This window comes from Humulus lupulus, chromosome 2 (assembly GCF_963169125.1).
Source record: "Humulus lupulus chromosome 2, drHumLupu1.1, whole genome shotgun sequence".
In the NCBI taxonomy this organism is placed as follows: Eukaryota; Viridiplantae; Streptophyta; class Magnoliopsida; order Rosales; family Cannabaceae; genus Humulus; species Humulus lupulus.
The window spans coordinates 133,303,696-133,447,874 of NC_084794.1; the positions used below are offsets into that span (position 1 = coordinate 133,303,696).

Consider the following 144,179-nt stretch of genomic DNA (forward strand, 5'->3'; position numbering starts at 1 on the left):
TAAATCAGTTCATCACCACTTGTTCGGGAAGCATTCAGACCCGGAAGGGCCCAGAGCGGCCGGGACCAGGCAGTCCCCCTAACACTAATTCTAAGCACAAACAAGTTCTAGCAGCCTAAGCAGATAAGCAAAATAACAGGAAACCTACGTTTGTATATCTATAAAGGCAAACGACAGAAGAACTTACTGTGAATTGCTGGTCGTGAAAAATGGTGGTCGTCCGGTGATAAGGACGGCAGAATCTCAGTCTTGAACTGCCGAAGGCGGTTCAGCAATTCGTCGACAGGACAGGCTGAAGACGCGTGCTCAGGCAAAGGTGCAGATGACGGAACTGTTGGGAAAAGGCGACGGCGCAAAGTGAGCAGACGGTGGAAGAGTTCGTCGGCAAGCTCGGACATAAACAAATCCTCCAAGTTCTTAGAATGGCTCGAGAGTGTAAAGGTTTCAAATGAATGCCTGAGGGGTATTTATAAGGACCCAAATCCTGATCTCTGATCCAGCGGATAGGATCGATCCCCCATCGGATGGTTCAGGATCGTGCAGAGGCATTAATGAATCCACTCAAGTGCTGGATCCGCTCCATTTCAATCCAACATCCTAGAGTAGGAGGCTCCTCAAAGCCGCCCCATCCTACGGTCCACCTCAACACATAAGCATTAATGAAAACCCCCACGTGGATGGGACGCTTCGAAGTCCTAACTAACACAATAGCCTAGGCCTAGCGACCCTTGAGGTGGTTGATGACCTTTCAGGGTCAAGTGCCAACGATGCAGCAGTTGCTGGGTGACACGTGTACCCCTCATCACGAACCGGGACTTCAGCAAACGAACCTGGACCTTGGTAAACGGCCCTGGCTCCGCATTCGCCTGACACGCGAAGCCCCCTCGCCCCGGACCAACCATTCTAAGAAGGAACCTAGAAGATAGCCGAAAGTATTCGGGACCAAGGACAGCCTCCATCGAGCAAGCCTAGATGAAGGCTTGGGGGGTAAATTTTATCCCTGTTTCCCACCGTGGGCCCAGGACCGCGTTCCAGGCCCACTAACTGTCCAATTGAGTTTGGGCCCAGTCCAAGCCCGTTTGGCAAGGAGCAAGACGGATATCGATAGCCTAATTTTGGGAAAGACCCGGAAGGCGTCTCGGAAGTATTGTCCAGGATGGTCATTTGGGAGACTATTCAGCTGGCGGAGGATAACAGTCTAGATCGGTATGAACGGTCTCGAAGCCTGGTAAATGATCTGGGCTCCTGGTGGATGATCCGTGTAACGCCCTACCTCCTTAGAGCCGTTACTAAGTGAGTTTAAAAACATGCATTCAACTCACTAATCAAGGTTTTAGGTAAAATAGTGTAATTAAGCCATAAACAGAGGAAAAACTTTTAGAAATAATTTTATTTCATTGAAAATCATAAAAGTTTAACACTTGGGATCCCAAAATACAATTTAGAAACATTTACAACAAATAAATTCAACCAAGTTGACTAAAGGACAAACATCTCCCAAAAATTCCACAGGCTGTGGCAACCAGGAAGGCCAAACATGTACACGCCGCTTCATGCCTGCTACACTCATGGTTGGTTGGCTTTCTCTTTGCCCTTACCTGCACCACATTGCATCTGTGAGTCGAAGCCCAGCAATAAAACCCACAAACAGATAACAAATGCAAAGCATACACCAAGTATACAAACTGGCCATCAATAGGCTAAACACATACGGCCTAGCCATCCCAGGCGCTCTACCAGGCCCTGGGTTCGCGGTCCACACCGTGAGGATATTCTAGGTATCCTTTAGGGACTCGCCCTGGCAACTCGCACTCCATGTGCTCAACATTGCTCCCGACCCCTTGTCGTACTCGGCCTTGCACTCAACGTGCCTAACGCCGTTTCCGGACCTTTGCCGTTTCCGGCCCTTTTCCATTCCCGGCCCCCCGCCAACCTCAGCCTACACCGTTCTCGGCTCTTGCCGATCATTCACATAATTGCATTCACAGCATAATAAACAAGTACATAATACTGGCAAATTCAATCAAAGGGCTACGCCCTACAATTCAAACACATTGGGCTCAGCCCTGCATACAAGCTCTATGGAAACAGGGGTTTTCTTACCTGAGTCCCAAGCTCTCCGAGCACCGCTATCCCGAGCACAGTCCTCTAACTTGAGCCTCGCCGAAACCCTAGTCACAACACATTAACAATATCCATCCATCAAGTTCTAATCCATTAAATAACTTTGAGCCATATCTCTAAACTCTGGGACCTTGAATTCTATCAATCCGAGTGATAAAATCCATCCCGAGCCTTAATCATTGAGTTCCCAAACCTAAACACCCTTAAAAAAACACAAACTGGCACTAAGAGTCGCGACCCTACCCACAAGCACCGCAGCTAGCCTTGAAACAGAGGCTAGCACCTCACTGCCACCCACACGGGCCGAACGGCGCATCACCAAGCGCCGCGACACGCATGAAGCTTCTCGGCCTCCCATGGCCGCGCGCGCACACGGGTCGCAGCATGCCCATCCTAGGGCCGCAGCCCTCACCTCCAATTCACCCAATACTTAGCTAACAATCCCAGATAATCAACACAAACATTCCAGCTCAATATCAACATCAAAACCTAACAAAACCTACTCCAAAACTCAACTAAAACACTCAAGAACAGATCAAATTCCAATCACATGCATATCCTAAAAACACAGCAGGAATTCAAGCTTAATTCCCATGGTTAGAGCTTATCTTTGTTGAGTTTAGTCTCTGAGTTTGATCCGTAATCCTCAAGCTTTTAGCTCCTAAGAATTCCCAGCCCAATTCCTTGTTTTAACTAGCTTCCACCAGAATTTTCCTTGAGTTTGACTTAGAGAGTGAAAGAGAGAGGAAGATGAGAACTGTCTTCAGCTGGAAGGAAAATAAGGGTCAGTTTCTACAAGCCTCTAAATGATTCTTCCCTTTGTTTTATTTAACTTAGTCTATGTGATTACCTCAAGGCTCGGGGTACCAAAGCATCCCCGAGGGCAAAATAGTAAATTTCCCCAATATTCCCTCCTAAACATTCTATCCTCAAGTATATCTCCAAATATTTATTTTCATAACCCAATAACCCCATATAATAACTAATGCCCAAACTACCCCTCGACTCGCCTCGAGTCAGATTCTCAACCCTGCTGTGACTTTCAGGCTAACTGCTCCCCAGGACTGTCTCAGATTCGTGCTGCACAGATATCACATATATATAGCATTTATCACATTTATACCCCTAATACCCAAACGGGGCCCACATGCATATTTAACTCAACTAAACGTGCATCATTATCATATATTCACATATTAAATCACTTATTGCTCTCCAGGCACATTAATCAAGGCCCTAAGCCTTATTAGCTAATTCGGGTCGTTACAACTATCCCCTCCTTACAGAAATTTCGTCCTCGAAATTACCTAAACAACTCGGGTTACTACTCCCTCATCTCTGACTCAAGTTCCCACGTCGCCTCCTCAATCTAGCTGTTCCTCCACAACACTTTCACAAGGGCGATGGTCTTGCTCCGCAAGACTTTATCCTTCCGGTCAAGAACTTGAACCAGCTTCTCCTCATAGGACAAATCCTGATCAAGCTCCAGATTCTCAAAAATTAGAACATGCGTCGAATCTGACATATACTTCCGAAGCATGGATACATGGAAAACATCATGAACCCCTGATAAAGCTGGAGGCATCGCTAATCTGTAAGCTACCTCTCCAACCCGTTCCAGAATCTCAAAGGGGCCAACAAACCTAGGGCTCAACTTGCCCCGAGCACCAAACCGTTTCACACCCATCATGGGTGAAACGCCATGGGAACACATGGTCACCAACCTGAAATTCCACGCTTCTGCGTTTCAGGTCTGAATAACTTTTCTGTCGACTCTGGGAGGCGAGCATACACACTCTAATCTTCTCAATCGCCTCATTGGTCCTCTGAACCATTTCAGGACCCAAATATCTTCTCTCACCTATCTCGTCCCAATGAATAGGTGATCTACTCTTCCTTCCATAAAGCATCTCATATGGAGCCACTCCGATGGTCGCCTGATAACTGTTGTTGTATGAGAACTCGATCAAAGGAAGGTACTTACTCCACGATCCCCCAAAATCTAGCACACAGGCTCGTAACATGTCCTCCAATATCTGGATCGTCCTCTCAGGCTGTCCATCCGTCCGAGGATGATAAGCGGTACTAAACCGTAACTGCGTGCCCATAGCCTTCTGCAGTCTCTATTGGATACTATCGACCTCGAAGCCCCATGAAGTCGAACAATCTCCTTCACATACAACTCAGCATACTGCTCCACAATATAAGTTGTCCTAACAGGCAAAAAGTGGGCGGACTTGGTATACCTATCCACAATCACCCACACCGAGTCATGCTGTCCCACAGTCCTCGGCAAACCAACCACAAAGTCCATAGTGATATCTTCCCACTTCCATTCTGGGATCCCCAGAGGCTGCAACAACCCTGCTGGCCTCTGATGCTCATCCTTAACCTGCTGGCAAGTTAAGCACTTGGCCACATACTCCACCACATCCCTCTTCCTGCACGACCACCAATACAGAGCTCTCAAGTCCTAGTACATCTTCGTCATACCTGGGTGCAAAGAATAGGGAGTGGTATGCGATTCATCTAAGATCTCTCGCCGGATATCAGAATTCATCGGAACGCAAATCCGGCCCTTGTACTTCAGTAACCCCATCTCTAAAATGGAAAAGTCCTTAGTCGCTCCGACTAAGACACTCTCCCTATGACCTCTCGACTGGGAATCTTTCCCCTGCGCTTCCTTGATCCTCTCAAGGAGTGTAGACTGAAGTGTGATGTTGGCCAACTGACCAACCACCAACTCTATACCTGCTCTGGTCATCTCCTCAGCTAACTTATCAGATATCCGCCTCGAACTAAACAATTGTCTTGGGCCTTTCCGACTCAATGCATCAGCCACTACATTAGCCTTCCTAGGATGGTATAGGATATCACAATCATAATCCATAACTAACTCCAGCCACCTCCTTTGGCGCATATTTAGGTCTTTCTGAGTAAAGAAATACTTTAGGCTCTTATGGTCGGTGTAAATCTCACACTTCTCACCATAAAGATAATGTCTCCAAATCTTAAGTGCGAACACCACCGCTGCCAACTCCAAATCATGCGTGGGATATCTCTGCTCATATTCCTTTAATTGCCTCGATGCATAGGCTATCACCTTACCAGCTTGCATCAACACACACCCCAAACCCTGTCTGGATGCATCACAGTAAACCACAAACTTTTCATTCTCTATCGGCAAGCTTAACACCGGCGCAGTGATCAGTCGCCGCTTTAACTTCTTAAAACTGTTCTCACATCTGTTCGTCCAGACATACCTTGTCTTCTTCTTTGTCAGTTCTGTCAATGGCGTAGCTATTCTGGAGAATCCCTCAATGAACTGCTGATAATACCCTGCTAAACCCAGAAAGCTTCTCACTTCAGGAACATTGCTTGGTCTAGGCCAATCTCTGACCGCCTCAATCTTACTTGGGTCAACCAGAATCCCCTCCTTACTGACAATATGGCCCAGAAATGTAACTTGGGGCAACCAGAACTCACACTTACTAAACTTAGCATATAACTTATGCTCCCTCAACCGCTGTAAAACCAACCGCAGATGCTGCTCATTCTCTGCCTCTGACTGAGAATACACCAAGATGTCGTCGATGAACACAATTACAAACTTGTCCAGATAATCCTTGAAAACCCTATTCATCATGTCCATGAAGGCGGCTGGGGCATTGGTTAATCCAAAGGACATAACCAGGAATTCATAGTGTCCATACCTCATTCGAAAAGCAGTCTTTGGTATGTCCTCCTCTTTAATCCTTAACTGATGGTAACCTGATTGGAGATCTATCTTGGAAAACACTGTCCTTCCCTGAAGCTAATCAAATAAATCGTCGATCCTAGGCAGTGGATACTTGTTCTTAATGGTTAACTTGTTTCGCTCCCTGTAATCAATACACATCCTAAGGGATCCATCCTTCTTCTTAATGAACAATATTGGAGCACCCCACGGCGAGAAACTCGGTCTGATGAACCCTAAATCAAGTAACTCTAGCAAATGAATCTTTAGCTCCTTTAACTCCGCTGGAGCCATTCTATAAGGTGTCCTAGATACTGGCTCCGCTCCTGGTACCAATTCTATAACAAAGTCAATCTCCCGCTGCGGCAGCAATCCTGGCAAATCTGCTGGAAACAAATCCGGAAACTCACACACCAATCTAGTCTCACCCGGTCCAACCGCAACCACCCTAGAGGTATCCACAACGCTCGCTAGGAATCCTATGCAACCTTCCTGCATCAGGTCTCTAGCCTTCAATGCTGAAATCATTGGTACTCGCAGTCCACTAACTGTCCCCACAAATACAAAGGGTACCTCCCCGTCCGGTTCAGAAGTCACCATTCTGCGCTTGCAGTCAATCATTGCCCCATACTTTGATAACCAATCCATTCCTAAAATCATATCAAAATCATTCATCTCTCACTCAATCAAATCAATAGATAGTTCCCTACCATTTACCTCTACTGGAAATGCTCTAATCCACTTCCTAGAGACTACCAGTTCTCCTGTTGGCAACAAAGTCTGAAATCCCCTAGTATACACACCACTAGGTCTACAAAGCTGATCTATCACTCTAGTAGATACAAATGAATGAGTAGCCCCTGAATCAAACAATGCAGTATACAGAGAACCAACACTAGAGATCTGACTTATCACAACTGAGGGGCTAACCTCCGCCTCAGTCTGTGTCAAAGTGAATACCCTGGCAGGAGCAAGACTGTCACTCAGCTTCTACTCCTTGAGGGCAATCCCTCTTCAGATGACTGGAACTCCCACAAACAAAACAGGCCCTGATCCTGCACTCACCCTGATGTCGTCGCCTGCACCGCGGACACACTGGAAAACTCCTCCAGTTATCACTGCCACCCTGACGGCCAGTGGAAGCACCCCGCACCCTCCTATCTGAACTGGGAGGAACAAAGGAATCTGGGGCCTTCCTCTTCTGCTCACTAGAACCACCACCATGAATGAATCCAACAAAAGGAGGCACTGTCCTCCTGGAATCGCGCCTAACCGCGCTTTCCTCCCAAATCTTATCTTCGGCCCTCTCAGCAGTAAGGGCCTTGTCCACCACCTGACCATAAGTGGTAGTCTCTGGATCCAAGGTAATATTCACATCGTGGGCGATCATAACGTTCAATCCCCGCACAAACCTGTCCCTTCTTGCCACATCAGTCGGCACTAAATCTGGCGCAAACTTTTCCAATCTGTCAAACTTTAAAGCATACTCTGTCACTGTCGACTGGTTCTGAGTAAGGTTGACAAACTCATCAACCTTCGCAGCTCAAACTGCCACACTGTAATACTTCTCGTTAAATAGGTTTCTGAACTCTTCCCAATTCATAACTGATACGTCCCTTCTCTGAACCACCATGTCCCACTAGATGCGAGCATCCTCTCTAAACATGTAGCTAGCACAAGCTACCCTCTCATTCCCCTAAACTCTCATAAAATCCAGAATTGAGGAATTCATATTCATCCACTACTCTGCCCGCAGTGGGTCTGATCCACCCTCAAAGGTGGGAGGATACTGCTTCCTGAACCTCTCATACAAAGGTTCCCACTTATTCTCCATAGCAGACTGCACTGGCACTAGCGCTGCAACCTGCTGCACTGGCGGCCCAGTAACCTAATGTGGGGCCTGCTGCCTCAACTTTCGTAACCCTTCCTCTATTCGCTGCAGTCTCGCTTCCGTCTCGGCAAACATCTCTTGCCAATTCTGTGGAGCAGGTAGAGGGTCCTGACCCTGGTTGTCATCCTCGGCCCTACTGCCGCAGAGTCTAGCTGATTGCCGAGGCATCTCAACAAATATGCCTGCAACCAACGACGCTGCTCATCAGGCATGATAACAACATCCAAAACCACCTCCCAAACACATCAATCATCCACAAATAGTAACTCATATAGCATATAACACACAACGGGCCATGCCCTGACATCATGCATATGTTAACTCATCCATCATGCTCTATATAAGATAAACATGCAAACAGGGCATTCAAACACATATTCAAACATATCAGTCAATCATACCAACCAACCCTGAGTCGAGCTTGTCACTGACAACGAGCGTACATGTTCGGTCAATCTCCAGAACCAATAACCTTAGCTTGCTTTGATACCAAGTTGTAATGCCCTACCTCCTTAGAGCCGTTACTAAGTGAGTTTAAAAACCTGCATTCAACTCGCTAATTGAGGTTTTAGGTCAAATAGTGTAATTAAGCCATAAATAGAGGAAAAACTTTTAGAAATAATTCTATTTCATTGAAAATCATAAAAGTTTAACACTTGGGATCCCAAAATACAGTTTAGAAACATTTACAACAAATAAATTGAACCAAGTCGACTAAACAACAATATCTAGGTTTATTTACAAACATCTCCCAAAAATTCCACTGGCTGTGGCAGCCAGGCAGGCCAAACATGTACACGCCACTTCATGCCTGCTACACTCATGGTTGGTTGGCTTTCTCCTTGCCCTTACCTGCACCACAGAGCATCTGTGAGCCAAAGCCCAGCAAGAAAACGCATAAACAGATAAAAAATGCAAAGCATACACCAAGTATACAAACTGGCCATCAATAGGATAAACACATACGGCCTAGCCGTCCCAGGCACTCTACCAGGCCCTGGGTTCACGGTCCACACCGTGAGGATATTCCAGGTATCCTTTAGGGACTCACCCTGGCAACTCGCACTCCACGTGCTCAACACTGCTCCCGGCCCCTTGCTGTACTCGGCCTTGCACTCAACGTGCCTAACGCCGTTTCCGGCCCTTTTCCATTCCCGGCCCCCCGCCAACCTCAGCCTACACCGTTCCCAGCTCTTGCCGATCATTCACATAATTGCATTCACAACATAATAAACAAGTACAGAATACTGGAAAATTCAAACAAAGGGCTACGCCCTGCAATTCAAACACATTGGGCTCAGCCCTGCATACAAGCTCTATGGAAATAGGGGTTTTCTTACTTGAGTCCCGAGCTCTCCGAGCACCGCTATCTCGAGCACAGTCCTCTAACTTGAGCCTCGCCGAAACCCTAGTCACAACACATTAACAATATCCATCCATCAAGTTCTAATCCATTAAATAACTTTGAGCCATATCTATAACCTCCGAGACCTTGAATTCTATCAATCCGGGTGATAAAATCCATCCCGAGCCTTAACCATTGAGTTCCCAAACCTAAACACCCTTAAAAAAACACAAACTGGCGCTAAGAGCTGCGACCCTACCCACAAGCACCACGGCTAGCCTCGAAACAGAGGCTAGCACCTCACTGCCACCCACACGGGCCGCGGCGCGCATCACCAAGCGCCGCGACGCGCATGAAGCTTCTAGGCCTCCCATGGCCGCGCGCGCACACGGGCCGCGGCATGCCCATCCTAGGGCCGCAGCCCTCACCTCCAACCTAGAAATCTTCTTCATTTTTATACATTTTTCCTCAAGCCAATTCACCCAAAACTTAGCTAACAATCCCAGATAATCAACACAAACATTCCAGCTCAATATCGACATCAAAACCTAACAAAACCTGCTCCAAAACTCAACTAAAACACTCAAGAACAGATCAAATTCCAATCACATGCATATCCTAAAAACACAGCAGAAATTCAAGCTTAATTCCCATGGTTAGAGCTTACCTTTGCTGAGTTTATTCTCTGAGTTTGATCCTTAATCCTCAAGCTTTTAGCTCCTAAGATTTCCCAGCCCAATTCCTTGTTTTAACTAGCTTCCACCAGAATTTTCCTTGAGTTTGTCTTAGAGAGTGAAAGAGAGAGGAAGATGAGAACTATTTTCAACTGGAAGGAAAATAAGGGTCGGTTTCTACATGCCTCTAAATGATTCTACCCTTTGTTTTATTTAACTTAGTCTATGTGATTACCTCAAGGCTCGGGGTACCAAAACATCCCCGAGGGCAAAATGGTAAAGTTCCCCAGTATTCCCTCCTAAACATTCTATCCTCAAGTATATCTCCAAATATTTATTTTCATAACCCGATAACCCCATATAATAACTAAGCCCAAACTACCCCTCGACTTGCCTCGAGTCGGATTCTCAACCCTGCTGTGACTTTCAGGCTAACCGCTCCCCAGGACTGTCTCGGAGTCGTGCTACACAGATATCACATATATATAGAATTTATCACATTTATACCCCTAATACCCAAACGGGGCCCACATGCATATTTAACTCAACTAAACATGCATCATTATCATATATTCACATATTAACATATTAAATCATTTATTGCCCTCCAGGCACACTAATCAAGGCCCTAAGCCTTATTAGCTAATTCGGGTCGTTACAATCCGGGCTTGTGGTAAATGCAGAGGGAAAGAGGTAAACGGACCCGGGTCGAGTCCCCAAGGTTGGCAGGATAAAGCATCCATGACCCTGACTCCGCCCTGCGAAGCGTGGGAGTTGTCCCCATGTTTCACCTACGGAAAAGGCCACTTCAGGATTGTACGCCGCTGGTTCAGACCTGTGCCGCCACTGCTCTGACCGATCTTGTCCCCTGAATCCGTCTCGTAATTCAAAATGTCCAGACCAAAAGCTCCAATTTGTTGGATGATAGTTATGGTTTGGGCTAGCCCAATGGGCTCAATTTAGCATTTTTCTTTGATGTTTTATTTATTCTGTATTGGGCTTCCGATAGAGAAGCGAGCAATATTTATACCTTTATTGGGTCCGAGTCAGCCCGACCCACGCCCAGTGCTCCTGTGAACCTATTAATACATGTAACAGAGCACTGGAGAAGGGACCTTTTTTTTTGGGCATGCATATTGTTACTCTGCTAAAATGAAGAGAAAACCCCATTGTTATAGACTCTCGAAGTTCGAATACAACTGTCTCGTGGACTAAGGCTCGTTAACGCCCCAACCCCGTAAAAATCTTACTTATAACCTCTAAACCCTTTCTCTTAATCTCTCTTATCTTTTATTATTATAGTTTCCAAAAATCTCGGTAAACATGAAGGCTTTGGGGAATTAGTTTGGAAAATTGAGCCTAAATTTCATGTCCCTTCACGTACTACTATTACTAGAGATATTATGGGCCTTTACCTTAGAGAGAAGAATAATTTAAGAGATATGTTTGTGAAAAAAAAAACAAAGAGTTTGTCTTGTAAATGATACATGGAAATCTTGTCAAAATTTGCATTACATGTGTTTAAATGCTCACTTTATTGATGATTCTTGGATTTTGCTGTAGAGTCCAAGAATGTTTACTTAGTTAGCTAGTTAGTAGTAGTTGTAGTATTTTAGATTTCGTGGATTTTGGTTCAAACTGGGACTTAGTTGGATACTCCTAGCAACAGTTATGGATTTTATAAGTTTAACCTATAGTTTAAGAATATTAATTATAACATAAGATTTGATTAATATTGGTGGTCCTAGATATATTATTTATTATAACCTAAGGTTTAGATAGAGCCAATAAGAACATGACACTTGTCATGTGCATGATTATTAAGGAATTAAGTATTTTGATGATAAAATAAAGAAATATAAGTTTTAGTATTCACCAGAAATTGTTAGGGTCGTAGTATGACTCAGTCAAAGTAGTTATCCCATTCAATTTTTGCTAAAAAAAATGCAATTACGTGTTTACAATATTCACGTATGCCGATATCGCAGCTAGGAGTCGATATATCGCCTGATGAAGGATACGGAAAACACGTTGACGTTGCACGAACGTACGAACGGAGGCTCGGGATTAGGACAGAGCTGATATATCGCTATATATCGCCACATAGGGGCGATATATCGCCCTTAGTGGGTTATTTATTTATTTTTTTTAAATTTTAAAAATAAGCCTTAATTACTTAGACCAGCCTCTGAATATTTTTGATCGAATCTTAAGCCTCTGTTGACCGAATAATCAATTATTTTTCTTTTAATATTCATTATTTTATTCAAGCCAAAAAGAAGATATTTTATTCCTAGAACTCTATAAATAGGTCCTAGTACCCAGCCCTTCCTCTCATTCTTCAAGCTGTGATCAGAGACTCCAAGGTGCTAGTGCTACCATAAACACATGGGTTGGGAAAAAGCTTTGTCATTCTTAAGCTTTATAAAATACTTGGGAAGTGAGGTTTAGTGTATTTCGATATTGAAGTTAGACCAATCCATAAGGTTAACTAAGGTATTTCTATTCTATATGTCCAGTTCTTTAAACTACTTTAGTTTTTCTTTAGTTCCTTTTATTCAGATCCTAACTTTTGATATTGGTTTTTGATTAGGTTCTTAAAATTTAAAAATCTTTCTTGGTAAATTTCTTCTTGAAGGTTTAGTTTCCACATTTATTCTCTACTGTTTAGAAATACTCACCATTTTTATTGTTGGTTTTAGGAGTGTTCCAAGTCCCGCATTTGTTCTCAAATATCCCGGTTTTGGTAAGGAAAATAGGATAGTTATTATATGCTTATATGTTATGATTATACTATAATATGTTATGTTATGGTATGTTATTATATGTTATGATATATATATATATTTGGGGCTTATAGTTGTTTAAATAGCAAACCCCAATACTTTTATGTTTCTTGGGGCTTATAGTTGCTTAGCTAGCACACCTTAATATATTTTGAGGCTTATAGTTGCTTAGCTAGTAAACCCCAATGTTTACCATGTACATGGGTTAGAATTGTGATATATGTTTTATAGTATATGTTTTTGATATAGTCTTATGTTTACGTTTTATGTTATATATATGTTAGTAGATTTTCCTTGCTAGGCATTAGGCTCACTCCTTTATTTTTAGTTTGATGTAGGAAAATAGATACAAAGGTGGAAGGATTCTTGGTGGCTTTACTTGTGTATTGAGGATGAATGGAATGAATGGGCCGCGAGTCAATCGGGGATGACGTTATTTTTAGTTTTTTTTTAAAATTATGTTTCTATGTATTTTCCGCACTTAGTTTTGTAAACAATTTTCTTTAGTATAAAATTATGTTTTATGTTTTAAATAATGGGTACCCATACCAAAATTCTATTTTACTTTGTAATTTCACAATATTATGTTGAAGTTTTAATAAAGTTATTATTATTTCTTATGTATATGTTCTTCAAAGTAATAGCTATGTTTAGTAGTTCTAATGGTCCAAGGTCTTAGAATAGTTGGGTCATTACATTTGCATAACAAGATATTGAGTTATTGTGTTGTTCCCAACAATAAAGGTGACACGCTTGGCAAAGCTAATGAACAATGTTTGTTAGATTGGAGGCTTGAAAAGGTATTTACCACCATTATTGATAATGCATCATAAAATAATGTTTCTATTCAATATGTCATGAATACGGTTAATCAATGGGGTGGTGCAATTTTGAGAGATCAACGCATGCACTTAATATGTGCTTCATATATTTTGAACTTGATTGTTCAAGACGGGTTAGAGGAGTATGACCAAAGTATTGGCAAGATTAAATATGTTGTTAGATTTGTCAAATCCTCATCTACTAGAATGCAAAAAGTTGAAAGAGTGTGCCGAGCAAGCTAAAATCATATGTAAGAAAACAATTTCCTTAGATGTTGCAACTCATTGGAATTCCACTTATTTGATGTTGGGGGTTGTTGAAAATTATCAAAAGGCATTTGAAAGGATGGAGATGGATGATGTAGGATATGTCAAAGATTTTCGCAACTCTGAGGTGAAAAACATGTCCCAATGAGAGTGATTGGGAGAATGCTAGATTGTTTATATAGTTCTTAAAGATCTTTTATGATTTCACCTTAAGATTCTCTGGGTCTAATTATGTAACATCAAACCAATTTCTGGATTGAGTTTCTCTTATCTATAGTCGATTGGAAATCTGGAGTGGGAATAGGAATGATTATAAGTTGACTATGATGGTTGAATCAATGAAGAAAAAATATGATAAGTATTGGGGGAAAATAGAGAGTTTGAACATATTTTTACTAGTGGCTGTTTTGCTTGATCCTCGTTACAAGGAGCCATTTTTAAATGTATGTTTTGAGAATATGTGTGGTGATTCGAATGAAGCTTCAAGACATTCTAGGAATGTTAGAAAGACTCTAGATGATATGTACAAAGAGTATTGTAGTATTGATTCCAATGGTGGTATGCGTGATTATTTTAGTACTCACCTTGTTGAAGACTGTATCGGTAATGATGAGGATGTTGATGAGTACACTCTGTTCAATCAACACCACAAAGAAAAGTTAAAGGCAATTATTGTTAAGGTTTTATGCCCTAATTAAAACTCAATTTCTTTGTAATCTCATTTTATTATCAATAAAAGAATAGAAATCATTTTTTAATTTGGTTAATCACTTTGCTCACATGTTTTATTTTCATGATTATTTGTTTAATATAAACTTCTATGAAATCCCGATCATATAGCTAATCATATTTATAGTGACGTAATCACAGTGGAATATAAATATGATTATATGTTCAAAATAAGTTAGTCCTAAAATTAGTCAGTGCATGGGATTTACACTGACTTGCCAATCTACTATATGATCTACTTACACATTACAATGTTATGTTCTTTCCAGAACATTAGCAAAGTAGATAAGATTAGATGTATTTGTTACATTGGACTGGACTGATATTGACAGTTGATAGTATAAGTAAATATACTGTTATTATCTATTCTAGTCATATCATATAGTTGACCATAGGTCAATTCAATCTCAATTATGAGTGGTTAGTATTCTAACTAGTTGTATTATTTGAGTTCTTTGACTTCTTCGTTACCAGCTTACCCTACGAACTAGCCCATACTTACATCATGGGAACTCGGTAGTATAATTGAGTAGGAGTGTTAATCATAGATATGAACATCTATAGCTTCTGATGAAGAAGTGAAATGATGGTTTCTTTTAGTTTGGTTCAAGGTGCTAAATGATAGAGATCTCATTTCAGCAATTAATATTAGTTTATTGAAATATCATTTACAAGGAACTAAGTGTTTTAAGGATAAAATACAATGAGGGGTAAAACAGTATTTTAGTCCCATCTCATTGTAGACCATCTATAGAGGATTGAGTGAAAATTATAGTTGTAACAATGGATCATTAATAGCATATCTACATTTGTTATAGAGCGTTCTATGAATTCAAGAGTGCAATTCTGAGTCTTTAGTGGAGTCAAGAGGAATTAATAAGTTAGTAAATTTATTTGTTAGATTTATGATAAATTATTGGAGCTTGATTTCATAGGCCCATGGTCTCCATTGTACCTTGGATAAAATGATCTAGATAGTCTCAATTAATTGATTTAATTATCAATTAGAATTATCAAAGTTGACTAGGTCAATTTTGGATAGTTTCACAGAGTTATGTAATTTTGAGAAGAAAAGAGAAATTAGGGCAGATTTATTAATTAAGATAAATTGGTATCCAAATTAATAAATAAGTTTAAATCAAGGTTCAAATTAAAAATAATTAATTTGATAAAGGATTTAAATAATTATTTAATTAATTAAATCAATAGAATATAATACAAGCTTTGATTTTAAATCCAATGGGCTTATAATCAAATGTGAAATTTCACGGGTGTAAAGCCCATGATAATTTAGACATAGGGCTATTAATTGGCTATTATTTTATTGATTTTTTAATTAAATAAAATGGCGTAATTGAGTCTATAAAAAGAGTGCTAAGTGAGAGAAGAAAACATAAGTCACAAGACGACATACACTAGTTTTCTGATAGTTTTTAGATTCTCTCTAAACCAAAGTCCTAAACTAAGCCTCTTTGTTATTTTCTCTTCTTCTCTTTGTATCTATCTCATGGTTGAGAATGTCCACTCTAGTCTCGGTGATTCTAAGGATACTTTGGAAGATTGTGAAGATTATAGAAGATCAGTTCAGTTTCTTGGTAATACTCTGCGACAGAAAGGATACAAGGGTTTGAGAAACTTAAGGAAGGACTCAGTCATTCCACTGCGTATAATGTAAGTATTCTTATCATTGTTTCTCTTTGAATTCAATTTTAGAAACATGTTCTAGGTTATCTCATATTAATTTTTTAATATTAGATCTACATGAAAATAAATAAAGATCCTGTATGAGTTTTCCCAACAATTATTATTAGAGAACAAAACAGAAGTTGATAAGCACTTCATAGAAGCATGTGAGGACTCTGAGAAATCTGATTTTAATGTTCTGAAGTGGTGGAAAAATAATGCCAGTAGATTTAAGATTCTTTACATGATAACATAGGGTGTCTTCACCATTCCTTTATCTACTGTTGCCTCAAAAACTGCATTCTCTACTAGCGGGTGTGGCATTGATCCATATATGAGTTGTCTAACTCCTAAAGCTATACAAGCCCTCATATGTACTCAAAGTTGGATTTCTCAAACAACAACAATTGATGTTGATGGAGCAATTGAAGAAGTGGAAGCATTAGAAGTTGGTAAATGCATTTATATTTTCACTTTATTTTATATGTATTTTTAATATAAAATACTAATTTTGTTTTTTTATTTTTGTAGAAATATTGGCTGGAGTTGGTGATATCAGAATTGAGTGACCATCCTCTTTGTCATTTTGGGCTGATCAAGGATTTATTTTCTATGATATTTGTATTTGGTGTACTAAACTTGTTTATTTAATTAGAATGTATTATTATAATTTTATGTTGGACTCCTATAAATTATTAGGACTTATGCTTCTAATTTAGGTTGGATTTGTGTTGTATGCTTCTAAATTATTATAACTAAATAGTATTTTCATTTGGATGAGTAATTAATGTTTTTATAATTGAAATATACATGAAAATTAGATTTAAAATTCTATTTATGATATCTTTTTATAAAAACTCAGCCTAAATAAAGACTCTAAATGATTGGATGGATCTAATCCGATCCAATCCAATAAATAATCAAGAGATGCATCCAATGGATAGAACTGATCCAACATCCAATGGAATGTATCAGATCGGTTGACTCAAGTCAATTAGATTGGATCAGATTTAAAAATCGAACATCCAATTGATAATTAGATTGGATCATATGGGCTTCAATCCATTGGATGTGATCCAATGAACACCCCTAATGCCTATCATATTTTTTAATTAGAACCCAATATGATGCATAGAAACTGAAATTTCCCATGCAAAATTTCTAACTATTAGGAGTGTTATTATAGGAATTGGTTTTGTAGGGAACTAGTATGGAAGGGCACGTGAACGTACACACATTTTATAGTGTGATAACCTAACATTGTTTGATCAAGTAAACACCCATGTTTAGTGATTTGGCATAAGCAGTTTGTCCATGGGAGGGAATTTTAGAGATGACAATGGAATGGACATATCAGTGTTATATTTATAATATAATGTTTGGATTATATAATGTGACAAAGTGTGTCACATATTGTAACATAATATATATGAGAGTTATAAATTCAGTTACAAGTTTGTAACTCCCCAAATATTAACCAATAATGTGTAGATTTAATGTTGCACATTTTGATTTGAATTTGTCAAAGTCATAAGTGATATGATTGTTGGAGACATGATTTTAACCCCCATAATATGTATGTTTGGAGGTTACAAAGTCATGTGGGAAGAGTATAGAGACATTTGGAAAATTGCACAAAATAATTTCCTGAAATTGGGCTGTGGACGCGGTCACAAGTGTTCCTGGCCGCGGCCTGGGGAACAGAGACTCATGGTTGTGGCCAGGAATAGCTTTGGCCACGACCAGTGAAGCTGACAACCAAACCCAATTTTCTTTTTCCATTTTGAACGGTTCTAACAACTCATGTAACTCCTTTTTAATTCCATAAACATCCAATTAAACATTGGTAATAGCCATGAGGGTTGGTGGAATTTGAAATTCAAAGGGTGTCTCAAAGTTCTATTAATAGGAGTCTATTGCTCACTTGTTAGACACACTTTTTCTATCCACTTGAGCACTTGGCTAGAAAATCACCTAGAGACTTGTTTATTCCAGATAGCTATTTCCATTTGAGAGAATCCCTTAGTTCTTGAGATAGGGGGAAATAAGCTTTTGGACAGAGGTTGTAAACCTTGTTCAAGTTGGTGATCCTCAATGCTCTTCACTTTGGTTGTGTGAGTGAGAGTGTTTGTTTTAGTTTTAGTTTTTGTTCTTCTATTGCTTTTTATCTTCATCTTTTTATTTGTCTATTTACATATTTAGTTGTATCTTTATGCTATAGAGTTGTACTTTCATCTTTATCTCTTGTTCTTCATCCTTTAGTTTATTTGTATCATTTTGTTATAGAGTTGCATTTTCTATTACTCTCGTCTTCTACGTCTTTCTATATTTACATGTATTTTTTGTAATAGAGTTGTAACTTATTTAATCAATCACTTTGTCTTTTGTATTATTTTTCTTAGAGTTATAAGAGTCTTACTTTTTCCATTGAGGCAATATATATACATATATCTAACATTCAAAAGCTTATCCCTTGTTTGATTCAATGGAAGGTAAGAACATCAAGATTATGAACCAAGACTAAGTGAGGTTGGATAGGTTTGATGGATCCAATTTAACTAGGTGGCAAGAAAATGTGAGATTTCTCTTGACCACTCTCAAGATCGCTTACATCCTAGGGTCCACCCTTGAACTTCTCGTAGTGCCATCCGACAAAGACACTCCCGAGGTGGTGGAGAAAAGAAGGAAGAGAGAATAGGATATTCTTCTTTGTAGGGGTCACATCCTTAATGCCCTATCAGATAGGTTCTATGACCTCTATACCGAGACCAAGTCGGCAAAGGAGATTTGGGATGCACTTGAGACAAAATTCAAGGCGGAAGAAGATGGTACCAAAAAGTTTTTGATTTCTCAATGCTTTGATTTCAAATTTTTTGGTGATAAACCTATTCTTCCTCAAATTCATGAGCTTCAAATAATTGTTAGGAAATTGAAAATTTTGAAGATTGAGCTTCCCGAGGCCTTTCAACTTGGTGCAAGAGTGGCAAAACTACAACCAACTTGGAGGAGCTATAGGAAAAGAATCCTTCATAAAAATGAGGATTATTCTTTGGAGGAAATCCAAAAACATACTCAAATCGAGGATGAATCAATATGTAGAGATAAACTTGTGGATGGATCTAATTGAGAGACTTCCAAAGCAAATGTGGTGTCACAACCAAAACATCCAAAAAATAAAGGGAAAGGCATGAGGGGTAATGATAAACCTTTGGGTCCAAAAACCAACCCAAACAAGTTTAAGGGCGAGAAAGGTCCTTGCTTTGTGTGTGGGAAAAATGGTCACTATGCTAGAGAGTGTAGGCATAGAAAAGAACAACAAGGACCTAAGGTGAATGCAACTCAAGAGGAGAATATAGTTGGTACCTGTAACGCCCTGGTTAGCCAAGACTGCTACACTGTGTATTTGTAAAGGTGCAGGACTTGCTAATCAAGTTAAACAGTTAAAAACGTGAATTCTAAAGTCATTAAAGTGCTAGGGTTAAAATGTTTTGGTCTCAAAAGACACTTACCATATAATTAAATATTTACATATGGGATCCCGAAAGAAATAGCGTTTAAAAGTCTATTTACAAAATTTCCAGTGTACAAACAACCACCAGCCTTTCTAAAGGCAAAATAGATGTTTATGGTATTCCTGTCCCTGTCTCCCTTCATCCGTGGTGGCTGAGCAGCTGATCATGTACATTCTGCTCTCAGAGCTCTCAAAATGAGGGCTGATCAAGCTTGCCCTTGCCTTTACCTGCACCACGTAGCACCCGTGAGCCAAGGCCCATCAAGAAAACATATCATATTACATAACAAGCAATAATAATATTTGGGTAACCCTTAAGCACGTTTATACACTTAACATACCACCATATTCACTAAGCATGGAGATTCAACCAAAGAGTCAGCTAATCATCACCCAACTATACAGCATAACAACTCACCAACAATAATAACAAACAAATCATATAATAGTCAGGGTCGACACTTTAGGTCGCACCCTCTGTTTACCCCACTGACTCCGGCCTGCTTAAACCGAGCTCAGTGCATAATAAGCTGTCCTCAGCTACCAATGGCCGAGCCACGCCCTGTGCGCTAGTGTAAACTTCGGCACTCTTAGGCCGTTGGTTTACTGTTTACATGGCGTAATACCATCCTTTACAAAGCATACAAAATAGGGAACCCTTAGTCCCATTATGATTCCACAACCGGGTGCAGTTTTCTTACCTTTAATTCCCAAGTTCACTGATTACGAGCGATGCCTCTCGAGCACGATCCACTTCCCGAGCCCTAGCTTAACACCTAGTCACAACCAAGATAGTGAGTACCATTAATAATCGCCTTAATATTTCCAGGTGGAGTTCTAGCTTCTGGGACATCGAATTCCACCAATCACGGTGGTGGAATTGATCCCGAGCACCCTAGGTTAGGTTCCCACTCTTAAAACCCCCAAAAGATAAAAAATGTTCTTAAGGGCTGCGGCCCTTGAAACCTAGCCACGGCCCGCCCCTGAAACAGAAGCTAAACCTCTCTAAAGTCAGACACGTGCTACGGCCCTGCCCTGTGGCGCCGCGGCGCTTCCTCACTGCAAAGCCTCCTTGGCTCTTTTCACAGGGTCGCGACACTCTAGAATAGAGCCGCGACCCAACCCTTCGTGCCCAGAAAAACCACCATTTCTAGCCTCCTAACCATGCCAAAGACCATCCCAAAGCACCCTAATTCCAAAACCCATTGATCACAAGACTCCCAACATGGTTTTAGAAACTCAATCCAACAGAAACCTAGCTTATTAACTCACTAAAATCCCATTTTGATTTCTGAAACCCAATAGCTCAAGAACTCTAAAACCAGTCATGCAAACTCATAATTTAGACTCTAAATTACGAATTGAAGCTTACCTTCTTTGATGTACCACTTCCTTAACAGATTCCTGAGCTAAAATCCAAGCTTCTCAGCTTTAATTCAATCCTTAACATCAAAACCATAAATACTTTTAATACTCAGCCAAAACTCAGAATTCTAATGCTCAAGAATGAGATTCAATTCTTACCTTGATCTTGGTTGAGTGTTCCTTAGTTAGAACTAAGCTAATCCCTCACAAATTCAGCACAAAACACATAATTTCCAGCTGAATTCCCTTAGGTTTCAGTAGTTTTCTTAAGAGAGAGAAGAGAGGAGCAAAAATGGGTCGGTTTGTGTCTTTTATTCTACTGCTTTCTATTTACTTAGTCTAATCTTATCTAACTAAGTCAATCCCGAGGCTCGGGGTACCGAAAACGTCCCCGAAGGAAAAATGGTAAAATTCCCCAATATTCCCGCCTAGGCTTCCTAACCTCAAATATACTCCATATATTTATTTCCATAACCCAATCACCCAAACAATCATCTAATACCCGAATTACCCCTTGACTTGCCCCAAGTAAAACATTAAGCCCCGTTGTGACTTCCCGCTAACTAGCTCCCTAGGATCGCCTCGAGTCGCACACTGTAGATTTACCCACATAATAATGTGGTTCTCACAAATATAACATACAACCACATTTATATTCATATAGCCATACAAACATGTTTATCATATAATCACACGTTAATTTAATAATTTTCACACATAAGCCAATTATGCCCTCCCAGCACACTAACCAAGGCCCTTAAGCCATATTAGTGATTTTGGGTCGTTACAGCTATCCCCTCCTACTGAGAATTTCGTCCTCGAAATTTACGTAAACAGCTCGGGATACTGATCCTGCATCACCATCTCTAACTCCCAGGTCGCTTCCTCGACCTTGTTATTTCTCCACAACACTTTAACTAATGGAATTGTCTTGTTCCGTAGAACTTTATCCTTCCGGTCCAAAATCTGAACTGGTCGCTCCTCATAGGTCAAATTTGTCTGCAACTCTAATTCCTCATACTTCAATACATGCGTCGGATCTGAGACATACTTCCGTAACATAGAGACATTGAAAACATCATGAAATCCCGACAATGACAGTGGCAAGGCAACTTGTAAGCCACCTGTCCAATCCTTTCTAAATCTCGAAAGGTCCAACAAACCGAGGGCTCAACTTGCCGTTTACTCCAAACCTCTTCACCCCTTGCAGTGGTGAAACTCGCAGAAACACGTGGTCCCCAACCTGAAACTCCACGTCTCTACGCCTAGGATCAACGTAGCTTTTCTGCCTACTCTGTGAGGCAAGCATCCTGGCTCGTATCTTCTCAATAGCTTCACTTGACCTCTGAACCATGTCTGGCCCCAAATACTTTCTTTCACTCATTTCGTCCCAATGAATGGGCGACCTACACTTCCTTCCATATAGCAATTCATATGGAGCCATACCAATCGTGGACTGGTAACTGTTGTTATACGAGAACTCAATCAACGGGAGATACCTACTCCAAGACCCCTCGAAGTCAATCACACACGCCCTAAGCATGTCCTCCAACACCTAAATCATCCTCTCAGACTGCCCATCAGTCTGAGGATGAAACCTGTGCTAAACTTCAGCTGAGTCCCAATAGCTTTCTGTAGAGCTCCCCAGAACATGGAGGTAAAGATAGGGTCTCGATTAGATACAATGGACTTGGGAACCCAATGGAGACGAACTATCTCCCTCACATACAATTCTGCATACTGCTCCACTGTGTAAGTTGACTTCATTGGTAGAAAATGAGCTGACTTGGTGTATCTGTCCACTATTACCCACACCGAGTCACAAAGTCCCACTTTCCTGGGTAGACCCCCCACAAGATCCATCGTAATGTCTTCGCACTTCCACTCAGGAATACCCAAAGGTTGAAGCAACCCTGCTAGCCGCTGATGTTCAGCCTTCACCTGCTGACATGTCAAACATCTGGCTACATACTCAACCACATCCTTCTTCATCCCAGGCCACCAATATAATACTCGTAGATCTTGATACATCTTTGTGGTACCCGAATGAAGCGAGTACGACATAGTGTGAGACTCCTCTAGTATCTCTCGTCTGACCCCCTCATCTGCCAGAACACAAATCCGCCCCTGATATCGAAGCATACCAGCCTCAGAAAAAGAATAATCCTTAGCTATCCCTGCTAAGACGTTCTGCCTGACTTCCTGAAGCTGCGCATCTACCAACTGCCCCTCCTTGATCCGTTCTAGTAGGGTCGACTGCAAGGTAATATTGGCCAATCGGCCTGCCACCAGCTCTATCTTCACCCTAGTCATCTCATCAGCTAATTCTCTGGAGATCTGAACTGAACTAAATCACTGCCCTGAGCCCCTCCGGCTCAATGCATCTGCCACAACATTGGCTTTTCCTGGGTGATAAAGAATATCACAATCATAATCCTTAACCAACTCCAACCAATGCCTTTGCCTCATGTTCAAATCCTTCTGAGTGAAGAAATACTTCAAACTCGTATGGTCAGTGTATATCTCGAACTTCTCCCCATACAGATAATGCCGCCAAACCTTCAGTGCGAATACCACTGCCGCCAGCTCCAAATCATGGGTAGGATACCGCTGTTCATACTCCTTTAGCTGTCGCGATGCATAAGCTATAACCTTCTCATTCTGCATCAGCACACAGCCCAAACCCATCCTCAATGCATCACAATATACTACAAACTTTCCTTCTTCCGAAGGAAGACTGAGTATAGGTGCAGTAATAAGTCGCCGCTTCAACTCTTGGAAATTGTCCCCACTCTTCTCTGACCAAATGAACTTCTGGTTCTTCCTTGTCAACTTTGTCATTGGTGAAGAAATCCTTGAAAATCCCTCTATAAACCGCCTGTAATAGCATGCCAACCCAAGAAAACTCCGCACCTTCGAGGTGTTCCTTGGTCGAGGCCAATCTCTCACTGCTTCCACCTTGGACAGATCCACCTTAATCCTTTTTGCACCAACTATATGCCCAAGGAAAGTCACCTCTGGCAACCAATACGCACACTTCTTAAACTTAGCATATAACTGGTGTTTCCTTAACCTCTGTAAAACCTGTCGAAGATGTCGCTCGTGCTCTGCCTCTGAACTGGAGTATACCAAGATGTCGTCGATGAAGACAATGACGAACTGATCTAAGAAATCCTTGAACACCCTATTCATTAGATCCATGAAAGTTGCTGGGGCGTTGGTTAAACCAAAAGACATGACCAAGAACTCATAATGTCCACACCGCGTTCGGAAGGCCATCTTTAATATGTTGTCATCCTTGATCCTCAGCTGGTGATAACCAGATCGAAGATCGATCTTTGAGAACACCGTCTTTCACAGTAGCTGATCGAACAAGTCATCAATCCTTGGTAGGGCGTATTTATTCTTGATAGTCAACTTGTTCAATTCCCTGTAGTCTATACACATTCTTAGAGTCCCATCTTTTTTCTTAACAAACAACACTGGAGTGCCCCATGGAGAGTAGCTAGGCCTGATGAACCCCAAATCCAGAAGTTCCTGCAGCTGTATCTTCAATTCCTTTAACTCTACTGGTGTCATCCTATATGGTGCTCTTGATACTGGCTCTGCCCCCAGTGCTAACTCAATAACAAATTGAATCTCCCTGCGTGGCGGCAACCCCGGTAGCTCATCAGGAAATACATCTAGAAACTCACATACCACCCTGATCTCACTCGGCCCTGCTGGCAACATCCTGGTAGTGTCCACAACACTAGCCAGAAAACCTATACATCCACTGTGTAACAAGTCTCTGGCTCTCAATGCAAATATCATGGGTACGCGGGGTCCACACACCACACCCACAAAGACAAAAGGATCCTCGCCCTCAAGCTCAAAATTCACCATCTTCTTCCTACAGTCGATAGTACCCTCATATCTGACCAACCAATCCATCCCTAAGATCATATCAAAATCCTCCATATCTAGCTCAATCAAGTCAACTGAAAGCTTCCTACTATCAACCATCATTGGCAGTGCCCTAATCCACCTCCTAGAAACTACCAGTTCCCCAGTAGGCAATAAAGTCCCAAACCCCGCAGTCCAATACTCACTAGGTCTACACAGTCTATCAATCACTTTACTAGAAACCAAGGAATGTGTAGCACCAGAGTCAATCAATACAGAAAAAGGAGAGCCAGCGCTAGAAAGCTGACCTGTCACTACCGAGGGACTAGCCTCGGCCTTTGCCTGCGTCAAGGTGAACACTCGAGCTGGAGTCAAGCTGTCCACCTTTCCTGCTTCCCCTTTCTTCACTGTTGGCCAATCCTTCTTGAGGTGCCCCACCGTGCCACATACATAGCAAGCCTTGGCTCGACATTCACCCTGATGGTGCCTTTTACACCTTGGGCACTCCGGATAACTCCTCCATGGTTCACCGCTACCCTGACAGCCGCCCTGACCACCCCGACCCCTCCTATCAGGACCAGCAGTGGTCGAAGTGTCAAGGGTCTTTCTCTTGAACTCAATGGGGCCTCCACCCCTACCTGATCCAGAATAAGGAGACACCACCCTGCGGCCCTCTCGCCTTACAGCACTTTCCCTCCAGATCTTATTCTCTGCTTCCTCAGCGGTAAGAGCCTTCTCGACGGCCTGGGCATAAGTTGTTCCTCCAGGTACCGTTGTCATCCTAACATCCCGGGCTATCATAGCATTAAGCCCCCTAATGAACCTATCTTGCCTAGCTACATCTATAGGCACAAGGTCTGGGGCAAACTTTACGAGTCTGTCAAAATTCAGGGCATATTCTGTAACTGTCATGCTGCCCTGAACCAATCCTACGAACTCATTAACCTTTGCCGCCCTAATGGCAACATTATAGTACTTCTGACTGAACAAATCTTTAAATCCTTCCCAACTCAATGCAGTGACATCCCTGGTCTGTGAGGCCACTTCCCACCAAATGCGGGTATCCTCTCTCAACATATACGTGGCACAGGCCACTCTGTCATGTCCCTCTATCCTCATGAAATCCAGGATCGTAGTAATCATAGTCAGCCATTGCTCGGCCTTTAATGGATCAGGTCCTCCCTCAAAGATTAGAGGCTACTGCTTCCTGAACCGCTCATATAACAGCTCCCACTTGTTCCCAATCTCTCCTAACTGTACAACTGATACCACTGCAGGTAGTACAATAGGGGCAGCACTCCCTGATGGAGCTTGCTGTCGCAACAAGAGAATCTGTTCATCTTGACTCTGTAATTGCGCTTGCATATCTGCCATAAGTTGCTGCCAGTTCTCAGGGACTGGCGGTGGAATCTAGCCCTAGTCATCACCCCTGGTCCCAGACCTAGTGCCGGCTAGTTGTGTAGATTTTCTTGGACACATAGCTATCCAAGTCAATCTGCAATAAACAACTCGGCAATCAGACCATGATGACAGGGTAAAAGCTTATCCGAAATCCACCAAAGGAATATAACCAATCACAAACAATCAGAATATAGGCATTTATCCACATGCACCGACTGCTAATAAGCATGCCCCAACATTACCACACAACAGCTAAGATAAAAGCATTCACCCATACACAATATGTAGTTAATCATCCAAATATTCATTTACATGCACAGCGATGTTAATAAGCATGCCTTAATATTTTCATACAGCAGTCAAGGGCCAGGCCCTATCAGTATCTCATGCTTCCTATTAATCCAATAAATAACAACATTCGTAATTCATTCCAGACATACAAGCATATATGCATGCGGTCCAAGGCAAGGTGAAAGGGGGGTGGTATGACACATGTTCCACTGTCCATGTCACCTATGAAAAATCATTGTTCAAGACCTTTGACGAGTCAAAGGGCAACCATGAGATTCAAATGGGCAATGAGGGCAAATCCAAGGTACTTGGCAACGGTACCATTGGAGTCTTTTTCACCCTGGAAAGAAGGTCACATTGTGAATGTGCTTTATGTTTCTGAAATGAGTAGAAATTTGGTAAGTGGAGATTTGCTTGGCAAGCCCGGCATTAAGATCGTTTTTGAGTCTGGTAAACTAATTCTTACCAAGTATAATGTATTTTTGGGAAAGGGATACTCTTGTGAGGATATTGTTAAGTTGTGCACCAATGATATAACTTTCAATGTTATCAATAAAGATGTTAATTCCGCTTATATTGTTGAGTATGATTTTTTATTTTAATGGCATCTTAGATTGTCTCATATAGATTTTTCAACCATGAAAAGAGTAGTAAAATGTGTTATGATTGCATGCAACATTAAAAACTATAGAAAATGTGAAACATGTGTTAAAGCAAAAATGATAAAGAAACAATTTCCTAGTGTAGAAAGAACATCTAATTTACTTGAATTAATCCACAGTGATCTTTGGGAATTAAATGGTGTTTTAACTAAAGGTGGTAAAAGGTATTTTCTTACTTTTATAGATGATTTTAGTAGATATACCTATGTATTTATTTTAAAGCATAAAGATGAGACTTTTGATGCTTTTAAAGTTTATAAATTAGAAGTTGAAAATCAACTAAATAAAACGTTTAAGGTACTAAGAAGTGATAGAGGAGGTGAGTACTTCTCTCATGAATTCAATGCATTTTGAGAAGAAAATGACATAATTAATGAGTGCACCGCACCTTATACACCACAACATAATGGTGTTGCCAAAAGGAAAAATAAGAATTATCTAGAGATGATAAATTCTACATTGATGATTTCTAAGTTGAAATTCAACTTATGGGGTAAAGCATTTTTAACCGCTTGTCACATTCTTAATTGAATACCGATGAAGAGATATCTCCATATGAGTTATGGAAAGGAAGAAAACCTAATATAGGGTACTTCAAAGTGTGGGGGTGTGTTGCATATTGCAAGAAAAATGAACCTAATAGAACAAAGTTAGGTTCAAGAACCATAAAGTGTGTTTTTGTTGGTTATGTCAAAAATAATAAAGCTTATAGGCTATTAGACCTAGAGTTTAATATATTGACAGAATCTAGGGAAGTTGAATTCTTTGAGAACATGTTATATGACAACAATTCTCAAGCTTCAAACTCTGTAAAGGAGAATTTGTTATATGAGAACAATTCTCAAGCATCTACTTCCAAAAATAATTCTCAAGAGGAGAATTCAAAAAGGAATGTATAGCAACCCAATGAACTTGGAAGAATTCAAAGGGTTAGAAAAGAGAAAAATCTAGGATTGGATAAGATAGATTCTCATCGAATTTCATTCTGCATGGTAGAAGGATGTAGAGAATAAGTCATTAGTAAAATCCAATTGTACTTCTTGTTAAGGATGATCCTAAGACTTATAGAGAAGTCATGCAACCTAGAGATAGTGCATTTTGGAAAGAAGTCATCAATGATGAGATGGATTCCATTCTTTCCAATAACACTTGCAAATTGGTAGACCTCCCACCGGAGTCTAAGCCAATTGGGTGTAAGTAAATATTTAAGAGAAAATACCACACTAACGGTACTATCCAAACCTTTAAAGCTAGATTAGTAGCTAAATGGTTTAAGCAAAAGGAGGGTATCGATTATTTTGATACCTATGCGCCTGTTGCAAGAACAACTTTTATAAGAATTTTGTTCGCTTTGGCTTCTACACACAACTTATATGTTCATCAAATAGCTGTCAAGACGACATTTGTGAATGGTGACCTCAATGAGGAGGTCTATATGGAACAACCCAAAGGGTTTGTCCTACTCAAGTATGAACATAAAGTGTGTAGACTTGTAAAATCCTTATATGGATTGAAACAAGCTCCAAAGCAATGGCATGAGAAATTCGATCAAGCCATTATGTCGAATGAGTTTAGACATAACAATGGGGACAATTGTTTGTATTCTAAAACTTGTAAGGGATATGTGATCATTGTTTTTATATATGAAGATGACATGCTTGTCTTAAGTGATAATGATGGACCCAAAATGGGTATGTTTTAATATTTATAACTTGCAAGCGCACGAATCATATATGGAGTATAGTGTTCGTGTAAGCACGATGTCGAACCCAAAGGAATTGACTAAAATAAAAAAAATAAAAATAAAAACTATTTTAAACCAAAATTAAATAAATTCTAACCTAGTTCCAAAGATTGATAAGATTTAATGTCACGAAAATAAAAAAAAAAGAATGAAATAAAGCTATTTAAGAGAAGAAAAATAAACCAATTATAATTTGTAAATAAGTTGTCAAAGAAAGATTATTAAGATACTAGAATCTACAAAATGTAAGTTTAATGATATTTATTAGTATATTGATTCCCAAGTTTTAGTAATAGTTAAAATAAATCAAACTATCATTTTCCAAATAAATTTATAATTTAAGCACTAATTATTTCTAAAAAGATAGGATTTTTCTTCACTCTTCAAAAAAATATAATTTCAAAGTAATAAAACTAATGAAACAACAAAAAATCAAATAACATTATTTATAAGACAAACCAGAATATTTTTGTTCTAAGCATTGGATGTGTACAATTTAATGACACTTATAAATCAAAGAATATTATGTTTTGCAAAATGAAGAAAAAAGTGTAATATTATCTAACAATCCAAAATACAAGATATTAAAGATGAAAGACATATATGAAGAAGAAAAATCGATAAACTTTGTTGCATTACAAGGGAAATGAACATACAACAATTGTTGTACCCTAAAAATTAGCACGAGTTTAATTTCTCAGCTAGGGGTACAGTTTCCAGATGAATATATGAAAAAGTAGCCAAGTAGAACCTCTGGTTAATGATGATGTGAGCAGCTCGAGTTGGGACTTGGCAATACGACATTCAGGTTATTATCATACCACCTCTTAGGATAATGGTCCAGTTCGAGACATATAGTTGCCAAATCCCCTTTTGGGCGCTCTAAAGTTAATCCGAGCTAAGGTTTGGATAATGTTTGATCACCAGCTCGATGAAGATATTCAGCTCATGGAAACCTAGTCAGAACGCATACTGAAAGATCCCGAGAGACTTGGAGGCTCTTTATACGCTCATTAATGCCCAAGCTATATTGCACATTTATCATTTATTATCCGAGAGATAAGGAGTATATTATGTTATACAATCGTATCCCAATGTAAATGGGAATAATCTATATTAAATGTATACAATATTTACGCACACGGTTACCCAAACCTGTCTAGGAAATTCCACTATAAATATAACAGATAATGGACAGGGAAGGGGACGGTCTTTTTGTATTACTGAAAATCCGCAAAAATTGTGAGAGAAAAGCAATAATTTTGTGTCTTGGACTAGGTGGATTTTAACCACTGAACTACGTAAAATTGTGTGTGTATATCTTTATTAGATTTCTCAATCCATTGTTGGCGAAAAATCGCATCAAGAGTTTGGTGCTTTCGTTGAGAGGAAATTAGCGCTTTACAAGTTTCCTTCAGCGTTCATCACGGTGGTTACTCGATCAATTGATGACAACGAAATGGAATAGCCTGGTGGGCAAAAGGCACATCATACAACCGTTTCTAGTGAAAAGGGCCCAGATGTTCAACGACGTCCTGGGAAACAACCGGTGGGCCAAGATGACGCTGGGAGTTCAGCGTCACTCCCACCGAATCCTAATCCAGGATATTAAACTGTCATTGAGATGGAGAATGTCCAATTAAGGATCCATCTCGATAGGGCGAACAGACATATCGAGGAGGTCCTAGCTCGGTTACCCCTTCTTGCAACCAATACTAATGTCAGAAAGAGGCAAAGTGAGTCTCATAAGTCCCACAGGAATAACCGGTCCAAACCCAATCGTTCTGTCAGGACTGCCCCTCCGACCTTTGTACCTTTAGAACAAAATCATCGAAGTTCTCAGCCCACTATTCATCACCAGAACCATCATCCACATATCAGTCGGTCAGTCAAAACTGCGACTCCCAGCTCCGTGCCTTCCGCACAGATTCCCGGGAATGCCAACAACAACCCACCAGGGTGGGCTGGGACAAGTTCACGAAGACAAAATGCCCCAGCAAATCCTCCTGCATTGCGATCAGAACACCAGACACAGAGAACTCGGGGCATTGGGGTAGAACCGAGGCGGGTTAATTTAGTTCGTTATGATGGAATGAGAATAACCTCACCAATAAGACATCCGCCATCATCAGTTATACATCCTACATCACCGCACCCACAAATAGACTCTCCAGCTCATAGAAATAGTAGGAGAAATCCTCCCTCGTCAGTAGACACTTACGCTGGCTCCCCATCCAATAACTTCCATTTGTAAAACTTACAGCCCGCAGCTAAGATCGAGGACCTAGGTATCTTACCAGATTCGCCAATGTTGTAGCACAAGCTAGAGACACTGATGATAGCTCAAAGCTCATGACGATGAGAACAGGAATCCTGGTGGGAGGTGAACTATGGCAGGAACTCTAGCAAAAAGGGGTTAAAAGTGTAGATGAGTTCTTGGCTAGAGCTCAGGAGTGGATAAACTTGGAAGAGCCGTAATATGTTGTCACAGGAATCAGCCAAGCCCTTATTCAGCCCGCTGGAGTGGTGATAAGTGTTGCAGCTACGACTCAACCTGATACCCAGCATAACCAAGTGGGAAACTACAAGAGGAAAGGGAATGGTGAGGGTGACCAGAAAGGTACAAAGAAGAATAAGTCTGGGGAAAAATTGAAGCCCGTTTATGCCACCTACACTGACCTAACGGATACGCGGGAACATATCTTCCTGGCAAACTCTAATCGCCTTTTGTGGAAGAAACCATAAACTTTAAGGCATCAAAGGGCAAAGAGAGATCCCTCAAAGTGTTGCTGATACCACAATGACATCGGTCATAACACCGATGATTGCCGACAACTGAAGGATGAGACAGAGACTCTCATTCGGGTTGTACCATTAGCCCAGTACACCTGAAATTGAGTTGCTCCCTATTAGTCTACCGGGCAGAATTCTCTTCTAGCTCTGGCAGGTCAATCGAGGAGTCAGAGGAATCAAATGAATCAGAATCAAGTCAACCCTCCCCCAATGGTAGGAGGAGATATAACTACTATTGATGAAGGACCTCATTTGGCGGGTACGAGCAAAGGATCCCAAAAGAGGTATATCTAGGAGATGAAAACTCATAACGGTGTGGAATTTATCCTAAAGCAGTGGTTATCAAAACAACAACGGTTGAAAAAACAACCAATCATTTTCACGGAGGAGGACCCTAGCCACATTCCATTCCCACATAATGACCCGCTGGTGGTAACCGTGCAGCTCGCTAATCGAAGGGTGCGAAGAATATTGGTAGATAATGGAACTCATCTGCCCTAGAAAAGATGGGATTGTCCATGACCGATCTCAAGGTGACCATAATGACATTGTACAGATTTTCGGGTGAAGGGACGGCAACCATAGGAACAATCAGACTGGTGGTTACACTAGGAGATGATGCACGGACTGTTACTAAAATACTTTAGTTCGTGGTAATCGATTGCTTGACCTGACAATGAAGTTCCCATTAGCCTCGGGGATATGCACAGTATGTGCAGACCAGCTCTCCGCCCGAGAATGCTACAACGTAGCCATGAAGGGAAAGTCAGAACCCGGGCAGTAGGCAATGGTCATAGACGAAGGAGGTGAGGAGTCCCAGGTAATGGAAGTTACCCATGGAATGGAAGAACCTCGAGAAGGGGATAACGAGGTCGCCCAACAGGACGGCATTGATCCGCGAGTTGGCGAATATAGATCTGAGCTCAAAGCAATGCATGTAGCGCCCTAGATAACCAAGACCGTTCGTGCTTAACCTATTAAGCAAGTCGTTTGAATTTTAAATGTGTAATTAAAAACTAAGTTAAGGCTAAGTAATAATAGATTTGGTCAACAAAATGATTATTTTTCATTAAAATATTAAGTTCGTACACAGAATCCCAAAAAATCAGTTTACAGATTAATAAAAGACAAAAAAATACAATTTAGCCATCCTAAGCGACAAAAATAGGGTTTAACCCTAGTTCCTCCCAAGCTACCCCGACCGTGGTGATCGAGCAGGCCGCATATATACACACCATCCCTGAAGCTCTCCAACTCATGGTTGGTCCAACCATCAACCCCCTCACCTACACCACATAGCACCTGTGAGCCAAAGCCCAACAAGAAAACTTAAAACAACAAGCACAACTAAGCAATAGTACAAAGACAGCAGATATAATTTACCAGATTCTATTTACAATAGATTAAAGGCAGCAATCCCAATAAAAAGCAACAGTAGCATTCAACCAATCATAAGACAGTCATTTGGATATTCAACAAGTCATAGTCATCAAACTAATATCAGTAAGCATACACGTTCAACAATTTATCTCAATCAATAAGAAATATTCAGGGTCAGCGCCCTTAGGCTGTGCCCTCTGTTTACTCCACTGACTTCGGCTCGCTTAGGCTAAGTCCAATCTTTATCTAGCTAACCCAGGCTCACAGTGGCTGAGGCGCGTCCTGTGCACAAATTATCAGCCCTAACTCTCTTAGGCTGTTTATTTCATGCTCACATGGAATTATCACAGTCATATAACATATGTATTCAAATATAGGGAATCTCAGTCACAACACAACCACACAAGGGTGCAATTTTCTTACCTTGAATTCAGAACGGAGAAAATGAGATGGTCCCGAGCACAATCCTCAATCCTGAGCCTTGGTGATAAACCTAGTCACAGTGGCCAAAGGATAATCATCAACTTCCAATTCATTTAAAAACTTAGGAGATGAACTAGCCCTTGGGACCCTAATTTCAACAAAACCTGGTAGTAGAAATTGTCCCGAGCGCCTAGGTTTGAACCCCTGAGCCTTACAAATTCTTGAAACCACTCTAAGGCTAAAATCACTAGGCGTGTCGCGACTTGGCCTAATGGGTCGCGACTTGCCCCCAAGTCAGAGAGGAGAAACCCAAGCCAAGGGGAGGCGGGCCGCGAATTGGCTTAGTGGGTCGCGGCGCGCCCCCATCTCAGAGAGCATTCTAGGGTCAATTGGCCACACGCGTCATGGTGCACTAGAACTGGGTCACAATGTTACCCTTCGAGCCCATAAATTCTGGGTTTTCTCCTCCTTCTTCCCAGCCATAAGCCTCAAAAGCTCAATCAAACCTCCAATCAAACACAAAACCCAATCCAGAATTCTTATTCCCACAACTTAATCAACTTACCTAATCCTATAAGAAATTCACACTCTTATAAAGCACTCAAACTCAATCCCAAATCCAGTTAGCAAAACCAGACCCCAAGTCAGTAGAATTAATCACTAAAGGACCCAAACCAATTGACCTTAACACTCAAAATCAACTATCAAATTCACACCTATGCCAATCCAAACTCCTAACACAAACTCAGCAGAATTCAGGGATTTAGACTAGAGTTCTTACTTCCAATTGAAGCTCAGTTCCTCCAGCAGTGACCTTGCACAAACCCAGCTTAATCCTCAGCTGAACTTCTTCAAGCTTTTACCTCTAATCACCCTCTTTCCTTCCCTTAGGTTCAAGACACAAGTGAGAGAGAGAGAGAGAGGCAAAATAAATCATGAAGGAGTAGAAGAGTGAGAACTGGAAGTTTATACAGCCTGATGCATCAATCCTAAGTGTTTACTGAGTATATATTTTGTTTAAACAAAAGACCCTTATGCCCCTCCTTGTTATACTTAGCCCTTTAGTTACTCTAAGGGTAAAATAATCATTTCCCCCCAGTTCCCGCTAATTCCTCAAATGTTCCTAATATTTACCATTTAATCTCCTCATTCCAAATGACTACCAACTATGTATTCATTACTCAATAAATCCCAAAATATTTATTAAACTTCCCAAAATATCCCTAAGCTTCCCCTGGGCCGGGTATTAAACCTCGCTGTGACTATTTTGCTAATCTCACTAAGACCGTCTCGAGCCATATACTGCAAATATATCCATATAATAATGTGGTCTCAATAATTTATCACATATAATTACATTTATGCCCTCAACGACCAAAATTACAAATATGCCCTTATAAGCTAGAAAAGGCCCACATGCACATAATATATCCATATAGTCATACTAGTCATGCATGCCACATAATCATGCATTTAACCATTTAAACATATATATATATATATATAAAAACCAATTATGCCCTCCTGATAAGCTAATCAAGGCCCTAAGCCTTATTAGCAATTTTGGGTTGTTGCAGTGCAGGAGTTCGAGAAATAAATATCGACCTAGAAACACCTTCAAGAGTTGTAAAAGTTGGGAAAAATCTTGGAGCTGAAAGAAAGAAAGAGTTGGTCAAATTCTTGAGGAAGAACCTGGACATCTTTGCCTAGTCGCATGAAGATGTGGTGGGAATTAGTCTGAGTATAATAATGCATACTTTAAACTTGGAGAAGATTGTGCCTGCAAAGTCCCAAAAACGAAGGCTCTTGGGGAAGGTACGGTCGGAAGCATTGGAAGAGGAAGTGGCTCGCATACTTAAAGTGTATTTTTGAGAGAAGTAAAATACCTGATCTGGGTTGCTAACCCTGTTCTGGTCCCAAAGCCAAAAAGGAAGTGGAGAACTTGTATTGATTTTTCCGATCTCAACAACGCTTGTCCTAAGGACTGTTTCCCATTACCAAGAATTGATCCGTTGGTAGACGCCGCAGCCGATCACGAGCTCATGTATTTCATGGACGCGTATTCTGGATATAACCAGATTGTGATGAACCATGCAGACCAAGAGCATACCAACTTCATGAATGAGCATAACGTATACTGCTACAAAGTTATGCCATTTAGACTGAAGAATGTTGGTGCTACATACCAACGATTAGTCAATAAAAATTTCGCTAACCATATCAGGAGAAACATGGAGGTGTATGTCAATGATATGATCATTAAATCAAAGACTGGCAGTAACCATGTATCCGGCCTGGAAGAATGTTTTGGCATATTAAGAAAATATGACATGAAGTTGAACCCTAGAAGTGAACTTTCGAAGTTTCGTTGGGAAAATTTCTAGGGTTTATAGTCAACACAAGGGGGATAGAGGGAAATCCAGGTCGTTGTTGTAAATGCATTCGCCTAGGTCGCGTAAGGAAGTACAAAGTTTAACTGGAAAGGTGGCAGCCATAAACTGCTTCGTTTCAAAATACACTGACAAGTGTCTCCCATTTTCTCAAAGGAAATAAGAACTTCAAATGGACTGAAGAATGCAAACATGCATTTCGTGACCTGAAAGTGCATCTGGCTAAACCCCCTGTACTATCAAAACTGGCATCAAGGGAATGTCTATTTTTATATCTGGTCATGACAGAAAATGCGGTCAGTACTATGTTAGTTCGAGAAGAAAATTGGGCGCAAAAACCTGTGTATTATGTAAGTAAAAGACTCCTCAGAGCTGAGTCCCGGTATCCATTGATAGAAAAGCTCATGTTCTATCTTATTTTAGCTTCAAGGAAGCTCAGACCATATTTCCAGTCTCATTCTATCCACGTCTTAACCGACAAACCTTTAAGGCAGGTTTTGCAAAAATATGAAACATCGAGACGTCTACTAAAATGGGCCATTGAACTCAAACAATTCGAAATATTATATATGTCATAGACAACAATCAAAAGTCAAGCCCTCGCTGATTTTGTGGTCGAGTGCATAGGTTTTCAGGACAAGCCGATAAGGGAACCTATGCAGGAATTGTGGAAAATCTTCGTTGATAGATCCTCTAATGAAAGCAGATCAGGAGCTGGGATAATTTTAATCTGACATAAAGAGCATCGATTCCATACAGCTCTCAGGTTTGGATTCAAAGCATCCAACAATGAAGCTGAATATGAGGCCTTATTGGCGAGGCTAAGGGTGGCAAAAGAGCTCAAACAAACGCCATCCAATGTTACCGTGATTCTCAACTCGTAGTCAGTCAGATATTGGGAGAATACCAAGCTTGCGGTATCAAGATGGCAGCCCACTTATCCAAGGTTAAGGGCGAGTTGTCTGAATTCAAGTTTAGCTTCGTTGAACAAGTACCCCGCGAGCAGAATTCCAATGCTGATGCTCTGGCTCAAATTGCTACCACTAAAGAGGTGGATACACTGAATGTAATTCTGGTGGAATTCTTGGAAAGTCAGAGTATAACAGCAGAAACGGTTGAGGTCAGAATGATTGACATAAAACTGACTTGGATGACCTCCATAGTGGAGTATCTCACAACCGGAAAGTTACTTGACGATCGAAAGGGCGCAAGAAAGTTGCTGTATCAAGCTCCACGATATGTTATGGTTGAAGGGATTCTATATCGAAGAGGGCATTCGCTACCTCTCTTACGATGTGTTCTGCCAGAGGAAGCGTAGACTATCTTGCAAGAAATACACGAAGGCTTTTGTGGAGACCATGTTGGGGGGCAAAATCTGGCTCTGAAGGTACTGAGATAGTGTTATTTTTGGCCCACACTGACAAATGACTTGATCTCGTATGTGCATAAATGTGACAAATGCCAACACTTCACCATAGTTTCCTGAGCTGCTCTCATCGGGCTAACCATGATCTCATCCCCTTGGCCATTTGCAGTATGGGGAATTGATATGATTGGTTATTTGCCGATAGGGAAAGGAGGAGTTCGTTATGTTGTTGTCGCCATCGATTACTTCACGAAGTGAGTAGAGGCCGAACCTCTAGCAACCATCACCTTGAAGAGAGTCTAGGATTTCATAGTAAAAATTATCATATGTCGATTTGGGTTGCCTTAAAAGATTGTGTATAACAAAGAAACTCAATCCAATAGCGATCTCTTCACAAACTTTTGTGAAAAATATGGCCTAACCAAGAGTTTCTCATCAGTAGCATACCCACAGCCCAATGGGCAGGTCGAAGCCGTAAACAAGACCCTGAAGGCGAGCTTGAAGAAACGATTAGACGAAGCCAAGGGATTATGGCCCGAGCAGCTCCTGCAGGTACTCTGGGCCTATTGGACCTCACATCGTACCTCCATGGGACATACCCCTTTTTATCTGACTTTTGGAAGCGAGGCTATGCTCCTGATTGAGGCGCTAGTGATGACTCATCGATAGAAGACCTTTGATCAAGATTAGAACCACGAACTACTTAGTGCATCCCTTGATCTAATTGAGGAAAAATGAGAGGCATCGCAGTTACAGCTCGCCCATTATCAGCTGAAAATCACCCGTTATTTCAAATCGAAGGTAAGAGGACGCAGACTTGGGTTAGGCGATTTGGTTCTCCGAAGGGTGTTTTTGGCAAGTAATGACCCTAAGGACGGTGTGTTAGGACCGAACTGGGAAGGACCATACTAGATCGTGGAGATCCTAGGCGAAGGGACTTTCAAGCTAGCCCGGCTAAATGGAGAAATAGTTCCACGGACCTAGAATTCCCTACACCTCAAAAAGTATTATCAGTAATTTTGTTGTCTTTAATGTTTTTGGAGTTACTGTTTATGTAAGGCTTGTTTATAAAAGCCATTTCAGTTTAATAACAACTAGGTTATTACTTAATCAATTTTGTTGTTTTTTTATCGTGGGCTCACTTTGTAAAAGCAACCTAGAACATTTATAAATTTTGGTTGTTTGGGGGGCACATAACTGAAGAGAGCTTTTAAAAGAGTTCAGCCTATTCAAATGAAATTTGAAACGTAGGGTTTGGAAAATTTGATTATTCAACGGCTTTTTAAAGCATGGATATTCAAAATTCTGAACACGAACTAAGTTTGAAAATTTTCTAAAAATAAAAACCCATGGATATAACTAGATCTGAGGCCTAATTCCTAACAGGTACAAAGCTATTAAGCCTAACCCCTGGATACGACCAGGTGCGAGGCCTGATTCCTAACAGGTACAAAGCTATTAAGCCTATTAAAACCCCTGGATACGACCAGGTGCGAGGCCTAATTCCTAACAGGTACAAAGCTATTAAGCCTATTAAAACCCCTAGATACGACCAGGTCCGAGGCATGATTTCTAACAGGTAGAATGCTATTAAGCTTACTAAAACTGCTTAATACGACCAGATCCAAGGCCTGATTCCTAACAGATATGACGCGGTTAGGCAGGCAAAATCTTGGATACAACTAAGATATTGACTAAAAATTAGTTAGTCGAGCCATCAAGAATCTATCTAGATCTAAAGACAACCCCTAAGATTTCGAGTGTACAAGAATACAAGGATTACAAACATGAAAAATCAATAAACTAAGGGGAACATGAATGGATCATAAATTAAATATGTATTAAAAAATATATAGTTATCTTGAGGAGAAAAAACTTTGACCTGAGCTCGAAGGCAATTGTTTTGGTCCCTAGGGACTTAGTTACAAAGCATAGAATAAAAAAAATCATCATTGGGGTCTGCCGACTCGCTCGGAGGTGGTAACTTACTCCCCATCTCCTTCAGCATCGTCAAGTTTCGACGGTCACTGAGGGTTCTTGTGAGAACTGAATCTTTAACTTTGCAAGATGTGGTTCCCAAAATCATGGCTGCATGAAGGTGAAGTTCCTATCCTGGTTGAAAGCCCAACAATGGTAGAGCATATTCTCCATTTGATTCAATGACTCCACAATCTTTTACCTCACCCTCTTAGCCTCCTGCTTGGCTTTGGCCTCGACCTCATCAAGTTTCTTTTTGAACCCCTCATTCTCGGCCTACAACTGGTCCAGGCGACGACTCACTTCCATGACGTAGTTCTTTGCCCTCCACTCGCCTTCCTTTGCAGCTCACTCGCTTTCATGGGAGGAAACTAAGGCGGCTTTGGTGGACTGCTCGCTCTCTTTGGTGGCGCTTAGGCTGGCCTAGAGCTCCTCATCCCTAGCTCAAACCCGAGCAATTCTGCAAAGTTGAGCCAGGACAGACAGCAAAAGAATAAGGCAAGTCCAGGTTAGTAAATAAAAAACTAAAGAGGAAAATAAAAAGAAAAGTTAGAAGATTGAGAAGGGCTCACAGTGAGGTTCATCCCCATAGCAAACTCGAGGATGTCTTCAGGAGTACGCTCCTCCATGGCCCATAGATCTTTGGCATTAGCTCTATAGGCATGGCCCACCATATGGCTTGCCATCTCATTTATAGTTCCTTGAAACGCCTCGGGGATTCCTCCCAGGTCAAGTGGCTTCACCAGGATCTGAATGGAGGGAGCCTCACCTTGGATCACTTGAGGGACCGAGGGAGGTGTGTGTCGAGGAAGAGGGGGCGGAGCCTGGAGAACTGCGACTGCTGTCACTAGAGCTGGGGGTTTAGTATTTTGTGGCTGCTCTCAAGTGGAGCTAGCACCTTTATCTGTGATTGGAGACTCGGTGGAAGTTCTAGTCTTGGGAGCGTGTTTCTTTGAAAATCTGGGCCTCTTCACCACAGGACCAGCTTTGGCCCCGCCAGCCTTGAAGGCACCCCTTAAACCTGAGGCATCCGGTAAGTCCATCTCTTCACCTGAAAAAGACCGAGTAGAAGATTCTGATATAAGAGATAATTAGTCAAAGTAAAGCAAAGACAAGAACAAGAACCCTGCCCTCCAAGCTAGGGGATGAGTCTACTTCAATCAACTCGGGGTTATGGACTGGACTAGGCATAACCTAACTCCTGAATTACTGAAGGTGGGGGAGAGTCTAGAATTAACACATCCTTGGTCCTAAGGGGTTCAGTTCCTTCTTCGGGGGTGGACTCATCTACATATTGCCTAAAACTGGAGAGAATACAACCTGACGTAAGGACGGACATGTCCTACGGTTTGTCCCATATTCCTAAAAGTGGAGGACCTAAAATGGAGAGTGTTGTCAACCACAATGGTACATTTGGGGTAGCTATGGTCATATCGTACCACCAGATGATCCACACAATGAAGGAGTGTTGTGTTTAGGTCTGGGTCAGTAGGATGGCGATTAACGAGCTGATGGGGGTTGAAGCAAACTAGCCTATAACTGGTAGAAGCCCAATCTAATTCTCTATATGGGTTACCTTGGCTGAAAGGGATGACTGCTGCCCTAAATGCAGATCGCTCTAGATTAGGACCCTGATCATCTTTAGGAGCTCGCCTTTTGCGCACCAGTGGTGCCATGTCTTCTTCCTCCTTGGTGTATTCAATGGTGGGCAAGACTCCTTGAGGAGGGGGAACTCAAGAATAATGGGAAGTGGACTTTGGGTCCTGAGAGCTAGCATATGGCCCTTGCCAGTCAGGTTGTAGGCCACCATGGTAGCGTCATTCATAGCCTGACAGAAGTCCTTCTCCTTCGAAGGAAGATGAGACAGTGTCTCATATTGACCCCTAAGAGTCTCAAACCATTTTTTCCTCGTAAATATAGCTGCACAAGGAACGAACTTAGTTAGAATAATTAAACAAAACAAAAAAAGTGAAAGTGATAAGAGAGTTCACGTACTGAATTCATAAAGTTAGAGGACTTACGAGGACGGTTGAAGTATCGATGATCGCAGTTCTTGAACCCATTTGACATAAAGAACTAGTCTTTATAGTCATTTGGGTTGCTCGGTAGGTCAATGACGGATGCCAAGTTGGGGAAATGAGTGAGGTAGTAAAATTCGTCACCTCGCCCCTTCTGGTTAGGATTGGCTTTGAGGCAGAAGAAATATATAATATCTGTTGGAGTGGTGACCTTCCACTTGTGCTTTAGACACAGATATTTTAACCCCGCTAGAAGTCGATACGAGTTTGGGGGAGCTGGAATGAAGCCAGTTCGACGTATTTAAGGAAATCCACGAAGTACTGGTCAAATGGGAGGAATGCACCTGCATTTAGGTTCTCATCACTCCAAGCCCCATAGTCATCTTGGAGAGGGATGCAACTCCGCTCTCCTTCCAACAGAGGTCGGCAAGGAAGCCATCAACTCCCATCTCAATCCCATGGCTCAGCAGGATTTTGTTGGCTTTCCCCTGTGTCGTTATCTGGGAAATGATGTGTTCGGCCTCGAAGAAAGTGTTGGGGTCGATGACAAGTTCCCTCTCCACCACTGAACCAACATAAGGAATGGGAGATTTAGATGCGATCTGCTTGCCTTTGTTCTTGCTCTCAGTAGAGGAGCTCGCGAAGTTTTTCTTTAGAGGGTCGTGATAGCTCGCCTGATGACAAAGCGGCCTATTAGTGGAGATCTAAGCCAGTTACTAGCTATGGCAATAATGGTATGGTGATCTGAGGGTTTGAGTGGTTTACATTTAGGAATTCAAAATATACACGAGCTAAATTGTGTCCTAGCATCAATGCGTGGGGTCCACGTGCAGTCCTAGGCCACTCGTTATGAATTCTTGAAATTCCCTGATACTGCAAGATTCGTGTGTCAGACTCGTCAGACCCACTACTTTTCTTTTGAAAGCGGTTTAATGCAAAACTGCTTAAGGAATCGTGACCCTTAAGCTACTCAGAACCAAACCTAAAATCCTTTCGGTTTCTACATCCAAACAGGTCGTAATTGATTTACGAGTGACATTTTCTTTGTAAAACCCAAAAATTTGCCCAGTTTTTTAATACCTTATTGCTAAACAAGTTTAGTCTCGTTCATTTAGCCTAAACCGGACCCTATTTAACCTCAGACATGACCAGAACATGAAAGGTATTAAACAAAGAATATTTTTTGAAGTAAAGAACTCGCTGGACAATAAAGAAATGAAAATTTTAAATCAGATGAGGAAATACTTACAATTTATACGTTAGTCCAAAGAGAATGTTGAAGCAGAAGCTTGAAAGCTTCTGAAAGACTGAAGGGCGATGAGGGTTTTGGGGAAAAGTTTGAGAGAAAATGGAATTTTGTTTCTGAAAGGAAAGTTTTTTATTGCAAAGGTGATAAGGTTCAAGACTGATCTCCTAAGTTATACGTAAACTTTGCGAATTAATTTGGGCCATCCGATTGGGTCAGCTTGAGATACAAAGGCCAATATTAAATGAGTCGTGTGGCGGCAAAAGTTGACAGGGCAGTTGTCACAGGCACGATTTTACATGACAGAAGCTTAAAAGCCCCCACTGTGCGTGTCAGAAAGTGATGACATCAAGCACGAGCAGGTGCTCGGGGGCAAATGTTGTACCCTAAAAATTAGCACGAGTTTAATTTCTCAGCTACGAGTATAGTTGGCAAATGAATATATGAAAAAGCAGCCAAGTAGAACATCTGTTTAATGATGATGTGAGCAACTCGTGTTGGGACTTGGCAATATGACATTCAGGTTATTATTAGACTGTCTCTTAGGATAACAGTCCAGTTGGAGACATATAGTTGCCAGATCCCCTTTTGGGTGCTCTAAAGTTAATCCAAGCTAAGGTTCGGATAATCTTTGATCACCAGCTCGATGAAGATATTCAGCTCGTGGAAACTTGGTTGAAACTCATACTGAAGGATCCTGAGAGACTTGGAGGCTTTTTATAAGCTCATTAATGCCCAGGTTGTATTGCGCATTTATCATTTATTAGCCAAGATAGCAGGAGTATATTCTGTTATACATTCGTATCCCAGTGGAAATGGGAACCCAAACCTGTCCAGGAAATTCCACTACAAATATCAGGGATAATGGATAGGGAAGGGGACAGTCTTTTTGTATTACTGAAACTTTGCATAAATTGTGAGAGAAAAATAATAATATTGTCTCGTGGACTAGGTGGATTTTAACCACTGAACCACGTAAAATTGTGTGTGTACGAAAGGGTTCTTATAGTTTCATCACGGTTTGCAAATAAGCACTAATAATCCTTATTAGATTTATCAATCTATTGTTGGCGAAAAACCGTATCAACAACAATAAATACTATCTAGTTACAAGTTGCTTCATCGTGATCTTAATAATCTTATGAAAAAAATTAGAAGCACATAACTAGAATCAAAATATATTACAAAAGATTATTAAGATCATGATGAAGCAACTTGTATCTAGATAGTATTTATTGTTGTTGATATGGTTTTTCGCCAACAATAGATTGATAAATCTAATAAGAATATTAGTGCTTATTTGCAAAAGGAAGAGAGAAAATGTAGAGAGAAAGTGTAGAAAAGATGATAGTAACTGTGACAGTCACAATCCCGTGATCCGTAAGGGGAAAGACCGGGTAAGCTGTGCAATCCCACACCGCCTGGGGAAGGTCAAGTGTAATGATTCTAAGACTGTGTAGGTATGGGACTACAAAGTTGAAGAAGGCTTAAATGGATTGATGGGTACTACCTATATCAGGAAGATGCATCTTCTTTTCGGTAGTCCATCACTTGAGAACTCCAAAGTTAAGCGTACTTGGCCTGGAGTAATCTAGGGATGGGTGACCTCCTGGGAAGTTTTCCCAGGAAGTGTGTGAGTGAGGACAAAGCACGCTGGAAAGACTTGTGTTGGTTTGTAGGGCCAGTCGTCATTCCAGAAAGCAGCCATAGTGATGTGGGGTGTCACATAATGGTATCAGAGGTGAGATACAAGGGACGGATATGTGTTCCGTTAGACACTGCATTGAGGCGAGAGATTCTGGATGAATCTCATACTACACCTTACTCTTTGCATCCAGGCACCACGAAGATGTACCAGGATGTGAGATCATTATATTGGTGGCCGGGGATGAAGAGAGATGTAGTAGAGTATGTAGCTAAGTGCTTGACATGTCAGCAGGTCAAGGCTGAGCATCAGAGGCCGACAGGGTCACTGCAACCTCTAGATATTCCAGAGTGGAAGTGGGAAGACATCACAATGGATTTTGTGGTGGGCTTACCCAGGACTACTGGTCAGCATGATTCTGTTTGGGTGATAGTGGATCGCTACACCAAGTCAGCTCACTTTCTGCCAGTGAGGACTACATATACAGTTGATCAGTATGCAGATCTCTATGTGAGAGAGATCGTACGGCTCCATGGTGCACCTAGGTCGATCGTGTCAGATCGGGACCCCACTTTTACTTCCAAGTTCTGAGGGAGTTTGCAGAAAGCCATGGGGACAAAATTGAAGTTCAGTACAGCTTATCATCCTCAGACAGATGGGCAATCTGAGAGGACGATCCAAATTTTGGAGGACATGCTGAGAGCATGTGTACTGGATTTCGGTGGTTCTTGGAGTAAGTATCTGCCTTTGATAGAATTCTCTTACAACAACAGTTACCAATCTACCATTGGAGTAGCACCTTATGAGATGCTATATGGTAGGAAGTGCAGATCTCCCATTCATTGGGATAAGACGGGAGAAAGGAGATACTTAGGTCCTGATGCAGTTCAGAGGACCAGTGAGGCTATAGAGAAGATTAGAGCCAGAATGCTTGCTTCTTAGAGTAGACAGAAGAGCTATGCAGATCCCAAGCGCAGGAACGTGGAGTTCCAGGTAGGAGACCATGTTTTCCTCAGAGTCTCACCATGGAAAGGGGTGAGGAGGTTTGGGAAGAAGGGCAAGCTGAGTCCTAGATTTGTAGGTCCATTTGAAATCCTAGAGAGGATTGGCCAGGTGGCTTACAGGTTGGCTTTGCCTCCGGCGTTGTCTGCCATGCATAATGTGTTTCATGTATCAGCTCTTCGGAGGTATGTATCTGATGTAGGCCATATTCTGAGTTATGAGGATCTGGAGCTTGAGCCAGATCTCTCCTTTGAGGAGTAGCCAGTTCAGATACTTGATAGAAAGGACAAGGTCCTCAGGAATAAGACAATACCTTTGGTTAAGGTATTGTGCAGGAACAGAAAGGTCGAGGAGGCGACCTGGGAGCTGGAGTCAGATATGCAGAGTCAGTATCCCGAGCTGTTCAGGTAAATTTCGGGGACGAAATTTCAGTAAGGAGGGGATAGTTGTAATGCCCCGAATTCTCCGTTGAGTTTAACGGCGTGAACGGTAGGCCGGGAGGGCCATACTTGCTTAATTATGTTATTAATTGATTAAATGCATGTATATGTTGATTATATTATGATATGATGTGAAATGCATGCATGTAAGTCCATATTTCTATCCACAGGGGTGTGATGGTAATTTGGCCCGTTGAGGGTAAATTGATTATTTGTTCGCATGTTGGTGATATAATTTGAGACCACATTATGATGTGGGTTTGTTCGAGCTATTTGGCATGAGACGATCAAGGAATGTTTAATGTCGGTTTGGTCATAACGGGCTTAAGCTCGGGGCTCGGGGTGAGTCTCGGGGTGTTTTAATGATTAGAGTGTTACCGGGCATTAAAGGGTAACGGGAGGTGAAATATTGGTGTTTGAGGATATTGAGATTAGCGGGAATTGGGAAGAGTTAGTTATGATTAACGGGATTAGTGGAAAGTGCCAAAATTGCCCTTGAGTTGGCTTTAGAAACTTTTAAAGGACCTAGGGGTATAATGGTCATTTGGGATTTGGATATATATGGTTTAGATGGCTGTAAAAACAGAACCAAAAACAGAGTTTACTTCTCCTCCTTCCCGTACCTTCACCTTCCTTCATTTCCCTTGTGAGTTTTGTGATCTTGTTGAGGATTTGAGCATAGGAGCTAAGCCTTGGTACTTTGGGAGAGTGTTCCACTGTGGAAGAGCACCATAACCTGAACTTGAGGTAAGATTTTAGCCATTAGTTTCCATGTATGCTCTGTTTTCGTTTTAGGATTTCAGCTCTTGATTTTGGTGTGGAAAGTTGGAATCAAGGGGAGTTCTTGGGATGTTTTACTTGGGTTATGATGAGGGATAGTTATGGGTGATGTTTGGTGGTTTAAATGGGTGTTTGAAAGAGGTTTGGGTGGTGTTTAAATTGAGTTTGAAGGGTTGGTTCCAAGGGAAAACGCAAGGGAAGAAAAACAGGGGTTTTGGCTGAACTGGAGCTTGCGCCGCGGCATGGCAGGGGTGAGCCGCGGCCCTTGGGGGCTGCTGGGTTTAGGCGCCTCTGTTTGAGGGGCGGGCCACGGCATGGCCAAGGAGGGTCGCGACCCTTAAGGCATTTTTGGCCAAAGTGAGCTTTTTGGCTTGGGGATTCAAACCTAAGGCCTCGGGATTGAACCTACTACCCGGTTGAGTAGTGTTTGAGGTCCCGGAGGTTAGGTTTTGTTTTGGGAACCTTTTATTATTCATTTTATTGATGGAATCCCATAATTTGGTTATGACCAGGTAACCGCTAAAGGACCAAAAAGTCGATCGTTCTCAAGGTCACTCTTTTATTTGTTCTAGCTCAGAACCCGAGGTAAGAAAACTGCACCCAAAGTGTGACATGCATGGATATTTGTGAGGCATGTTGATTGTATAAATATGGACATGGACTGAATACAGAATCGACAAAAGTGTTAGTATCAGCTGTGAGGCTGTGACTTATTTGTCAGGCTCGGCAGTGTTACTGGACACAGGTCAGGAAGCGCTGATTTATTTGTTAGAGCGGCCTTAGCGTGAATCACGCAAGCCAATAGAGATTAGATCTAATCGACTTCTAGCATTGAATGACTCAAGGAGCATTAATGCCTGACCGACCCTGACGGTCGATGAAAGAAAACAGAGCCTGGAGGCTAGTGGCTTACCTAGCAGCCACTCTCCCGCTACAAAACAGAGCCTGGAGGCTGGTGGCTTACCTAGCAGCCACTCTCCCGCTAGAAAAGAGAGCTTGGAGGCTAGTGGCTTACTTAACAGCCACTCTCCCGCTAAAATTATGTGTTATTCATTTGTTTGAAAGCTTTATGCTCAGTGTGGTTATAATGATAATCATTTGATAATGTTTATGAAAAGTGTTATGTTTTCTTGCTGGGCTTTGGCTCATGGGTGCTATGTGGTGCAGGTAAAGGGAAAGAAAAGCTCACCTAGCCTTGAGTGCAGAGCTGATGTGGTGTTGTGTACATATGCGGCCGCTTGACCACCACGGCCAAGGTGTTCTCAGAGGAACTAGGGGGTTTACCCTATTTTGGCCGCTTAGGTCAGCGGGATTGTAAATCTTAAACAGTAATGACCATTTTATACTGAGAACCACTTGTAAATGTTTTGTTTAGTTCTGCAGAGAAGTTTGTAGTAAAAATCTCCATTTCCTTTTTATTGGTTTTATACCTTAACCTGTTAATTACACTTAGAGCACGTTTTTGACCAAAGGACTCAGGTAACGAGTCAAATTTCCGGTCCACCGTTCACCGTAACTGTTCTATGGTAGCCAGGGCGTTACAACTTGGTATCAGAGCCTTGACCCAGCCGGAAGTGTGGCCGACGAGGACATCGAGTCCATAAGGGGGGGTGATTGTGACAGTCAGAATCCCGTGATCCGTAAGGGGAAAGACCGGGTAAGCTGTGCAATCCCACACCGCCTGGGGAAGGTCAAGTGTAATGATTCTAAGACTGTGTAGGTATGGGACTACAAAGTTGAAGAGGGCTTAAATGGATTGATGGGTACTACCTATATCAGGAAGATGCATCTTCTTTTCGGTAGTTCATCACTTGAGAACTCCAAAGTTAAGCGTGCTTGGCCTGGAGTAATCTAGGGATGGGTGACCTCCTAGGAAGTTTTCCCAGGAAGTGTGCGAGTGAGGACAAAGCACGCTAGAAAGACTTGTGTTGGTTTGTAGGGCCAGTCGTCATTCCAGAAAGCAGCCATAGTGATGTGGGGCGTCACAGTAACCCCAAAAATTAAGTACCAAAAAATAGTCTGGAAATTACATATTTATAGTCAAAATGAGAGTATTAAAATAATCAATTTAAAATTATTAAATTAACTAAATAAAGTAAATATGACATGTAGAGGTAAATTTTAGGGTGTAATGATGATTTTGTGGTAAAATATGTAGAAAAGTTGGGTAAAAAGATGGCATTTTTGGACATTGTGGGACAAGGGGACCATGTTGGGCTCATGGAAAATGGCAGGTGGCTGGGTTGGATGGCTGCTGGTAGGCGGGCTGGGCTAGTGTGGTGGGCTCAGGCGGCTGGAGGTAGGCCTAGGTGGAGGTGGGAGCAGTTGGTGGCGAGTTGGGTCGTGGGCTTGGAGGCAGCAGGGACACACGGGCTTGGCTGGGAAAGGGAAAGCAGGCCGGACTAGTGAGGGCAGGTGGGCTGGGCTGGCGTCATGAGCTTGGGGATCTGGCTTCGAGCTGGACTCTCCAAATCTGCTTCTTTCTTTGTTTCTTTCATTCTTTTTTCTTCAGATTCACCACATTTCTTTTCTTATGTTTTCATTTCTTTTTGATTATCATGCCACAAATCAATTATTTCCCTACAAAGATAAACTAAATTCAAATCACATATATTCAATAATAATATATTACGCATAAAGTCCATGAACAATATTAATTAGAATTTAATTTACTTTGACATTTAAGTTCAATAAAACCATCTTTTTTACTTTTAATTTAACACTAATTTCAAATAATTAAACTACAACATATTGCAATAAAATAACTATAAAAACACACAAAAATCTATAAAATTAAAATAAACCTAATAAATTCAAAATTACTTAAAAATTTAATAATTAAATAAAAATATCAGGTTGTTAGATCTTATCTGACAAAGTAGTTTGAATAAATAATTAAATAAAAATTGAAAAACCAACATCCCTAAAAATAGGGATGCTACACGTGCACACACAGTCCATGGACTGTGTGTAGCGTGTACTGCTATTTTCAGGGATATGTTTTTCATTTTTATTTATTTAATTAATTAATTAATGGATAATTCAAAAAATTAGTATTTGGATATTTTCATTAATAAAATAAATAATTAATTAAAAATTAAATTGTAAGTTGGTTACAGATTTATTTTTAAATTTGAATATTTTCTTTTAAGTATGACTGAGAAGAAAATATACGAATAACAACCAATACAACTGAGTCTATTCGCTCTGTGAAAAATAAAACAATAGTTTTCTCTCCCTGAAAAATAAAGAACTAATTCTCAGGCTTATTCTCTTGATCTCATGTGTTGAGTACATCAAGTAGAATCACAAATAAACTATCATTCATTCTCTAAGTGTCCACACACTTCTTGAGGTGCAGAGAACGCTTTGGAAGATCTTGGTGTGAGTACTTGGGAGCAACTTGGATAGGAAGATTGTTCTTATTACGAAAAGATAGCAAGGACACTCGATAGGCTTCAAGAGGTATGGTTTCTATTCTTAACTTGCTTATGATTAATGTATATTAATGGATCAACATATTTAAAGGTACTTTAAATATGTTACAAAAATTTTGTTGTACACTGGGCCAACCCGACCACCTTTTCGCTACGTATTAGGAAACCCGTTCCTAACAGGTTACACCACTGCACCTTTACCAACGACACAGTCTTGTTCCTCAACACTTTTTTCTTTCGGTCTAGAATCATCACCGGCTTCTCCTCATAGACGAGTTGAGGATCAATGCTCAGCTGCTCATAGTTGAGTACATGCGAGGGATCGCACCTGTATTTTCTCAACAAGGATACATGAAACATGTCATGCACCTTAGACAGGGCGGGCGGAAGAGCTAAACGATAATCTGCTTCCCCGATCCTCTCTATGATTTTGAAAGGTCCAACGAACCTTGGGCTAAGCTTTCCTTTCTTCCTAAAGCACATAGCCCCTCGTACTGGAGCTACCTTCAGTAGTACATTATCACCAACCTCAAACACCAGGGGTCTCTTGAGTCGGTCGACATATTTGCGTTGTCGACCAACCAAAGTTTGCAAGCATTGCCTTATCTGTCGAATGTCCTCGGAAATCTGATCAACCTCATCCAATCCGAGAAACTTTCTTTCACTGGTCTCGTGCCAATGAATCGGTGATCGAAATTTCCTTCTATACAAAGCCTCATACGGAACCATCTTGATCGAATTATGATAGCTATTATTGTAAGCGAACTCTATCAATGGAAGCTTCTCATTCCATGAACCTTGAAAGGCGAGCACGCATGCTCTTACCATATCTTCCAGGGTCTAAATTGTTCGTTCGCTTTGACCGTCTATTTATATGTGGAAAGAAGTGTTGAACTTCAGTTTAGTACCCAACCTCATTTGAATTCTACCCCAGAATGCCGATGTGAAACGTCCGTCGGGATCTGATACGATGGAGTTGGGTACACCATGTAGTCTCATTATTTCTGCAATGTAAATATCTACTAACTTATGTGCCCCATAAGTTACCTTGATCAACAAGAAATGAGCAGACTTAGTCAGCCTATCAACGATAACCCAAATGGCATTGTTCCCCTTGGGAGTGGTTGATAGACCTGTGACAAAGTCCATAGTGACCATCTCCCACTTCCATTCTGGAATTTCTAAAGGCTGCAACAATCTGGCTGGCCTTTGATGCTCGGCCTTTGTCTGCTGACAAGTCAAGCAGTTTGCCACATATCCCAGGCCACCAAAAGTACTTCTTCAAGTCTTGGTACATTTTCGTGGTACCTGGATGCTTGGCAAAAGGAGCATTATCTCCCTCGAAAAAGATCTGCTTCTTGATCTCGTCATCGTCCGGAACACATATTCCACCCTTGAACCCCAATACTCTATCTTCGAAGATATGACATCCTGGCCGCCCCTTATTCCTCACTTCGTACATCAGTCTTTGTACCCAAGGATCAACTAATTGCCCTCCTTTTATAGCTTCCATAATGGTAGGCTCGATAGAGAGGTTAGCCAATTGACTGAATATTATCTCTAAATCCAAGGTAGCAAGGTCAGCACGTAACTGTGGTGAAATCTCTTTCATTTTCATCACGTAAGCACTTGGATGTCGACTCAATGCATCTGCCACCTTGTTTTCTTTTCCCAGGTGGTACAGAATGTCGCAGTCGTAGTTGTTGAACAACTCCAACCATTGACATTGTCTCATATTCAATTCCTTCTGAGTGAAGAAATACTTCAGGCTTTTGTGATCAGTGCAGAAGTCACAGTGTATCCCGTACAGGTAGTGCCTCCAAATTTTCAGTGCGACAATCACTGCTGTCAGCTCCATGTCATGAATTGGATATTTTTCTCGTAATTTTTTAGCTGTCGAGAAGCATAAGAAATTACTTTTCCATGTTGCATTAGCACTTCTCCCAACCCTCGGCCTGAGGCATCCCTATAAATAATATATCCCTCTATGCCATTAGGGATTGTCAGTACTGGGGCAATCGTCAATCTCGTTTTTAGCTCCTGAAAACTCTTCTCGCACTTGTTAGTCCATTCATACTTGGTGTTTTTGCGGGTGAGGGTAGTCATTGGTGCGGCTATTTTGGAAAATCCTTCCACAAATCGCCAGTAATATCCCGCTAACCCAAGAAAACTTCTAACCTCATGATCATTTTTCGGAGGTTTCCACTGCTTAACAACTTCTATCTTTGCGGGATCTACCGAAATTCTGTCTCCCGACACTATGTGCCCCATAAAACTAACTTTCTCTAGCCAGAATTTGCATTTTGAAAACTTAGCATAAAGCTTTTCATCTTGCAGACACTGAAGGGCCAGACCCAGATGTGTTGCATGTTCGTCTTGGCTTTTCGAGTATATTAAAATATCGTCAATGAACACGATGATGAACTTATCCAAATACTCGTGAAATGCGCGATTCATGAGATCCATGAATGCTGCAGGTGCATTGGTTAGTCCAAAGGACATCGCTAAGAACTCGTAGTGACCGTAATACATTCTGAAGGTCGTCTTTGGTATATCTGCCTCCTTAACCTTGAGTTGATGATAGCCTGATCGCAGGTCTATTTTGGAAAATACTGACGCTCCTTGTAGTTGATCGAAAAGATCGTCAATCCCGGGCAGTGGATATCAGTTCTTGATCATCACTTTGTTCAGCTCCCCATAGTCAATGCACATTCTCATCGAGCCATCTTTCTTCTTCACGAATAAGATCGGGGCTCCCCACGGAGAATGGCTTGGCTTTATGAACTTCTTGTCTAGTATCTCTTGCAGTTGCGATTGCAACTCCTTGAGTTTGGCTGGCGCCATCCTGTAAGGAGTCTTTGAGATTGGTGCAGTTCCCAGAATTAGCTTTATCTCAAACACGATCTCTCGGTTTAGTGGAATCCCTAGAAGAACTTCAGGAAATATGTCAGGAAACTTGCACACAACTAGTACATCAGAAGGTTGTTGACTCGTCTCTTTATCCTTATCCACTATGTTTGCTAGAAAATCGATGCATCCGTCACTCAACATTTTTCTCGCCTTCATCGCAGAAATCATGGGGCATTTCTTTTCTCTTGACGTACCCTTGAACTCAAATGGTTCTTCTCCTGCTGGGGTGAAGATCACTTTTCTGCGCTTGCAATTGATAACAGCTCCATATCTGGCTAACCAATCCATCCCAAATATGACGTAGTATTCATGTAGGTCCAAGACTAACAGATCTGTCGTCAGCTCACAACCTTCAATCCTAACTGGTACGGTTCTAACCTATGTCTGCACCAGCATATCCTCTCTTGAAGGCAAGGATACCCCACAAATAATAGGCATAGGCTCAGTCATTTTATTTAATTTTTCCACAAAGGATACAGATAAAAAAGAATGCTATGCACCAATATCCATTAATGCATATGCTGAGATTTGGGCGATAGAAATTTGACCTGACACTATATCAGATGGTCCAGCTCCTTTGTCGCTTTGCGTAAGTGCATAAACTCGAGGTGGAGCTCCAATTTGTTTCTGCTGGTCATTTCCATTGCCCTTGGATGGCATTAGGCACTCTTTAGCAAAGTGACCTAGCTTTCCACAGGTATAACATACCCCACACTTGCTCCGATGGCGTCGATTACACTTGTTGCATAGTGGCCATTATTTAAACTCACGTCTCGGTTGTTTGTTAGGACTAGCCATTGCCTTATTGGGAGGTCCCCCTTTTCTTTTGTTATTTCCCCCAACAATCGGCCTTGTGCCTCTTGGATTGTTTGTTCTCCCTGAGTTCTGGCCGAACCTCGGGTTGAACTTTCCCCTTGGGACATTCTGATTGGCCTGAAACTATCTGGGGTTGTTGGGAGTGTACCTCCAGTCTTCGTTCTTCTGTGGTTCTGGCTTTTCTGACATGGCCCAACACTCTTGGCGAAGAGCCCTTTCCATAGCGTCGACATACATCTTCGGGCCAGTTCTACCAGTGTCTACACACCTGGAAATGTCTCTGCACAAGCCTTTCATAAAACTCCAGGTCTTATTCTCTTCAGTATTCACTTGGTTCTTCGTGAACCTAAACAACTGGTTGAATTTTCAAACGTAGTCCTGCACGCTCGACGTTCCCTGCTTCAGATTAGTGAACTCATTCACTTTGTGCTAGATAACTGCCTTACTAAAGTACTTGCCATTGAACAAGGTCAAGAACTTTGGCCATTCCATCTCGGTAACATTATGCCCTTTCTTGGCTGCATCCCACCAGATGCGTGCATCTTTTCTCAGCATATAGGTTGCACAAACTACCTTTTCTCTCTCGGTAGTTCCAATGAAGTCAAAGATCATTTCCAAGATATTGATCCATTGCTCTGCGACTGATGGGTCAGGGATCCCCTCGAACATAGGTGGATTCTGGTTGTCGAACCTTTCTGATATAGGTTTCGCTCGGGCAGTTCTTGGTGCTTTTATTGGCGGTACAGGTTGTTCAACGACAACCTGTGAACCAGGGTTTTATTTTTCATTGTTTTCAGGTGGTATTTCGTTGTTCTGAGTATTATTGGGTGGCATGGGGAGTTGTCCCAAAAAAGGTGTTAAACCTTTCAGCTTTGAGGGCATCAGAGTCCTCCTGTCTTTTTTTCCCTCTTTCAATTTGGGCTCCCTGTGTCTCCACTAGCCTTTGCAGATTATTCATCTGGTCGGCTATCTTGCAAACTCTAGCAGCTTGGTTTAGAGCATTAGTGGCAGGCGCGTTCTGAGCTCTAGCAGCAGGTGCGACCTGGCCCCGGCGAGCAGTACCCCTACCTCGCTGAGCTCTTGTGCTTGCCATTTTTTTGTTTGAATTAAAATCAAAAAGCTCCTAAGCGTATAGCGACAAGAAGTTAATACCAACACAGATTACCTTTTTCCTTTCGATAGTCGCCACAAAGTCAAATATCCTTTATCTGAGTTGTCAGATTTGGTTCTGGCTGTACTATTTGTCCTCAGCCTCGACCCCTTCCTCTGCCTCGATCACGACCTGTATTTTGGTCAACGGCCACTCTCTCGGCTGGGTCTGGTTGATTAATAGCTCGACCTCCCCTGGCTCGAGTATTAGGCACCATCGCAAGTATTTATACCACAATGTATAGTAGGGAAGAATACTAACCTAGCAATAAATGAGCACACTAGTTTTGCCCATAAACAAGAAAGAAGAACCATAATGATTCGACTCAAAACAAGTAGTCATAATATTCAGGGATATAACCTAGCAATACAAAATGATCATGACAGATCATGCCATAGGATTTTAGTTAGCAGGACGATAAATCCAAAAGATAACCCTAGCTACAAGTCGGGTTTCTACGTTCGCCTACTACAACTACACAAAAGTCCTACAACCTAGTAGGTGTACGAAGTCTTTACAAAAAGTATCAACAAGACCCTCACATCACAACCTAATCTAGGCTATCCATCAGGATATCCAACTTTATGTCAGTATCCTCGTCCGAATTCTCGGGATCCTCCTCTGGCTCTACCGCCTTGCCTTGAGGTATGCTATCAACCACAAAGATAGGCCAATCCATGGCCCAAATGCTAGCTCAATCTGCATACAAAAGTCACGCCACGTGTCGCGAATCAGTCGCCAACTTCTGTAACGAAACCATATTTGTGTCGAGCCTCTCACACAAGTACTGGCATATCGAACTCTCCGTCGTTCGGGTGTGTTGACCCTATCAAGGAATTCTGTTATGTAATGAGTGCATTGCCAAATGACACGCCGATGTTGTTGATCGTACTCGAAGCATCACAGATTCTCATCGTTGAAGATTCTATAGTAATCGATTCTAGGCATAGGGATCATGGGTAGGTTTTTTATCACAAGGTCACCTATCTCAGGTATATCGACCATAACCTACCATTTATAGAATTGAGGTAAATAAAAGAAAGTAAAGGAAACATATATGAAAAGACAGTACTTACAGTGAGTGTCGGTCTGTCTTTGTGAAATGTACATGTGGGTTATCTACAGAACCGGCTCAAATTGAGCTCTGATACCAACTTTAACAACCCGAATTTTCAAGAGTCGATAATGCGGAGATATAAATGTTTTCATTTAATAAAATGTCTCAAAAACCCGTATAACAAAAACTTTTTAAAAGTTATATGACAATACTTAACATTTAATACAAACATAGTTTATGAAGACTAAAGTGAGCCTAGTATATGAAAATAACACAACATTTCCAAAAACAAAATGGCTTCCCAAAAGGTCAGTCCACATGTACATTCACAAGGTAGACTCCAGCGCTCACTGCTCTACCTTGCCCTTGTTCTTACCTACAACAAGAAACAACTAGGTAAGCAAAATGCTTAGTAAGTTCAACTTTAAAACAAAAGCATGCAAAGAAGACAGGTGCTCAGTGACCAAGTTACTATCCACTGATAACAATACCTCACAAAAATTAGGGTTTCGGATCCATCCGGACCCTAAGCAATCAATTTCAAGAACGCAAACGCGTCCTGGCAAACTTATGGTTATACCTGATAACTAATGACAAACTATTTCATATAAACAGATAAATCCTTGCACTTAGAAAAATCTCAGAGCAAGCAGATATAATATATCGCAATATAATTCGAGACCAATGCTCGAAAATTTCAAACAATTTGTGTGTGTCATGCCCTCCAGCATAATTACTAATCTATAACAGAGAACTGAGTCTCAACACTAAGATCTAGCCAATAAATACCCCCATCAAGGGTAACTATCAAGCTACCTAGGGCATCGCTACTTATCCAAGAGTAAATCCCTCACAAGGGTAACCATCAAGTTACCTAGGGCATCACTACTTATCGAAGAGTAAATCCCTCACAAGGGTAACCATCACGTTACCTAGGGCATCACTACTTATCCAAGAGTAAATCCTTCACAAGGGTAACCATCAAGTTACCTAGGCCATTGCTAATATTCAAGAGTGTAATCAAAGTTACACATGTTTACAAAGACTTCTATGTTAATCAGTGGTGCTGGTGAGCAATTGCCCCTAGAGTGTTCAACCTCACTCAAACTTGGCAACCCCTAGTATCTCTAGGAACTCTCATTTAATGGCCAATATTCACGGCTACTATCCGGGAATAACTTATCAGAGCACTTGCTCAGGTTCTAACCGTTCACTGATTGAGTAAGCATGAGGGCTCCTACGTCCCATTCATTTTGGTTCCCCTAGGTTTAAACTAGCAATCCTCACCTCTTGGCCACTCGTCGCGGTAATGAACCGGACATATTAAAATCAAGCAGTGTGACGGGGATTAGCCGTCTAGAATATGACAGATATCTACCGGTCATATTTTTTGAATCAGCACCCACTAGACTAACATCTCTATGCAAACTTTCTACAACAGTGTATATATGTGCATTTGTCTCTATACTAACATACAATATAATAGTTGTTTCATGTTGTAGCTACACAATAGAAGTTGACTTACTTGGAGTCCTTTGCTCTCAGCAAGATTTCACCCTCTAATGTATAGTCTAGTTATGCTTAGCCAATACTGTAATTAGCCATACAATATACTCTGATTAATTATGGCACTTCATAATTCATTATTATTATTATTATTTTGGGTAGTTTGGTCATTTTAAAAATCATTTGTAAGGATTAATGATCCTTATTTGGTTTTAAAGCCATTCAAGAAATTCATACTAAAAAAATTGAGACTAAACCCTAAGTCTCAGGGAGACCTATCATATGGTCTCAATACTTAGGCTCGGGTATTGCAATAGTATTTTACCACAATCCGCTAAAAATCTTATTCTTTAAAAATATCGCTATTAACCCGTACTTTCAACAAGTCAGTTAAATATATAGAAGATTTTAGCTGATATTATATCCATAAAATACTAATTAAATTCCTCAATTATTTTTCAAGAAAATAACATCTAAATTTTCCTTTTATTTTTCTTAAGGTTTTAATCTCTAAAAGTCGTTTTAAGAAAATTGCCTAATTTTAACTTAATTAGGAGAAACTGTTAATAATTTCTTATCTTGACTAGTTAATTCTCCTAAGTCAATTAATCAAGTTTTCTTACTAGAAAAATAATTTACTTAATTATTTTATCAAAATATATGGTTTTTAAACCCTCTTTTAATTTATCAACTTAATAAAAAATTAAATCTTTTATTTTTCGAAAGAAAAAAATTCTTTAATAAAATAATTCTCACTTAAACTCAAAGTGGTATTTTAGGTCAAAATGTTTTTAAGACTCACCAAGTTTTTATCTTGCAATAAGCACAAATGTACTTTTTATCTTAAGTTTCAAAAATCTCATTTTTACACTGTGTGAAAACCTCATTTTTAACTACATACTTTGTTAGGTCATAACTTGAAATTTATTTACCCAATTATTACAAACATTTCCCAATTCAATATTTGGTATGCCATTTAGGTCTTTGTGAAATCTTAGGTCAAAAGGAGCATATTTTTATTGGTGAAAATATTTTTCAAACATTGAGGTAAAAATGACATTATTTTCAAGTCCTTATTTTTTTCAAACTTTGAAACTTAATAACTCTCAAACCGTTCATTATTGTGTTACCAAACTTTACAGTAGAATATCAGGTTATGCAAAAAATATGTCCACCAAATTTTAGAAAAAACTGGGTTCATTTGACATATACATTGGCTGTCCAAACTTGGTCCCGAATTTAAGAATACAAAAAAAACAGTTTTTTACCTAAACTTTGAAATAGCATAACTCACTCATTTCTGAACGTTTTTTAGCGTTTCAAAAGCTCAATTTTATGTACTCCATCTCAGAAACATCACAGTATAATTTAATTTTGCAAAATAAATATATAGTGCATTCTTGACCCCATGGAAGTCATAGCTCAAAACTTATATTTTTGTTTTAGGGTTTTCAACAAAACCCTTAGGGATTTTGATCCCTATTTTCAAAAATCAACACACATGCATCATAAAAATTATAAAGCAACTACCATAGCCTTATTACATCACCAATAAGAAACTTTAAGTATTAAATATACAAAATAATGCTTAAAAATAAAAACCATACAATAACAACCATAAAAAGTAAACTTTTTACCTCTTGTTGTTTTTGCTTTAGGTTTTGATGTTTCCACTAGCTTTGAATCCTTTAAAACTCTTTCAAACCCTTAACCAACTCCCCCAACAACATATATAGTTAGCTATTGAAAGATCTATGGTTAAAAACTTTACAAAAGTCAAGTATTTTGAAACTTTATCTTAGAGAAACTCTTCCTAGACAAAAGCTTAAGCTATCAAGCTTTATTAGTGTTCTTGATGGTTGAAAATGATGAGAAAACTTGAGAGAGAATTTTTGAACAAGATGAGAGTAATATGAGATAAGGGGGTCGGTTATAGGAGGTTGGAAGAACTTAGACAACTCTAAAAATATCTAAACACTTGAGTGTTATTTTTTTTTTTTGCTTTATGTCTTTTGTATCATTAAAATTTATTAAATATGATTAAAAACCTTAATCAATTTGAACCACCAATTTAAAACATCACATTGTCGGCCAGCCCTTTTCATTTATGTAATTATATATATATAAAGGTTAATAAACATTTCCTAAGAATTTGTCTTTTTTTTTTCAAAAATCCAAAAATTACTTCCAATAACATTTTTAATTCTTATAAATTCTTTTAAAAAATAAAAATTAACACATAATAATTAAATTAAATGTCTCTCACATTTAATTTAATTAATCACACAATAAAATTTAACCTAAGGTCCATTCATGGAATAAAATTCCCCAATTCGGTAAAAATAAACATTTTAACACAAAACGCCCTAAAATTTCCATTTCCTCTTCTCTTTTTTTATTTTTGACCAAACTTTAATTTTTATGAATGTATTTTATGCCCAAAATATATTTACCATTGTTTTTCATTTTATTTTCCGAGATTTTTACTCGATTAGGGTTTTCGTGTCTGTCCAAGACCAAAAGTCTTATCTTGACTTTTAATCACAAAATTCATAATACTCTTAACTCGGGGAAAAAAACTCAACCCAAGTCGTTTAAAGGTACACGAAACGCAGGGAGTTACAAAATACATTCAATTCAACAGTCATATTTCCAAAATATAATTTGAAAATGCCATTACGACGGTTAATGATTGCTAATAGGATAGATTTTTAATACTTTTTAGCCTTAGTTTTTTTTATTTTATTTTATATTTTTAGTTCTTTTTATGTGTGGTTGTTGTATTTTTCAAGTTGTCATTTGTTAAATGGACATTTGAGAAATATTTCAAAATTTATTTGAAATATTATCTCCAATCAAGAGAAAAACAATGAAAAAATATTTATTTGAATTGATTGGAGAAGTAAAGGAGAATTCAAACTTAAATTGTTGGAAAAATCAGAGATATTTTGAATCTGAGACAGTTTTGGTATTTTGACCATATCTCCCGACTCACTTATCCGATTTATGTGTTATTGATAGCATTGAAAAGCTTATTCAAAGACCAACGAAAGCTTGTTTCACGAGAAAAGTCAAATTCAGACGTTTAGATGGTCATATTTGACCTACAAGATTACGCAAGATAGAGTTACAGGATTTGAAATTCAAATAAAGATATTTTAGAGCATTATCAAGTAACAAATGAAAACATCTTGAAAACTCTTTTCACAACCTTATCACTATAAAAAGAATGTTTTAGACTATTTTAGATCATCATCTATCTCTCTCTTTCTTCTTGACCTCTCTCTATTTCCTCTCTTTCTTCTCTTATTTATTTTTCCATTCTTTTTCATGAACTAATTTTCTTTTCTAGGGTTTAATGTAGTCACTTGGATTTCTATCTAATTTAATTATTATGTTATATTGATTCTTCTTGTTTATTCTAATCTATATAATGTGTGTTTAATGCTAGTGAATACCTGATCAATATTTGCTTGATTTATGATTTTGATTCAAAATTCGAAATATGAGAATTGAATATGCTATCGTTATATAGACATAGGTTACATATTGGATGAAAGTACCTATATGGCTTGTGTAGTAATTAGGTTTCTATGTTTAATGTCTGCTATATGTTTAAGTTTATCACAGAGATGTAGAAAACCTGCATATAGGATGGGATCTTATATCTTGAAAAAGAATAGGAATCGATTTATGTTAACCTGCTATTAGAATAAGAAGAAAGAAATTTAGAACTGATTAATAAAATTAGTAGAATGAAAAGTTGATGAAATTAATACCCTAGGCCTTTTTTATATTGATTTTCATCTTTAGTTAATTTTGCTCATAGTTATCTATAATTTTAAATTTAAATTAATTCATCTAAACTTTGGTTGCCAAATAGAAATTAAAAGAACAATTAGTGGTAATTGGAAAATAGTCTTCGTGGGAACAATAATCTATTTATTATGTATATTACTTGAATCGATTGCGTGCACTTGCGTATATATATTTTCACGATCAAGTTTTTGGTGCCGTTGCCGGGGACTAAATTTCCAATATCAAATTTTTTTTTTGTTCTAATTTTGTTTTTATATTTTATATTATTAATATCAACATAATTGATTTTTATTATAAGTTATTTTTTTTTATTTTTTTTATTATTTAATCTATGTTTCTTTTCTGTGTTTAACTTACGAGGTAAATAAAAAATGCTCCATCAAGATTACATCGTGGGTTTTTCCCAACAACAAAATGAGCCCTTTTATTCCGCTTGGGGGAGATTTAATGAAATGGTGGAGAGATGTTATCACAATTTCTCAAGGGGGTGTCGTACACTTTTCTTTTACAATGGATTAGATGATGCAACAAGATGTTGGATAAATTATGGAGCAGAGGTAACTGGTGAACCATTATTAAGAAGATGTCATGATAATATAATGGAGTTGTTGAATGATATGACAGATTTTGATTACCATTGGCATTGGGATCCTTCAGTGCAAGGTTGGAGTCATCAATATCCTCCATCATTCCAAGATCCTAATATTATACCCCAACCATTCGAGCATGAAGAACATAAACCAGAAATTGAAGAAGTATTGACTCAATTGAAGAATAATTTAAATTTAATAGTGCAGAATATGGAGTGGTTTAAGGACAATTACTCAACCAATCAAGGTTGTGAGAGTTATTCGAAAACTATAGAAGTACCAATGGTTGAGCTATTAGAAGAGATTGAGTGTAAAGTTGATGAACAAGAGACCCTTGAAGTTATATTCACTCAAAATTTTACTAAGTTGGATACTTGCTTGGTAGATAATGATTATGGTCTGGTGAATGAAGTAAATTCCATCCATGATCATGAAGTTGTTGAAGAGCAAATCACAAGTATGTTTATGGATAGCCGAGTGGAGTGTGAAAAATAGTCAGAAGGGTTATATGAGGAATTCACAAATGAAGATGAGGAAAATATGATTTTGGAGGATGAGGAGGCAACTGCAATCATTGATTTGAGTTCATCAATGGTACAATCATATATACCTCCAAGGGATCCATATTTTAAATTGATGACACCTTCACTATTCTACATCCTTTATGGGCTACCAAAGTTTTCTCCCCAAGCTCATCACTCAAAGTCTTGTGTTGTTGGACTGGCGTACAGATTAGATTCAAATCTAGCCAAGCTTGAGGGCATTCACAATGATAACCTTCAAGTTTTCTTATATGACGCTTATTATGGGGGTCAACCACTTATTGATGCATCGACGAATAATTTTATATTTGCAACCTAAGGAGGATAACAATGAATGTCACTACAATGGAGCAATGCATTGGATTACAGGGAAGTTTTCTTTTCCTTTTCTTTTATTTATACATTGGGGACAATGTTTAGATTAAGTTTGGGGGAAGGGATTTTATTTTTATTGCTTTGCTCATTGTAGATATCTTAGTTTGTTTAAGTTTTGTTAGGTTTATATTTATTTTTATGTTTTGTTTAGTTTTTGTTTAGCATGTTCATTGAATCAAGTTGACAATGATTAGCCAATGATAATATGATTGAATGATGTGTTGTATAAATTGAATGAGAATAAAGCTATAAAAATCGGTGTGCTTGGTTGAATAGTTGTTTCAATTTTTACTTTGTCCACTTAAATAATTGAGAGCTTAATCATGATTTTTGATAAATTTTGTGTGATTGAATTTTATTTATGTTTGCTGAATTTTTAAAATAAAAATAAGATTGAAATGTTGTTATTCTAGAACATGTTTGCTTGCTTTTTGAGACGAAATCCTAGATGATGCATGTGTTAGGAAGATGATTTAGGCAATTCTTTGGAACGTTTGAGCCTTTCAAGCCAACCTTGATTTATTAAATCACTAGTTACCCCATTTTGAGCCTAATTTGAATCTTTTCGTTGGACACTTATTTCGAGCCTATTTGAAACTTTGTTATTATTATTTTTTTTCTTCCCTTTGATGTATACCATGAGCATATGAAAAGTGATTGGGGATGGTTTATAACGGGGTTTATATTTGGAAATTTGTGTCAATATAAGAAGAAAAATTGAGAGAGAAAGAAAAAAATATTGAAAATAAAATACACTCCAATTGAAAATATAAAGAAATAAGTTTGGAGAAGTGTAGTATCATTAGAAAAAAAAATGAAATGAAAAAAAAAAGAAAAAAAAAATGTGTATGAGTTCTCTCTCAAAGCAAGAAAGATTGAGAAAATTGGGATTGTTTTGGGTTCATGAGTTTGTCATAAGATTGGTTTGTATGCTCATGGTATATTTGAGCCTAAATGACTTTTTTATCTACCTTTACCTAAGCCGTTCAATTATAAGCCATGAAAGTCCTATTGATTTTTGAGCATGTGTTTTCTACATTAGTGGAGATTAGTAAGTATAGCAAGCTTATGGGATAATGATATTAATTGATTGTAATGAAAAAAAATTAGTGAGCATGAAATGATTCGAATACATTTGATTTATTAATCATGATTTTGAGAGCTTTTATTTTTGTTTGAACTTAAGTGAATTGGAAGAATGTTTTGACTGAAATTCTGGATTATAAGTGGATTTTCTTGAAGATTATATAAGCATGTTATTCATAATATTTTGAGGCTTAAATTGTTGTTGTTGGCTAGATTCATTTGTGTTGATTGTTTTAGGTTTTCAGTTTGGTTTTTGTTTGTCTTCTGTGTTCTTTACTCAAGGGCGAGTAAAGGTTTAGTTTGGGAAAATTTGATAGGATAGATTTTTAATACTTTTTAGCCTCAGTTTTGTTTAGTTTTTTTATTATTATTTTATATTTTTAGTTCTTTTTATGTGTGGTTGTTGTATTTTTCGGGTTGTCATTTGTTAAATGGATATTTGAGAAATATTTCAAAATTTATTTGAAATATTATCTCCAATCAAGGGAAAACAATAAAAAAAATATATTTATTTGAATTGATTGGAGAAGTAGAGGAGAATTCAAACTTAAATTGTTGGGAAAATCTGAGATATTTTGAATCTGAGATAGTTTCGGTATTTTGACCATTTCTCCTGACTCAGTTATCTAGTTTACTTGTTCTTAATGGCGTTGGAAAGCTTATTCAAAGACCTACGAAATCTTATTTCATAAGAAAGTCAAATTCAGACGTTTACGTGGTGATATTTGACCTACAAGATTACACAAGCTAGAGTTACGGGATTTGAAATTCAAATAAAGATATTTTGGAGCATTATCAAGTAACAAATGGAAACATCTAGAAAACTCTTTTCACAACCTTATCACTATAAAAAGAATATTTTAGACTATTTTAGATCATCATCTATCTCTCTCTTTCTTCTTGACCTCTCTCTATTTCCTCTCTTTCTTCTCTTATTTCTTTTTCTATTCTTTTTCATGAACTAATTTTCTTTTCTAGGGTTTAATGTAGTCACTAGAATTTCTATCTAATTTAATTATGATGCTCTATTGATTCTTCTTCTTTATTCTAATTTATATAATGTGTGTTTAATGCTAGTGAATACCTGATCAATATTTGATTGATTTATGATTTTGATTCAAAATTCGAAAGATGAGAATTGAATATGCTATCATTATATAGACATAGGTTACATATTGGACGAAAGTACCTATATGGCTTGTATAGTAATTAGGTTGCTATGTTTAATGTCTGCTATATGTTTATGTTTATTACAGAGATGTAGAAAACCTGTATATAGGATGAGATCTTGGATCTTGAAAAAGAATAGGAATCGATTTATGTTAACCTGCTATTAGAATTAGAAGAAAAAAATTTAGAACTGATTAATAAAATTAGTAGAATGAAAAGTTGATGAAATTAATACCCTAGGTCTTTTTAATATTGATTTCCATCTTTAGTTAATTTTGTTCATAGTTATCTATAAATTTAAATTTAAACTCATTCATCTAAACTTTGGTTGCCAAATAGAAATTAAAAGAACAATTAGTGGTAATTGGAAAATAGTCTTCGTGGGAACGATACTCTATTTATCATCTATATTACTTGAATCGATTGTGTGCACTTGCGTATATATATTTTCACGATCAATTGCATTAGATGTAGCTAAGAATGGTCTACCTAAAATGATAGGAATTTTAGCATGTACAGGTTGAGTATCAAGAGCAATGAAGTCAACAGGAAAGTAAAATTTATCAACTTTTATCAAAACATCTTCTATAATGCCTCTAGGAATTTTCATAGAACGATTGGCTAATTGAAGAGTTATAGAAGTAGGTTTTAGTTCACCAAGACCAAGTTGTTTATAAACAGAATAAGGCAATAAATTCACACTAGCACCAAAATCAAATAAAGCTTTGTTAATAAAATGATCACCAATAATGCATGAAATTGTGGGACACCCAAGATCTTTATACTTAACAAGAGTCTTATATTGACTAATGGAACTAGCTTGTTCAGTTAAAAATGCATTTTTAGGAACATTAGTGCTTCTTTTTACGGTACAAAGATCCTTTAAAAATTTAGAGTAGGCAGGAATTTGTTTAATGGCATCTAAGAAATGGATATTGATACTAACTTGCTTAAAAACTTCTAAGATGTCATTATATTGACCCCATATTTTAATTTGAAGTAATCTTTGTGGGAATGGGGCTTTGGGAATGAAAGGATGGATTAGAGTATCCTCCTTTGAAAAGTCATTGGCATTAGAACTAGAAGGTTGACTCTTTTCTTTTTCTTTTTCAACCTCGGGTATATAATCGGGTTTGACGATGTTCTTTCCCGACCTAAGAGTTGAAATTGATTTGGCTTCCCCATTATGGCTAGACTTTCCTATCTCATATTGACCTTTTGGATTTGGGATAGGTTGACTAGGAAATGTTCTTTTTTCTCTATCAACTAAAACAGTAGTGAGTTGTCCTACTTGTGTCTTGAGTTTGGTGATCCGTTGAAACTGATTTTGTTGGATTTGTTGAGTGGTTTGCATAAATTTTTGTAAAGTATCTTCTAAGGAAGATTTCATTTTTTGAGGATATGGTTTATTTTGTGGGGCATGTGTTTGGTTTTGCGTGTTGTATTTGTGCCCTTGATTCATTGGAGGCTGGTTTTGTCTCCATGAAAAGTTTGGATGGTTTCTCCAATTTGGATCATATGTGGATGAAAATGGGCTATCATTTGGTTTCCCATAAGCAAGAAGAGCATTGGCCTCCTTAGAAATTGCCTCTTGGTAGGAAGGATATGATTGGACATTATCGCAAGGATTAGAACATATAGAACAAACATATTTTCTGGGTTGCATTGGATAATTTATAGTTTGACTTATGGATAAAGATTCTAATTTTCTCGCTAATTTGTCGAAGGATGTTCCTAAGTCTAATTCACCTTTTACTTCATAAATTCCTCTTCTTTTTGGTGAATTAGATGACCTAGACCTAGGATCAAAATAATTCAATTATTGTGAATTGACAGATAAATCTTCAAGGGCGTCCCAAGCCTCTTGCCCTTGAAATTGTAAAAAAATTCTGGTATGCATAGATTGAATCATTTGACGATTAGAGGGAGTCAAACCATCCTAAAAATATTTTACAAGTCACCATTTTTCAAAACCATGATGATGGCATTTTAATAATAAATATCTTTCCCAACATTCATAAAACTCTTCTTTACCTTTTAAAAAAAACTCGAAAATTTCTCTCCTTAGACTATCATTTTTAGACATAAGAAAAAATTTCAACAAGAATATATTATAAAGTTGATCTCATGTAGTTATAGACCCCGTGGGAATGGAATTTAACCAAACTTTTGATTTATCTTTTAATGAAAAAGGGATTAATCTTAGTTTGATTGCTCATCAGAAAAAATTTGAAATCTAAATGTTGAGAAAATTTCTAAGAAATCTTTGACATGCATGTGAAATGACAATATTTAGGGTTTTTTTGTTTTATTTTTCAAGTATTTTTTTTTTACAATTACACAATAATATGATAAGAGAAATAAAATAGGACAAATTAGATAATGTTAACTAAAATTGAACAAGAGTTTGGAGGCATAGCATGCCATCAACCATAACAAAAATAAAGTAAAAACTAGGAGGCAAAATTTTCATCAACTAGTAAATAAGGTAAAAAAAAAACTAGGAGGCACAAGTGAAATCAACTAAAGAAAAGAATTGGGAGACATAGCATGCCATCAACCATAAAGAAAATAAAGTAAAAACTAGGGGGCAAAAATTTCCATCAACTAGTAAATATAAGGCAAAAATACAAAAACAAAAGAAATAAAGAAAATTAAAACAAAAGTTAGGACACAAGTGTCGTCAACTAAAAAATAATAATAGAAAGCATAACTATAAATAGATATATATATATAATAAAAAAAAATTGGTGGTAGAACCGTCTCAAATTTTCTTCTTATATTTTTTTTAGTTTTATAATTTTATATATATTTTTATAGCGCAAAAATTAAAATAACTAGTAGAAGAATTCACTAACCTTGAGAAAAAATTTGTTTCTTTTCTTGCAACTCCCCGACAACGGCGCCAAAAACTTGATGGACCCAAAATGAGTACGTTTTAAATATTTATAACTCACAAGCACACGAATCGTATATGGAGTATAGTGTTCGTGTAAGCACGATGTCGAACCCAGAGGAATTGACTAAAATAAAAAAGAAACTATTTTAAACCAATTGAATAAATTCTAACCTAGCTCCAAAGATTGATAAGATTTAATGTCAATAAAATAAAATAAAATATTGAAAATAAAGCTATTTAAGAGAAGAAAAATAAACCAAGTATGATTTGTAAATAAGTTGTGAAAGATAGATTATTAAGATACTAGAATCCACAAATTGTAAGTTTAATAATATTTATTCCCAAGTTTTAGTGATAGTTAAAATAAATCAAACTATCATTTTCTAAATAGATTTATAATTTAAGCACAAATTATTTATAAAAAGATAGGATTTTTCCTCACTTTTAAGAAAATATAATTTCAAAGTATTTAATGTGAATCAACCTAATGAAAAAAAAATCATATAACATTATTTATAAGGCAAAACATAATATTTTTGTTCTAAGCATTGGATGTGTACAATTTAATGACACGTCTTAATCAAAGAATATTATGTTTTGTAAAATGAAAAATAATGTGTAATATTATCTAACAATCCAAAATACAAGATATTAAAGATGAAAGACATATATGAAGAAGACAAATTCATAAACTTCGTTGCATTACAAGGGAAATTATCATACAACAATAAATATTATCTAGTTACAAGTTATTTCATTATGATCTTAATATTTTTATGAAAAAGATTAAAAGCACATAACTAGAATCCAAAATATATTACAAAAGAAATACATACTTGACACAAAATGGTCTTCCAAAAGGTGGAGAGAAAATGTAGGAAAGATGATAGTAACCCCAAAAATTAAGCACCCAAAAATGGTATTGAAATTACATATTTATAGCCAAAATGAGAGTATTAAAATAATCAATTTAAATTAATTAAATTGATTAAATTAACTAAATAAAGTAAATATGGCATGTAGAGGTAAATTTTAGGGTGTAATAATGATTTTGTGGTACAATATGTAAAAAAAGTTGGGTAAAATAGTGGCATTTTTGGACATTGTGTGACAAGGGGACCATGTTGGTGTAACACCCCGCGTTTAGGGCACCGGGTAAAACCCTAGTTCGAGTATTTTAATTCCCTGTATTATGTATTATGCCAAGTGAACATTTTATGTTACAAGAAGTTGTGATGTGTGAATGCTTGTCATGTTGTGGTAAGTGCGGTGTTTTTTTTTAGAAACCGAGACCTTTGGTCGTGGACTGGGTCAAAAACCCTAATCAGGTAAAAATCTCGAATTAAAATAGGAAATACTACAGCATAAAAATATTAATTTTGTCTGACATTGTGAATTTATAGTCGAGCCAATAAATTTAAGAAAAAATGATTGAAGATTTAATTCCAATTTACCGAGTTAAAAAATGGAAATTCTTGCTCGAGCCCCTAAGGGCATTTTGGTCAATGTGAGTAAATTACCAAAATTATGTGTTATGTGCAAAAAATTATTTTTTGTAACATTTATTTAATTAATTTTAGCTTGGGATATTTAAAAACTATAGGGTAAAATTTTGGTTAAAAATTAGAAGTGAAATTACTAAAGGGTCCTTGAATGCCTTAAAGTGTGGTAAAATTTGGCAATGACATAAAAATCTTTTCATAATGGAGGAGAGAGAAAGGTGGGCGGCTAGGCTATGCCTATGCACTCAAGTGTCTTATGACACATACCCTAGGAGAGAGCAAGAGTTTCATTTACCCTACAAGTTTAGGGTTATTCACATTTCTCACATTTTCCTCAAATTTTATTCTCTCAAAAATAGAAACACAAAAACCCTCTCTTCCACTCTTACTCCCCAAACCCAAAACCCCTTACTCACACTCTCCCATTTCTGATTTTTTTTTTCCTCTCTTCAAGCCTGCCCACTCACCTCCATTGAAGGAAGGAGATCTTCAAGAGTTCTAGCATTGTAAGTTTTAGATCATAGCTCTTCCTTCTCTTCTCTTTTTTTTTCCTTTCAAATATGAAACCCTAAGGGGATTTTCTGTGCATGTATGTGGTTCTAATGGCCATGCATGGCATGGATCTTGTGTTCTAGGGCAAAAGGAAAGTGGTTCTAAGGAGATTTCAAGGTTCGGAAGCTCTTTGGTGCTTTAGTGAGAATCAAGGTAAGATTTTAGAGTTTGGTTAAGGTTTTTTTTTTTCAACTCATCTCCATTTTCTACCCTAACACTCTCTAAAAATCTGCAAGTGAAACCTATGGGCTCGGTTTGAGGGTATAGAATCCTGGAAGAAAGTTTGGACAAGCTAAGGACTATCATCTCCAAGCTAGAATCATCAAAGGAAGATCTTTGGTTTGTTTAGAGTTTTTTTTTTTTTTTGTTATTGATGATAGATCTGGTTGTATAGGTTGTTTTGTTGGTTTTAAAGTATATTTTATGCTTGAGGGTTAGATTGGTTGATTTGCATGCATGCATGTGGCTAGGGTTTTGCTAGTTGTATTTAGTATTGCTAGAATGTGTAAAAATGCATGCTGCCAAGTTTTCATAGTCTGACTTCCAATGGGTCAGATTGTACCCTACTACTTCTGTTTGCAGAAATAATTTGTATGGTTGCATAGTTCTAGACGAGTACTTGAGTTTAGGCTTTTGAAAATAAAAAAAAGGTGTTTTCAAACTGAAGTTATGAACTTTTTAGCATCTTGATGCATTCTGGAAAATTTCTGGGCAGCATGCACTGCCCAGATTGTTTTGAATATTGAACACATTTTACTGAGCCAAAAGCCATGAAATTTGGTAAACTATTAGTTTAAATATTTATGGATCACAGATAAATTTTACAGGAAAATTCAAAATGGTTAAAGCGTAATGGTTTTTCAAAGTTTGCCATAATAATTTGAAAACGAAATTTCTAGGTAGCAAACACTACCCAGATTGTCTTACATTTTTTAATGGGTTCCCCTGTGCTAAAAAAAAAAAGAGAAACTAAATTAGTTATGATTAAAGATTCTGGTAAAAACTTTAGAAAGAACTGGGCTACGATGTAAGAGAAATAATTTTTCTAAGAACCCTAAAGATCTGAGAGAAAACTCTTGGGCAGTAGGCACTACCCAGATTTCTTTAAATGGTTTGATGGGTTTTACCTTCCCAAAATTTTTGAAACTTTGTGAGAAAATTTTTAAGATAGGTATTAAGGCTATGATAAAATTTGACATTAAAACATGTCACGGTTTAAGAGTAGTAATTATTCTAAGTTACCTAAAAACGTGAAAAAATAGTAATTTCAAACCTTAACAAAATGCGAATTTTGGGAGGTTAGTTTTCCTAACCTAAATTGAATTTTTGATGTGAGCTTTCGCCTAGTTCCTGTCATTAGGACGCATAATACGTGAACGATATTTTTAAAGAGTTGTGGTTAGAGAACCTAACATGATTATGAGCTTAAAAGCGGGATTTTTATCATGTTAAAATGAATAGTGAAAAAGTTAGGTTTGGAATTGGAAATGAAGTTGTTTTAAAAAATAGCTAAAGTTTTGGATATCTAACAAATCCCAAGTTAGTTTAAGGTTATTGAGAATTTATTTTTACCATTTTTTAATCTCGGGGTCCAATTGCTCTGTCTTTTCAAAAATGATGTAATAGAGATCCTAGGTTGTAGATTTAAAGATGGTAAAAAAAATGGAAGTTTACAAAACTGTAAATGTGTTTAAGGCGAAATCTGGTCTTATATGTATAAGAGAAATGTCTGTATAGAGTATCTAAGAGAACTTTATTAAATGTAGCTATGTAAAATATTAACTATAAGAATATGCCATAATTTAATCTGAGTCACTGTGTGGTTTCGCTACAGTGTTATAGAAGCGTGAAGGTTCGCTTCTGGATAGAAGGTTTCCACAAGCAAGCGTTAAGGAATATGGGTAAGACAACTTATGATATGTTTGGCTACAACACGATAATGACTAATTTAGATAACTAAGTTATAAGCTAATAATTTAAACTAGTCCTAGAAGGTTTACTCAAGACCGTGGTCCTAGAGGGTTCACATACTCATGACTAAGGCAAAAAGTCTGGCTAGCTACTGTGACAACTATGAACTCCGGCTAGCCACTAGGGAACTATGTGCGAAACCGATTCGCCACCGATGTCTGTGTGACGAGGTTGGTTGGCCACCGCAATATGTAAGAAGACCGGCTAGCTACTGTGACAATTATGAACTCCGGCTAGCCACCGGGGAACTATGTGAGAAACTGGTTCTTCACTGATGTCTGTGTGACTAAGGTCGGTTGGCCATCGCAATATGTAAGAAGTCCGGCTTAACACCCGTGACATAAGAGTCCGGTTAAACTCTGGGACACATAAGTAAGTTGATTCCGAGTCTGGCTAGCTACCGTGACAACTATGAACTCTGGCTAGTCACCGGGGAACTATGTGAGAAATCGGTTCGCCACCGATGTTTGTGTGAACAAGGACGGTTGACCACCGCAATATGTAAGAAGTCCGGCTTAACACCCGTGACATAGGAGTCCGGTTAAACTCCGTGACACGTAAGTAAGTTAATTCCTGAATCAAATTTCTATTGCTAAGAAAGTATGTTGAATTCCTCTAGGAGTCTGGGTAACCGGTGTAACTAGTTTACACCCATCGAAGATATGGTAAGATGTGTTAAGATGTGCTAAGATATGTTAAGCTATGTTGAAGGTTCCTCCGAAACCCTAAGTAAGTATGTATGTTATGATACGAATGGCTAAGTAAGTATGTCTGTTACCAGTCAAGACTGTATGTATGCTCTGGGATTTTCTGCGTGCAGGTGTACTTTTAGGTTATAAATTCTGGTTATGAGGCATGACCATAAGTTTTCCAACACATTCGTACGTTCTTAAATTGTATGTTAGGGTTAGGTTTCATCAGAATCCTACTCTTAGTTGATTATCTGCCTAGTCACAGTTAGTTAAGTGCTTGCTCTGTTTATGTGGTTATGTTTGTTAAGTTGTTCTTACTAAGCATTTTGCTTACCTAGTTGTTTCGTGTTGTAGGTAAGCTCAAAGACAAAGTGGATCAGTGAGCGCTAGAGTTTATCTGCGAGGATGTACATGTGGACCGACCTTTTGGGAATTTATGTTTTGGGAATCGATTACCCATAAGATAACTAATAGTTTATTCTGGGCTCATTGAATGTATTAAAATTATGACACAGTAATTCACTTTTAAGTATGCACATACTTCTGAACTATTGCATGTTTTGAAAAGATTTTTTTTATGGATTTTCGGTTACCTTATTTTTAGAAAACGATTATGTTTGTCTGCAAATTATGTTAAGAGATTTTATGGGACGTTACAGTCAGGCTCAAGGAAAATGACAGGTGGCTGGGTTGGGTGGCTACTGGCAGGCGGGCTGGGCTAGCGTGGTGAGCTCAGGCGGCTAGAGGCAGGCCTAGGAGGAGGTGGGAGCAGCTAGAGGTGGGTTGGGTCGTGGGCTTGGAGGCAATAGGGACACACAGACGTGGCTGGGAAGGGAAAGCGGGCCGGACTGGTGAGGGCAGGCGGGCTGGACTGGCGTCGTGGGCTTGGGGAGCTGGTTTCGGGCTGGGCTCTCCAAATCAGCTTATTTCTTCTTCTTCTTTTCAGATTTGCCACATTTCTTTTCCTAAGTTTTCATTTCTTTTTTATTATCATACCACAAATCAATTATTTCCCTACAAAGATAAACTAAATTCAAATCACATATTTTCAATAATAATATATCATACATAAAGTCCATAAAAAAATATTAATTTGAATTTAATTTACTTTGACATTTAAGTTCAATAAAATCATATTTTTAACTTTTAATTTAACAACACTAATTTTAAATAATTAAACTTCAACATATTACAATGAAAACACACCAAAATCTATAAAATTAAAATAAACCTAATAAATTAAAAATTACTTAAAAACTTAATAAATTACTTAAACACTCAAAGGCTAAGCAACAATTAGCATGAAAAGTGTGGTAAAATAACTCTATTTTGTAGAGTTATCAGATAACATGAACGAGATAGTAGAAACGAAGAGGTTTCTATCCTTAACCTTCAAGATGAAAAATCTTGGAGAAGTTGATACCATACTTGGTATCAAAGTGAAGAAAAATAATGGGAGTTTTGCGTTGGGGCAAGCCCACTCTATTGAGAAAGTATTGAACAAATTTAACCATCTCAAGGTTAAATATATCAATACTCCATTCGACCATAGTGTAAAACTAGAGAAGAATGAAGGAATAGCGATTACTCAATTGGAGTATGCAAGTGCTATAGGGAGTCTTTTGTACGCCGCTCAGTGTACTAGACCTGATATAGCTTTTGTGGTAAGTAAACTTACTAGTTTTACAAGTAATCCAAGTGTGGTTCACTGGAAGACTATTGGAAGAGTCCTAGGTTATCTTAAGAAAACCAAAGGACTAAGCCTTCACTACTCCAAATTTCCTTCAATCTTAGAAGAGTATATAAATGCAAGTTTGATATCCAATCTAGGGGACAATTTGTCCACCACTGGTTGGGTATTTATACTTGGTGGGGGTGCAATTTCTTGGGGTTTCAAGAAATAAACCTGTATATCTCACTCCACTATGGAAGCATAGTTAATAGCTCTAGCTGCTACCGGCAAAGAGGCTGAATGGTGAAGGAATCTTTTGATGGAGATACCCCTAATCAAAGAGAATGTGCCCACTTTATATCGAAACATTGTGATAGCCAAGCAACATTGGCTAGAGCATACAGCGGAGTGTGTAATGGGAAGTCTAAACACATTAGTCTAAAAAATGGATATGTAAGAGAATTTATTCAAAGAGGAGTCATCTCCATATCATATGTGAGAACAATTGAAAACTTGGTGGACCCTTTCACTAAGCCACTAACGAGAGATTTAGTGGCTACCTCATCTCAAGGGATGAATATGAAACTGCCTAAAGAGATTAACAAATGATGGTAACCTATCTTAATACTAGTTACTTAACTAGTATTAGGTCCAATGAGTAATAATAAGTCAATCAAGTGAATATTAGTTGTACTCAAAATAGTCTCATATGAGATATGAGTACCTGTGAGTTACCAATTTTAGGGTTAAACCGATAGGTTTTTTAATAGAACTCATTCTTGAGAAGGCAAGTATGTATGGTAACAAAATACTGTAAGAGTTCTACCTATATGGACCTAGGGGTGGTGTCGCCTCTCATAAAAATTGTGAGTATTCTCAAGAACGTCCACGAATGGAAAGTTCACATGGCCATTAACGGTGCAAAGCAAGACAAATAGATCTCAAGTGAACATAGCAAATGTGTGTAATCACCAGTTTGTTATTATGGAAAGTTGGTTCAATGCCTAGTGCAACCAAATTTTCAACAAACCTTGTGATAATTACACAATAGTAAAGTTCAAGCTGAAGAACACTTTACTTTTGTGCACCAATGCAATTGCTTCTATATGAGAGAGTTATTATTTAATCAAGTGAGGGAAAATGTTATATTTTAAATAAAATGTTGATTGATTAAATAAGTGTTACAATAGTGAACTATTTAATCTAGTGGGGGAAATGTTATATTATTTATAATATAATGTTTAGATTAAATAATGTGACAAAGTGTGTCTCATACTGTAACATAATATATATAAGAGTTACATTTTTTAGATAGTGTGAATATCCAAATATGTAACATATTTGGAGTTACAAATTCAGTTACAAGTTTGTAATCCCAAATATTACCCAATAATTTGTAGATTTGATGTTACACATTTTGATTTGAATTTGTCAAAACCATAAGTGATATAGCTGTTTGAGACATGATTTAAACCCCCATAATGTGTTTAGAGGTTACAAAACCATGTGGGAAGAGTATAGAAACGTTTGGAAAATTGCACAAAATAATATGTTGAAATTGGGTTGTGGCTGCGGCCTGGTGAACAGAGACTCACGGTCAAGAATAGAAATAGCTCTGGCCGCAGCTAGTGAAGCTAACAACCAAACCCAATTTTCTTTATTCCATTTTGAACGGTTCTAACAACTCATGTAACTCCCAAAACTCATTTTTAATTCCATAAACATCCAATCAAACATTGGTAACAGCCATGGGATTGGAGGAATTTGAAATTCAAAGGGTATCTCAAAACTCTAAAAATATGAGTCTATTGCTCACTTGTAAGACACAATTTTTCTATCTACTAGAGCACTTGACTAGAAAATCACCTAGATACTTGTTTATTCCAGAGAGTTATTTCCATTTAAGATAATCTCTTAGTGCTTGAGATAAGGAGAAATAAGCTTTTGGAAAAATGTTGTAAATCTTGTTCAAATTAGTGATCTCCAATGCTCTTCACTTTGGTTGTGTGAGTGAGAGTGTTTGTTTTTATTCTTGTTCTTCTATAGCTTTTTATCTTCAACTCTTAATTTGTCTATTTACAAATTTCGCTGTATTTTTATGCTATAGAGTTGTACTTTCATCTTCATCTCTTGTTCTTCATCCTTTAGTTTATTTATATCATTTTGTTATAGAGTTGAATTTTCTATTACTCTCTTCTTCTACATCTTTCTATATTTACATGTATTTTTTGCAATAGAGTTGTCTTTTGTATTCTTTTGATTAGAGTTGTATTGTTGTATTTCTTAATCTCTTTAAAAGTGAACCACCTTACTCCTTTAACTGAAGACTATTTCCATTGTTCTTATTCAAGTTGAAGCATTGTACTCATATGACATATATATGCTAAAGAAACTACTACATAATTTATTGTGAAATGTGGTCTTTTGCCCCACCAGGAAAAAAATTGTTGATTTACATGAACGCAATACTGCTTAATGGCTATTCCTACTATTCTCTTATGACTGTAAGAGTACAATCCTACAAGTAGTAACACTATACGGGCAGAAATCCAGCAACTGCACCACTGACAATTCAACCACCCAACTTTTTGGAATTTGTAGGCACCTCTACACCTAAGTCCTCATCACCTCTACATCAAAAGAAGAAAAATGAAGAGAATTGTAAAGAAAAGCAGAATGAAGCTTCAAAGTTTGAGTTCATATGTTTTACAAGAGAATCACATGCACACTTCCTGTAAACATCACCAATAGTAGAACGACCCAAAAGCTTTGGAAACCATGTAAGGTTGAAAATTATAGTTGGAAAGAAACAATCTCAGCCAGATGGGAACATATCTAGGCTTATTTGAAAGTAATCAGAGACTTAAAGGGATATTCGGTGGGATTACCCAAAGAAATGGAATCTACACAAGGTAGATGCAACTTAAAACTTAGAGAAAAACAGTTTTTTTTTTTAAAGGATTCCAAATTTGATAAGATCCACATTCCTATAAATCTTATACGCATATATAACTTGAAAATAATAAATAATTGCAATAAAGCATTAACTCAATAACAGAAAATAGATAAGCAAATACCCTTCCCATTAACAAACACGTCCTTCCAAGAGTTTAACAAATTCAATAACATCCTTTAGTCTTTTAACCTGAAAATATGCTCTAAATAACCAATCCTTCTAAAATTAATAAATATATTGGATTTGTTGAAGGCAGTAATTCATGACTACCATGGTTTCAACAGGCTGAATGAAGGTCAATTAAAAATGAGATTCACCAACTGGGAGCAGCTATGCCATAATATAACCACAAGCAATCAATCAGGGTGACAGCTTCACACTAACACATAAATGAAAAGAAATATAATATAGTTGTTTGGTCTTTAATAAGTAGAGTCCATTTCTATGACAAAAGACAAAGACAATTCTACATATTATACTTTGCAATCCTTTGGGTCATATGGTTCGAAAGAAATAGTAGAATATTCCAATATATGTTAAATAAATATTCTACACAACACAAGATAATTGGCACCTTAAATCTAAACTCCAAAGACGAAAAGAAATCCATTCCGAGAGGGTTCGAACTTTTCTAAATATATCTCACATATGTGTAAAATTTATAATAATTTATATTTACTAAATGCAACGAAACTTCACCTAAAAGATTATAAGAATACTGCTTATTTTGAGACAGGATTTCTTTCAGTATATCCACATGATAAATGCCATATATCTACATCAATTTTGAGATAGCAAAAGTGCAATGCAATCATAAAAACTGAAAAGCAATCCATTACGGAGCACATTTTTCACAAAATTTCACAAAGTTACAAACAGAAATCCAATAAACAAATAGCAAAATATTAGAATTACTTTAGGTTTGAAGATCGAAGAACAGGAGAATCTCTAATGGCAGTAGCTGAAGAGTTTAAGGAAAGAAATAAAAAAAAGAAGATATATATATAATTCACTGGTCAATGTTATTTTAAATTGGACAAAAATAAACTTCCTATATACATACAATAAAGTTTATTTTTGTCCGGGCTCCTGCTCCGACGAAAGTTTCAGGGCCTGGTGCAAAACGAGGTCGCTTCCGGGAGCTGGAAAAGGTGGTCAATGCAGCTGAGCATGGCGGCGTTCCGAATTCTCAGCCTCCTGTGGGCAGAGTCGATCACGAGAAAAAAGGAAAATCTAAAGAGATTGAGCGTGATAATAGGAAAGTTATTAATTGGCACCCAAAATCTCAGATTTTTGAAGAGACTAATGTGGAAACTACTCCCATATCTAAGTCTGGTCATGAGGTGGCAAATTTGGTCTCATCTTCACCACTTAATTTTTCCCAAGATTTTAGGAAGCCTACCGATTTTGTTTTAATTCCAAATACTGGGGACCCTTGTACTCCACGTGCTTTAATTAAGGGTGATATGGGTTTGCATGATTCTGGTGGGTTGACTAAAAATGATTTACTCACTAAAAAGAATATTGGGCCTAAGGAGGGTTGTAGTGAGCCCATTAAGGAGGCTGGGCCTTTTGGTAGTCCTCACGTGGCTTTTAATGATCACGTGTATGATCATTTACGTGGGTCTATGCATGGGAATGTGGCTTCAAGGTCTTTGGGTGTCTCGTTCCACTCCGTTCAAACCAGAAGCTCTGGCAAGGAGAAGAAGAAATCTCGGAAACCGCCATTTCTGTCTTCTTTGGCGGTTAATGCAAAGAGCCCAAAGAAAGTTGCAAAAAAAGGCCAGTCGGAACCTCGCCGGGCAGACTCCTCTAGTGCGACGGAGGTTCTGTTTTCACCATCTTCTTCTTCTCCTCTACTCATGACTGTTGGGAAAGAAGACCTCAATTTGAATGATGCGGTGGCGCCTGATGTTCAGGGCCACCGAGCATTATGAATTCCTTAGCTTGGAACGTTCGGGGAATTGGGAACGACCGAACGTTTCAGATTCTTAAGTCCCATGTTCTTGAGTTTCGGCCGGATATCGTTTTTTTGTCGGAAACTCTCTGTAATCACTCTTGGCTAGAATTTGTTCGTGTTCGTCTTGGCTTTGTGGGCAAATTGGTGGTGGACAAAGTTGGTCGTAGTGGTGGTATTTGCTTATTTTGGACCGAGAACGTGGTGGTTGATTTGTTGGGTTTCTCTCGGTTCCACATTGATGTTTTGATCTCTTCTCATTCGAGTTTAAAATGGCGTTATACAGGGGTATATGGTCAACCTGATCATAGTCTGAGACCAAGTTTCTGGAAGTTCTTTTCTCATCTCGCAGATGGGTTCCATTGGCCTTGGTTGTGTGGTGGTGATTTAAATGAGATTTTGTTCTCGCATGAGAAGATGGGAGGGGCGTTTCGGGCTCCTGGGCTGATGGAAAATTTTCGAAATGCCTTGTCGAGTATGGGTCTGGTTGATATGGGGTATGAAGGCTCTCCTTTCACGTGGGTGAAAAGGAATGGAAATAATGGTTCCATCCAAGAGCGGCTTGATCGTATGTTATGCAACGAACAATGGATGGACCTTTTTCCTTGTTCTTCGGTGACTCACTTGGCGTTGTGGGGCTCGGATCACCGGCCTATTCTAACTAAGATTCGTCAAGAGATCTATACTCCTTCCAGAGCTCATTCGAAACCTCGGTTTTTCTTTGAAATGGCTTGGGCTAATGAACCGGAGTGCGCGGAGTTGGTTTCTTTAGGTTGGGGGACGCCTCGTGAGGACGGCATGCAGGGCCTTTCGCAACGCATTTCTTCTGTTGCTGGTAATCTCTCTAGCTGGAATTTCAAAGTGTTCAAGCGAACAAAGGAGGCAATTAAAAAGAAAAAAAAGGAGCTTATTCAACTTGAAATTATTAATGATGAAGCTTCTTGGAAAAAGTATAAAGGGGTGGAAAAGGATCTCGATATTTTGGTTTATAAAGATGAGAAATATTGGGCTTCTAGATCCAAGTCCTCTTGGTTAAAAGTGGGAGATAAGAATACCTCTTTCTTCCATAAATCTGTTTCGGCCCGCAAGAAGAAGAATGTGATTAGAGGTGTAAGCAATGGTGCTAATTCTTGGATGGTGGATGCGAATGCCATTGAGCATGAATTTGTTAGCTACTTTGACCATTTGTATAAATCTGATGCTCCCCCCGTTAATGATCTTAATCGGGTTTTTGATCTAGTACCGCTGAAAGTTTCGGCGGTTATGAATGCTCAACTTCTTCGGTCGTTCTCCGCCGCGGATGTTAAGAAGGCCTTATTTAGCATGGACCCTTACAAGAGTCCGGGCATGGATGGGATGGGGGCTGGGTTTTATCAGAAGTTCTGGGATTCTGTGGGTCCGGATGTGTGTAATGCGGCTCTTAATTTCCTTGATGGTAATGGTTCGTTGGAGTGTGTGAATGGAACAACCATTTGCTTGATTCCTAAGGTCAAAGATCCCATGAAAGTTACTGATTATAGGCCCATTAGTCTTTGTAATGTGGTGTATAAAATAGTAACTAAAATGATGACCAATATAATGCGAGAAGTATTGGGGGAGGTGATTTCTGAAGAACAAAGTGCCTTTATTCCTGGCCGCCTCATTACTGATAATGCAATGATCGGGTTTGAGTGTCTTAATCTTATCAAGCGACACAAGAAAGGTAAAACAGGTTTTCTTGCTTTGAAAGCTGATATGGCGAAAGCTTACGACAGAGTTGAATGGAGTTTCATCTGTGGTATGATGCGTAGATTGGGCTTTAATGAGAGATGGGTTAATTTGATTTTTCATTGTATTTCGACGGTTCATTATTCGATTTGCATTAATGGAAAAACGGTGGGAAACATTACTCCTTCTCGTGGTTTACGTCAGGGGGACCCGCTATCCCCTTTCCTGTTCCTTCTTTGTGCTGAGGGATTATCTGCTTTGATCAAGAATGAGTGTATTACAGGAGGTCTTCGAGGGTTACATTGTGGGCGTACGGGTCCGATGGTTTCTCACCTCTTGTTCGCTGATGATAGTTTCTTTTTCTTGGAGGCTACTCGGTCAAGCTGTGCTAGATTCAGAGAAGTTATGGGATGGTATGAGCGGGCTTCGGGTCAACTTGTTAATCTGCATAAGTCTTCGGTGTGTTTTTCTCCTAGAATGGGTCAGGCAATGGAGATTGATTTGTCTACTTTGTTAGGGGTTAATAGAGTTCCCTGTCATGAGAAATATTTGGGCCTCCCTTGCTTTGCAGGTCGAAGTAAATCTAGTTTGTTTCAGTCTATCCGGGATAGAATTTGGAACAAGTTATTTGGTTGGAAGGCCAAATTTTTTTCTGCTGGAGGTCGCGAGGTTCTGTTGAAGTCAGTTATACAGGCTATTCCTACGTATGCTATGAACCTTTTTCGTCTTCCGGTGAAGTTGGTTAAAGAAATACATAAACTTTGTGCTCGTTTTTGGTGGGGGGGTAATGATAAAGATAAAAGGATGCACTGGTGTACTTGGGAGCGGTTGTGTTGGCATAAGTTCGATGGTGGAATGGGGTTCAGAGATTTTTTTGTCTTTAACAAAGCCCTCCTTGCTAAACAAGCTTGGAGGCTTTATCATTGTCAAACCACCCTCGCAGCTCAAGTGATGAAGGGGTTATATTTCCCTCAAGGGGATTTTCTGCATGCTAAAGAAACTAGCCGGGGCTCTTATCTTTGGAAAAGCATTTTATGGGGTAGAGAGCTGTTCCTAGAGGGGGCTAGATGGATAGTTGGTGATGGCAGCTTGGTTAAAATCAAGGATGATGTCTGGATTCCTAAAAAGTTCGTAAATACCACATATTCGTTCCATGGGCATCCTCTCATTTCCACGGTTCAAGATCTCAAACATGATAATGGTAATTGGAATAGTAACTTGATTGATAGTCTTTTTGCTGTGGATGAGGCTAATCAAATTCTGTCTATTCCCATTTCGCTTCAACGTCGGGATTACCTCATTTGGCATTATAATGCCTCTGGTGAGTATTCTGTTAAAAGCGGGTATTGGAATGTCGTCCGTTTGTTGGGTTGGGGGCAGTTTTCGAGCTCGGAGGGGCAATCTTCTTGGTGGAAAACTCTTTGGGGCCTTTCTCTTCCTCCAAAGGTAAAAATCTTTGCTTGGCAAGCTAGCTTACATTGGATTCCTACTAGAAGTAATTTGGTGGCGCATGGAGTTCCGTCTACTAGGGGCTGCCCTATTTGCAACGAGGCTATGGAGTCCACTTTTCATGCGTTATGGGGTTGCTCTAGTCTGCGTTCGATTACCTATCATGCTCTGTTCGGTACACTTCCATCTTTTCCTCCTCAGACAGATTTTTACATGATTTTGTGTGAATGTGTTGATGTTTTGAGGATGGATGAGCTTGAGACTCTGTTGATTTTGCTTTGGAGGATTTGGTATCGAAGAAATAAGTTTGTGCATGAGCAGCACATTATCGCGGAGGAAGGTGTATTAGGGTGGGCGCTTGATTTCCATAAACGGTATCGTGATGCTAATGCCACAGAGGTTCTTAGATCTGAGATGCCTATTGCCACTACTGCCCCGGCTGCAACTGTAGCGGCTCAGCCTCGGTGGTCTGCCCCTCCCATTGGCCATTTGAAACTCAACGTTGATGCAGGGCTGGTGGCCGGTAATCGCAGGGTCGGCTGTGGGGCGGTGGTCCACGATCACCTTGGGATTTGCTTGGCATCATCGGCGGTTCCAGTCCAAGCTTTAATCACACCCCCGGTGGCTGAAGCGCTAGCTGTTTTGCATGGCTTGATTCTTTGTTCGAGTTTGGGTTTTAATAATGTGATTGTTGAGTCTGATTGTAAGCGGGTTTGTTTGGCTTTGTCTAACAAAACGCCCCTCTTAGCTGAGTTTGGTTCTGTAATTGCAGATATTTTCTCGCTTTGTAATAATCTTGATGTGGTTGGGTTTTATCATTGTAACCGGTCAACCAATTCCATAGCTCATGATCTAGCCAAGTTGGCTCTTTCCACTGACAATGCTATGGTTTGGTGGCCTAGCCTCCCAAGATGTATGAGTCCTTGACTCTAGTGTTAGGCAGTTGCCTTTTAATGAAATCTTCATTTCTTTCAAAAAAAAAAAAAAGTAACATATAGAAAACTTCTCACCTTTCACCGACACAGATTCAATATGCAAATCAAGATCAAGTCTTAAACCGTAAAGATTAAAGATAGAAATTAGTATTCAATATCCTAATTAACCACATCGATAACTAAGGAATTAGTAACCTATAGAATAAATTTGGGGTTTAAGAGTTTTAAAAAACAAAGCGCTTTCGAGATAGAGTGAAAGATGCCACTTTCTCAGCAATTCTAAAAATCAAAACAAAGAACCAATTACAAAATCCAAAACACAAACTTCGAACCATAAATATTTCTATATATATATATATAAATTTACAACTTATTCATATACAAAATACTAAAAATACTCGTAGCAAATAGGAAACGACTACAACGCATCACTTTTTCTTGCAACACTGGTGTATCATTTTTCTATTTTAGCACTTAAATAGTTATAATCCAAAAAATATATATATAACGGTGTACATTGTACGTATTTAAAATACCCTGCAAATTTTCAAGAAATTCTGAATAGTTTACGAAGCTGAAAACAGAGTTCAAACTATCAAATTTTACACGCGTAGACAAAAAAACAGGCACGGGTGCAACAGACAGTTTAGACCATGTTTCGGTACCATAATTTATTCAAAATTTCTTGAAAATTTGTAGGATGTTCTATATAGTTATAATGTACACCATCATATAATTTTTTTTGGGATTATAATTATTCAAGTGCCGAAAGAAAAAAAAGATGCACCAGTATGGCAAAAAAAAATGATGCGTTGTAGTCGCTTCCTAAATATATAATATAATATAAAAACAAAGAAACCAATAACAAAAGTTAAAAGCAGAAAGAATTTAAGGAAAATAAAATTAATAAAATCGCATATGAACAAAGTCACTTTGTAACCTCAGTTAACAAAAAGCTTCATAAACTAATGGGTCAGAAAAGAAAATACAAATTAAATTAATTATCAAGAACTGAACCAATGATAATATGGGGAAAAACAAGGTTAAAAAAAAAAGGAAAGAGAAAAAAGGAACAAATTCAAGATTATTATAATTAGGGAAGAGAAATAATTGTATGTTTCGTCGTTCGGTACCTTGGAAATATGGGAATTGTGTTTTAGATTAGAGGAGAGGAGAAACTAAATTGGCGAGAGAGAAATAGAAATAAAAGCCATGCATATATATCACATTGCCTCAAAAACATAAGATCATCGTCCCAAGTCAATACCAAGTCATACACCAGATAAAGACAAGATTAATTAAATTAATAAAAAAAACAAAGAGCTAAAGTTTCTGAGCGTGATGATTAAACCTCGGAAAGGACGACGAAGAAGATGATAATTTTGCAAATAAACAAAGGAGATTTGAAAGAGAATCAAAAGGAAGACTAGGTTTTTATTATGTTGTAAAGATGATAATAAGAGTACAAGAGAAACAAAATTTATAGCCAAAATAATGAGAGGCTAAAAGACTAAACTACCCTTACATATTAATAAAACTTATATTATTAACATCCCCTCAAACTCACGATGCATTTGCGGGAAGCATCGAGAGTTTGCTAACTAAGAAACAAAAACGAGAAATAGTATGAGCCTTCGTAAACAAGTCGGCAATATGCATAGCGGAAGTGACAAATGGTAAAATGATGGTCCCATTCTGATAGTGGTGACGAGTAAGATGACAATCTATCTCAATATGTTTCGTGCGCTCATAAAAAACGGAGTTGCGAGTAATCTGAATAGCACTAACATTGTCACAATGCATCGGAGTGGGATCTGAGAGAAAAACACCCATATCGGCAAGTAACCAACGCAACCAAACAATTTCAGCAGTAGTGGAGGCCATGGCACAATATTCTGCTTCTGTAGATGATCGAGAGACAATAGTCTATTTTTTACTCTTCCAAGAAATAAGAGAATCTCCTAAAAATATACAAAAACCAGTGGTAGATTTGCGATCAGTACAATCACCTCCCCAATTTGCATCTGAGTAGGCATGTAACTCTAAAGTAGACGTAGATGGAAAAAGCAGACTCTGAAATTGAGTTCCCCGAAGATATCGAAGAATACGAAGCACAGCTGCCAAATGAACGGTAGTGGGAGATGCAATAAACTGACTGACAATGTGAACTGCATAAGCGATGTCTGGCCTGGTGATAGTAAGGTACACTAAGCTGCCAATCAGAGTGCGATATAGAGAGGGATCTGACAAGGCACCACCATCAGATGAAGAATACCTGGCATTAAGCTCAAGAGGGGTATTAACAGTGCGAGCATCAGAGAGACGAGCCTGATCGAGAATGTCAGCAATGTACTTAGATTGAGAAAGAAGATAGCCACGAGGAGAGTAAGATACGTCTATCCCTAAAAAGTACCGTACGGAACCCAAATCTTTCATCTCAAATTCACGAGTCAAGTGTGTTTTCAACTCTGTTATCTCATTCGCATCATCACCAGTGATAATCATATCATCAACATATAAAGAGAGTAAAGTGCGGCCAGAAGAAGTACACCTAACAAAGAGAGCTGAATCATGTGCACTGGGATAGAACCCGAGAGAAGTAATCACGATGGAGAATTTTTCAAACCAGGCTCGGGGAGCTTGTTTAAGCCCATAAAGAGCCTTCTTCAATCTGCAAACTTCTCTTGAATTATGAGGAACACCTGGTGGAGGAACCATGTAAACTTCTTCTTGAAGAGTCCCGTTCAAGAATGCGTTTTTAACGTCCATTTGAGAAATGGACCACTGTCGAGCAGACGCAACAGCAAGGAGAGTACGAATAGTGGTATGTTTAGAAACTGGAGCGAAAGTTTCCTCATAATCCATCCCATACTCCTGAGCAAAGCCTTTAGCAACCAAACGAGCTTTGTACCGCTCTACTGACCCATCAGACTTAGTCTTGATCTTGTAAACCCAACAGGAACCAATAGCACGCTTCCCCACAGGAAGAGGAACAATATCCCAAGTACCTGTCTTGTACAACACAGAGAGTTCTTCAGCCATTGCCTACTGCCAAAGAGGGTCAAGAATAGCCTCTTTATAGGAAGAGGGCTCAGAGAGTTGGTGAATAGAAGTCAAAAAAGAAGAGAAAGAATCAGAATAAGTGGAGTAAACAAAATCAGGTAACTGTGTGGACTTACGAATTCTTTGAGGGTAGCGAGGAGGAGGAGGAGCAGGATCCACAATCTCAGAAGCATCTTGGGCAGTAGTAGGGACAGAAGGGACTTCGACAGGCTGAGAACCGACATCTACAAAGTTAAGAGTATCAACTATACAAGAATCAAATGGATCAATACGAGTGAGATCATATTTGTGTAGATTGGGGGTGTCTGATGGAATAGAGTAGAAAGGTATATGCTCAAGAAACACAACATGACGAGAAACATAGAGTTTTTGACTAACAGGATCATAACATCGATATCCTTTTTGACCTTCACCATAACCAAGAAATACACAAAGAGTGGAACGAGAAGTAAGCTTACTACATTCAACATGAGGAAGGAGAACAAAACAAATGGAACCAAAGACTCTCAATGAAGAATAATCAGGAGCATGACCATAAAGTTTTTCAAAGGGAGACAGACCTGAAGTGACAGATGATGGAATTCTATTGATTGAATGAACTGCAGTCAGAATGGCTTCCCCCCAGAACTCACTAGGAACATAAGCAGACAATAAGAAAGAACAAGCAGTTTCAACAATGTGTCTGTGTTTTCTTTCGACAACCCCATTTTGCTCTGGTGTATCGATACAAGAGGTTTGATGTAAGGTACCATCTAAAGAAAGCAATTCAGAGAAACAATTGGAGGTATATTCACCACCCAGATCACATCGAAAACATTTGATAACAGCATTATGTTGAGTTTTAACAAAAGCACGAAACATATGATAAATCGCGAGGAAATCAGAACGATGTTTCATAAGATAGACCCAACAAAAACGAGTATAATCACCAATAAAAGAGACATAGTAACGTGATCCACCTTTTGTTAGAATGGGTGATGGCCCCCACACATCAGAGTGAATCAAATCAAAAGGTGCAAAAGAAACAGAAACACTCTTATAAAAAGGTAAAGCAGAAAATTTTGCCAATTTTCAACCACAACAATCTGAAATATCATGGGTTTGTAACTTTCCTAATGCTCCTGTGGAAGCTAAGTACTTTAAATGTGAACCAGATACATGTCCAAGATGAGAATGCCATAAATAAAAACTAGACGAAGACGAACTTAAACGAAATCAAGACAAATCGACACTAGAAGCTGCAACATCAAGAACTCTCAGCTCATCTAAAATGTAAAGCCCCCCTGCCTACGGCCTGCCCCAATCAGCTTCTTGGAATGAGGATCCTACACATAACAACAAGAATTAGAGAAAATAACTGAGAAACCAGAGTCACATAATTGACCAACAGAGACAAAATTCAAAGTAAGATTTGGAATATGATATGCATCAGAGAATGACATTTTTGGAGTGCAAATCGAGCCAATCCCTGCTAATGGCATGGGAGTGCCATCAGCGGTCATGACAGATACAGAGGGTGTTGATTTAATGGACAAGAAAGAATTGGAATTAGGTGACATATGATGTGAAGCTCCAGAATCAAGGACCCATATAGAGGAAGATATGCCCAGTGTGCTACTAGAAGGCAAACCTACGTGTGAGGAGGCTGACATGGCGTGTGGCTGCGAGGCAGTGAACTTTTGAAACTGCTCTGTGAGTGTAGCAATCGAGGTACTAGGAGTGCTTCCAGGATCTGCAGGTGGAACAATAGCTTCCATGTTCGAAGACATAGAGTGAAAAGGTCGGTGAGCTTGGTTTCCAGATTTTCATTGGGGAGACTGATTCGGTGATTGTGCCCTGACAACAGTTTGGGACATTGAGCCTTCCAATGTCCCTTTTGCTTGCAAAACTGCATTCGTCATAGCCAACTTGGCTTGAGTCTTGTGTTGATTGTTGGAGGCTGGCCGATGAGGAACTACAAAGACAGAGGGATTCGGAGAAGGAAGAATCCCCTTTTCCGCCCCCCTTTATCAACACGAGACTTCAAGCACATATCTTCTGCTAACAACTCATTAACCACCGAATCAACCGATGGAAGAGGACTACAATGCAGGATTGTTCCACGAAGACCTTCAAACTCATCTCTAAGAGCCATCAAAAATTGAACCAGACGTTGTGTGTCTCTCCGAGCAATGTAAGGGGCAAATGCCCGTAACTCCGCTGATTCAGTCAAAGCAAGCTGATCCCACAGATTAGACGTAGCAGAATAAAATTCCTGAACGCTCATGCTATTCTGTTGAAGGGCCCGAATGTCAATTTCCAACTGATATTGCTTTGCGAAATTAGACTGTGTATACAGCCTTTCCAAGTGCTCCCAAACTTCCTTCGCCGTCTCATATTTTGCCAACTGGATACCGATTGATTGTTGAACCGAGTTGTTAATCCAAGTGATGATTTTCGAATTATTGGCATCCCAAAGATCCAACTATTCTGCAAAGCTCTCATCCTTATCGTCCTTCGGTTTCGTGGAAGTTCCAGAAACATAACCCCACATACGTTTTCCTTTCATAAAATTTTTCATGACATAATGCCAATACGAAAAATTCTACCCATTCAATTGCACATTGATGGACTGAAGCGAATCATCTTTTGCGCCAGCCATGACGAACAATCGAAATCCAAATAGACAGAACAAAGTGCCAAAGACAGAGCCAAGATTGTAATCCTAGCGCAACCAAATCGAAGGTACTCAAGAACATTGCTCTGATACCATGATAATTTTACAAATAGACAAAGAAGATTTGAGAGAGAATCAAAAGGGAGGCTAGGTTTTCATTATGTTGTAAAGATGATAATAAGAGTACAAGAGAAACAAAATATATAGCCAAAATAATGAGAGGCTAAGAGACTAAACTACCCTTACATATTAATAAAACTTATATTATTAACAGAAGAAAGTCTCATTATATAACAATGAAAGAAAAAACAGAACAAAAAAAAAATACTGGTACCTGAAACCGCTTAAATCTTTAAGCAACAAAAAAAAAGCCATTTTTGAACCTATCAAATGTCGTGATTAGTAAGCCCTACAACCATCAAGATAAAAAATTTGTATTTGTAGTATTTGTAATCCACAGCAAGATCGTTAACACAGTTAGGTTGTTAGTTAGTTAGATATCAACTAATCTTCTGTTTTCGGTTTAAAGTTTACTTTTGTAACTGGTTCTGTTACTCTCCTTATAAATATGAGTAACAGCCAGCTTTAGACAGATGTGAGAAAAAGAGTCATCTAATTGTATTATATAGAGAGATAGAGTGTGTTTACAAGATCAAGAAAATGAGTTGTATGTGAGAGACTTTGTTCATTGAAGTGGCTCGGAGGTGTACACAAGTACATTGGTGTCTGTAACTATCTGAATACTAAGGGAACTCCCAGATTGGGAAGAGCTGGATTAGGTCACCATATTGGTGACTGAACCAGGATAATCTTTGTGTCTCTCCTTCCCTTTTCTTTGACTAATTTCTGTCATTTGATTGTTCATAATTTTCTGGTTTGCATATACATTGCTGCTTTGTATGTGTTTGAGGATTTGTTTCTGTTGAGTTGTGTTTTATTTTTGAGTTACAGTGGTATCAGAGATCCAGGTTTCATTGAGCAAGCAAGAACTCAGTTGAATCAAAACAAGAATCAAGAATGACATCATCTTCAGCAAGATTTGATTTAGAAAAATTCGACAAGTCCGGAAAATTTAGCTTGCGGAAGGAAAAGATGATGGCAATCCTAATTTACTAGAAACTAGACTTGGCTCTAGAAGAAAAGCCAGAGAAAAAACCAGAAGCAGAAGGAAAGGTTGAAGACAGTATTATCATCAAACAAGCTAGATCAACAATCATAATGAATCTCTCAGATAATGTTCTGAGGCAGGTCATTAGTGAGAAGACATCTCTAGGAGTTTGGAACAAGCTGATACAACTTACATAGCAAAGACAACAACAACCAAGATCTTCTTGAAAGGGAAGTATTATGGATTTAAAATGAATACATCTAATTCATTAGATCAAAATCTTGATGAGTTGAAAAATTGAGGCTCTTACTAAGTGAAGACATTCAAGAAGAGGACCAGGCAGTGATTCTCCTCAACGGACTACCAGATCAGTTCAAGGAGCTTCGAACAGTCATTATGTACAATAGGGACACGCTTACACTTGATGATGTTATGGGAGCACTTCGGTCAAGGGATGCTGAACTCACTTGGCAAAAGGTAGCAAGGCAAGAAACAAACAAAGATGAGGCCTTAATGGCTCGAGGAAGGTTCACAAGAAGAAATCACTCAAGAGGGCCACACAGAAATTCTTCAAGATCTAAGTCAAGAAACAGAGAAACAAGAAAGTGCCATCATTGTGGCAAAGTAGGTCATCTGATCAAATTCTGCTAGGAACTCAAAAAGAAAAAGAAAAAAGAAGAAGATGAAAAGAATGAAGATTTCTCCGCATTAGCAGATAAAGACTACAACTTTGATGGAGACGTATTCGCTGTTACTTCAACAAAGACAAATGGAGAGGCACATACTAGTACGTTCAAGAAAGATCAAAATGAATGGATTTTGGATAGGGGGTGTACATTCCACATGAGTCCAAGAAGAGATTGGTTCACTGATTATACAGAGATAAATGGTGGTAGTGTGGTAATGGGAAATGACCACAAATGCAAAGTAATTGGAATAGGTTCTATTGCAATAAAAAGTTTTGATGGATCTATCATAAAACTATCTAAAGTTCGACATATACCAGATTTAAAACGAAATCTCATCTCAGTAGGAACCTTGGATGATGATGGCTATGGTCACAAGATCAATAATGGAAATATGAGAATCTCAAAGGGAGCTTTGTTAGTGAGGAAAGGGACCAAGAGAAATGGCTTATACAGACTTGATGGGGAAACAGTGGCACCAGCACTTGCAGCAACTATTGACAAGTGCAATTCAGATACAAAGATATGGCATGCACGCATGGGACACATTAGTGAGCAGGGATTGGTAGTGTTATCTAAACAAGGATTATTAGGAAACTATACACATGCTAACTTACCTTTCTGTGAAATTTGTGTGCAGAGCAAACAACAGAATAAGGTTCACGAACAGCCAAGATAGAGCAAAACATGTGCTTGAATATATACATGCAGATTTGTGGGGTGCCAGCCGAATCAAAACACAAGGAGGTAATCAATATTTTCTCTCTATTGTAGATGATTTCAGCAGAAAAGTTTGGGTTTTTCTTTTAAAACATAAACATGAATGCTTAGATAAATTTAAAGAATGGAAGGTGTTTATAGAAACTCAAACTAATAGACAAATAAAGACCCTTAGGACAGACAATGGTTTGGAATTTGTAAACCACGATTTTAATGATTTCTGCTCAAAACATGGTATACAAAGACACAAAACAGTAGCTAGGACCCCACAACTATCCAATTGGTGTAAAAGACTATAGATTGCTGTCATTAGAAACAAATAAGTTTGTAATTAGTTGGGATGTTAAATTTAATGAAGCAAATTTTCCTTTTAAAAGAAATGAGAAGGGTACCTTTCTTGATGTTTCAGGTGGCAAAACTGAACCAGAACATGAAAACATGATGGCAAAGAAGCCATATTGGAACAACCAGATAACAACCAACAAACCTTGACAGAAAGGAAGAAGAAAGCTAAACCGTAAGAAGGAAAAGATGACCTTTGTAACTACCAGCTGGCTCGAGATCATACACGCAGAGAAATAAGAGCCCCAACCAAATTTGTTGAAGCTGACATCATAGCTTACGCTTTGTCAATGAAGAATGAGTCTAAGGAGGAAGTACCCAAGAATTTTAAAGAAGCAATCAGCAGCAAAGATGCAAATAAATGGAAAGAAGCAATGCTTGAAGAACTAAGCTCATTAAAGGAGAACAAAACATGGGAATTAGTAACAAGACAAGCTGGGCAAAAGGTTATCAGCAACAAATGGATTTTCAAAATTAAAGATGGAATGTCAGAGAATGAACCAAAGTGATATAAGGCTCGCATAGTGGCAAAAGAATACAATCAAGAAGAAGGAGTGGACTACACAGAGATCTTCTCACCAGTAGTTAAATTGAAGACAATCCGAATAATGATTGCCCTTCCAATTTAGAAAGATTGGGAAATAGAGCAACTTGATGTCAAGACTGCTTTCTTAAATGGAAAGCTTGAAGACACTATCCTTATGAGCCAACCAGAGGGATTCAAGAAGAGGTCAGAGAAGGAAGAACTAGTGTGCTTACTAAAGAAATCTTTATATGGTCTCAATCGGTCACCAAGGTTATGGTACATAAAGTTTGAATTAGTGGTGACAAGATTTGGATACTCAAGATCAAAATATGATACTTGTTTATACTACTCAAATCTGAACACTTCAGTTGAAACCTTTATTCTCATTTACGTGGATGATATGCTTATAATGGGCAAGGATTGGGATCATATCAACAAACTGGAAAATGTGCTAAAAAGTGAATTTCAAATGAAGGATTTAGGAGCTGTAGTAAAAAATTTGGGGATACATATCATGAGGAAAAGAAAGGCACAAATATTAATGCTATCACAAGAGAAGTATGTGAAAGATATACTGAGAAAGTTCAATATGACAGATGCCAAAGTGGTTGTTTTACCTATAGTAGGACATTTCACATTTTCTACAGAACAATCACCTAAGACAATTGAAGAGAGAAGAAAGATGGCTAATGTACCCTATGCAAAGGCAATTGGAAGTGTAATGTACTCAATGGAGAGCAGCCGACCATATCTGATATATGCAATGAGCGCTCTAAGCTGATACATGTCAAATCCGGGTCAAGAGCATTGGAATGGAATGAAATGGTTACTAAGATATTTGAAGTCAACTCTGAATTATGGCTTGTTGTTTAGAAAGAATGGAGAGAAGATAAGTTTAAAAGGATTTGTGGATTCTGACTATGCTGCCAATAAAGACGCAAGAAAATCATTAACTAGCTTCTATTTTCTGTTGAATGAGTGTTGTGTCAGCTGGAAATCACAGCTTTAACCCTTAGTGGCACTCTCCACTACAGAAGCTGAGTTTATGGAAACAACTGAAGCCTTCAAAGAAGCAGTTTGGATAAAGGGATTGCTGAAAGAAATCCAAATGTCAGAAGACAAAATAGTGATATACTCAGATAGTCAATCTGCTATATATTTGAGTAAAAGTACAGTTTATCATGAAAGATCCAAACATATAGACATAAGACTGTTTTGGATAAGGGACAAGATAGAGAGTAGAGAAATTGAACTTGAAAAGATTGCAAGTGAGGAGAACCCCGCAGATGTTGGAACCAAAGTGTTAGCTATCAAAAAGTTTCAACATTTCTTGGAGCTGATGAATTTTGGAGCAAGCTAATGAACTAGTTTCCTTCCCAACTGGTTTCCCTTTCATCTCATCTTACTGTGAATTAAGGAGGAATTTGTAGTATTTGTAATCCACAGCAAGATTGTTAATCAGTTAGGTTGTTAGTCAGTTAGAGATCAACTATCCTCTGTTTTCGGTTTTAAGTTTACTCTTGTAACTGGTTCTGTTACTCTCCTTATAAATATGTGTAATAGGCAACTTTAGACAGGTGTGAGAAAAAGAGAGTCATCTAATTGTATTATAGAGAGAGAGATAGAGTGTGTTTACAAGAACAAGAAAATGAGTTGTATGTGAGAGGCTTTGTTCTTGAGATTAGAACAGAGGTGTAGAATACAACTTCATTGAAGTAGCTCGGAGGTGTACACAAGTACATTGGTGTTTGTAACTATCTGAATATGTTACACCTAGATTTCGAGACCCAAGATTGTGATCTCGAAAGCTGGACTTGTCAATTGTGAGCTCGAGATATCTAAAACGCATGTGCATGGCCCAGATGTCGAACCCTCGAATCAAGATGGCAACCTCGAAGGCATTTTAACCTCGAAGTTCTTTCTGAGCTCGAAAGGACTTAGCATCGGGGTATAGTCGTTGTTGGATGTCTTTGGATCAAGTAGCCCTAGCTTGGCAGGAGTATAAGCTCGGAGTGTAACGGCCTCGATGGTATTTACCCGCTTCGACTTGGTCTTGGGGTAAGGGGGCTAGCTCATAACTTATCTATAGACCTGGACCGACATGATGCTGATTGCCGACCTCGAACGATTTAATGGGTCATCTGATAAGATGCGTTCCATGCATTTAAAGATATTTATTATTGTAACATCCCAACATTAAAGGGATATTAACAAGTCTGTTATACGCGCCCTGGTCTTCAGGGGACGTTTCCTTGTATATAGGAGTTACAGAATTTAATATCATTATTTTCATTAATAAACAGGAGTATCTTACCGAGATATGTGAGAATGAACTCTGAGAACCCTCTATAAATAGAGAGGTCATGAACTGTAACGCCCTACTACCTTAGAGCCGTTACTAAGTGAGTTTAAAACAGAAATTGTGCATTTAATTGACTCAAAGTGGTTTCTAAAACCAAAAGTGTGATTAAACCAGAGTTTAAGGCTGTATTCTTTTAAAATGGTCAACTTCATTGAAAACGTTAAATATAAAACATCTGGGATCCCAAAATAAGGTTTACAAAATGTTTACAACACCAAAATAGATTTACACTTGATCAGCTATCAAAAGAATGGTTAAATACAGCCATATACAAAATGCCCCCAACCAAAGCAGTCGGGCAGGCCGAACATGTACGCGCCGTCCCCACGCTCTCCATACTCATGGCCGGTTGACTGACTCCTTGCTTTTACCTGCCACACGGAGCACCCGTGAGCCGAAGCCCAGCAAGAAAACCCAAATAACACATAACATATGCAAAACAAATAGCTGGCAATAATTCACTGACACATAGGAAAACCATCATAATAAACAAGTACGGCCATGCCGCTCCCAAGGCCTTACCAAAGCCTGGAGTTTCGGTTCTCACCGCGAGGATAACTCATGTATCCCTTGGGTCCCACCCTGAATATAAGCATCCCATGTGCTGTGTGTTACTTTCGGCCCACGGCCGCCCCGGCCTATGCCGTACCCGGCCTCTGCCGTTCGTTTCATCATAATCACACATATAGTACATTCAAAATAAACATTCACACACATCACGGTTCATTTAAGGTTAAGCATTTGCACGTAATACAATCCGGGGCCACGCCCTACAATCACACAGTGGGGCCATGCCCTAAACTCGGGTGTTACGGTTTTCTTACCTGTATCCCGTGCTTTCCAAAGTACCACGGTCACGAGCACGGTCCACAAGCACGAGCCTCTCCCAAAATCCTAGTCACAACACACAAAAGACACTTTTAACAACCTTAAATGAGCTTCCAAGCCAAGTTCTAGTACTCGGAACGTTGAAATTCACCAAACATGGTAAAAGGCTCAACCCCGAGCACCCTAGGTTAAATTCCCAAGCCTAAAATCCTAAAATCCCAAAATCCCTTAAGCGCCGCGGCATAGGCCACCCATGCCGCGGCATGGCCCCCAAACAGAACCCTCAAAGGCCCAAAAACAGGTAAGGGCCGCGGCATTGCTTGGGCCATGCCGCGGCCCGCCCTTCTCCATCAGCATACCACTTCTTCGAAGGGCCGCGGCTCACCAAGAACCATGCCGCGGCTCGACCCTTCGAACCCAGAAAAACCCACCATTTTACTCTCTAATCCTCACCTTAAACCATCCCAAACACATATCTCAACCACAAAACTCCATTCCAAACTTTACATGAACAATCTAACACCCTATAAACACTAGAATCAATTCAAAACATCAACACACCCAAGATCCACTCCTATGATTTCAAATTTCAGCAACTAACCCCAAAACCCCACAATGTTTAGCTTAGGCATTTAAATTCCTTAAATCAAAACAAAAATCCATACTTAGATATGTATAAAACCTTTACCTCAAATGAAGAATCCACACAAGTCCTTGATCCCCTCCTAGACTCCCACTTCTCCTTCTCTTCTTCTTCTTCTTCTTGCTTGCCCTAGCCTTTCTCTCCTCTTCTTTTCCTTCTCTTCTAATTTTATCAAGACACTCAAATGCCCAATACTCCAAACCGTGCCCCCCTATATCCCAGCTGCCTTTTGTCTATTACCCTTGCCAAAAGACCATTTTACCCCTTCTTAATAATCCTTCCTAACTAAACCTTCAAGGGCACTTAAGTCTTTACACTTCTATTTCAATTCTATCACTTTCCATCTTAAAACTTGTTACCTACCACAGTTACAAATGGTTACCCAAGTTACCCAATAACCAATAACCAACCACTCATTCTCAACTCAACTTATAAGATTCCCAAAGTACCCCTAGGCTTTACCTGAGCCGGGTACAACATCCCGTTGTGACTTTTAGACTAAATGGCTCACTAGGACCGTCTCGATGCGTGCATCCTGATAAAAACATCGCACTCACATGGCACCATTCACATAGTACAATTATCACAGATATGCCCAAACATGGCCAGATTACAATCATGCTCATTCTAAGACAATCAGGTCTACATGCATACTAATTCACATAGTCGTGCATCTCAATTAATTAACTAATCACATAACGTGCAATAAATCATAATCATGCATTAAGCTCATTAAAGTCACACACAAAATCCCATCATGCCCTCCAGGCACACTTCCCCAGGCACTTAAGCCTAAACACTGAATTTGGGTCATTACATGAACATTTGTAGAGGAGGGATCTTTTGATATCTTGAGAGAAATTCTGGAGAATTCATCCCTAAAAGATTTCTAGAAAACTCCAAAGTCTTAATAAAATAGACTCGTAGACTAGGCAGAGTTAACTGTTGAACCACATAAAATTCTTGTTGTTCTACTGTATTATTCATATGCGTCATAGTTCTTATTGTTTAATTGCTCTACATTTTGAGTTGACGAAAAACAGCGTCAACAGAATACTAAGGGAACTCTCAAATTGGGAAGAGCTGGATTAGGTCACCATATTCGTGACTGAACCAGGATAATCTTTGTGTCTCTCCTTCCCTTTTCTTTGACAAATTTCTGTCATTTGATTGTTCATAATTTTCTGGTTTGCATATACATTGCTGCTATGTATGTGTTTGAGAATTTGTTTATGTTGAGTTGTGTTTTATTTCTAAGTTACTACAGTATTCAATACTTGAATTATCACAGCCATTAGCAAACAACTTAGCAACTTTTAGATTGGATTTGGGTTTGAGAGCCTTGGAGCTTTGTAGAGATAGTGAAAGGAGGTGAGAAGAGATGAAGCAAGAGATTTGGGTTTGTATGCGTGTCAATTTCAAGAGAAAAGTGGCATTGAAGTGGTAAAGCACAAGGAGGAGAGAAGCAGATGAAGACAAGAATGCGGTGAGAAAATAAAAACAAAATTTTGTAAGGAAAATACATCGAAGCCCCTGTGAACTAGTTGAAAAAAAGGTTGTAAAAATCAATCAAAGTAGGACACGCGAACAAGGACTTTAGTATATGTAAAGATATTAACAATATAAATATCTAAATTTTATATATAATAATTACATTTTTTAATATCGCTAAAATAGTACTGCCATCATTATTTCCCTTGTCTAGATTCATACATGTCAACTTTAGTCCAACTCATAATTTTTTTTAAAAAATAATTTAAAAATAGAAAAAATTAACTGTAAAAACACCCAATATTTACCATCTGTAGCATTTATATACCCATTTTTATTTGTAACCATAATAATTTCAATTTTACTAAAATAATGCTTTCGTCACTATCTAGCTATTGTTAATGCTCACTGAACTGGTCCATGTCAGAACACAATTTGTTTAGCTCATAATAGTTTTTTTTTTCTAAATAATTTAAATAGACGAATGGTTTAAATAGGACAAGTTAGTTAATGATATTTGATTTATAATTTATTTGCTTACCAAAATTCAAATATCTGTTATAATACATTGGGTGAAAAAATCCCTGATTTGAAAGAACTTAATTGCTCAGACTACCTTATAAATAAAGGGGTCATGGCATAATCTCTAAGTGGAATTTGACATGCAAAAATGTTGTTGAAATTGTAATATAATGAACTTTTGAGAAATTATGAATATTATTAATAAAGTATATTATTCCAAATATTGTTTATTTTCAATGACTTCGAATCAAATTGAAATTGAGAAATTAATTCATCTTAGTTGAAATTATGGAAGCTCGGTTTGGAAGCAAGGTAAAGTCCTTTATCGGGGAAAAATCTGAGAGTGATAAATATTCGTTGACAATTAATTACGAGAAACAATTATTTTGGGCATTGGAATGTTAATAAAATTAAATGAATGATTTTAATTAACAAATTCTTAGAAAAAAAATGTTTATTTTGCATTTTGAGAGAAAATGTCTAGTTAGCCTTATTTGTGGGAAGTGAATTTCACGAATAAAAATATGAGAATTTATTTTATGTGGCACATAATTTATTGAGATTTTTTCTTAAATACACTTTTTTTTTTTTAATTTTTTTACGGTTCTTATTTTTTTTTAAAAAAAATACGCACTCAAATTTTCAAAAATACGATTTTCAAAATTTCATAATTACAAAAATACGGTTTTTTTTTAAAGTAACTTGAAAACAACTCACTCGACCAACTAAAAAAAACTAAAAACAATGTAAAAAATCACGAAAAAAAACTAAAAACAATGTGAAAACAACTTGAAAACAATAAAAAAAACCATAAAAATATAAAAATTTCCTTAAAACTGTAAAATTGAAAAGAAAAAAAGTTTGACAGTAAAAACGTAATTTTTTTTAGCTAAAATTAATATTTTATGTAAAAATCTCTAATTTATTTTATCATACTTAAAATATTGAAAATTACATGTTATATGAGATTTTTAATAGATTGTGCAAAAATATGACTTTTTATAAGAAAAGTTAATTTATGACTTTTTTTTTAAATTTTACTTTTATGGGTTTAGTTTGCCCGTATTTTTGTATAAAAGTTTGATTATGCCATAGTTTTACTCTTAATCAAGTTTTATTAATTTGGAAGGGTATGTTTGTAATTTGATTATTTTTTTTAGCTTATTTGATTTGATTATATTAATTTTATATAACTATTTTTATGTTAAATTTTTCCATAGTTTTTTTGCAAATTTTTTATTAATTTTTTTTTGGTAATATGAATTGTGTTTATTAATTTTTTTATTTGATTTTTCAAAGTTATGTAAAAAAATCCTACAGCTAGGTTAAATAATATTTATCCAGAGGGGTAACCAGTTACTTGTTTTTTTTACAGTTATGTAAAAAATAGTCTTAGAGGTTAAATAACATGTATCAATAGGGGTAACCAGTTACTTTTTTTTTTTTTTTTACAGTTATGTAAAAAATAGTCTTTGAGGTTAAATAACATGTATCAGGAGAGGTAACCAGTTACAGTAAGATTAGTAACTTACTGCCATAAGAGGGGTAACTAGTTATCGTAAGAGGGGTGACGAGTCACTCATATTAGAAATGAAAAGAAACATCACATTGGAAGGGAAAAAAAGGAAGAGTAAGTATGATTTAGTAACTTATGTAACCAGTTACCATAAAGAACTCACACATATACACACACATCAGAATGTGAAGGTAACCAGTTACCTCCTGAAATATATACACAAAGAACGTGAAGGTAACCAGTTATCACAGATCTGAAGATAGAAAAAAAAAAAAAAAAAAAAAACAGATTTGACCACAAACCAACCTTCTCCCTCGCCTCTGACCACCACCAGAAACCCCCATCCCCTGCGCGCAAAACCCCATCGCAAACCTAACCATCCCCGTCGTTTTGCGTAGCTCCGACCACCAGGAATCACACTTAGCCCAGTCGCCACCCTTCTTCCTCACCTCCGACCACCACTACCACATCACTCACCTCAGCCTATCCTCGTCATTTTTTATTTGGGGGCTCGCGAATGGAATCGCGCAAAGATGCGCGGATTGAGGTTGTATTCATCGATGGTGCGGCTGGGTTTCATGGAGGTGCGAATAGGGTGTTCTTAGCAGGTGGTGAGGGTGGGTGGCCGGAGATGATGGTGGAGATGGTGAGGCAGGTGAGTGGAGGACATGGAGGTGGAGGCTAGGGCAAAATGAAAGAGAAGATGTGGCTTGGCTGAATGAGTTTTGGCTATGTTAATTACCATAATACCCATCCTTTTGCTGGTTTTTTTTTTATTAATTTTGATTTCCAATATGGGATTAGTTTTCCCATAAACTAAGTTTTTGTTAATTAAATTTTCCCATAAAAATTAAGGAAAGTTTAACTCTCATATATTTTGCACATTGATGGCTAAAAAGCCATATTTTTTTAAAAATTCCCCTTAAAATATCACATTTTGGTGGTTATAATATTTTATTTTATCATGCTTTAATTAGTGGACTTTAGGTTTATACCACCCTTGGACCCTAGTTTTGGGGGATAACCACATAAATACTTTTTCTTTACACTTAATACACATAATTACCCTCTATTTCAAAAAAAAAAAAAAGAGATCTATACAATTTTTTAGAATATTTGACTAAAATAGCCTTAACATATAAAAAATGTATTAATTTTTATTGAATTAGGATTTCAAATTTGTATTTATTTTAAGATAAAAAATACATACAAAAAAAATTACAAAGCATTTTTTTTACATTAAAAAAAGTAATTTAAAATGTAAACAAAAATCAAGAACACTAGTTTACGATTTTTCATAAAAATTCAAAAGTGTGAACAAATTGTTTACATTATATTTAAAATTGAAATAGTAAACATGTATTTTACAAACTTATATTTAAGTTAGTTTGAAATTGTAAACAAGTAGTTTACGTTTATGTTTTTGTTTATCATTTAAGTTTTTTTTTTTATTGAAAATTAATCACATTCATTGGAATAGATATTCAAAAATATATTTATGTTTAAATTTAAAATTTCAAGCAAGTGTTTTCATTATCATAGATTATATGCTTGGGTAGAATATAATTTTTTATTTACTTACAATAAAATTGTAAACAATGAATTTACTCTGCATTATTTATTTAATGAAATTGCAAACAATGAGTTTACAATTTAGTAAAGTAAGAGTAAAATATCTATGAATCTATATCCTGAAGAGACAATACAAATTTTTATTTAACGAAAATGTAATTAATGAGTTTATTATTTAATTATTTAAATAAAATTGTAAGTAATGAGTTTATTTTGCAATAATTTATGATAAAAAATTATAAACTTTCTTAACATTATATTTAAAACTATTAGTATTAATTGATATAGCAAGTTTTTCATTATAATTTTTGGAAAAAAGTTGAAGAACAATAATAATTTATATTTAAAAGTTCGAAAAAATAAATTATATTTATTTGAATAAGTTATTAAGAGACTATGACAATATATGGAATTGAGAAATTTGAAAGAAAAAAAAATCTAAGTGTGAGAGTAACAATTAAACTAGTTGAAAAGGATAGTTTGAAAATTTTACTATAAAAAACTGGTGTTTATAAGGAAAAATAAAAAAGTGGACAATTGTATGAAGTGATATATATAAATATATATATATATATATATATATATATATATAAAAGAGGCATTTGTGGGCATTTTTGATTTTGGGCTCAATTACTTCCTAAATGAACTTTTTGGGCATAATTAAAAATAGGGTCAAGTCAAATCCGAGAATATCATTTTTGTTTCATTTTGTTTAGCATTTGAATTATTTATATTAAATGGGTTTTGGTGAATTAATGAGAGTAAACGTAGTTTTTGTGAATAATACGTATAATCTAATTTTATTGATGAATAGTATGACATATATATATAGGCTGAATACAAAGATCTAGATAACTAAAAATAAGGAAAAAAATACAACCTAAACTTAGTTGTCCATTACAATATAAATTTAGCTGTACAATCTAGGTATTTACAATGATATTTCTACATCCCCCTCAAGCTGAGTTGTATATGTTATACAAACCCAACTTGGAATTAAATTCTTCAAAACTTGTTCTTGATAGGGCCTTTGTTAGGATGTCGACAATCTGTTTCTTTGTAGGAATGTAGTTGAGCTCAATGATCATTGAATTCACCTTCTCATAAATGAAGTAATCGTCTATTTCAACATGTTTAGTTCTGTCGTGGTGAACTAGATTTTTAGCAATGCTAATTGCAACTTGACTATCATTATACATTTTAAAAGACTTAGGAAAGTCAAACCTTAATTCATTCATAAGCCTTTTGATCCACATCCCTTCACAAATACCTAATGCCAAAGCACGATATTATGAATCTATACTACTCCTTGAGACCACATATTGCTTTTTACTGTGCCAAGTAACTAAATTACGATATACATAGGTGCAATAACCACTGGTTGATTGTCTGTCGGTCAACTCCTAGCCCAACTAGAGTCTCTGTAAACTTCCAAGTCTCAGTTGTTGTGTTTTTGAAGTGCAAACCAAGACCTAGTGTCATTTCCAGATACCTTAGAATACAATACACTGCTTACAAGTGTTCTTCACAAGGACTATGCATATGTTGGCTCACAACGTTGACAGGGAAGGCGATATCAGGTCTAGTATGAGAGATATAGATTAGTTTTCCTACTAATCTTTAATAGCTCCATCTCTCTACTGGAGTTAAATTCTCTCTTCAATTAACTTTCAATTTTGGTTCCATGGGAGTGTCAACCGGCTTGCTCTCAATCATTTCAGTTTCCTTTAGAAGATTTAAGATAGACTTTTGTTGAGATATAACAATTCAGTCTTTTGATTGGGCTACTTACATACCAAGAAAGTATTTGAGGGTTCCTAGATCTTTGATTTCAAATTGTGAGGCAATAAGTCTTTTGAGATCTGAAATTTCTCCTAAGTCATCTCCAATTAAGATTGTCATCCATATAAACAATGAGAATTGCTAGCTTCCATGTTGAAGATAACTTGAAAAATAGAGTATGATCAACATGGCTTTGAGTATATCCATGTTTGACAACTAACTTTGCAAATTTATCAACCCATGCCCGAGGTGACTGCTTCAAGCCATAAAGATATTTGAGAAGTTAGCACTACTCGACCATTGGAGTGTTTCTTCATCCCTGGTGGAATTTCCATATAGACTTCTTCTTCGAGAATCCCATTCAAAAAATCATTTCGATGTAGTTCGCATTTTCAAAGGCCAATCACAATTTATAACAAGCGATAATAAAACTCTTACTATATTAAGTTTGGCGACGGGAGCAAAGTTATCGTGATAGTGAACACCATATGATTGAGTGAAACCCTTGGCAACCAATCGAGCCTTGAATTTGTTGATACTCCCATCTGAATTATACTTGACGGTGAAACTCCACTTACAACCAACTGTCTGCTTTTCTTGAGGTAACTCAGTCAGAACACAAGTACCATTTTTCTCAAGAGCATTCATTTCTTCACCAACTGCAATCTTCCTTTTATGATCTTTCAAGGCCTCATAAATTTCTGTGGGAATCTAAATAAGATCAAGAGAAGAGACAAAATCTCGGTACAGGTGTTAGTTTCCCATAAGCAACCTACTTTTCAATGGGGTGATTGGTACAAGTTCTAACACCCTTCTGATGAGCAATAGGTAGGTCGAGATCATCAATAGCAGGAGAAACTAACTCATGAGTCACATAATCCTTACCTTCATGATTTTCAAGGTCGAGAGGGATTTGATGAGTGTTTGAACAATTCTTGTCTTGCAGTTGACCTCTATATTCCCAACATTTCTTCCGCTATAAACACGAAGTTCTTTATTACATATATCAAATTGAGCTTGAGTTTGAGGTGGAGGTAAGTTTGAAAGAGTGTTTGGGTTTTTTGACGAGGAAGGTGAGGTTGGATTGACTATAGAGAAGGACAGGTTGGATGTGTTTTCTAGACTAACATCTAGTTTGATAGGAAAAGAAGACGAGGAAAGACCAGTTGATTGATCTGGTTGGATAGGCAAAGAAGGCAAAGACTGAGCACTTTGATGTTTGTGTGTCACAGCATTGAGTTGAGGAAATGCAACTTGATGGTCCTGAAGAGTTTCCTAAAGCTCATATTCCTGTGAATGCTCCCACCGAATACCAGGTTTGAGAAAGAAAGATTGATGTTAAAAAAATATGACATCCATACTGTTATAGACCCTTTTTGTAATTGGGGAGTAACATTTATATCCTTTTTAAGTGTTGGAATACCCAATGAAGAGACACTTGTGAGACTTTGGATCAAGTTTTGTTCTTTTGTGATCATAAACATGGACAAAAGGTGTACATTTGAAGACTTTGAATGGAAGATCTGAGGAGAAGGCTGAGATATGAGGGAATGTCACATGTAACTGATTTCTTGGGGCTTTAAATTGTAGTAGATGGATAGGCATACGATTGATGAGATAGGTGGTTGTGAGTAAGGCATCCCCTCAAAACTGTTTAGGAACATGATAGATCTAGAAACTTCAAGAAGATGTTTGTTTTTCATCTCAGCCACTCTACTTTGTTGCGAAGTATCAACACATGAACTAATGTGAACAATTCCTTTATCTAACAAGTATGGAGCAAGAATGGAGTTAAAATATTCCTTTTCATTATCAGTTTTCAGGATTTGAATCTTTCGGTTGAATTGATTTTGAATCATGGAATAGAAAATTTTAAAAATGGAAGAAGTTTTACATTTTTCTTTCATAAGAAATGTCCATGTTGTGCTAGTATGATCATCAATAAAGGATACAAATCATCTAGATCCATTAATATTTGTTACTCATGATGGTCCCCAAATATCATTATGTATCATCGAAAAATGTTGTTTAGGTTTGTAAGGAAGACTGGGATAAGAGTTTTGAGTATGTTTAGCAAGTTGAAAGACTTCACAATGAGACAATTTTGGTCTCCTGTGGACAAATAACTGAGGAAATAATTTTTCATGATAACTAAAGCATGGATGTCCAAGTCAAAAATGCCACAACATGACGAGATTTTCATTCGAAACAAACGTAGGATTGAAAACATAATATAAATTGGAATGGTTACCACAACATGATTTGTGAACTTGTTTACTTTTAGGAGAATGCTTAAGAATATAAAGCCCATCATGCATTTTAGCACTGCCAATCACCTTCTCCGAGCCCTCAACCTGAAATTCACAAATATTAGGATAGAATTTAGTTACACAATTCAAATCTCGAGTAAGTTTGCCTATTGAAAGATGATTGAAATTTAGAACAGATGAAAGGAGAAGGTCATCTGATAATGTTACAGAGCCAATGCCTATCACTTTCGCGAGAGATCCATCGACAATGCTGATTGTGTGGGAATTAGCACATGGTTTGAAGGTGGTGAAGACTTGTAAATAACTCATCATGTGGTCAGAAGCCCCTGAACCAACTATCCAAGTACCTTTGTTGGAGGTTGCAGTAAATGTGTGAGATGTAGAACCTTGATGACACACTATACTGACATTTTCCTTAATTAAAAGTGGGTCTGACTGCTGCATAAACTGCCCAAGAGGTGTTGGAGTTGCATCAATTTTGTCTTTTGAAATGTGGTTGACTTTGTGAAAAGAATTGGTGACATGAGCAGTTGATTGAGAAGTGGCTTGGTGGATTGGAGAAGTTGAGAAGAAGCCATTGATTTGAAAAGGTGGTATATTGTACAGCTAACTTTAGGTTTCTAAAAAACCTAAATGTGGTTTTTTGAGAGTACATATATAGGCTGAATACAAAGAGCTAGACAACATAAAATTAGGAAAAAATACAACCTAAAGTTAGCTGTCAATTACAACCTAAAGTTAGCTGTACAATATACTCTAGGTATTTACAATGATATTTCTACAGTAAAGGTAGGGGTAGGTTAGCCATTAATGTTTTGAGGGTTCAAGACCTAAAGCCACCCAAAAATCATAATCACACTATCCTTCTCTATAGCCAAAATCACTCTCACTCTCTCTCCTCATTTCATTTTCAAACTTTCTTCCGAGAAATTTCAAAGGCTTTTTACTCTCATCCTCTTCCCATTTTTGTTCATCTCTCTTCCCCTAAGAGAGAGACCCTCGCTAGAAGTTCTCAAGCCAAAGCCTCCACCATTTCTAGGTAAGTTCTTGTAATGCTATTTGTTTCCTCTTCTTTCTCATCTAAGCCAAACCCTACACCTCCTTATGTCTCCATTATTCTAAGTTTCATTGCTCAAGGTTAACAATTTTCATGCATGGTTCATGTAATGTCCCAAATTTTCTAATAAGGCTTATGGCCTTGATTAGGGGGCCAAAATGACAAATTATGGAAATTATGTGATTATATAATATATATGTGTATCAATACGTGATTATGTGAGTTATATTATAATATGACTTGATATGCATGTTTTGGTGTATCAAAAATGCATCTGGGGCCATTTTTGTTTAATTAGGCAATTGTTGTAATTTGGCCCGTTTTGGGTATATTTGGAATATATGTGATATGTGTGCATGAGACCACATTATTATGTGGATATATATATATATTTCGGTTACTCGGCACGAGACGATCCTAGGGAGCAAGCTAGTGGGAAAGTCACAATGAGACTCATACCTGACTCAGAATGAGTCAACCGATATATTAGGTGTTTAGCGCATTACCGGGATATTGGGTAATGTGAATGATTATTTGATGATATATTGGGAGTTAGTGAGATTAGGAGGGAATTATGGGAATTTTGACTATTTTACCCCGGGGGCATTTTTGGGATCCTGAGTATTAGGATTTGCTTGAGGTTACTTAAGCTTGAAGTAACTTGTCAGAAACATAAAAAGAACGTTCAGTACGTTCTCTCTCTCCCGTTATCCCATTTCGATGCAGTTCGCATTTTCAAAGGAAACTCGAGTTTTAGGACTTGGATTCAAGCAAATATTGAGTCATTGCGATTCTAGGGAAGATTAGAAGCTTATTAGCCAAATGATTTAGCTGGGAAATGATTCAATCAGAGGTAATCCAAGTTTTAAGTTTTGAGTTTTTGAGTTTCTAAGCCTTGATTGGATTTTACGTTTTGAGGAGTTTTTGATTTGATTAGGACTTGGGTTTTAATGGTTTTGGGAAATTGAGATGTTTGAGAACTTTGATTTCAGAATTTGGATATGTGTTGAATAAGTTTTGGGAAGGTTTTTAAATGGAGAGAACGTAAAAAATGGTTGGGTTTGAGGTTGGGTCGCGACCTTGTTCTAGCAAGTTGTGACCTGTGTGAACCCAGAACTAGGAGGGTTCTGCCTGGGGGGCACACCATGACTCGAGAGGGAAAGTCGCGGCCCATGCCCTAAAGCCCAGGCAGAGGGCTCTTTGTCGGGGAGGCGCGCTGCGACCCCCAGGTCCAAGTCGCAGCCCGCCTGTGCATTTTTGGCCAGGTTTGGTTTTTAGTCGTGGAAGCTTAACTATAAGGGCTCAGGATCGATCTTACTACCCGGTTTGGTAGGATTCGATGTCCCGGAGGCTAGGACTCGATCCGAAAGTCTTTATTTAATCATTTTGACGAGATTCTATATTATGGTTATGACTAGGTGATCGCTAGGAGCTTGGAAACAGGAACGTGCTTGAGGGTCGTTTATTGGTAACTTGTGCTTGGACTAAAGGTAAAAAACTTCACCCAGTATGTGATGCATGTGAATATGGTATGGTCTGACTGTTGAATATGGAATAAATTAGAGCTTGAGTCTCTGTAAATGTGCATGATTATGATTATGCTTGCGATTATTGATGAAGCATGTTGAGTGCTCTATATATGGATATCCGTTGCATCATGAATGCATGGTTGCATTGTTTTCTTGAGAAACACACTAGCTTATTAGTGAGAGATGGCAATAATAGTGAGCAGTGGTCGTAATTCTCTAACTTATCTATCATGAGTGGCAATGGTTCTGAGTGTTGGTTGAAGAGCATTGACTTATCAGTTAAGAGCAGCAATAGTGCTAAGCACTGGTCGTGAAGCTCTTACTTATTAGTCAGGAACGACAATGGTGTTGAGTGCTGGTCATATGGAATTGACGTATGAGTCAAGAACGGAAATAGCGCTGAACGTTGGTCGTATTGATTAGGATAACCAAAAAGGTCAAGTATGCTTATATAGAGGATATGGCTTAGAGACCTGAGGTGAATTAATAGTCACATATCCTAGCATTGGCTTATTAGTCAAGAACGACCTTAACACGTTGAATGCTGGTCAGTGCCAGATGTGCTTATATCCTAGCATTGACTTATTAGTCAAGATCGACAATTGCGCTGAGTGTTGGTTGAAGGGCACTGAATTATTAATCAAGGATGACATTAGCGTAGTTAGTGTTGGTTGAAAGGCACTGACTTATTAGTCAAGTATGACAATAACACACTGAATGCTAGTCGTAAGGCATTGATTTATTAGTCAAGTAGGGCATTAGTGCGATAAGCGCTTGTAACGCCCTGGTTACCCCAGAACAGTTACGGTGAACGGTGAACCAGAAATTTGACCCGCTACCCGAGTCCTTTGGTTAAAAAAGCGCCCTAGGTGTGATTAACAGGTTAAGGTAGAAAACTAATAAATAGGAATGGATATCTTTCATTAAAAACTGCTTTGCAGAGCTAATCAAAACATTTACAAGTTGTTCTCAGTACAAAACGGTCATTACTGTTTCAAATTTACAATCCCGCCGACCTAAGCGGCAAAAATAGGGTAAACCCCCTAGTTCCTCTGAGAACTCCTTGGCCGTGGTGGTCAAGCGGCCGCATATGTACACATCACCACCTAAGCTCTCCACTCAAGGCTGGGTGAGCTTTTCTTTTCCTTTACCTGCACCACATAGCACCCATGAGCCAAGACCCAGCAAGAAAACACAATAAAGCATGATATAATATCAACAATGATCGTAATAATCATTCAGGACCTTCAGTCCAAACTAATAGGTGACAGTCGCAACAGTCACAAAAGTGGGTACAGCCCCCTCTAGCCATGTGACGATAGGGTCACTCAGGCTTAACTGATAAGTGAACCTTTCATAAGTTTGAACATGATAGGTGTATGGTGACTGGTCACCAACATAACCCTCCTCATGACTTAAAGTCATAACCCTGAAACAGCGTTCCCTAGCCATGTGACAAACAGTCACCGGGGCCATATGCCCTGGGTCTGAATAACTGGTCTTAGACCAGACAAACGCTTATAAGTTCATCGAACTTAGGGTCGATCCAATGTTAATGCCTTAGAACCATTCAATGCTGATATCAATTAGATCTAATCTTCATTTGGCTCGGCGTTCATGATGTTATGCCACTTCTGACTCTTTAGGTCAGTGTCCCTGTCTAGTCAGTACATATACAAGTATTCAACATTCGATAGCATTCAATAGGCAATCCATGTCCACATTTATCAATCAACATGCCTCAATAATAATCACGCATGTCACATATACACAGGGTGCAATTTTCTTACCTCAGATTCGAGCTAGAAAGATTAAAAGAACGACCAGTGAGAACGATCAACCTTTAGTCCTTTAGCGGTCACCTAATCATAACCAAACACGGGACATCATTAACAATAATGGTCAACATAGGTTTCCACACCAATATCTAGCCCTCGGGAGATCAATCCCAACTAATCCAAGTAGTAGGAACACTCCCGAGGCCTATGGCTAAGTTTCCGGGGTCAAAACGAGTAAACGGGGTGAAAACAGGGCAAGGGTTGTGGCCTTGGCACCTTGGGCCGCGGCCCCCAGAAATTCCTGAAGCAAGCGCCGCGGTGCCCAGCCAAAACAGAACCCCCTCATCTTCATCTTCGAGCCAGGGCCGTAGCGCCCAAGAACAGGGCCGCGACCCCCGACCCTGGGCCATTCCCAAACGTGTTTTCAACTTCTCCAAGCTTCCAAAATCTTACCTAACCATCCCCAATCATCAAAACAAAGTTCCCAAGCTTCCCAAAACTCTCAAAACCCAAGGTTCAAACCCACCAAAAACTCAACAATTCACAAAGTCCAATTCAAAGCTTAGAAACTCGGAAAACTCAAAACTTTAAACTTAGATTACCTTTGATTGGGTTGTTTTCCGTCAAATCCTTTGGTTAAGAAGCTTCTAATCTTTCTTAGGATCGCTATGCCTCGATCCTCGCTTGATTCCGACTCCTAGAACTCGAGATATCTTTGAAAATGCTCAAACGGTAAAACGAACTATCGAAAGAGAGAACGAGAGGTTTTCTAATCGTACGTTCTATCTGACAGCTAATTCAAGCTTAAGTAACCTCAAATAAAACCTAATGCTCGGGGTCCCAAAAATACCCCCGGGGAAATTATAGTCAAAACCTCCGAAATTTCCTCTTGATCTCAAATATTCCCAATTTATCATCAAATAAACATTTTTATTACCCCAAAATTGAGCCCGTTATGACAGAACCGCTAATCCATTATATATGACTGTCTCATGCCGAATAGCTCAAATATATCTCCATAATAATGGAATCTCATTCACAGATCACATTATGCACCCAAATACACATATTCACCCTCAATGGGCCAAATTATTAAAATAGCATAGTTATTTAAATGTGGACCCACATGCACGCATATAACATCATATCATAATATAATTCACATATACATGCATAATATCATTTAATGGCATAATTAAACAAGTATGGCCCTCCCGGCCTACTAATCTTGCCATTAAACCATATCGGAGAATTCGGGGCATTACAGCAATGGTCCATATGATCTAGCCTAATCTGAAGTGCATCATACGCTCGACCGACCTAGTGGTCGAAGACAACCTAGCGTCGAGTATGCTAGATCAGCTAGATAGTTGGTTATACAAAGGACAGGGCAGAGCCCCAGGGTGACTTATTAGTCCCATGTTCTAAGGCGTCGAACCAGAATGATTTCCTATTCATTAATTTATACTTGCTTGCATGCATGAATAGGGTTATTACTTCTAGGCATGCCTATTATGACTTGATGACATATTATTAACTACTTATGAGCATGTTTAAGTTTTCTTGCTGAGCCTCGGCTCAAGGGTACTATGTCGTGTAGGTAAAGGTAAAAGAAAGTTGGACCATCCTTGAGTTGAAGAACTTACGTGACGATGTGTACATATGCGACGACTCGACCACCACAGCCAAGGGATTAAAGAGGAACTAAGGTTAAACCCTATTTTTCAGCTTTGGTCAGCTGGTTGTAACTCTTTTATTATAATTAACCCTTTAAATGTATTTTTGGGATCCCAATGTATAGTGAAACGTTTGTATCTTTGACCAAAATTTTAACTCTAAACTGTTAATCACCTTTAGTCACACGATTATGGCCAAATGACTCGTTTAGCGAGTTTGGAACTATTTTAAATACACTATGTAACGGTCCCTGGGTAGTATGGCGTTACAGGTTGGTATTAGAGCGAGCCAAGGTTAAGGGTTCCTGTAGACAAGCTGGGCATGTACACTTGTCACTAAAGACAAGCTTCACTCAGGGTATGGTAACTATTTATGTGGTTATGTGCTTATCTGCTTAAATAGAATGTAAATGCTTTACCTGCATATCTTATTAAGGAACATGAGATTCTGTTAGGGCTTAGCCCTTGACTGTTGATATAATTATGTGATTACTTGCTCGTTGAATATATGAATGTGTTATTTGCATGCTAGAGTTGAGAGCATGATATGTATGTTGGAAGAGCAGGGGTTATGAATTGATGTGTGAATGTTGTGGGCGTGTTTTTAGCACCGAAGTGGTATATGAATGTGGTGTTGTGTGATTGTCCCCGTGGGGGAAGGTTTTTGAATGTGCTTATTATGTTTAATGGATCAAGTTATTGACTACAGACTAATCAGAGGTTATGTACCCAAGGCATTTAATGGGAACCGGTGGTGGTTATACTGAGGCTGGGAATTACAGCTAGGGCCTGAGCCCTTCGCCTACCCCTCAGAATTGGCAACAGGTGTTTACTGATATGCAATTAAGATTGCAGAGGCAAGAGGAAGAGATTAGGTGTTTGAAACAATAGAAGGTTATGTTATGGAACCCATCTTCCTTTGTTATGCCAGGAATGGCACCAGTATTGGCTCAGCCTAGGGTTGAGAACAGGTGGGAATTTCTATGTGGAAGATTCCAGGAATATTACCCTCCAGTTTTTTAGGGAAGCCTAGATCCATTATGAGTTGAGCAGTGGATGGGCATGATCAGTTCAATCCTCGATAGTATGGGGGTGGTAGGTCATGATAAGGTGATTTGTGCTACATGTGTATTACAGGAAGATGCCCGAACGTGGTGGGAAGTGGTCTCCTAGACATGAGATACAACTGCGATGAACTAGAAAGAATTTAGGCAGCTGTTTAATGACAGATATTACTGTGATGTAGTCAAGACTACTAAGACAAATGAGTTTATGAACCTGGTTCAAGGAAATGCAACTGTAATTGAGTATGTTAACAGATTCAATGGGTTGGCCAATTTTGCTTTTGATATGGTACCCACGGATGTAGCTCGGAAGGAAAGGTTTATCTAGGGATTGAATCCCAAAATAGCTCTGGGTGTTAGAGTTTCCCCAGTACATGAGATCTCTACCTACGCTTAGGTGGTATGGAAGGCTCTTGTTGTTCACAAGAAATGAGATTGGGAAGGAGAGTGCCGGAGAGCACAAAGCTCAAGCGGTGATACCTCCATTTATTGGATCGAGCAAGGACAAGGATTGGAAACCTACTCGACATGCACTCGGTGTAAGAGACACCATTTGGGAGAATGTTGAGCAAGGGCATGTTTCTTATGCGGGATGTTTAGGCACCGTAAGAGGGATTGCCCAAGGCAAAGGAAGGATGAGCCAAAAGGGGCGGACAGCTCGGCTCCAGCCTGAGTGTTCACTCTGACGCAGTCAGAGTTAGAGACTGAGGCTGGTTCCTCAGTAATGGCAAGTTAGCTTCCTAGTTGTAATTTTTGTATTATGTTGAATGGTTTTGGTGCCATGTTGTTCTTTGCTTTGTTGCATCTAGAGAGGCATAGACTTGATATGTGGATTACATGGTTATGATGTGATGGGAATTTGATACTCTATTGGTAATTTTAAGAGAAGAGTTGGATTATTGTGGGAACGAACTCATCAGTTGATTTGATAGAGTTGGTTATGACCGACTTTGATATAATCCTGGATATGGATTGGTCAATCGAGTTTGGGGCAATAATGGATCGTAAGGAGGGATAGTGACCCTTGGGCTTGAGGGTGAGAAACCCTTGTATGTGTTGGCATTGTGCATGGACCCCATGTACTTATGACATCTGTATTTAAAGCTAGAGACCCATTGCAGGAGGATGCATATGACTCTTAGCTAGTGTGGTTGATACCACTTAGGTTGTGCCAGTGGGACTAGGACAGACTGGATTAGTCTGTGAGTTTCTAGATATGTTCCAGGGGGATTTCCTAGGGTTACCTTTACACCAAGAGGTAGAATGGTGATTATGTTGGTGCCAGGGATGGAACCAGGTCTAGGGCACTGTATTGAACGACTTCAGCAGAACTGTAGGAACTAAAGGTTCAATGTTTGAGTAAGATGGTATTCTTTAAGGTGGATCTTCGATCTGGTTATTACCAGTTGAAGATCAGGGAGAAGGATAAGTAGAAGACTGCTTTTTATATCAGATATGGGCATTAGGAGTGCTTAGTTATGTCTTATGGGTTTGATTAATGCCAAGTTGTTTTGATGGAGTAGATGAATAAGGTTTTCAAAGAATATTTTGAATTAGATTATGATCATCTTGATCGACGGTATTGTGGTATACCCTCAGTTAGAGATTGAACAAGGCCAAGGAACGCCTCATAGGTTAGGAATTTCCTTGGACGAGCATGATATTACTGCTTTGTGGAAGAGTTCTGAGTCTTCTTACATATCAAAACCAGTTTGTAGGTTAGTATGACACCTCATTGACAAGAAATGGTGATTGCCTAGGCATCATGTTAGTTGAAGGAAATGACTAGAACTGGAGTAGAGTTATTGGTGGGCTAGTTGGCTAACATTATGCTTGAGTTTACTCTTGTAGAGAGGTTCAAAGGAAAACAGTTGAGTGACCCACATATGGAAAGGATTAAGAGGAATGTCTTAGCTCGAATAACTAAGGGTTATGCAGTGTGATTCATTCGAGGTCATTATGGACTGGTATATTAAGTCAGCTCGCTTTTTATTAGTAAGGATGAATGATATAGTTGATAGTTATGCAGATCTCTGTGAGAGAAATAGTACGCCGTTATGTAATTTGAGGTCTGTCTTATTAGATGAGGACCTTATATTTACTTCCAAGTTTTGGGAAAGGTTGCAAAGGCGATGAGTATACAGTTGGAGTTCAGTACAGCTTATTATCTTCAGATTAATGGTAAATCTGAGAGAGTTATCCAATTTTGAAAGGACACCTTATGAGATGCTGTATAGTAGGATATATATATCGCTCATTCACTGGGATGAGATGAGTGAGAGGTTATATTTGGATCTTGAGGTAGTTTAGAGGATTATTGAGGCTATTGAAAAGATTGGAGCTCGGATGCTCGTCTCTCAGAGTAAATGGGAAAGTTATGTTGATTTGAAGTGGAGGAACATGCAGTTCAAAGTGGAAGGTTATATCTTCCTTAGAGTATCACTATGGAAATGGGTGAGGGGCTAAGGGCAAGTTAAGCCCTAGATTAGTAGGACCGTCGAAAATCCTGGATAGGATCGGTCAGGTGGCCTATAGATTGGCCTGATCTTTGGCATTGTCGGCCGTATACAATGTATTTCATATTCCCATGTTGAGGAAACATGTGCTAGACGAGACTCATGTGTTGAGTTATGAGGATCTAGAATTGGAGGGTGAGTTATCTTGTGAAGAACAACCAATCCAGATATCAGACAGAAAGAACAAGGTTCTCAGGAACAAAGTTGTACCTTTGGTTAAGGTATTATACAGAAACAGTTAGGTCGAGGGAGCGACCTGGGAACTAGTGTCCGTTATGCCGGATTGATATTCCGGGTTGTTCAGATAAAATTTCGAGGACGAAATTTCTGTAAGGAGAGGATAGTTGTAACATCCCGAATTTCTTAATAAGGCTTAGGGCCTTGATTAGAGGGCCAGGATGGAAAATTATGGAAATTATGTGATTATATAATATATATATGTGTATCAATATGTGATTATGTGAGTTATATTATAAAATGACTTGATATGCATGTTTTGGTGTATTAAATATGCATGTGGGGCCTAGGCATGGAAAAATGGGGTGGGGCTAGGGGGCGTCTCTGCCCTGGTAAAAATGGGGCGGAACACCCCGCCCCACTCTGATTTTTTTTTCTATACTCTAACCGAATTCTCTAATGCTACTTATATACATGCATAATATGTAAAATTTACATTTTATATGTAATTTAGAATATCCTTAATTCTAAATAGACTAGAAAGAATTGTAGATATTGATAAATATGTTTTATATAATTCATATTTATTCTTGTATTTATTTTTATAAATCTTAAAATAAAGAAAACAAAATATAATATTTGAGGGTGTAGTTGATACGAAGTGTAAAAAATAAAGATTACAATAAAAAAATATTTAGGCTTAGGGAAAATTCTAAAATTATAATTTAATGTTTCTTTTAAAAAAAAAGTTAAATGGGGCAAATAGGGCGGGGCAGACCCGCCCCGCTCCAAGAAACTAATCGGGGTGGGGCCGGGTAGGGCAAAGTGTTTGCGGGGGCGGGGCAGACCTGCTCCATTTACATGCCTAGTGGGGCCATTTCTGTTTAATTGGGTAATTGTTGTAATTTGGCCTGTTTTGGGTATATTTGGCATATATGTGATATGTGTGTGTAAGACCACATTATTATGTGGATATATATATTTGGGTTACTTGGCACGAGATGATCCTAGGGAGCAAGTTAGTGGGATAGTCACAACAGGATCATACCTGACTCAGAGTGGGTCAAGGGGTATATTGGTTATTTAGCACATTACTGGGATATTGGGTAATGGAAATGATTATTTGATGATATATTGGGAGTTAGTGAGACCAGAAGGGAATTATGAGAATGCGAAGGATACTCGAGTTTTAGGACTCGGATTTAAGAAAGGATTGGGTCATAGCGATTCTAGGGAAGATTAGAAGCTTATTAGCCGAAGGATTTAGCTGGGAAACGACTCAATCAGAGATAATCCAAGTTTTAAGTTTTGAGATTTTGAGTTTCTAAGCCTTGATTGGATTTTATGTTTTGAGGTGTTTTTGATTTGATTTAGACTTGGGTTTTAATGGTTTTGGGAAATTGACATGTTTGGGAACTTTGATTTTGGAATTTGGATATGTTTGGATAGGTTTTGGAAGGTTTTTAAATGGAGAAAACGTAGAAAATGGATGGGTTCGAGGTTGGGTCACGACCTTGTTCTAGCAAGTTGCGACCTGTGTGAACCCAGAACCAGGAGGGTTCTGCCTGGGGAGCGCGCCGCGAATCTAGAGGGCAAGTCGCAGCCCACGCCCCAAGCCTAGGCCGAGGGCTCTTTGTCAGGGAGGTGCACTGCGACCGCTAGGGCCAAGTCGCGGCCCGCCTGTGCATTTTTAGCTAGATTTGGTTTTTTAGTCGTGGGAACTTAACTTTAAGGGCTCGGGATCGATCTTACTACCCGGTTTGGTAGGATTCGATGTCCCAGAGGCTAGGACTCAGTCCGGAAGTCTTTATTTACTCGTTTTTGATGGGATTCTATATTATGGTTGTGACTAGGTGATCGCTAGGAGCTTGGAAATAGGATCGTGCTCGAGGGTCATTTATTGGTAACTTGTGCTTGGACTAAAGGTAAGAAAACTGCACCCAATATGTCATGCATGTGAATATGGTATGGCCTGACTGTGAATATGGAATGAATCAGAGCTTGAGTCTCTATAAATGTGCATTATTATGATTATGCTTGCGATTATTGATGAAGCATGTTGAGTGCTCTAAATATGGATATCTGTTGCATCATGAATGCATGGTTGCATTTTTTACTTGAGAAACGCACTGACTTATCAGTCAGAAACGAAAATAAATATGAGCACTGGTTGTAATGCTATGACTTATTAGTCATGAGCGGCAATGGTGTTGAAACCTGGTCGAAGAGCATTGACTTATTAGTTAAGAACAACAATAGTGTTGAGCGCTGGTCATGAAGCTCTGACTTATTAGTCAGGAAAGACAATGGTGCTGAGTACTAGTCGTATGGAATTGACTTATATGTCAATAACAGCAATAGCACCGAGCAATAGCCTTATTGGTTAGGCTAACAAAAAGGGTCAAGTAAGCTTCTATAAAGGATATGGTTAAGATACTTGAGGTGACTTAATAGTCACATATCCTAGCATTGGCTTATTAGCCAAGAACGACCTTAGCACGTGGAGTGCTGGTCAGAGCCAAGTACGCTTATACAGATGATATGGTAAGAGACCTGAGGTAACTTAATAGTTACATATCCTAGCATTGGCTTTTTAGTCAAGAACAACCTTAGCACATTGAATGTTGGTCAGCACTAGGTGTGCTTATACAGAGGATACGGAAATGGGGCCCAGGATGACTTATTAGTCCCATATTCTAGCATTGACTTATTAGTCAAGATCGGCAATAGCGCTAAGCGCTAGTCGAAGGGCACTGACATATTAGTCAAGGACGGCATTAGCATAGTCAGTGTTGGTCGAAAGGCTCTGACTTATTAGTCAAGTACGACAATAACACACTGAATGCTGGTCGTAAGGCATTGCCTTATTAGTCAAGTAGAGCATTAGCGCGATAATCGCTGGTCCATATTATATAGCCTAGCCTAACCTGAAGTGCATCATACGCTTGACCGACCTACTGGTCAAAGACAACCTAGCGTCGAGTATGCTAGATCAGCTAGAAAGCTGGTTATACAAAGGACAGGGCAGAGCCCCAGGGTGACTATTAGTCCCATGTTCTAGGGTGTCGAACCAGAATGATTCCCTAATCATTTATTTACACCTGCCTGCATGCATGAATAAGGTTATTACTGCTAGGCATGCCTATTATGACTTGATGACATATTATTAATTGCTTATGAGCATGTTAAGTTTTCTTGCTAAGCCTCGGCTCATGGGTGCTATGTGGTACAGGTAAAGGTAGAAGAAAGTTGGACCATCCTTGAGTTTGAGAGCTTAGGTGACGATGTGTACATATGCGGCTGCTCAACCACCACAACTAAGGGTTTAAAGAGGAACTAGGGTTAAACCCTATTTTGCCACTTAGGTCGGCTGGTTGGAACTCTTTTATTGTAATTAACCCTTTAAATGTATTTTTTTGATCCCAATGTATACAGTAAACGTTTTAGTGAAATGTTTGTATCTTTGACCAAAATTTTTAATCCTAAAGTGTTAATCACCTTTAGTTACACGATTATGGCCAAATGACTCATTTAGCGAGTTTAGCACTATTTTAAATACACAGTGTAATGATCCTTGGGTAGTAGGGCGTTACAGTTAAAGGGGAGGAGGACCAAACACTTGTTGGTTTTTATTGATAAAATCAGAGATTATGCGCAGCGGAACAACAATCAAATTGTCAGATTAATCCCATAAGATTTCTAGATCTACTTCTTCACACTCATATATATATTGAATCAAGGACAAGAATAAAAAAAATACCCCAGGTCCTTCCTTGCTGCTATCTTTTCGTATGGCTGAATCCTTGAGATCTCACACCAAGATCTTCCAAAATGTTCTCAAGCACACAAAGAACGAGTGTGGGCTCGCTATACAAATAATAGGCAATAACTATTTATCAGATGTTCTCAACACATGAGATCTGATAAAGTTTGGACCTAGGTTTTGTGAAGAACAATAACCTTTGTTTTTGTCACTGTTCTCTTTTCTCTGAGAGAATCCTAGATATTTTTCTATGCCTGAAAAATTACGTTCTGTGAAAACTGATATCCAATATTTAATAATATCCAATATATTAAAATATTTGTTATTTTAAACAAATTCAAAATAACTGATTAGTTATTAAATTTTTGTTTAAATAATAATATTTTAATCATATTAAAATATCTCATTATTTATTTAATATTTAAATAATTAAAATTGTGGAATCAAGAGACTAAGTCCATCTCTTATGCGTGTAGCATAGTGCCTATGCATTGTGCCACACGTGTACCACATGCATATGCAGGCATGTGATTTTTCCCAATTTTTTATTATTATTTAAATACCAAAAATCCTAAAAATAATTAATTCAAAATTAATTATATTTTTGATAAATCAAATAATTAATTAATTCTTAATTAATTAATTACACATAATTAAACAATAATTATGTTTGATACATAGAAAAATATATTTACTTATCACATAAGTCATTTTTTCCCATTTTTTGTATTTGCCTTTGACAGTGATTGTTTGAGCCATTTCGGGGGCCATGGACCTATAACATTAAGCTCCAATAAATTGAAACTAAATAATTAAACTCTTTAATTATAATAGTTAATTTATTAATTCTGATATTACTCCACTATAAATTCAGAATTGCACTCTTTATGTTATAGATATACTTTTATAGAAATCTTTTTCTTAAGTCGTCCATTGATATAACCATCTTACAATAGTTCAACCATCTAATTAATTAGTTCATAAATTAGAATGGGAGAATTACCATTTAACCTTTCTAATTTACTTCTTATTCCTTAAGTACCATTAATTCTTTTTTGGTGAATAAGAATCATTGTATTGCTCAAAATCAAATCATGTATACTTATGAATTTCCTTCTACCCCTAAGTGACTTACAGTCCATGTATCTAACTTTACAATTTGTGAAACCATTCCTTATCCCTATTTTGTTTCCCCTTGTACATTGATACAGTGAGTCTCAACTTTAACTCTCTCTTAATGACCTCTATAGTATGGTTTACATGCCAAATCTTAGATGACCACAAGACATCATTTCAGACTCTCCATATATGATAAACTAGCACTGATACAGGAGCTATGTAGAAACCTCTCCTGAGCTTGCTAAGGTGTTTTGCTTTGGAAATCCAGTGCAATAAAGTTTGATAATTCTCTGTTTGTGCTCGACAACCAATCCACTCCTTCAACTTCACAAGACAGATTTTGCTGTAAGTACATTGAAAGAATAGATGAGATATCTCTTCATTGTGATCTCCACACAGCAAGCATACTGTGTCCAATACCTGACAGTGTTTACTGAGGTAGCCTCTGGTTCTCAGCTTCTGGTGCAAAGTTAGCCAAAGAATGTATCTATGTTTCGAAATATTGCATCTCTCCCAGACATATTTACTCCATTGAACCTTGATATGTTGGTCATATAGTATTGCATGCCCAGATTGAATACTATATTTCACTGCCATGAAAGCTGATCTGTCCATTTTAGCTCTAAAGAAATCCTTAATTTCAACAATTTTCTTCCAATACCAGCTGCAACTTTGCTGCACTAAGTAAGCCCACCAGTCCATCTTTTGCAAATAGATGCTATGTATCCACTTTACCCATAGGTTATCCTTTTTAGAAGCTATTTCCCATACATATTTGCCTAATGCAGCAATATTCCATTCTAAGATTTTCCTGAAGCCTAACCCTCATGCAGATTTTGGAGTACAGATAGTGGACCAAGCAACTAATCCGGGACCATGAGCTTCTGCCCCTCCCTTCCAAAGAAAGGCCCTGAAAATTGCATCTATATCCTTCAATAGTTGTTTTGGCATCACCATTATTTGAGCCCAATAAGAGTGTATTGACAGTAAAACCGAATTGATCAATGTTGCTCTAGCACTGTATGATAAATTCCTGGAACTCCATTGCTTAATCCTAGCTACCATTTTTTCTAGAATGATCCCACACTCAGCATTAGATATTCGTTTAGAACAGATAGGAATGCCCAGATACCTGAATGGTAATGAAGATCGAATGAATCCCGAAGCAGTCACCACTCTGTCAATCTCAGATTCAATCATGCCACTGCAATTTATTGCAGACTTTGCCTCATTTGGAAAGAGTCCCGAGGTCTTGGAAAATAGCTTGAGCCCCCTAAGCATCCAAAGGATAGATATAAAGTCTCCATGACTGAATAATAATATGTCATCAGCAAAACATAGATGGTTCAGCTTCAAACTAGCACACCTATCATGGAATTTATAGCCTGGAGAAGAGCTAACTTTAAGCATAATCCTAGATAGATATTCCATGCCAAGTACAAATAACAAGGGAGACATAGCATCTCCTTGCCTCAATCCTCTTTTAGCCTCAAAATATCCATTTAGTGAGCCATTAATCATCAATGAAAACCTGGGAGTTCGAACATAAACCATGATGAGCTGTATAAATTTATGGGGAAACTGAAAAACAGTGAGCATCTCTTCAATAAAGTCCCATTCTATAGTGTCATATGCTTTCCTCAAATCCAATTTGATCATGCAACTTGGCCTACAACTTTGTCTCCCATAATGCCGAACTAAGTCTTGACATATCATGATATTGTAAGCTATATATCTACCATGAACAAATCCCCCTTGATTTTCTGCAATTATTTTAGGTAGAACTTTCCAGAGTCTTGAGCAAATCAACTTGGAAGCATCTTTATATATAACATTACAACATGAAATGGGTCTGAAATCACACACAGAATTAGGGTAAATATGCTTGGGAATGAGTGTAATGGTTGTGTTATTAATCTCCCTAAGTAGTTTACCCGAATTAAAGAAGGATAGCACAGCTGTAGTAACCTCCGAACCCACCAAATTCCAATTATCTTGGTAAAAGTAGCTGCTATATCCATCTGGTCCTGGGGCTTTCAATCCTGAAATTGCAAACATTACATCCTTAACCTCCTGAGTTGAAAAATCTGTTGAGAGAGTCTGAATAAGAGCTGCATTTAGAACTGGTCCTTGCTTCATGATTGCTCGAGACACCTTCTTCCTGTGCACCATAACTGTCCCCAACAAGCCTTGATAATAATCCAAAAAGGCCTTTTTTATATTTGTAGGAGAGTCGACCCAAATCCCTGCCTCAGTCTTGATGGACATAATCCTATTTTGTATTCTCCTAGCCTTAAGGGAAGCATGAAATATGTGAGTATTGTCATCTCCATTAACCATCCAACTTGCTTTAGCTTTTTGAGCTAAGAACATCATGTAGGCTTTATACTTAAGTACCATTAATTCACTAGTGAATAATTAATCTATAATCTAATTATAGATTTGAGCTCAAAATCATTCAGTTCCAGAATTAACCCTTAAGGGAACTAATATACGATCCGTTAGGAAAGATTAGATTTCGTATTGTTGATACATGTTCCCAGCCATCCATGATATTAAATCTCCAAAACAAAAGTCATTAGCCTCATTCTTTGAAGAGACCATAACGAATGAATCAAAAGATTTAATAAACATGAATAGGAGTTCATGAACACTCAGGATTTAGGTTGATCTATAAATGATCATCAGTTATGATATGAATTGTAACGACCCAAATTCACTAATAAGGCTTAAGGGCCTTGGTTAGTGTGCCTGGAGGGCATAATGGGAGTTATGTGTGAATTTAATGATTAAGATGCATGATTATGATTTAAAGCATGTTATATGACTATTTGAATATTTTAGATGCATGACTATGTGTATTAGTATGCATGTAGGCCCTGACTAGGTTAGAGGGGCATAATCGTAATTTTGGCCATTATGGGCATAACTGCTTTGATATATGTGATAATTGTCGAGACCACATTATTATGTGGATATATCTGTGATCTGTGACTCGAGACAATCCTAGTGAGCAAAGTAGCGGAAAAGTCATGGCAGGGATTTATACCCGGCTTGGGGTGAGCTTAGGGGTATAAATGGGAATTTAGGGAAAATACTGGAGTCTATCTTGACATTGAGGAATACTATTGGAGACTAATTGGGTATCGGGAATTAAGCGGGAAATATTTGAGACATTCGAGGAATTAGCGGGAATTGGGTAAAATGACTAAAATGCCCTTAAGTAGATTAGAGGTTTAGAAATAAAGGGGAGGGCATTAGGGTCATTTGGCATGTAAGGAATAGATATGCTGAGGCTTTATGTTAGTGGGATTTGTAGAATATTGGAGAAGTCTGAAAAAGAAAGAAAAGGAAGGGAAAAGAAAGGAGGGAAAACAGAGAGAGTTCTCTAAGTCGGTTTATGTTTTCTTCACCAATTTCTTGAGGATTTCTGGAGTAAAATTCAGAGGAGAGTTAGTCCAATTAAGCCACAAGGTTACTGAGCAAAGATTGAGGATTTGGCAAGGGTTTAGCAAGATTAGGCCACACTTGAGGTAAGGTTCTGTAATCTCTTCAGTTGCTGATTTGGTTTTTGTTTTTGGTTTTTTTGAGCTATGGTGCTTAAGTTGAATTGGATGGAACCTTAGGGAATTCAGGCTTAAGGCTGAGGAGAGGCAAGCCAAGAAGGTTTAGAGACAGCTTGTGGTCGAAATTCTATCAAAGGTATAAAGCCTAAACTCAAACTTTGTTGTTCAGCTGGTTTTTACTGAGTTTTAGAGCTTAGGAGTGGCTATGGTGAATTATGAGTTTGTGGATGCATGTGCTTGAGTTCTAGGTATTTGGGGTGCTTGGGATGAGTGGAGTGTGGTTATGAGGTTGTTTTTGAGTTTGGGAAGGAGTTGGAAGAGTTTTGGTTGAGGTTGGTTTGAGAAAATCGCAGAAGAGAAAAATGGTGCTGGGTTGTTTGTGACTAGCGCTACAGCGCTAGCCTTTGGGCGCTGTAGCGCTAGGCCATAATGCTGAGGGGATTTTGGCTTCTGTTTGTAGCGCCCTCCCAAGAGCGCTGTAGCGCTACCCTGCTTTCTGAAGGGGATTTTTGGGTTGTTTGCAAGGGTTTTTGACCTAGGGTTTGGGGTTTGGTTCCACCACCTTGTTTGGTGGAACTAGGACTTCCCGGGGGCTCGGGATTGGCCTCGAGGCTAGGTTTTGAACTTGAGGATCGATAATGACCTTGGCTCACGATTGTGTTTAGGTGAACGCTAGGGCTCGAGGGGGATTGTGCTCAAGGAGTCGAGGGATTAAAGCTAGTGAATTGAAAGGTAAGAGAACTGCACCCGGTTAAATGTTTGTGGTGGGACTAAGTGCTCCCGAGAATTGTATCGTGTCAATGTTGGTATTACGTCATGGGACATGTAAAAGCGGCCTAAGAGTGCCATACATAATATTAGCGCACGGGGCGCGGTTTGGCCATTGATAGCCATAAACATCGGGATAACGGAGGGAGCGGCCTGAGGGCGCTAGCCCTAGTTATCATTTGTGAAGTGTACATGTTATGAATTGATATGCCTAGTATGTAGAATACTTGACTATACCGTATGGTTATATGGTTGAGGTATTGTGTTGCGGTGTGAGATATTGACTTGTCTGCTAATTGCTTATGCAATGTTGTTATTGTGTTTTCTTGCTGGGCCTTGGCTCACGGGTGCTACGTGGTGCAGGTAAAGGCAAGGGCAAGTTGGACCAAGCCTGAGGTGGAGAGCTCCGAGGTGAAATGTACATAGCCAGCTGTTCGATCACCATGGTCGAGAAGTGGACCAGGACAGGGGTCACCTAACTGCTTGTTTTGCCTTAGTATGGCTAGTTGTTGTACTTGAACCCTGTAACTTTTGTAAACGATCTTAAAACTTGTATTTTTGGGATCCCGTGCAAACAAATAGTGTTCTTAATGAAAATGTGGTTTTAGAGACCAAAACACTTTCAACCCTAGTTCCTTTATAGTTTCAGTAACACGATTTTAACTGAATGGCTTGATTAGCAAGTCTGGCACTTTGTAAACACACAGTGTAACGGTCTTGGCTATCCAGGGTGTTACATGAATTAAAAGTCTTTATTGTTAAATGGTTTTTGGATAAAGACTTTAATTCATATCGGTCCATGTCATATATAATCATATTATATAAAACAACTTTACTGAGATGTCTTACCACATCAATAATCCGAATCTAGATTATTTGTATCATTATGATACTCAGTAAACCGTACTTACAACTCCAATTAAAGAATTCCATAACATTAATTTGTTGTTGTTGACAATTTTTATTCATTCATGCGATCTTAATTCTCTCGTACTAATACAAGATCACATCCTCAATAATGAATATGGAATTTTTATGATATTTACAAAATTATTCAAACAATAATTTAACAATCTAAATATGACAATAATAACAAACCATCGTATTTATTTATTCACAGAAAAAACAAATATCTTTACATGCTTTTAGGACACACTTCTAACAACACTAGCATAAGAGAAAGGGTTTTGAGGCATACAAGAGTTGTTGAAACAAAAAGGTAATAGTTCTAGGGATTTAAAGTCGTTGAATGTTGTTCATCTCTTCTCTAGGATATATATTCTGATATGAGTTGTGGTATATGTTTGAGGTATTTGAAGTCTTATCAAAGTACTAGAGGGTCTAAGGCTAAGGCAACCACCCCCACTTCCAAGCTTGGGCAAAATGGTATGCATTATGATTTTTGTTAGATGGGCATACTAGGGTTTTTGCAATTCGAGTTTCATGTAAGTTTTTATGGTTTTAGTTGTTGTTTTAATGCTTATTATGTTATTATGAGGTATATGATGGATGCATGGAGGGTAGATCATGTTTATGGCTGAGGAATCTAAGTTCCTTAAGTATAGGATTATTTTTATTTCTGGACAGCTTTGGTCTTGACTTCCAATGTGTCCAGCAAAGCTTAAACGGTATATTTTCTAAATTTTCTTAATGTTGGTAACTAGTTTAGCATGTGCGCAATGGAAAGCACGAGGTGTAGGGCTCAGAGATTTAAAAAAAATTATTTGAACAAAATTTAAATAATTGGATCCATTAACATGCAATACATTAATCATAGAGAAACAAAAAGATGAGGATTTAACAGTTGAAGAACTATCAAGAATCCACGCTATCTTTTTGTATCTCCAACGATCATCAAATCCAAAAATACTCTTCAAAATACTCAGACCAAGATCTTCCAAGATGTATCTCTATACCTCAAGACGTGTGTAAGCACATAGAGTAATGGCAGAGAAATTTTTTTGATTCACAAGATATTCTCAACACATGAGATCTTGGAATATTAGGTCTGAGACAATTTTCAGAGATAGAGAAAAAAATATGATCTATTTTCTTTCTGTCAAAAGTCTTCTGGAACTATTTCCATCTAATAAATTTATAAAAGAATTAATTAAAATTTTAAAATTTTAAATTCAAATTATAAATCAATTATTAAATAATTAAATAAATAAAATAAATATCAAAGACCCATTCTTGGACCTTGTTACACGCCAACTACAATGGTACTGTAGTTGACGTGTAATACATCCCTGATTTCTAGGATGGGTTGCAACTATTTTCTTTTAATTATAATTTAATAATTATTTATTAAAAAATATCTAAATCAGATAACTTATTTATCAGATTAATTAAAGAATAAATATCATTTCAACTTCAAATCCAATTTGAATTATCATAAATATCATTTTCACATTATTTATATAAATAATGCTAATTAATTCAAAAGTATTTATCTTAATTATTTGAATGCTATTTTAAAAAATACCAAAATAATTTTAAAAAATATAATTAATTAATATATTAAATTTGAAAATTTAATTAATTTGTGTCAATTACATATTTGACCCTGAAGAACAAATTTATTCCAAATATGCAATTTTCCTCATTTTTTTCCAATTTCAACTCTTACCTTGATTATTGTTCATAGAGCCATCTCAAGGACCTATGAACCTATAATTTCAAACTCCAATAAATTTAGATTACTAATTTAAACTCTTTAATATAATAACTTTAATTTATTAATCTCAATATTATCCCACTAAAAATATGAGATTGCACTATTGTAATTATAGACATTTATTTAGAGTACTTTAAAATATATATAAAGTGCCCATCAATTTAATCACTACATACAATTCAATCGTTTATTAATGGTTAATAATTAAAGTAGGAATTAATTACCGTTTAACTTCTTTAATTATATCTTGTTTCCTTAAGTACAATTAACTTTACTAGTGAAGGTTAATTCATAAATTGATATATGAATTTGAGCTCAATAACCTTTCAATTCCAAAAGCCAACCCTTAAGAGAACCATTATTCGATTCCTCTCGGAAAGGTATAGATTCCATATCTGTATATTATGTCCCCAACCATTTACTTCAGTGAAACCCGTAAACAAAAGTTTTCAGCCTGATCATTCTGACAAACCATAACGAGTGAATTAAAGAACTCATTTGAAATAAACAGGAGTTCATAATAACTTCAAAATTAAGATAAATTTGTATATAATCATCTCATTGATATGTTTAATTAATACTTATAAAGTAAACGATATTAATAAATATTAACAACATATCATGCCCCGTTCATGTATAACCACTGTATACAAAGTACTTCCACTAAGATGTCATGCTACATCAGTAATCTAGATCTAGATTATATGTATTCACAATACTAGTGAACCGTACTTACAATATTTAATCAAAAGATTCCAAATAACTTTGTTTTACTGCGAACTTTTTAAATTCATTCCCTACAATCTTAATCCTCTCGTACCAATACAAGATTTTAGTCACAATAACGAATTTGGGAATTTTTCGATATCATATAATATTATTCTAATAATAATAATAATAAATAAACAATATATGCCAAAATTCATTTCAATTATTTATTTTATAAAACATTGTTAAAAAATATGCTTTAAAATGCACTATCCCAACAATCTCCCACTTGCCCTAAAGAAAATGAGGCATCTCCCTCAAACCCATATTGCTAACATGATCTATAAAAGACTTGGTAGACAAAGTCATAGTAAAAGGATCAGCATGGTTATGTTATGAAGCTATCTTCATAACTGCTACATCTCCTCTATGAAATATCCCCGATCAAGTGATATTTCCTTTCAATATGCTTTCCCCTCTTGTGACTTCTCGTTTCCTTTGAGTTAGCTTCTACCCAACTGCTGTCATAGTATAGGACAAGTGACTTATTTATATCTGGAACAATTTCCAGATCGGAATAGAAATTCTTTAGCCACATAACCTCCTTAGCTACTTCACAAGCCATTATGTACTCAACTTCCATGGTAGAATTTGTGATACTGGTTTGTTTAATACTACGCCAGACCACAACTCCTCCACCAAGTGCGACCACTGATCCAGAAGCTGATTGAAAATTAGAATCAATGTATCCAGTGAGATTCAAGTCATCACCTGATTATACATGCATATATGCTCTAGTTTTCCCAAAGATACTTGGAAATATTGTTTAATGCAATCCAATGACTCAATCCAAGATAGGATTGATAACGACTAAATATCCCTACTGCATAACAAATGTCAGGTCTTGTACACAGCATAGCGTACATTAGGCTACCTACTGCAGAGGCGTAGGGATACTGTGTCATATCCTCTTCTTCTTGAGGTGATTTAGGACACTGCTCTTCAGAAAGGACAATTCCATGAAGGATTGGCATATCACCCTTCTTGAAAAATTTCATATTGAATCTCTCCAGCACCTTATATATATAAGTAGCTTGAGATAGAGCCAAAAAAAATTTCTAACAATCTCGAAGGATCTTTAAACGTAGAACATAGTTTGCTTCTCCAAAATATTTCATTTGGAATTGCTCGGCTAGCCATTTTTTTTACTTTTCTCAATGTTCCCATGTCATTCCCAATCAGTAGGATGTCATCAACATAAATAACCTGGAATACCACGACACCATCTTTGATTTGTTTGTAGACACATGGCTCATCAACATTTTGTTCAAAACCATACGTTTTGATTGTGTCATCGAATCTCAGATTTCAAGATCTCAAAGCTTGTTTGAGTCCATAAATGGACCTAAGAAGCTTGCAAACTTTTTTCTCTTGACCTTTTACTATGAACACTTCTAGTTGATATATATAAATGGTTTCGTCAAGATAGCCATTTATAAAAGTTGTCTAAACATCCATTTGCCATATCTCATAATCTATGCAAGTAGCTATTGTAATGCCATGGTTAGCCAATACCATTACACTATGTATTTTAAATAGTGCTTAACTCGCTAAACGAGTCATTAGGCCATAAATGTGCATCTAAGTATGATTAATGGGCCAGGGTTAAAATCTTTGTCAAAAGGAATGGATATTTTATTAAAAATGTTAAACTATACATGAGATCGCATAGTATTGTTTACAGTCCAACATGGTCATTACAATTCAAAAGTTATAAACCCGTTGACCTAAGCAGGAAAAATAGGGTTTAACCCTAGTTCCCCCGTGAAACCTTGGCCGTGGTGGTCAAGCGGCCGCATGTACACGTCGCCACCTAAGCTCTCCACTCATGGTTGGGTAAGCTTTTGTTTTCCTTTACCTGCACCACATAGCACCCGTGAGCCAAGGCTCAGCTAGAAAACTTATTAATACATGCATTCAAGTATTACTAAATGATCACAGAATCATTCTGGGGCCCGCAACCCTAATCAGATGACTGTGGAGTCATCCTGGGGTTCTGTGCCCTAAATAGATGACTGTGGAGTCATCTTGGGGCCCTTTGCTCTGAATGGATGACCATTGAGTCATCCTGGGGTCCTTTGCCCTAGCCATGTGACCATCAGGTCACCCTGGGCCTTTTAGCCCTAGCTTTGAGTAACTAGCCACAGAACTAGTCAAGCGCTTTAGTTTTCTTTGACCATAGGGTCAGACGAGCGTGTAACACTTTGTTGATTAGATCTAATCATATCGACCAGCGCTCGATGCACTATTGCCGCTCTTGATTCAAAAGTCAATGCCATATGACCAGTGCTCAACACTATTGTCGTTCCTGACTGATAAGTCAGTGCTTTATGACCAGCGCTCAACACTATTGTCGTTTCTGACTGATAAGTCAATGCCTTTCTTAAGTAAACAATGCAACCAAGCATTCATAATGCAACCGATATCCATATGTAGAGCACTCAACATGCTTTATCAATAATCATGTATGTCACATAATGGGTGCATTTTTCTTACCTTAGGTTAAGCATAAAATAAATTAAGAACAACCCTTGAGCATGATCCTGACCTTGAGCCCTTAGCGGTAACCTAATCATAACCAAATATGAAATCCCATCAATAATGAGCAATTAAAGGTTCCCAGAACAAGTCCTAGTCTTCAGGACCTTGAATTCTACCAAACCGGGTAGTAGATTCGATCCCGATCCTTAAGGTTTCAAAACCCACCCTTAAAACCAAACCTGGCAAAAAAAAAATCAGGTGGGCCACGACTTGCCCCTAAGGGCTGTGGCGTGCCTCCCAGACAGACAGCCCCCTGTCTGGGTGCCAGGGGAGGGCCGCGACTTACCCTTGAGGGTCATGGTGCGCTATGCAGACAAAGCCCCATCTTGGCTCTGGGGTTCGCACAGGTCGCGGCGCCCAAGAACACAGCCGCGACTTGCCCTGTTAACCCAGTACCCTTGTTTTCCTCAGCTCAAAACTCACCACAAAACACTTACAAACAATCCCAATAGAAAAAATATAACTCAAAACAACATTATCACCAAACCAGCAATAAAACCCAAGCTTTATAACACTTAAAACACTACCTAAAATCCAATTCCATAATCAAACTTTCAAGCTTATAAACAACCAAAACCTTAAAGAAAAACCAACCAAAAAAGAATTTGGCCCTGCTTCTTTGGTTCATTCCACAGCCTTCCCCTGGCTAAGTCTATCTAATTAGCCTTAAATAACTAAAGTGCCCCTAGGGCCAACCTACTCCCTCAAGGGAAATTTTGTCATTACCACCTATCCCGTTAATCATAATTAACGACCCTAAATTCCCGTTACTTCCAATATCCTCAAATAATTACCAAATCATTTCCCATTACCCGCTCAGTCCCGGTAATGTACTAAGCACCAAATTAACCCTAGGCTCACCTCAAGCCTGGTAATTGACCTTGTTATGAATAAAACGCTAGCTTGCTTCCTAGGATCGTCTCATGCCAAATAGCTCAAATATAACCACATAATAATGTGGTTTCACCCATATATCACATACACGCACATAAATACACAAATATGCCTTCAACGAGCTAAAACTATTAAAATTCCCTTCTTACAAGAAACAACCCCATATATATGAAAATACAGCCATATAATAATACAACCCACATAATCATGCATATAATCATATAATAATACATTAAATCAATTATTGCCCCTCCTGACCCCCTAATCCAGGCACTAAGCCATATAAGGGAATTTGGGACGTTACAACTATCCCTTCCTTACAGAAATCTTCTCCTCAAAATTTTACCTGAACAACTCGGGATACTCACTCCATAATACCTTAACCAAAGGTATAGTTTTATTTCTGAGGACCTTGTCCTTCCTGTCTAGTATCTGGATTGGTTGTTCCTCAAAGGAGAGATCTGCCTCATGCTCCAGATCCTCGCAAGTCAATACATGAGTTAGATCTGACACATACTCCCGAAGAGCTAAAATATGAAATACATTATGCACGACCGACAATGCCAGTGGTAAGGCCAACCTATAGGCCACTTGTCCAATCCTCTGTAGGATCTCAAATGGTCCTACAAATCTAGGGCTCAGCTTGCCCTTCTTCCCAAATCTTTTCACTCCTTTCCATGGTGAGACTCTAAGGAAGACATAGTTTCCCACTTGGAACTCCACGTTCCTACGTTTGGGATCAGCATAACTTTTCTATCTGGTTTAAGAAGTGAGCATCCGAGCTCTAATCTTCTCAACGGACTCATTGGTCCTTTGAACTGCCTCAGGACCCAAGTATGTCCTTTCTCCTGTCTCATCCCAATGAATGGGAGATCTGCATTTCCTACCATACAACATCTCATAAGGATCCACCCCAATGGTCGACTGATAACTATTGTTGTTGTTGTAGGAAAACTCCTATCAAAGGCAAATACTTACCCCAGGACCCACCAAAGTCAAGCACACATGCTCATAGCATGTCTTCTAATATCTGGATCGTCCTCTCAGATTGTCCATCTGTCTGAGGATGATAATCAATACTGAACTTCAATTATGTACCTATGGCCATCTATAAACTTCCCCAAAACTTGGAAGTAAATGTGGGGTCTCAATCTGACACGAACGACCTCAGTGCCCCATGAAGGCGCATAATCTCCCTCACATAGAGATTTGCGTACTGGTCAACTGTATAAGTTATCCTCACCGGTAAGAAGTGAGATGATTTGGTGTATCGATCCATGATAACCCACACCGAATCATGTTGACCCACAGTCCTGGGTAACCCCGCCATGAAATCCATCGTGTTGTCCTCCCATTTCCAATATGGGATGTCCAGAGGCTGTAATAGCCTTACTGGTCTCTGATGTTCAACCTTGATCTGATGAGATGTCAAGCACTTAGCCACATATTCTGTCACATCCCTCTTTATCCTAGGCCACCAAACACAACAATCTCACATCCTGATACATCTTTGTGGTGCCCAGATGTGAGTAAAGAGTAGTATGAGATTCATCTAGAATTTCCTGTCTGATATTAGTGTCCATCGGAACACATATCTGACCTTTGTATAGTCCCTGGACACTCGTGCTAGGATGTCCTCTCTGATCTTGGTAAGTTGTGGATCACCCAACTGACCTTCCTTTATCCTTTCCAACAACGTAGACTGTAGTGTAATGTTGGCCAACTGACCTAGCAACAACTCTATACCAGCTTTGGTCATATCCTATGCCAACTCTCTGGATATCAGTCTCGCACTAAAAATCTATCCCTGACCCTTCTGTCTTAAGGCATCAGCTACCACGTTGGCCTTTCTTAGATGATACAGGATTTCATAATCATAATCATTCACTAACTCCAGCCAATGCCTTTGTCTCATTTTCAGGTCCTTCTGTGCGAAAAAGTACTTTAGGCTCTTGTGGTCAGTGTATATCTCAAACTTCTCCTCATAAAGATAATGCCTCCATACCTTTAATGCAAAGACCACTACTGCCAACTCTAAGTCATCAGTGGGGTATCTTTGTTCATACTCTTTCAATTGGAGCGAGGCATAGGCAATCACCTTCCCTGACTACATAAGAACAGAACCCAAACCCTGATGTGAGGCATCACAGTATATCACAAACTTCTCCTGATCTATTCGGAGACTCAAAACTGAAGTTGTAATTAACCTCTACTTCAATTCTTGGAAGCTGTTCTCACACATGTCTGACAACATCAACTTCTGATTTTTGCGTGTCAACACAGTCAATGAAGTGGCAATCTTTGAGAATCCTTCCATTAAACACCTGTAATAACCTGCCAACCCAAGGAAGCTCCTAACCTCTGAAGCATTCTTTGGCCTTGGCCAATCTCTGGTCGCCTCAATCTTGGCTGGGTCCACCATGATCCCCTCCTTACTGACAATATGACAAAGGAAAATTACTTGAGATAACAAGAATTCACACTTCTTGAACTTTGCAAACAATCTGTGTTCCCTCAGTCTCTGTAGAACCAACCACAGATGTTGTTCATGTTCTGACTTTGACTGAGAATAAACCAGAATATCATCAATGAAGACGATCACAAACTAGTCAAAGTAATCCTTGAACACCTTGTACATCAGATCCATCAAAGCAGCTGGGGCACTAGTCAACCCAAAGGACATGACCAAGAACTCATAATGCCCATATCTGGTACAAAAGGCTGTGTTCGGTATATCTCCCTCCTTGACCCTGATGGACCCAAAACGGGTATGTTTAAATATTTATACTCGCAAGCGCACGAATCGTATTTATAGAATAGTTTTCGTGTAAGCACGAGGTCAAACCCAAAGGAGTTGTCTAAAATAAAAAAGAAAACTATTTTAAATCAAAAGTAATAAATTCTAACCTAGTTCCAAAGATTGATGAGTTTTAATATTATGAACATAAAATGAAAGATTGAAAAATAAAGCTATTTAAGAGAATGAAAATAAACCAATAATGATTTGACAATAAGTGTTAAAAGAAAAGATTATTAAGATACTAGAATCCACAAAATGTAAGTTTAATAATATTTATTAGTATATTGATTCCCAAGTTTTTAGCGATAGTTAAAATAATTTAAACTATCATTTTCTAAAAAGATTTATAATTTTAAACACAAATTTCTATAAAAAGATAGGATTTTTCTTCACTTTTCAAAATTATAATTTCAAAGCATTTAGTGTAAATCAATCTAATGAAATAACAAATAAATCAATGAACATTATTTATAAGGCAAAACATTATATTTTTGTTCTAAGCATGGATGTGTACAATTTAATGACACATCTTACACAAAGAATATTATGTTTATGCACTAATGAAGAACAAAGTGTAAATATGTTCTAACAATCTAAAATACAAGATATTTAAGATGAAAGAAATATATGAAGAAGAAAAATCCATAGACTTTGTTGCATTACAAGGGAAATCAACATATAACATAAATATTACCTAGTTACAAGTTGCTTCATCATGATCTTAATAATCTTATGAAAAAGATTAGAAGCACATAACTAGAGTAGAAATTACAAAATAAATGACATACATACTTGCAAAGTGCTCTTGAAAAACCCAAATGGAAGAGAGAATGGTAGTGAGAAAATGGGAGAAAAAGATGGTAACCAAAACATTAAGCACCCCAAAAATGGTCTTCAAAACCCTTATTTATAGCCAAAATGAGATTATTAAAATAATCAATTTAAATTAAGTAAATTGATTAAATTAATAATAATATGGTAAATAGGGGTAAATTGTAGGAGTGATGATGATTTTGGGGTAAAAAGTGTGTAGAAAAATGGGTAAAAGGTGGCATTTTAAGCATAGGGGACAAATGGTACACTTAGGCAATTTTAGGCTAAAAAATTGGGAAAATGCAGCTATTAGGCTGCTAGTGGCTGCTTGGTGCCAGGCGGTTTCGGCTGGGCTCACTGGGCCTGGCAGATGGCCTTTGGAGCTGGGCCTGGGAAGGGGCAGGCGGTTGTGGGAGAGCTGCTGGAGTGATGAGGTTTGCTTGGGCCCGTACGGACGGTGTGGAGAGCTGGCATGGGGTGAAGGCTGATGGAATTGCAGGCTGAGGAGAAGACTTTGGTGGGCAGCTGGCAAGTGATTTGGGCCGGGTCTGGGTCTTGGGCAGGCGGCCCGTGTGGCTGGTTGTGAGGCTTCGGGCCTGAGAGGCCCAATCCGTGGGGCTGAAGTGAGATGGCTTTTTGCCAAATTTTGCTATTTTCTCTTCACAAATGCCACTTTTATTTCATTTTCTCTTCTTTTTCAAGCATAAAAATTGCAAAGTACAACCTACAAAATAAGTAAATATTAAATTAGAATCAAATATTTTCAATTATAAAATAACTCAAATTAATTCCATGAAAATACTAATTGAAATTTAATTTACTTTGGCAATTAAGTTCAATAAAATCAATTTTTTAACTTATAATCTAACAAAACAAATTTTAAATAATTTAAACTACAACATATTATAATAAAATATATATAAAAACATATAAAAATCTAGAAAACTACAATAAGACTAATAAATTAAAAATTACATAAAAACTTTAATAAGTTAATTAAAAACTCAAGAACTAAGCAACAATTAGCATATAAAATATGGTAAAATAACTCTATTTTGTAGAGTTATCAGACCCTCAGCTGATGATAACCAGATCGAAGGTCTATCTTTGAGAATATCATCTTACCCTGAAATTGGTCAAACATTTCATCTATCCTTGGCAGAGGATACTTGTTCTTAATTGTTAACTTATTCAGTTCTCTGTAATCAATGCACATCCTCAAAGAACCATCCTTCTTCTTTACAAATAGGACTGGTGCACTCCACAGTGAGAAATTAGGTCTAATAAAACCCAAGTCTAACAGGTCCTGCAGCTGTACTTTCAGTTATTTTAGTTCTGCTGGGGCCATTCTCTAAGGTTCCTTAGACTCTGGCTCCCTCCCTGGTGCCAGTTCAATCACAAATTCAATCTCTCTGTGTGGTGGCAATCCTGGTAACTCTTATGGGAGCACATCCAAAAACTCACAAACCAATCTGATCTCCTCTGGTCCTACTGGCATGACCTGAGTGGTATCTACCACACTGGATAAGAATCCTATGCAACCACCTTGCAATAGATCTCTAGCCCTTAGAACAGATATCATGGGTATATGGGGTCCATGCACAGTGCCAACAAATACAAAAGGATCCTCACCTTCAGGCTTAAAGGTTACCATTTTCCTTTTGCAATCTATGGTTGCCCCATACTTCACCAACTAGTCCATACACAAAATCATGTCAAAGTCGGTCAGAACCAACTCTATCAAATCAACTGATAACTCTCTGCCTTCCACTATCACTGGCAATGATCTGACCCATCTTCTAGATACAACCAACTCCCTAGTGGGTAATAAGGACCCAAACCCGACATCATAATAATCACAAGGTCTACAAAGTCTATCAATAATTCTACTAGCAACAAAAGAATATAATCAATCAAAAAAATATAAGGGATTCGAGCACTAAAAAGATGACCTGTGACCACCGAAGGACAAGCCTCAGCTTCTGCCCGTGTCAATGCGAACAATCGAGCTAGGGCTGAGCTATCCGCATTTCTTGGCTCTTCCTTTCTTGCCCTCGGACAATCTTTCCTCAAGTGTCCCACTACACCGCATAAAAAGCAGACCCTTGCTCGACACTCCCCCAAATGGCGCCTCTTGCATCTAGTGCACTCAGGAAAAGTCCTCCAGCCTTCACTAACGCCCTGGTGGCCTACCCCAATACCACATGGTTTCCTGTCAGGGTCTGGAGCAGGAAAAGCATCATGAGCCTTCCTTTTCTAATCACTGGGCCTCTGCCCCTACCTGAACTCATAAATGGAGGTCCCACCCTCCTACAGTCTCTCCTGGCTGCATTGTCCTGGAAGATTTTGTTCTATGCAATCCTAGTGAGCGCCTTCTCAACCACCTATGCATAAGTAGTCACTCTTGGCATAGTAGTAATATGAACATCATGGGCTATCCTAGGTTGTAGCCCCTGGAGAAACCGTTCCCTTCTTGTCCCCATCAGTGGGCACCAGTTCCCCGGCAAAATTTAACAATCTATAAAACTTCAGGGCATATTCAGTTACTGACATACTTCCTTGAAACAGTTTGCTGAACTCTTTAGCTTTTGCAGCCCTGATGGAATCATTATAGTACTTTTCATTAAACAGAGTCTGAAACTCCTCCCAACTTAGGGCATCAACATTTCTGGTTTGGGCTATCACTTCCCACCAGATTCGGGCATCCTCCCGAAACATATATGTGGCACAAGCCACCCTCTCATTACGAGACACCTTCATAATGTCTAGGATGGTGGTAATTATACTCATCCATTGATCGACCTTGGCTGGATCTGCACTACCCTCAAAGACTAGAGGGTGCTGTTTCCTGAACCTTTCATAAAGAGGTTCCCATTTATTCCCAGCCTCTGGCGGCTGCTCAACTGTTAGCACCATCATAGGTGGTGCCTCTGGCAAAATGCTCCCTGCAGGAAGTTGTTGTTGTCTCAGAAGGCGTATTTCTTCTTCTTGCCTCAATACCCTGGCTTTCAAAACAACAAGCACCTGTTGCCAGTTCTCATGAGCTGGCTGAGGGTTCTGGCCCTGGTCATTATCCTAACCCTGTCTGTCATTCTGGCCCTGATCTTCCTAGCCAGCTGATGATTCAATCTACCTTGGAAGCATATTTTTAACTTATACCTTGTTGCAATAATCAATGTGACCAGTTAGGTAGTGATAACTAAACCTATTGTCGCCTCACGGTCCAAGATCAAGTAGATATTCATCCACATTCAACAGTACTGCTAATAAGCATGTCGATTCATAAACATAACAATTAACATTTAACACTTAGAAATTAACAATTAACGATGCTAATAAGTATTTCCTAGCAATATCAGTGCTAATAAGCATGTTCTTGCTCATCATGCAGCAGTCTAGGGCAAGGCCCCATCAGTATATCTCATGCTACTGAATAAGGTGTGCAAGTAAAGCATTTATATCCTATTTAAGTAGTTAAACACATAACCACATAAATAGTTACCGAACCCTGAGTCGAGCTTGTCTTTAGTGGTGAGTGTAAATGCCCAGCCTATCTACAGGAGCCCTTAACCTTGGCACGTTGTGATACCAAGTTGTAATGCCCTGGTTAGCCAAGACCATTACACTGTGTATTTTAAATAGTGCTTAACTCACTAAACGAGTCATTAGGCCATAAACGTGCATCTAAGTTCGATTAATGAGCCAGGGTTAAATTCTTGGTCAAAAGGAATGGATATTTTATTAAAAACATTAAAATATACATGGGATCCCATAATAGTGTTTATAGTCCAAAATGGTCATTACAATTCAAAAGTTACGAACCTGTCGACCTAAGCGGCAAAAATAGGGTTTAACCCTAGTTCCCCTGAAAAACCTTGGCTGTGGTGGTCAAGCGGTCGCATATGTACACGTCGCCACCTAAGCGCTCCACTCAGGGTTGGGTAAGCTTTTCTTTTCCTTTACTTGCACAACATAGCACCCGTAAGCCAAGGCTCAGCAAGAAAGCTTATTACTACATGCATTCAAGTATTAATAAATGATCTTGGAATCATTCTGGGGCCCGCGACCCTAATCAGATGACCATGGAGTCATCCTGGGGTCCTATGCTCTAAACAGATGACTGTGGAGTCATCCTGGGATCCTTTGCCCTAGCCATGTGACCATTAGGTCACCTTGGGCCTTTTATCCCTAACTCTGAGTAATTAGCCATAGAACTAGTCAAGCGCTTTAGTATTCTTCGACCATAGGGTCGGACCAGCATGTAACACTTTGTTGATTAGATCTAATCATATCGACCAGTGCTCGATGCACTATTGCTACTCTTGACTCGTAAGTCAATGCCATATGACCAGCGCTCAAAACTATTGCCGTTCCTGGCTGATAAGTCAGTGCTTTATGATCAGAGCTCATCACTATTGCCATTTCTGACTGATAAGTCAGTGCCTTTCTCAAGTAAAAAATGCAACCAAGCATTCATAATGCAACATATATCCATATATAGAGCGCTCAAAATTCTTCATCAATAATAATATATGTCACATAATAGGTGCAATTTTCTTACCTCAGGTTGAGTGTAAAATAAATTAAGAACAACCCTTGAGCACTATCCTGACCTTGAGCCCTTGGCAGTAACCTAATCATAACCAAATATGAAATCCCATCAATAATGAGAAATTAAAGGTTCCCAGACCAAGTCCTAGTCTCCGAGACCTCGAATTCTACCAAACCGGGTAATAGATTTAATCCCGAGCCTTAAGGTTTGAAAACCCGCCCTTAAAACAAAACCTGGCCAAAAAGAACCAGGCAAGCTGCGACGGACCTCCCAGACAGATAGCCCCCTGTCTGGGTGCCAGAGGCTGGCCGCGACTTTCGCTTGAGGGTCGCGACGCGCTATACGGACAGAGCCCCATCTTGGGTCTGGGGTTTGCACAGGTCGCGACGCCCAAGAAAACAGCCGTGACTTGCCCCCGCAAACCCAACACTCCTGTTTTCCTGGACTCAAAACTCACCACAAAACACTTCCAAACAATCCCAATATCAAACCTATGACTCAAAACAACATTATCACCAAACCAGTAATAAAACCCAAACTTTATAACACTTAAAACACTACCTAAAATCTAATTCCATAATCAAACTTTCAAGCTTATAAACGACCAAAACCTTAAAAAAAAACCAACCAAAACAAAATTTGTAAACCTCACCTCAGCTACGAATTGTGTAATGCTCTGGGTAGCCAAGACCATTACACTGTGTGTTTATAAAGGTGCAAAACTTGCTAATCAAGTCATTAAGTTAGAAACGTGTCACTGAAACTATAATTGAACTAGGGTTAAAAGATTTTGGTCATAAAAGATACATTTCATTTAAAATAAAATGTTTCATACATGGGATCCCAAAAGAAATAGAGTTTAAAGGAAAATTTACAAAATTTCAGTGTATATACAACTACCAGCCACTCTAAGGGAAAAATAGACATTCCTGCCCATCCCTCGACCGTGGTGGCCGAGCAGCTGACTATGTATATTCTGCTTCTAGAGCTCTCCAAATTAGGGTTGATCAAGCTTACCCTTGCCTTTACCTGCACCACGTAGCACCCGTGAGCCAAGGCCCAGCAAGAAAACCATAATATCGCAGCATGATCAATGACAATAATCAGATTACTCATAAAGCATAGCTATAAACTCAGCAATCCATAGCATTCACATAATCAGACATTTAGCATACCAAGTTCATTAAATCAACATCAATAACCAAGTCATAAAACAATCAGGCTCGACGCCCTTAGGTTACCCCCTCTATTTACCCCACTCCGGTCCGCTTAAACCGAGCTCAGTGAATATTAAGCTGTCCTTAGCTACAAGTGGCTGAGCTGCGCCCCGTGTGCCAATATTAACTCTGGCACTCTTAGGCCGTTTATTTCATATTCACATGGCATAATAACATCATACAATAATGCATACAAGTATAGGGAATCGTTAGTCCCTATCATAAACTCACAACCGGGTGTAGATTTCTTACCTTTAATTCCAAGCATTCCGATGATGAGAAATGACCCTTGAGCATGATTCCTTTCCCGAGCCCTAGCGTACACCTATTCACAACCAAGATAAGGGATTTCATCAATAATAATTGAATGAAGGTTTTCGGTCCATGTTCTAGTCTTCGGAACATCGAATCCCACCAAACACGGTAGTGGAATCGATCCCGAGCACCCTAGGTTAGATTCCCACACCTAAAACCTCCTCAAAGCCAAAAATTCCCTTAAGAGCCGCGACCCTAAGCCCCCTATGCCATGGCCCACCTCCAACCAGAGGCCCAACCTCTCTAAACAACAAACACGGGCCGCAACCCAGCATTCCCCATGTCGCGACCCGCCCTTCTCTTCAGCTCCCACCTGTTCCAGAGGGTCGCGGCACACCAAGAACAGGGCTGCAGCCTAACCCCTTCGAACCTAGAAAATTCATCATTTCCAGCAGCCAAACCTCACTTAATTCAACCCAAAACCATCCCAATAACACAATTTAACTATCCCAAACATCCTAACATGCACTCAGCAGTATAACCCAACAAGAACCTTGCTTAAACACTCATTAAAATCACACTTCAATCCTTGAAACCCAAAAGCTCATTAACCTCCTAAAATAACCAACAATTCATAGAATTCAAATGCTAAACCACAATTAGAAACTTACCTTTACTGAAGAACAAATCCACCAAGTAGTTGCTGAGCTAATCCCCAAGTCCTTAGCCTTAACTCAATCTTCAATACCAAGAACCCAGGAGCACTTAAAACCCAACCAAAACTACATAATTTAGATAGCTAAAATCATAATTCAATGCTTACCTAAATTCCTGTCTGGACCTCCAAATTGTTATTGAGATATTTCCCAAGATTCCAGCTCAAATCCTTGAGTTTCTAGCCAAATCTTCCTTTGGTTTCAATGGTTTTCTTAAGAAAGAGTTTTGAGAAAAAGGTGAGTGAACTGAGAGGAAGAGGTGGATTGGTTTGGTAGAGTTCTAGCAATTTCCTTTGTTTTGTTTTATCTTACTTAAGATACTTAAGTTAATCTCAAGGCTCGAGGTACCAAAAACATCCCCGAGGGCAAAATGGTAAATTTTCAATTATTTATTTTCATAACTCGATAACCCAAATAAATATCTAATACCTAAAATACCCCTTGACTCGCCCCGAGTCAAGTATTGGGTCCTGTTGTGACTTTCCCGCTAACTGGCTCCCTAGGATTGCCTCAAGCCACATACTACAAATATATCCACATAATAATGTGCTCTCCACAATTATAACATATAATCACATTTATGCCCTCAGCGGGCCAAAATTAAAAATATGCCCCTTTAAGCTAAACAGGGCCTACTTGCATACTGATACCCATAGACATGCATTTCATATATCCATATAGTCATATAAGCATGCTTATCACAGAATCATGCATTAAAATCATTTAAATCACATATAAACCAATTACGCCCTCCCGGCACACTAATCAAGACCCTTAAGCCTTATTAGTGATTTTTGGGTCGTTACAAATTGAATCCTTCAAGCTGCTTCAATTCATTTTTAGACCCCAAGCTTGAATCCATAATCTTAGCCTCAACAATCAAACCGAAAGAGAGAGAGAGAGAGAGAGAGAGGAAGTGATCGAGAGAAAAAGAGAGGGCCCTGCTTCTTTGGTTCATTCCACAACCTTCCCTTGGCTAAGTCCATCTAATAAGCCTTAAATGACTAAAATGCCCCTAGGGTTAACCTACTCCCTCGAAGCTCCTCAAGGGAAATTTTTTCGTTACCACCTATCCTGTTAATCATAATTAACGACCCTGAATTCTCATTACTTCCAATATCCTCAAATATTTACCAAATAATTTCCCATTACCCGCTCAGTCGTGGTAATGTACTAAGCACTAAATTCCCCCTAGGCTCACCCCGAGCCCGGTAATTGACCCTGTTATGAATAAATCGCTAACTTGCTTCCTAGGATCATCTCATGTCGAATAGCTCAAATATAACCACATAATAATGTGGTCTCACCCATATATCACATACATGCACATAAATACACAAATATGCCCTCAACGAGCTAAAATTATGAAAATGCCCTTCTTATAAGAAACGACCCCATATATAGGCAAATACAACCATATAATAATACAACCCACATAATCATGCATATAATTATATAATAATACATTAAATCAATTATTACCCTCTTGGCCCCCTAATCCAAGCATTAAGCCATATTAGGAGATTTGGGACATTACAGATATGGACAAGAGTATGTGGATGGATTTAAGCATGGCTGCAGGAGAAAAGGTTTCTTCATAATCTACTCCTTCTCTATGAGTGTGACCCTTGGCTACAAGCCTAGATTTGAAAGTTTCTACTTTTCCACCCGCTCCTCTTTTTCTCTTGAATATCCATTTGCAACCAATAGGTTTAATATTTTCAGGATGATCTTCAAGAATCTATATAGAATTGGAATACATCTATTCCATTTCCAAGTTCATGGCATCTTTCCATTTTTATTTGTCAGAATCTTCCATTGCATCTTTATATGTCAATGGATCATCTTTATTTGTGTCAGACATAAGCATTTGAACTTCATGTTCGCAGTGAGTTGGCTTTCTAACAACCCTCCCACTACGACGAAGCTCTCTATTGTTCTGATTAGAACTTGTGGTTTCCTCTTGCTATTGTTCATTGGAAACATTTGGTGATATTATTACTTGATCTGAGACTATCTCCTCCAGTACAACCTTACTGCGAGGTTTATGATTGTTAATATAGTCATATTCAAGAAAAGTAGCATTTGTCGATACAAATGTTTTGTTTTCTTTAGGTCTATAAAATATACCACCTCCAAACTCTTTGAAATATCCTACAAACATGCATAGTTCAGTGCGAGATTCTTGTTTTCTAGTATTTCCTTTTAGCATGTGTGCTGGACACCCTAAAATAAGAAAAATGGTTTAAACTAGGTTTATTACCGTTCCATAATTCCAATGGTGTCTTCTTGATAGACTTGGAAGGAAAGACATTCAATATGTATATTGCGCATTGAATGGCATAGCCCCAGAATGACAGTGGCAATGATGAGTAACTCATCATTGATCTAACCATGTCTAATAACGTCCTGTTTAGTCTTTTAGAAACACCATTCTTTTGTGGCGTTCCTGGTGTAGTGAGTTGGGATTGAATTCCATGCTCACGCAGGTGGTCCTCAAATTCATAATGCAAGTACTCTCCTCCTCGATCACATCGAAGAACTTTTAGTGATTTATGTCTTTAATTATATCTTATTTTCTTAAGTAACATTAACTTTACTAATGAATGTTAATTCATAAACTGATTTATGAATTTGAGCTCAATAACCTTTCACTTCCAAAAGCTAACCCTTAAGAGAACCGTTATTCAAGTTCTCTTGGAAAGGTATATATTCCATATC

The 144,179-nt window shown here is 38.4% G+C and overlaps 1 protein-coding gene across 1 annotated transcript; it reads right to left on the reverse strand.

Moving 5' to 3' along the window:
- Positions 1-120,065: 120,065 nt before the first annotated feature.
- Positions 120,066-120,593, reverse strand: LOC133814745 (uncharacterized). The gene has a single exon (XM_062247667.1). The coding sequence runs from the start codon at positions 120,591-120,593 to the stop codon at positions 120,066-120,068; it is 528 nt and encodes a 175-aa protein (XP_062103651.1).
- Between the last annotated feature and the right edge of the window lie 23,586 nt (positions 120,594-144,179).

What these genes read in the sequence shown, in the direction of transcription:
- LOC133814745 (XM_062247667.1), bottom strand. Translation starts at nt 120,593, where the DNA reads ATGGACTGGTGGGCTTACTTAGTGCAGCAAAGTTGCAGCTGGTATTGG.